The sequence below is a fragment of the Pelophylax lessonae genome, assembly GCF_965119305.1.
Source record: "Pelophylax lessonae genome assembly, chromosome: 1".
Taxonomy (NCBI): domain Eukaryota; kingdom Metazoa; phylum Chordata; class Amphibia; order Anura; family Ranidae; genus Pelophylax; species Pelophylax lessonae.
This window is the reverse complement of record NC_138768.1, coordinates 555,165,301-555,309,479: the sequence shown is the minus strand read 5'-3', so window position 1 is coordinate 555,309,479 and position 144,179 is coordinate 555,165,301. Positions and strand designations below refer to the sequence as shown.

The 144,179-nt window shown below is 46.2% G+C and overlaps 1 protein-coding gene across 2 annotated transcripts; it reads left to right on the top strand.

Annotated features, from left to right (window-relative positions):
• The first annotated feature begins 49,011 nt into the window (after nucleotides 1-49,011).
• MLLT1 (MLLT1 super elongation complex subunit) lies at nucleotides 49,012-129,679 on the top strand. 2 transcript variants are annotated; one of them, XM_082248217.1, is made up of 13 exons: nucleotides 49,012-49,281; nucleotides 59,518-59,698; nucleotides 63,665-63,747; nucleotides 63,831-63,974; nucleotides 69,405-69,533; nucleotides 69,626-70,168; nucleotides 77,625-77,712; nucleotides 80,405-80,513; nucleotides 86,615-86,714; nucleotides 87,638-87,670; nucleotides 119,719-119,790; nucleotides 119,880-119,951; nucleotides 127,252-129,679. In XM_082248217.1, exons 1-13 carry the CDS (start codon nucleotides 49,270-49,272, stop codon nucleotides 127,378-127,380), a joined length of 1,695 nt encoding a protein of 564 aa, XP_082104343.1. In that variant the 5' UTR covers nucleotides 49,012-49,269; the 3' UTR covers nucleotides 127,381-129,679. The 2 variants fall into 2 exon arrangements, with proteins under 2 accessions (XP_082104343.1, XP_082104344.1); XM_082248218.1 differs by lacking the exon at nucleotides 87,638-87,670 and having other exon boundaries at nucleotides 49,013-49,281.
• The last annotated feature ends 14,500 nt before the right edge of the window (nucleotides 129,680-144,179 follow it).

Sequence of the window (144,179 nt, the reverse complement as noted above, 5' to 3'; positions counted from 1 at the left end):
TTCTGTCCGTGTTACTACATGGTCCTTTTTAACGGATCAGGTAGATCTCGTTGTCTATGTTGTCCTAGAAGGTCACCTTTTTTGGTGGCGATCACTTCGGCTCGCAGGGTGTCGGAGCTGGCAGCTTGTCCTGCAAATGTCCGTATCTGGTCACTCACTTGGTTAAGGTGGTCTTGCGACCTAACCCTTCTTTTTTTCCGAAGAGGGTTTCGGAATTTCTCCTCAATGAGGACATTGTCTTGCCTTCGCCTTGCGCGAAGTCTAAACGTCCGCAGGAGGTGGAGTTGCACTCCTTGGATGTTGTTCGGGCGATTAGGATTTACCTAAAATCGTCTGAATCTTTTCGCAAGTCGGATTCTTGTTTTGTCCTTCCGGGGGTCCTCGGAAGGGCGTGGCGGCGTCGGCTTCTGCCGTCGCCAATTGGTTCGGACAGGTCATTGACCAGGCCTATGTTTTGCTGGGAAAAGTTTCCCCTATGCCTGTGAAGGCGCACTCTACCAGATCTCTGAGTACGTCTTGGGCTTGTCGTCATGGGGCTTCTGTGGCCCAGGTGTGTAGGGCGGCGACTTGGTCGACCGTGCACACCTTCACTCTATTCTACAGAGTGGATTTTCAAGCATCGGCTGATGCTTCCTTTGGCCGCAAGGTTCTTAGTGCGGCGGTTCCTTAGGGTCCCTTGTTTTGGACCTTTGGGCTGTTTGGGATTTCTTTTTATCCCTGGGTTATTTGTTTTTTTCCTGGGTTATTGCTCCCGTTGAGCAAGTTTTTTCTCATGTTGCCCAGCGGGTTTCCTTCCTTTGGTAAGGTTACTTTCTTTGATGTGGAGACTGCATTGCCTTTAGGCGCGGCTGCGTTTCCCACCCCTCATGTTTGCACTGCTTTGGGACGTCCCCATTGTGACGAATATGAAGATGGCGGCGACTGTCGGAGGACGTAAGAGAAAACTGAATTTTTGTAAAATCTTACCTGTAAAATTCCTTTCTCTGAGTCCTCCGACAGTCGCCGCCCCCGCCCATCTTTTGGGGTTCAGGTACTCTACTGCTATTCCACTGAAACTGAGGTATGAAACAGGAAGCAGGAGGGTATAGACTGAGGGGACCACCCCCTGGGGTGGGGATATGTTAAAAGCTTTAATATTGACATATTCTGTTGCCTAGCTACTCCTACGGAGCAAAGTCTAATACCCATTGTGACGAATATGAAGATGGCGGCGACTGTCGGAGGACTCAGAGAAAGGAATTTTACAGGTAAGATTTTACAAAAATTCCGTTATTCTCTAGCTGGGGCAGCATGTAGGCCCTCAATTACTTTAACTTCAGTAATAAAAGCTCTTAAGGTATGCTCTGAAAGGATAGATGAGTCATTAAAGTCTGAGTTGAGAGACCCAAGATTATTTACTCCTCAGAATAATTAAAGTTGCAAGTTTTTATGGCAGAAACCTCTATAGACATAGTGCAGCTAGCATCAAGATCCTTATGTCTTAAGTCCTGGAAAGCAGATACAGTGTTAAAACAAGGCTGTGATCCGTATGATGGTAAAAAGCTCTTTGGAGTCGGAAGAGGCCATCGAGAAGGTTACTGGGTAAAAATCAGCACTAATACCTCAAGAACAAAGATAGAGGCAGCAATGTTTTCTGGATTGAAAGACTAGGTTTTGTATCAGGGAGGCCAGAGCCTATCATCTGGTAGGAGAATGCCAAAAACTAGCCTGGAAGGGTACTCAGAGCTCCTTTCTAAGAGGCATTTCAACAAAGTCTCAAACAGCCCAAATCTTTTCCCAAACCTTTCCCTAAATCAGGAAAAACCTTTTTGAAATGTGGCCTCCTAAAAATCTTCAGCAGAATCTGGACAGACCATGTGTCCAATCGGTGAGTTCAAACTGTAGTGACAAGAGGCTGTCAATTGTAATTTGAACAGCTTCCTCTAAGGCAGGGGTCTCCAAACTTTCTAAACAAAGGGCCAGTTTACTGTCCTTCAAACATTGGGAGTAGAAATTGGCCTGACGCCAGTGGGAGTAACCAAGTTTGGGTTAAAACTATTTTGCTGAATAAAACACAAATTACTTAGATCTACCATTGCTTTTTCTCAATCAGGAATCAATCTAAGTCTCCAAACCAATATTTATAAAGGTACAAATGTTAGCTTTACCTTCTTTGACAGGAACATGGTGGGCAGTAAACAAGTTAGTCATTCAGTTTCTTAACCACTTGCCGACCGCCGCAAGTACATATACTGCGGCCAGGGCAGCCATCAGAAATGTTGGGGCCCCTTACACAGCTTTAGGACTGGGCCCCCCCGGTGCTTGACCACCAACCTTCCCCATGGACAACTATATTCATCACCGAAAGTGTACATTGTACATTCGGCAGAAAAAAATAAAATACATTAGCTACTATATTTATTTGTAAGGAACATAACATATATATATATATATATATATATATATAGTATATATGTGTATATATATATATATATATATATATATATATACACACACACATATATATATATATACAGGGCTCCAAATTTCAAGTCGTGAGCTACTAGCCAGGCCTTGAGAGTTACTCGCCACTTGTTGCCCCACCCGAACCCTACCCTGCTCCGCCCCTAAACATGCCCTCGTAAAATATCTCATAAAATTACACTGTTAAATGTTTACCACAGCGTGCCCCCCGTCAATGCAGATGGACCACAGAGTGCCACCCATCAATGCAGATGGACCACAGCGTGCCCCCCCATCAATGCAGATGGACCACAGCGTGCCCCCCCATCAATGCAGATGGACCACAGCGTGCCCCCCCATCAATGCAGATGGACCACAGCGTGCCCCCCCATCAATGCAGATGGACCACAGCGTGCCCCCCCATCAATGCAGATGGACCACAGCGTGCCCCCCCACCTAAATGCAGATGGACCACAGTGTGCCCCCTTTCAATGCAGAGAGGCGAGTGGAATTTTTGAGGGCTGTATGTGTATATATATATATATATATATATATATATATATATATATATATAAATTTTTTTTTCTCTCTCCACACAAATTAAGGGTATTAGTAATCCCTTCTGCCAAGACATTCTCTCTAAGTACAATCCTTCCAGGTCAGTATGCCATGCATACTAGCACATTATGTATTTACTTTGCAGGGGGAAAAAAAGAGTTTACTTCCTCTTTAACAAGTGGGTACTTATCCGCTTGTTAATTTTAAAAGGCTCCCGCACTCTCTGCAGATAGTTCTGCAGCACCTCCCACTCCCTGTGAGCATGGCAGTGGTGGCTGGCAGGAAGCCTAGCAAAGAGGACACAACTGCTAAGTGGTGGACCGTGGCTATGACAGGACTTTTCTTTTGGCATGGACCGTTCGTGGCCCCATTTAGTGATCCCTGCGAGGTACCATGAGCCTCTCATGGGGCCCCCACTGACATCGAGCCCTTGGGGCACGGCCCATGGGCACAAATGTCGGTCCACCCCAATCCCTATCCACAATGTATTTCCATCCCCACCCAGAATTATCCATCCCTCTCCAGGATTCTGGTTGGGGATGGGGATACATTGTGGACAGGGATAATGGAGTTGCAATGCATTGTGAAAATGGATGAGGATGATTCTGGGTGGGGATGAGAGTTACTTAGTGAAGAGGCTCTCTACAGTGTAATTCCTTTCCCCACACAGAATCATCTCCAGCCATTTTTACAACGCATTGCAACTCCATCATGTCTGGAGTCTGTGTCCCATCAGGAGTTCAAACAAAAGCACAGGTGGACCAGCAGCAGGCTGCAGTGCCAGCACATAAAAAACAAAACTCAGTGACTTGCCCTCCACTCTGATCTTCATTCTGCTCCATACACCTGCGAGGACTGGGGACACTTCCTCCATTAGGCAGATAACCACACCCCTATGCTAAGTGCTGGCCAATCAGCTACTGCCCAAACTTTTTCTTTCACAACCAGGCTCCTCCTCAGGCAAAGAGAGGTAATTGAAGCTTGCCAGGATCTACCCGCAGCCACTGGGAGGAGAAAAAAGCCTGCTGTATGTAGGTACTCTTACTCCTCTCGAGTCCTCACTCAGACTAGTGCAGTGGGGGACGATCTTGCTGATTATTAATCATTACTGTAGACCAATACACCAAACCCCAAGCAATAGCACATATCAGATCCCCCCCCCCCGGGCGGGGGGCGGGGCAGCGTCTTGCGGCGGTGAAGATCGGGAGCCATTGTGTTTACAGTGTGTATCTGTAAGGGGGAAGCGGGCCCCCCCTAGAGGCTCGGGCCCCTTACACCAGTACTGCCTGTACCCCCCTGATGGCGGCGGTCAGCCCCGGCCAGGCAAAGTGACGAACCGGTACGTCACTAGCCTGTCACTCGCTTGTGAGCCAATAGCGGGTGAGTGCGCGCCCGCTGAGGCGCGCGCCCGCCCGCCCCGGCTCGTTCCCTAACAAGTCAGTGCGTGTGACCGGCGGACCCGATGTCCACCGGTCACTCGCGATTGTTCGCCGTGAAGGGAGAAAGGCAGGCGGGTAATGTAAACAAGACGCTTGTCATTCTCCCCTGTGTAAAAATGGAGATCACACGGTTCTACTATGTAGGACCGTTGATCTCTGTTCTTACACCAGTAGCCATGTCCCATCACAGTTAGAAACACGCCCCTAGGACACACTTAAACCCTTCCTCTCCAATACAGTTAACTCCTTTACTGCCAGTGTCATTTTTACAGTAACAGTGCATATGTATAACACTGATTACTGCAGTAATGTCACTGGTAACCCCAAAAGTGTAAAAAATGTCAGTCAAGGGTCCGATCTGTCCGCCGCAATGTCGCAGTCCCGCAAAAAAATCGCAAAAATGACAAAAATCTTTCCCTTTGTTAGTAAACACGATAACTTTTGCGCAAACCAATCAAAATATGCTTTTTGTGATTTTTTTTACCAAACATATGTAGCATAAAACAAATTGGCCAAAAATGTAAAAAAATTTTGATTTTTACATTTTTTTTTTGGGTGAATTTCATATGAAAAAATGTGAAAAATATTGTAATTTTTGCAAAATTGACGCAGTTTTTTGTTTATAGAGCATGATCAAAAAATCAAAAGAAAGCTCTGTTTGTGGGGAAAAAAAGGACGTCAAATTCGTTTAGGTACAGCGTCGCATGACCGCGCAATTGTCCGTTAAAGTCACGCAGTGCCGAATCGCAAAAAAGGCCCTGGTCAGGAAGGGGGTAAAATCTTCCGGGGCTTAAGTGGTTAAGGCCCTTCTTAAAATTATTCCTCCATAGAAAAAATACTCTTCAAAATAGAATTTTGCTTTACCTCAGATCCTTCTGGACCAGAGGATATCTGGGGTGCAGGATTTTAATTCTAATGTACCATTCAGTGTCATTTTTCCACACAAAGCAGGACTTTTGCCTTCAGAATTTCTTTCAAAAGTAGTTTCCAAATATCACCTAAACATGAACTGGACCTTGCCAGTGCTTTTTTGAGAGATCATGGCATAATCCGGGTATAGTCTGTCTCAATTCCATCAACATACAAAGGACTGCTCCATTGTAGACTGAGAACTGTCTGAAAGATTCTTTTTGTGCCTTAAGGATAAAAAAGGTATCAAGCAGCTTCTTCCAGAAAAATGCCTCTCAGATAATACGAGCAATTCACCTTTCACATAAGGCTAAAGGAGTTCTCCCTACTCCACAGATTACAATGTATTCAACCAGCATGATGGCTACTCTGTGTGTGTCATGGGCAAGAATCTTACCGGACATTAATTGAGAGGCAGAAACAAAGACTAGGTTCATTAACCACTATAGACTAAACACTGCAGCTAGCTCAGATGTAGCTCTTGGCTCAGCTGTTCTGTCCCCTGTGTGTGATGTGTAAATCAGTTTGTCACTAATATATTCTATCTAGACACCAAACCCCAATCGTAGGAAATATTTTGCTGGATATAAGCGCAAGATATTTTAAAGTGTCACACCATGCTTATGTACTTATCAGCAATATTTAGAAAAATAACACATTTTATTTACAATTCCATAAAAATATAATGATATAAAATTCATAAAAACAGATTTTGTTATTACAGTTCACAGAGCAACTGCATATTATCCCCATATATAGTAGTTGCCCTTTACCTTCTACAATTCCATGTGAACAGTCATCAGATCATTTGGGAATACTGTATAAGCACTTTGTTGCAAAGGTATTTATTTTTTTCTTAAAACAATAAACATGATATACTTACCTGCTCTGTGCAATGGTATTACACAGAGCAGCCCCAAATCTCCTTTTCTGGGTCCCGCATCATCGCTCCAGTCTCCTTCTCTTCTGAGTGTGGCCCTATAGCAAGGCACACCGGCGGGCTTAATCCCAAGCCAGAGTCAACTGCCAAGCCTCTTGTGAGAAGAGCAGCGCTGCTGCAGACAAACAAAGTGCTGAATCGAGAGAGGGCTCAGGTAAGTATTTAGGAGGAGCTGGTGAGAGCTGACATTGAAAGTTTTTTTTTTTGTACCTTAATGCAGAGAATGTATTAAGGCAAAAAATGTTTGCCTTTAGGGCCACTTTAATTGCAAAATATTCAAATGCTGTACCAGGTGTGGATAATATAAATGGGAGAATTGAAGGGGGGACAAAAGCTAGCAGACAGTATCCCCCCAAAGAATTTTCCAGACTATCTCCAAATTATCAGATAAGTCATACAGGTGTGTGTAATGTACAAAGTGACCCAACAATATGTAAGATGAATGTTCCCCTTTTTTCATGCTTTTCACTAATATAATGTATGCTTAATCAGGCTCAAAAGTTGCAATCAGAGCAACGCTCTCACCTACCTGACCCCCGCTGCACCTCGGATCCAGTATATAGCAAGGGGTAAGCCGAGACTGACCCGACAACAGCCCACAGAGACACGGCCCACATGTCCAAGATGGCGGCAGCAGCTCCGACTTATGTTCAGAAGCTGCAGCAGCAGGGCTCCCTGCCACTGCACTCAGCCACACAGCAGCAGAGGTCAGCCGTGGATACAGATAAGGGGGGCTCCCAGACTTCATCACTCTCCCTGGAGAGAGACATCATCTCCTCCAAATCTGACCTGGACAGAGCATTATGTGACATTGCACTGAGCCAGGGGAGTATAGGGGATAGCACTCCTCCCCTGCCTGGTTTACAGGTGGCAGCACATCAACCACCGGTGGAATACACAGGGGACCCCATTTTACTGGCTAAATTCTCTTCTTTACTTGAACAAGGGATTGAAAAGCAAGCACGCACATTACTTCTGACCTGAAACAAGAATTTCAGGCGCTGGGCTCCCGCATCGGGTCTATAGAAAATACCCGATGGCCAGAACCAATCAAAATACAGAATGCATTGGGAATCTACACAAAAGATTGGACGAGGCACTAAATAAAATCGACGATCTGGAAAACCGGTCTCGTCGGTACAATTTTAGGGTTCGGGGTGTCCCTGAATCCTTTACTGATACCGAAACCATTGCAAAAGAACTCATTGTGCACCTCATTCCTGATATTGCTTCCCACAAACTGGAATTGGACAGAGCACATAGGGCCCTGACAGCACCACGTGACGATGGACTACCACGGGATATCATCGTGAAACCCCATTATTACACTGTCAAGGAACAAATTATGTCCAGGGCTAGAGAAATAGAAGACCTACAACTCCGAGACCATAAAATCCAGATTTTTGCAGACATTTCATTGGCTACCATCCAGAAATGCAGGACCGTGAAACCACTGCTGCAACCACTTATAGCTAAAAACATCAAGTATTATTGGGCTTTTCCCTTTAGACTGAACTTTACCAAATGTAATACAAATCATTCCTTTGCTACGTTCCCTGAGGGGGAAGCTCTCCTGAAGAGACTTGGTATCGTCTCTATGGATCCATATGGACCCCCTTGTACCCCTCAACCCAAATCTCCTGTTGTCAGACCCTCACAAAGCCCTTTGCCTCCAGTGTGGCGTTCCACCAGAAGCCAGGCCAAGCTGAAAGGCAGACCCCCCTGATGGACTGCTGTGACCTCTAGGTCTAAGGAGACCGTGCGCAATTTTTTTCTTTCTCCTCTTCGGCCGTTGTTTTTGACTTTCCTTTTTTTTTTTTGCTTCATTGATCCTAGGGCAGGATCTCAAGGGGTTTATCTCATATGACCCCTGATAATACATTGGGAGCGGGGAAGCCGGGACCAGGGGTTGGACAGTATCGGGGCTTTTCGTGTTGCTCTGTGCTGGGGTCTCTGGGGCCTCGACAGTTATAAGTTGATGTTCTTACGATAAGTGTTTTTTTATAGGCGGGTAAGGGCCAGTGGTGGTGGTCATGTACCTAGTTTGTCTTTGCTTCCCCCTCTTTGAGGAAGAGACAGAGTCAAACCGACTCCTGGGCCAGGCCCAGTGTAAAGTTGGTAGTTAACCATGGTGTTTTCCCTAGGTGGTTGAAACTTAGTTGAATTACTGTTCATTTATTAAATAACTCATATAAATCTCTTAATTACAGGTCAGTTGCATTCCTGGGAGTTTTCCCATTCTATATTTATTCTTGTCTTCTTTTGTGCTTTCTCTACCCTCTCCTTCTGATTTCCACTCCTTCTTGCGTCCTCCTGGCACTGGACTTTGGCCTACTGAATTTCGCTACGAGCTGAGTTGTCTATCCGTACTGCCCTGGGGGTTTGGTAAGTGCGTTTGTATAGCTCTCGGTGCACCATGGCTGACATCATCACTAGGCATCCGGTGAAGTTTGTTACCCATAATGTGAAGGGACTGAACTCTCCGATAAAATGGAGGCAGGCCTTTCAACATTATAAATCATTACACGCGGATGTGATTCTCCTGCAGGAGACACATTTCCCCCCCAACTATAACCCGAGCTTCCTACATCACCAATACCCTACTTTCTATTTAGCTAATGACCCAGGCAAAACTGGAGGAGTAGCGATTTGCTTCTCAAAGCGGGTTTCCTTCTCATTAGAAAAGACGATTAGCGATCCAGAGGGACGATTCCTGCTGGTGGTGGGTTATTTGGAAGGCTCCCCGATTTCCCTCATTTCCTATTATGCTCCTAATTAAAGTTAAAATTATTTATAAGACTCTATGTGTTATCTTTTCTAATACAAATTGTACACTGTTTTGTGCGATTGAAAACACTGGTGTTTGCTTATTTTTCTGTATGTTAAACTTTTTTCTTACTTTTCTGAAAAAAAACAATAACAAATATTGAATACAAAAGTTGCAATCAGGGTTAGCCACTAGAGGTCAGTATTATCATGAGTTATCCAGGAAGGAAAATTATGCTGACAATTTGAGTCTGGAAATGAAAATGACGGTATTTGTTCTTATATATTTGTTAATCTAGGAATGTCTATATTCAATGCTATAATAAACATATAAAAAAAAAAACAAGCATTTAAATATGTGAGTCAAATAAAAGAATTGCGGGAAAGGGCTTGTTTACACTTGTTTCGACTTAACACACATTAAAGCGCTTACTGCTGCTACATGATATATTTTTATATGTTTTTGATGCTTCTGTGATGCTTTTTTGATGCTTTAATTGAAGATTGACAAATTCCCTGTGTGTGTTGATTTTCTATTTGTTTTAAAGGGGCCCAGTAAAACCCCAGCTCATTAGTACTCCTGATCAGCAGATCCCCAGCTAATTAGTATCTTTTTCAGAAGATCCCCAGCTCATTAGTATCCCTATTCAGCAGATCCCAAGCTTATTAGTACACTCATTTAGCAGATAGACTTCTCTGTAGTGCACACCAGTTATGCTGATGCCCCACTCAGTAGTACCCACAGTTTTGCTGATCCCCTGCTCACTAACAACCCCCAGCTCTGTTGATCCCCTGCTCACTAGTAACCCTTAGCCCTGCTGATCCCCCACTCAGTAGTAACCCCCAGCTCTGCTGATCTCCCCGCTCAGTAGTAACACCCAGCTCTGCTAATCCCCTGCTCAGTAGTAACCCCCACCTCTGCTGATTTCCTGCTCAGTAGTAGCTCTCAGGTCCCCTGCTCAGTAGTAACCCCCAGCTCTGCTGATCTCCCGCTCAGTAGTAATCCCCAGCTCTGTTAATTCCCTGCTTAGTAGTAGCTTTGCTGATCCCCCACTCAGCAGTAACCCCAGCTCTGCTGATCCCCCACCCAGTAGTAACCCCCAGCTCTGCTGATCCCCCCACTCAGTAGTAACCCCTGGCTCTGCTGATCTCCCGCTCAGTAGTAACCCCCAGCTCTGTTGATCCCCTGCTTAGTAGTAACCCACAGCTTTGCTGATCCCCCGCTCAGTAGTAACCCTCAGCTCTGCTGATCCCTAGCTCTGCTGATCCCCTGCTCAGTAGTAACCCCCAGCTCTGCTGATCCCCTGCTCAGTAGTAACTCTCAGCTCCCTTTATCCCTCGCTCAGTAGTAACCCCCAGCTCTGCTGATCCCCCACTTAGCAGTAACCCCCAGCTCTGCTGATCTTCTTGTTTTCTGATCCTCCTCTCCCTCCCCGCTCACTTCCATATATATTTTACCAATGCTGCGCACCACATGTGACATTTGATAGTTTCTCCTGCTCCGGTCGCCCAGCTCTCCTGACCCTTTTGTTGCTCAGTCCTCACTCCCCAGTCCCATTCATCTTCTGATATAGCGTTCCCATGTTGTACACCACGTGTGCAGTCTGCTAGTTGCTCTGCTTCAGTTCTGACCCTTCTCATCTTCCGGCTGCTCCACATTGCACACCAGATGTGATGCCTGCACCAGACACTCCCAGAATCTATACACATGAAATGGAAGTGACTGCTGATGACGTCTTTCCACTTCACTTGTTGGTTTCTCAGTGCATCCTGGGAAATCTCATTCCTTCACTACCTCCAAAACAAAGTGAATGCTGAATAAAAGTCCCTCAAAATCTGCAGGTGCTTTTAGCGAGCGTTCTCATAGACTTGGTAATGCTTTGAAGCACCAAGAAAGGAACATGGGGTATAATTTTTGAAGCAAAGTGTGAACAACACTGTAAGGTAACCAGTTTATTTAGTGACACTTGCTTTGGAAGAGTGCTTTAAAAAAGTGTGTCAAATGCCACAAGCCTAAGGACTCGTTTACACTTGCTTCAAATTTAATACACGTTAAAGCACCTAGCGCTTTAACATGCTTTTTTGGGGTTCATTTACACTTGCGTCGACTTTAACACACATTACAATTCCTATAGCTTCAATGTGCTTTTTTTAAGGTGTTTTTTTATGCCTCTGTGAGGCTTTAATGAAGCTTGGAGTGCTGAAGCAAGATGAAAGCAACAGAGGGTATAATCTTTGAAGTCAAGTGAAGCAAAGCAAAGCAAACGCAACCAAATGAACGGGACTGTAGGGTAACCATTTTTTTTAGGTACAGATGCTTTGATTGGCATTCAGAGTGCTTTAAAAAGTGTGTCAAATGCCATGTTTGAAGCAGGTCTAAAAATGCCCTAAGGGTACATTCACATGTGCGGTTAGCATACTCTGCAGTTTCCAGAGGCAAGAATATGTGGATTCCTACACCTGGAATGACAGGTATGTGGGAATAGCTGTGACCGCTCAGCATACAATGCAATGACAGCCTGACAGTGGCTGCAGCTATTTTTGTTTGCATAGCCAGCGATTACCTGCAGTGATTGTGGCTGGGTGCATTTTGTGCCCACAGTTATGCAGAAGGGGAAGAATTATTAAGCAAAAAATGATTGGTTAAATTTACAAATGCTTTTTTCACCACTCCTTTTCCTTTGGTTTTTTTAAAATAACAAATGCAATAACTTGGAATTTGTATGAAAAGTTAAACAATATATATACTATTATATATAGTCAGTGGTGTATTATCCATGTGTGCAGGGTGTGGTCCACACTGCACCCATGGATGATCGTCCCTGGTTGACAGCGGGGGGATGATCAGTGTGGCGGGGGGGGGGGGCGACAGTTGCAAGCACTGATCTCGCTGTATGGGAGCTGAGACACACTTCTCCTCGTCTCCCTCCCACGGCTGTCAGCTGAAATGCTATACAGGGAGATTGGTGCTTGCAACTGTCCCTCCCACCGCACCGATCATCCCGACTGTCCTTGTGTCCTCCTTCTCCGTACCCCCTCATCTGACTCCCATGTGCTCCTCCTCTGCTCCCTCCCATGTCCTTCTCCTACAACCAACCCCCCCCCCCCCTCCCCTGTGTGCTCCTTCTCAGCTCATCCCCTCATCCCCTTGCAGCTGGCTTCCCTCCTCTCCTCTCCCGCCGGCTGCTGACGGGGATCTGTCAGGATGGAGAGCAGAGGAAGGGGCCGCTAAACATGTAATTTCCTGGCCCTCTACTTTTCTGAATTAGACACAGTGAGCGATCGCTACAGATCCTGTGTCCTTTGATAACTGAGCATAGTAAACTGTATTACTTCTGCATCAGTTTATGAATGAACAGGAGTCTTTGCCCCTTGTTCATTCATTTTCAGTGCTGAGGCTCCTGAGAAAGGGACAGGAGGATCATACCACCCACCTCTATACACTCCGCACTCCTCTCCTGCACATACTACCTACCTCTAAACACTCAGCACTAGAGCAAACACCTTGGTGTCCGGGTTCAGCGGGTTCGGCCGAACTTGAAAAAAAGTCCGGGTTTGTGACCCGAACTTAACCTGAACTTTACCCCGATCCCGAACCCCATTGAAGTCAATGGTGACTCGAACTTTTGAGCACTAAAATGGCTCTAAAAAAACATGGAAAGGGCTAGAGGGCTGCAAATGGCAACAAAATCTTCCTAATAGCATTGCAAGTGCTCTGCAAACAAATGTGGATAGGGAAATAACTTAAAATAACATAAAAAAACATAAAAATAAAAAATAATCATCTTGATCTAGGAGGACGAGGCCCATAAGGAGTAGGAGGTTGAGGTGGCAGTGGATGTGGCGGTGTAGGTGGAAGCGGCGGTGGAGGAGGACGAGGTAGCCAACACTGGTTTTTGTTTTTAATTTTAAATTTCTTTTTAAATTAGGATACACCCCAAAAGAGTGAGAAAGATCAAAAATACAACAATGGCTGGGTAAGGCCAGTATACATGTCTATTCTGCACAAGGTACGGACAAGTCCTGTGGAAATCCATGCCTGGTTCATTTTAATGAACGTGAGCTTGTCCACATTGGCTCTGGACAGGTGGCTGCGGTTGTCTGTGATAACGCCCCCAGCCATGCTAAATACCCGTTCAGATAATACACTGGCTGCAGGGCAGGCCAGCACCTCCAAGGTGTAAAGGGCAAGCTCAGGCCATTTGCCCAATTTGGAGACCCAGACGTTGAAGGGGCAGACCCGTCATTCAGTACGTGTATAGTACATAAGGAAGGGTAAGGAACTGTATATGGGATATGGCAAGGAACGGTGATGGCGGCAGGGGTTTTTTTCCCCCTTCTGGGTTGAATCTGGCCTTGGAAAAGGTATGTGTCCCTGGTTGTGGGCCGGGCTCTCCCAAAGCTGTCTAAGTTCTGAGGCCTTCTGGTAGGGACGGGGCTGCACTGGTCTTGCCAGGAACCGGGATTCTGAAAAGCCTGTGGTGTATGTGCCCCTGGAGTGGCAGTCCAGGGGTGCCATAATTCATGGTGGATGGCAACACTATGAGTATGGCACCAAGGACACTGCACTTCCTACACACGTTATTCACCCCTGCCTCTAGGGCCGGGCCTTTTGGTCAGGAGTCAGGACCAGAGGAATTTTTTATTCTTGGCCGAAGGGCCTGCCATTGTATTGCAACGTGGCACTAACCTTGCACTTCTCCACTATCCCTTTCCCCACTTTTATGTGTTGTGTGTCTCACGTTTTGTATTTTTTATTGTGGCGGTATACTTTATTTTGCACAGCGTGATTAGTAGGGTGTAGGTCCTTGGGCCTGTCCCTGAAAGTCTTGGGAGGGGGTGGATATGGCCTTCTGGATTGGTTCGCCCTCTCTCATGGGGTCTCTCTTCGGGAGAGCCCCACCTAGTACTTGGGGTGGTCTGTTTCAGCAGACCTCCTAAAGAACAGGGCTGCCTGGTTTTGGCCAGGTTAGCCAGTGTAAGTACCCCAGTCCCTGTCAGGAGCCTTGTGCCCCGGGGTATCAGGGTCAGGGACCCTGTGTTACACCCTGTGCACTTTTTGTGTTTCACTTTTTTGGTGTGCACTTTTTTATGCACCCACCGGGTGATAGTCTGAGTGTGTTCAAATACCCCATGGGCTTTAAAGGGTGTATCTCACAGAAACATAATCAGCAAACGCTGCAAAATTATTAATTTTCCCCTAAATGGGTGTTTATTGAATAGCAGAATAGAACAACAGTATCTAAAAGGGTGTATCTCACACGTACAGATACAGACTAAGCCGCAATTAAATATCTTTCTTTCCCCTAAATGGGTGTTTATTGAATAGCAGAATAGAACAACAGTATCTAAAAGGGTGTATCTCACACGTACAGATACAGACTAAGCCGCAATTTAATGTCTTTCTTTCCCCTAAATGGGTGTTTATTGAATAGTAGAATAGAACAACAGTATCTAAAAGGGTGTATCTCACACGTACAGATAACAGACTAGGCCGCAATTTAATTTTTTTCCCTAAATGGGTGTTTATTGAATAGCGGAATAGAACAACAGTATACTGTACAACGGGTGTATCTCACAGTAACATATGCAGACTAGGCCGCAATTTAATTTTTTTCCCCTAAATGGGTTTTTATTGAAAAGCGGAATAGAACAACAGTATCCAACGGGTGTATCTCACACTAAAATATGCAGACTAGGCCGCAATTTTTTTTTTCCCTAAATGGGTTTTTAATGAAAAGCGGAATAGAACAACAGTATCCAACGGGTGTATCTCGCAGTAATGTATGAATGAAATTTTTTTATTTTTCCCTTTAATTGGTGATTTTTGAAGAGCAGATTAGAACAGCAGTGTCTAAACGCTGTATGTCAGTGTCACAGTAAAGTATGAATGAAAAACTGAAAAATACTTTTCCCCTTTAATTGGTGCTTTTTGAATAGCAGGTTAGAACAGCAGTTTCTAAACGCTGTATGTCAGTGTCACAGTAAAGTATGAATGAAAAACTAAAAAATAATTGTCCCCTTAAATTGGTCATTTTTATTTTTCCCTTTAATTGGTGATTTTTGAAGAGCAGATTAGAACAGCAGTGTCTAAACTCTGTATGTCAGTGTCACAGTAAAGTATGAATGAAAAACTGAAAAATACTTTTCCCCTTAAATTGGTGCTTTTTGAATAGCAGATTAGAACAGCAGTGCCTAAACGCTGTATGTCAGTGTCACAGTAAAGTATGAATGAAAAACTGAAAAATAATTGTCCCCTTAAATTGGTGATTTTTGAAGAGCAGATTAGAACAGCGGTGTCTAAACGCTGTATTTCAGTGTCACAGTAAAGTATGAATGAAAAACTGAAAAATAATTGTCCCCTTTAAAGCGGAGTTCCGGCCACAAAATCGACATAATCGATTTTGTGGCCATCCGCTTGCTTTTCCTCACCTGAAAAGGAAATGGATAGTTACGATTTTTTTTTTTTACTTACCTTGTTATTGTAGAAAAATATAATCACCTTTCTTCCACTTCCTCCATCGGCGGCCGCGGCCCGCGCCGTCACTTCCGGTTTGCAATGATTCCTGGGAGCTGAACGTCATCGCTCCCAGGAATCAATGTGACGGCACCGGCCCCGCTCGTCACTTCCGGTGCAACGCCGCATTCCCCGCTAAACAGCTTCTGGGCATGCGGCGCCGCACCGGAAGTGACAAGAGGGGCCGGTGCAGGCGCATTCTGGGAGAAGAGGACACGGAAGAGGACGCAGAAGAGGATCGCGCTGGCTTCAGCTGCCCACATCAGAGATGGCAATGCTGGAGAAGAAATTTTAAAAGTGAGTATTTCTTCTTGCAGGTAAGTGCGAACCGGGACAGATCAGAGGCTAGCCATTGTGGAATGTACTAGCCCTGACTGTCCCGGGGGTATTTTCATTGAAAATATTTTTTTGTGGCCGGAACTCCACTTTAATTGGTGCTTTTTGAATAGCAGATTAGAACAGCAGTGTCTAAACGCTGTATGTCAGTGTCACAGTAAAGTATCAATGAAAAACTGAAAAATAATTGTCCCCTTAAATTGGTGCTTTTTGAATAGCAGATTAGAACAGCAGTATCTAAACGCAGTATGTCAGTGTCACAGTAAAGTATGAATGAAAAACTGAAAAATAATTTTCCCCTTAAATTGGTGATTTTTGAATAGCAGATTAGAACAGCAGTGTCTAAACGCTGTATGACACAGTAAAATATGAAGGAAAAACTTTTTTTTTTTTTTAAATCCAAATTAAGCAGACACATATGCACTGAGCTTGCATTACATGGCTGCTACACGCCGCACGCCGCCCAACTAACATGACTGATAAAAAATTTTTTTCCTCCCTTCTCCTCACTGGGCTCAGGTCAGGGCAAAAAGATCGTGCACTGCACCCCCACACAATAAAATCAATGTAAATCGCTGTCTGAATAAAGAAGATTCTTCCTATTCTTTCCCTGAAAGCAATCTCCAGCCTGCCCCTACAATAATCTCCTATCTCTCCCTCAGCAGCATCAGGAACCTCTCCCTACAGTAGTTAGAGCAGAGTGACATGCGGCGCTATGTGACTCCAGCTTATATAGAGGCTGGGTCACATGCTGCACTGGCCAATCACAGCCATGCCATTAGTAGGCATGGCTGTGATGGCTTCTAAGGGCACACTAGTTAAACGCTTGTTGATTGGCTGCCCTGCAGCTTTTGAAACCGCTCCATTAAAACCGCGCCAAAACATGAAATAAATTACCGAACAACGGACTGTATCCCGAACATACAGTAAAATGTTTGGGTCCGTGTCCAGGTACCAAACACCCAAAAGTCTGGTACGATCCCGAACAATACAGTCCGTGTTCGCTCAACCCTACTCAACACTCCTCTCCTGCACATACTACCCACCTCCATACTCTCCGCACTCCTCTCCTGCACATACTACCCACCACCATACACTCCGCACTCCTCTCCTGCACATACTACCCACCTCCATACATGCTGCACTCCTCTTCTGCACATAATACCCACCACAATACACTCCATGTTCCTCTCCTGCACATACTCCCCACCTAAATACACTCAGCACTCTTCTCCTGCACATACTATCCACCTCCATACACTCAGCACTCTTCTCCTGCACATACTACCCACCTCCATACAGTCCGCACTCCTCCCTGCACATACTACCCCTCACTATACACTCCATACTCCTCTTCTGTACATACTACCCACCACCATACACTCTGCACTCCTCTGCTGCACATACTACCCACCACCATACACTCCACACCCCTCTCCTGCACATATTACCCACTATACTGTATATATATATATATATATATATATATATATACACAGTATATCACAAAAGTGAGTACACCCCTCACATTTTTGTAAATATTGTATTATATCTTTTCATGTGACAATACTGTGGAAATTACACTTTGCTACAATGTAAAGTAGTGAGTGTACAGCTTGTATAACAGTGTAAATTTGCTGTCTCCTCAAAATAACTTAACACACAGCCAATAATGTCTAAACCGCTGGCAACAAAAGTGAGTACACCCCTGAGTGACAGTGTCCAAATTGGGCCCAATTTGCCATTTTTCCTCCCCGGTGTCATATGACTCGTTGGTGTTACAAGGTCTCAGGGGTGAATGGGGAGCAGGTGTGTTAACCACTTAAGCCCCGGAAGATTTTACCCCCTTCCTGACCAGGGGGTATTTTGCGATTCGGCACTGCGTGAATTTAACGGACAATTGCGCGGTCGTGCGACGCTGTACCTAAACGAATTTGGCGTCCTTTTTTTCCCACAAACAGAGCTTTCTTTTGGCGGTATTTGATCACCTGTGCGATTTTTTGATCACGCGCTATAAACAAAAAAAGAGCGTAAATTTTGCAAAAATAGCAATATTTTTCCCTTTTTTTTATATGAAATTCCCCCCAAAAAAATGTAAAAATCTAATTTTTTTAACATTTTCGGCCAATTTGTTTTATGCTACCTATGTTTGGTAAAAAAAATCGCAAAAAGCGTATTTTGATTGGTTTGCGCAAAAGTTATTGCGTTTACTAACTAAGGGAAAGATTTTTGTCATTTTTGTTGTTTTTTTTTTTAACGCGTAATGGCGGCGATCTGCGATTTTTTTTGCAGTACTGTGACATTGCGGCGGACAGATCGGACCCTTGACTGACATTTTTGACACTTTTGGGGTTACCAGTGACATTTCTACAGTAATCAGTGCTATATATATGCACTGTTACTGTAAAAATACACTGGTAGTGAAGGGGTTAACTTTATTTGAGAGGGAGGGGCTGTGTGTGTCCCTAGGGGCGTGATTCTAACTGTGATTGGCTGTGGCTTCAGCTGTATGCAGAGTGATCAACAGATCTATATAGTAGATCCATATGATCATCTCTCATACAGAGGGGAGAATGACAGGCAGCTTGTTTACACAAGCTGCCTGACTTTCTCCCTCTCCCCCGCCGATCGCAGAGTGGCCGGCGGACACCGGGTCCGCCGGTCACACACGCGGGGGGGTCCGTGACCACGCGGGAGCGGAAGCGCGCCTCCGGCGGCGCGCGCTCGCTCCCTAGACCCTCACAAGCTAGTGACGTAGCCCTACGTCACTTTGCCTGTGAGGGGCTGACCGCCGCCGTAGATAGTCGTGCGGCGGTCGGCAAGTGGTTAAGTTTAGTGTTATCGCTCTCACTCTCTCATACTGGTGACTGGAAGCTCAACATAGAACCTCATGGCAAAGAACTCTCTGAGGATCTAAAAGAAAGAATTGTTGCTCTACATAAAGATGGTCTAAGCTATAAGAAGATTGTCGAAGACCCTGAAACTGACCTGCAGCATGGTGGCCAAGACCATACAGCCGTTTAACAGGACAGGCTCCACTCAGAACAGGCCTCGCCATGGTCAACCAAAGAAGTTGAGTGCACGTGCTCATCGTCAAGTCCAGAGGTTGTCTTTAGGAAATAGACGTATGAGTGCTGCCAGCATTGCTGCAGAGGTTGAAGTGGTGGTGGGTCAGCCTGTCAGTGCTCAGACCATACGCATCACACTGCATCAAACTGGTCTACATGGCTGTCGTCCCAGAAGGAAGCCCCTTCTAAGATGATGCAAAAGAAAGCCCGCAAATAGAAGACGAGTAGATTACTGGAACCATGTCCTGTGGTCTGATGAGACCAAGATAAACCTGTTTGGTTCAGATGGTGTCAAGCGTGCGTGGCAGCAACTAGGTGAGTAGTACAAAGACAAGTGTGTCTTGCCTATAGTCAAGCATGGTGGTGGGAGTGTCATGGTCTGGGGCTGCATGAGTGCTGCCGGCACTGGGGAGCTCCAATTTATTGAGGGAACCATGAATGCCAACATGTACTGTGACATACTGAAGCAGGACATGATCCCCTCCCTTCGGATACTTAGCCCCAGGGCAGTATTCCAACATGATAACGACCCCAAACACACCTCCAAGCCAACCACTGCCTTGCTAAAGAAGCTTAGGGTAAAGGTGATGGACTGGCCAAGCATGTCTCCATACCTAAACCCTATTGAGCATCTGTGGGGCATCCTCAAATGGAAGGTGGAGGATAGGCAAGGTCTCTAACATCCACCAGCTCTGTGATGCCATCATGGAGGAGTTGAAGAGCACTCCAGTGGCAACCTGTGAAGCTTTGGTGAACTCCAAGCCCAATAGGGTTAAGGCAGTGCTGGAAAATAATGGTGGCCACACAAAATTTTTACACTTTGGGCCCAATTTGGACATTTTGACTTAGGGGTGTACTCACTTTTGTTGCCAGCGGCTTAGACAATAATGGCTGTGTGTTGAGTTATTTTGAGGGGACAGCAAGTTTACACTGCTATACAAGCTGTACACTCACTAGTTTACATTGTAGCAAAGTGTCAACTCTTCAGTTTTGTCAAATGAAAAGTTAAAGTAAAATATTTACAAAAATGTGAGGGGTGTACTCACTTTTGTGAGATACTGTATTTAATGCCTATCATTAGAAATTGGTGGATGCAGGGCTGTATTTTCAACAACTTTGTGTGAAAAAAATTCCTCTCCGCAAATAGTTTGGGGTGTCTACTTCCTGAAAAGGGGCAATTAGGGGAGTTTTGTGCTATCTTGGCATTTCAGGGCCCCTAAGTTAGTGATAGGTAGTGAGGAAGTGAAATAAGGAAATCACACACCTTCAGACCTGCAAAGGGGTCATTGGATTTCAGGCTCCTGTATGCAGCTAGGCTCCCAAAAAGACTCATATAGGTGGTATTATAGGGTGTTATTGCATACACATGGCATGTGTGTGAGAAACATCTAATTAAAGTGACAACTTTGTGTTAAAAAAAGGAAAACAATTTTTTTTGTCTTTTTTAAAAAACTTGAGACAAAAAAAAAATATCTTCTATGCCCTTAAAAGAGAAGTACAGACAAAACTTGTTTGGCTGTACTTCTCCCGTGGATGACCTGTTTTCAGCTGAAGTCCACTCTCTCCTGACGTCACAGAGTCCGTCCAGGCTCGGGCGTCATCACGACCTTAGAGCTGGGATCCGCCCACATGCCTGGACCTGCTTGGCCTTTCAGTGAGCCTCTGAGAGCCTGAACCGGCCGCTCCCGTCCCCCCCACAGCCCAGCACTCCAGTGAGCGCGGAGGGGGCAGAGAAGAGAGCTGCTGACTGAGAGTCAGCAGCTCTCTGCTCAGGGAGCTGTGAGAACCGAGCGATCGGTGGTGTTTGATCGCTCGGTTCTCAGTGTAGAGGCGCCAGGGGACAGATGCAGCATCAGACCGATGCTGCATCCACCTAGGTAAGTATGAATAAAACATAAAAAAAATACCTATACATCTCCTTTAACATGCGTCTCAGCAAATTCCTTGGGGTGGCTACTTTCCAAAAAGGGGTAATTTGGGGGGGAGGGGGGGGGTTGTACTGACCTGCCATGTTAGCACCTCAAGAAATGTGACAGGCAGTCAGAAAGTAAAAGCTGTGTAAATTCCAGTATATTTACCATAGTTTGTAGACACTATACCTTTCACACAAACCAATTAACCACTTTAATACAGGGCACTTCCCTCCCTTCCTGCCCAGGCCAATTTTCCCCTTTTAGCGCTGTTGCATTTTGAATGACAATTGCGCGGTCATGCAACACTGTACCTACACCAAATTTATGTCATTTTCCCCCCACAAATAGAGCTTTCTTTTGGTGGTATTTGATCACCTGTGCGATTTTTTACTTTTTGCTAAACAAATAAAAAAAGACCGAAAAGTTTGAAAACAAAAAAAGTTATTTTGTTTATGTTATACAATTTTGTAAATAAATACCTTTTTTCCTGCACTGGTGAGCACTGATGAGACTGCACTGACAGGCACTGATGAGGAGGCACTGATGGGGTGGCACTGATAGGCGGCACTGATAGGCACTGATAGGTAGCACAGATATGCAGCATTGGTGGGCACTGATAGGCGGCACTGCTGGGCACTGATAGGCGGCATTGATGGACACTGATAGGTGGCACTGATGGGCACTGATAGGTGGCACTGACGGGCACTAATGGGCACTGATAGGCGGCACTGGTGGGCACTGATGGGCACTGATGGCCGGCACTGATCAGGCACTGACGGGCGGCACTGATGGGCACTAATGGGCACTGATAGGCGGCACTGGTGGGCAATAATGGGCACTGGTGGGCGACACTAAAGGATGGCAATGATGGGCACTTGTGGGCAGCACTGATAGGGAGGACACTGGTGGGCATCACTGATGGGGAGGGCAATGGGGGGCTCCCTGAGCCCTGATTGCCATCCCTGGTGGCCATAGTGGGCATCCCTGGGGTCATAGTGGGCATCCCTGGGGTCATAGTGGGCATCCCTGGTGGATCTAGTGGCATCCCCCCCCCCCAAGGGTCTGCACTGGTAATCAATGAACTGATTACCAGTGCTGACCCCCCCCCCCTGTCAGGGGAGCCGCCGATCGGCGCTCCTTTACTCGTGCCTGTCAGGCACGAACTAAGGAAAGCCGATCAACGGCTGTTCCTGTTTACGATGTGACCAGCCGTGATTGGACACGGCTGATCACATGGTAAAGAGCTACGTCAGTAGTCTCTTTACCGAGATCGGAGGTGCAGGGTGTCAGACTAACACCTCGCATCACCGATCGCCGCTCTGCGCGCCCCCGGGGGGCGCCCAGAGCTGTGTTATCCTGCCGCCGTCATATGACACAACCACATTCCCGCCGTCATTCTGTTATAGGGCGGGCGGGAAGTGGTTAATATACACTTATTGGGATTATTTTTATCGCCCTCTAAACAGCAAATGTAAACGAGCCCTTACTGTCTTGAGCCCCCCCTAAGCTACCTAAAGCTGCTTTCCCACTGATGCACTGCACTTTACCCACACCGTGGGTGCAGCGCAGTGCACCTGCAGCTTTCCGGTGGGTTTGCTGCAATGAGCCATAGACTTCTATTACATCCTGTGGTTGTGGTGCACTTTCTGAAAGCACACTAAAACTCTCCTGCATTCAGGATTTTTGGTGTGCTTTCAGAAAGTGCACCAAACCCATAGGATATAATATGTTTATGGTTCAGTGCAGCTAACCCACAGGAAAGCTGAGGCGCATTGCACTGCACCTGCAAATCAGTGTGAAAGCAGCCTAGTAACCTTTTTTTTTTATAAGTGCCAATATGTCTACTGCAAAAGTGCAGCGTATGTGATGTTTAATACACTGAGCTTTTGCTCTTCCAGCTTCTGCTGGCATCGCACTCTAGGCTGCTAGAAAGGTCCTAGGCAAAGAGCACTTGGTACTATTCTGCCTGGGACAGGAGCCAAAGCTACAGAGGAAGCATCTGCTTATGTGGCTCCTGCTCCCTCTACGGCTGCCTGCTCCCTCTACGGCTGCCTGCAGCAGCTCAATGCACTCTGATAGTCTAGGGTAGTGGCTCAAGAACCCGTTGACTATAATCTGGGCTTGCCAACCCTCCATCCCAGAGCATTGGCATGGGTTTCCCTGGTGTGAGGTTGCAGGCCGCATCAGAAGGCTCTGCAGGCCGTGGATTAAGTACCCCTGGTCTAAAGTATTGTAATGAAGAGGAATATTCCCCCCCCCAGTCCAGCCCCAGAATGTGGGAAGGACCTCAACATCATCAAATACAATGCAGGACTAGTGGTGACTACAGGTCCTGCACAATACATGATAAGGTCACAGAGGGGATGGCCACGCAACCCGAAAAAAGAGAAGTGGCTTTACTGGTTGTCCATCTTGGAACTGACAAGGAAGAACCCCTGCTATCATAGGCGGCTCTCTAATTAGGCAAATTAGGCGGTCGCCTAAGGCCTCGCACCTACAGGGGCCTCACGGCCAGTGGAGGAGCGACAACACTTAGCAGGGCACAGTCAGGGAAATCTCCCAAGTAAAAGATAGTTTTAAATCCTCGGATATAAAAGTTGCTGCAGTCCCTTCACTGCAGCTGCCAGGTGTCTGTTGTCCGCTGACACTTACCCTGTCTTCTCTGCCTGGAGATTGGCCGTCTGATCATGTAATCCCAAGATGTGGAGGAATCGATGGGCGTGTACCTGCATCAGTAGGAAGTGACTGCCCGGTCAGCTCACTCTGCTATCATCGGTTGTTGCTCTGGGAGGAGAGCTCTGCACTGGCCCAGGAACATACAGGTAACCAGGCCCCGACTTGTCACTCTGCAGGCTGGTCATAGATTTGTGGTGTCTACTATGCAAAGGGGGTGAGTAGCCCCTGGCTGGCTGAAGGAGAAGGTTAGGACCCCTGGGTGGCTGAGGGAGAAAGAGAGGGCCCCTGGGTGGCTGAGGGAGGATGAGAGGCCCCCTGGGTGGCTGAGGGAGGATGAGAGGCCCCCTGGGTGGCTGAGGGAGGAGGAGAGGGCCCCTGGGTGGTTGTGGGAGAAGGTGAGGGCCCCTGGGTGGCTGGGGGGAGAAGGAGAGGGCCCCTGGGTGGCTGGGGGAGAAAGAGAGGGCCCCTGGGTGGCTGGGGGGAGAAGGAGAGGGCCCCTGGATGGCTGGGGGAGAAGGAGAGGGCCCTTGGGTGGATGGGGGGGAGAAGGAGAGGGCTCCTGGGTGGCTGGGGGGAGATGGAGAGGGCCCCTGGGTGGCTGGAGGGAGAAGGAGAGGGCCCCTGGGTGGCTGGGGGAGAAGGAGAGGGCCCCTGGGTGGCTGGGGGTAGAAGGAGAGGGCCCCTGGGTGGCTGAGGGTAGAAGGAGAGGACCCCTGGGTGGCTGGAGGAGAAAAAGAGAGCCCCTGGGTGGCTGGGGGAGAGGGCCCTTGGGTGGCTGGGGGAGAGGACCCCTGGGTGGCTGGGGGAGAAGGAGAGGGCCCCTGGGTGGCTGGGGGAGAAGAAGAGGGCCCCTGGGTGGCTGGGGGAGAAGGAGAGGGCCCCATGGGTGACTGGGGGAGGAGAGGGCCCCTGGGTGGCTGGGGGAGAAGGAGAAGGACCCTGGATGGCTGTGGGAGAAGGACAGGGCCCCTGGGTGGCTGGAAGAGAAGGACAGGGCCCCTGTGTGGCTGGAGGAGAAGGAGAGGGCCCCTGGGTGGCTGGAGGAGAAGGAGAGGGCCCCTGGGTGGCTGGAGGAGAAGGAGAGGGCCCTTGGGTGGCTGGAGGAGAAGGAGAGGGACCCTGAGAGGCTGGAGGAGGAGAAGGAGAGGGACCCTGGGTGGCTGGAGGAGGAGGAGGAGAAGGAGAGGGACCCTGGGTGGCTGGAGGAGGAGGAGAGGTACCCCTGGGTGGCTGGAGGAGAAGGAGAAGGCCCCTGGGTGGCTGGAGGAGAAGGAGAGGGCCCTTGGGTGGCTTGAGGAGAAGGAGAGGGCCCCTGGGTGGCTGGGGGAGGAGAGGCCCCCCGTGAGGCCAGAGTCAAGTTGCCAGGGAAGAGAGTGGAGCTGAGCCAGTCCTGCATATCTGACATCAAAGCCAAACATGGTGGAGCTGGAGCCCTTTGCCCTGCAAAATGACAGCACCCGAGGTGGAAGGTGAGGGGTAGCGGGGCTGTGACATTATATAGCATATGGACTCTGTACATTATTGGTCGTTTTGGTTGGAGTTGTCCTTTAGATGTTTAACTCTGTTGTTTTCCCCCCAGCTGTGAGGGACTGAGGAATGACAGCCCACTATGCTGGGACTTATAGTGCCCTAGAATGTGGAGGACTGAGGAATCCTCAGTCCCTCACAGAGGGCACTACAAGTTCCAGAATAGCAGGCTGCCATGCCTTAGTCCCCACAGAGGGCACTACAAGTCTTAGCATAGCAGGCTTCCATTCCTCAGGGAGGAATGGCAGTGCACTATACTGGAATTTACAGTGCACTCTGTGGGGACTCAGGTATGGCAACCTTCTGCAGTGGGACTTGTCGTGCCCTAGACTGTGGTGGACTGAGGAAGGGAAGTGTAAGGGGGTCTCTGGAAACTCTGATGCAAGGGGGAGCTTTGGTGACCACAGAGTTCCCTTTTACACCAGAGTCCCCAGCTTTCCCCCTCAAATTGGGGTTCCCAGAACTCCCCTTCAGAGTCTCCAGCATTCCCCCTAAATCAGGGTTCCCAGAACTCCTCTTACATCAGAGTCTTCAGTGTACAGTGTAAGGGGGAAACTCTTGGGACTCTGATGTAAAGGGGGCTCTGTGAAATTTGATTTAAGAGGGGGACTCTAATGTAAAGAGGAATTCTGTGGACTCTGATGTAAGGAGGAGGGTGCTGGGGGGAATGTGATTTAAAGGAGAACTCTTATGTAAGGGGGGGACACTGAACTAGGATGTAAGGAGGGACTCAGGGAATCATGACCTATAGGGAAATGCTGGGGACTGTGATGTAAGAGCAGACATATATATATATATATATATATATATATATATACATACCCGATGTTTAATGATCTTTGATTAAAGAAGAATTGGTTAGAGAAAATTCTAGAAACTGTGAATTCATAGTACAAAGGTTAAGGCTCTAATATATGCAATTTATACAGTTAATTTTTATTGCTTGAATTATTTCTCCCATTATGGGCGTGAGTGGGGGCCTCATGTCCAAGTTTTGCCTTAGGCCTCACAAAGCCTAGAGCCGCCTCTGCCTGCTATGCAATCCTCAGAGCAAGTTTCCTAACAACAGTGGACTATGAAATATGTGAGGAAGCAGCCACTGATAGTATCTGTTGTGAAAGCATGTGACAGTGACAGTGACAACTAAGAGACAAGGACAGAGTTGTCACTTTATAACAGGACATGTGTGAACAAGGGTCCTTATAGCAGGATTACTAAGTTTTAGTTCAACAAAAGCTGTGAGTTTAAAAACATTAACCACTTGCCAACCGCAATACGAATATTTATGTTGTGGTTTGCAAATGGTTTACCGGGATTATGGTTGAAGATATCAGCCATAACCTGGGTACGTTATTTTCAGCAGGCGGTTTCTCATGAAACTGGTCCCAGCAGTCCCAGTCCCCTCCCCCGCTCGCCGGTGTTTCTTAAGCGTACCATTTCTGCTGGTTCCCCCGAGAAACGATGTGACACTTTGGCCGGCTGCTCCCATAGGCAATCAAAGAGCTAATACTCTTTGATTGACTCTATGGCCTTGGGGGATCGAATCGATGTCATGACATCACTTCTGGTCCAGGCTGGAAGAAAATATTTTTTTTATTTGTTTTTTATTTTTTTTATGAGAGGACCTGTCATCCTTATTTCTATTACAAGGGATGTTTATATTCATAGGAATAAAAGTGATAAAAAAAAAAGAAAAATAATAATATTAATTAAAGGGACAGTGTAAAAATAAAAAGTAAAATAAATAAATCTAAAAACAAACATTGAAAGCGCCCTTATCCCTCCGTGCTCACGCGCAAAAGCAAACACATGCATTTGTAAACAGTATTCGAACCACAAATGTATGGTATCGCTGCGAACGTTAGAGCGAGAGCAAAAATTGTAGTGTCAGACCTCCTCTTTAACTCTAAATCGGTGACCTGTAAAGGTGCTTAAAGCGTTGCCTATGGAAATTTTTAAGTAGCCTAATTTGTCGCCAGTCCACGTGCGTCCACAATTTTAAAGCGTAACATGTTAGGTATCTATTTACTTGACATGACATCACCTTTCACAATATACAAAGCAATTGGGGTAACTATTATGTGTTTTTTTTATAAATCATTAAAGTGTATTTTTTACCAAAAAATTGCAAAACTGCTGCGCAAATACCGTGCGACATAAAAAATTACAACGATTGCCATTTTATTCCCTAGGGTCTCTGCTAAGAAAAAAAAAAAAGAAAAGAGTATAATGCTTGGGGGGTTATCAGTAATTTTCCAATAAAAAATATTGATTTAAACTTGTAAACAAAAAGTGCCAGAAAAAGCCTATTTGGCAAGTGGTTATAACTGACTTTTTCAAATATATTACCATTTTGAAGGTTATAGTGAGTACAACAAATGTGTATATACAGTATATATATATATATATATATATATATATATATATGTATATATATATATTGTGAGGGATTAGCTCGGTGGCGGGTGTGGATGACCCCTTGGGGGGGTTCGTTACACAGGGAGATAGCCGAGGAGTGGTTGAAAACAACAGTCTATGGTTTATTCTTCCAATTTCTTCAAACAAGTGCATGCATCAAAAACAGCATAAATCAAAAATAAACAAATTAAATCCTGCCCACTGTGGGCGTCTACCTTCACACACAGGAACCTACCTAGGGAGTCTGTCCCAACCTACTGCTGGGCAGACACTGCTGATCATACAGCAGACAATCAATAGTCCATTTATTTTCTCTTCACATAGAAAATGTCCATTTGTTTTTCTTCACACAGAAAAAGGCCATGATCTCACCTTGAGAAGTCTTCAGCTGACTGCTCTCCTCAGCGCACATCGCTTCAGGAGCCAGCTCACTGCTCTCCTATACTCACACAGCTTCAGGAGGCAGCCATCAGTAATCATCCTCTGGATAACTTATAGAGGCCTTAATTGCCTCATTCTGAACAGCTGAAGTCTTTTCAACGTCCTTACACCTTTCTGGCTACCTCTGCAGCCGACAGCCTATAGTAATTGGTGAATTTTCTAAACCAGGTGGAAATGTATCTCCTGTCTGTGACAACATCCACAGATTTACCTGACTTCCTGTCACATACCCCCCCCCCCTCTTGTTTCAACCCTAGGGTTGGGACACAGGTTGCCAGGCACGCATGTGTCGGACACTGCTCTTGACTCTCACTGATAAGCCTCCTAGTATCTTCCCAAGTAATGTTCAGTCCATTTGATTCTTTGTCTGCTTCAGCTGCCAGAGAGAAATCCTTCTGAGCAATCTGCTTTGCTTTTTCCATCAGCCACTGTCTTTCATGCTGATATGAATTAATTTCCCTCTCCAGTTTATTAATGAATGCTAACCTTTGTTCAAATGCTTGTAGGGTTGGCTCTTTCTTCAAGTCCGTTAGCTTGTCTATATACACTTGTTTTGGCTGATCCTCTCCATCTTCATATAGCCAATTCTCTGTATCTTCAAGCTTCAGGATGAAACTTTCCGTCATCTTCATTGACAGATTTCTCATAAATGCCACACAGCTTGTCCCTCATCTCATATACACATTCTTCAACTGCATTTTTGGCATCATTTTGCTCCTTCTCAAGTTTGTCCTGCATAACCGTCTGTCCTATCCGCCATGGAGGACCGTGATCCATAGGCAACTCAATTGTGCTAGTCTTAACTTTAATGTCTTCAACAGTTTTGAGCCACCCCTCTCTGCAATCAATAAATGATTTCCACAAAACTTTGAGAACCTCTGCTTCACTTAGCTTTGTTCCAAGTAATGTCTGTACTTTTTCTAGTGGATCTGTTTTGTCTTTATCCACACTGACTGCTCCCACTACTGTTTCTTTTAAGGTTTGACGGACTCCTAGAGAATCCGCATGTATTCTTAAGAAGTCTCCTAATTTGGACAGGGATTCTTGATGTCTTTCTGTGACTTGAGTTACTTCTTCATACAGCTGTACACAATCATTGACTCTTTGTTGTAAAAGGGAATGATTTTCTTTCCTGAGCTTGGCTTGCTCTAAGATGCTGCGCAGAGGGCCTTCAATTTGCGACAACAGGCTGTCACACATTTCTTCAAAATGAGCCCTGTTCATTTTTCCAGAGACATCCATATCATTCATAAAACATTCAATATTTAGAGGCAGATCTTGTTTAAGGATTCCATATGCAAGTGCCACTGCAGTAGTTTCATTAATTAGCTGTAGACAGTTTAGCCCAGCGATCTGTGTGGTATCCATTACAGACCTCCTCTCTGCATCAGTGAAGAAGCATGGAACTGCAACAACACAGTCTATTACAGGTTTCTTCAATGCACTTTCTGCTATTGCATTACTTTTCCCTTGTAGCTCCTTTAGTATATCCTTGATTTGGTTGAATTGCATATCTGCTGAACTATTTGACCGTTCAAGGTTACCTAGTTCCTTTTCTTTCTCTGAACTCCACATGGAATGTATCTCAAGATCACGATCAAACTTCTGCCACCTGTCTTTCACCAGTTCCATTTTGATAATATTCTCGGAAAGGCACTTATTAATTTGCTTCACGTTTTCATCAACTGCCTTCGTTTTCTCCACTAGGTGGTGTTTGCTTTTTTCTCCAAGCTTTATATCACTTGCCTTCTTCACCAGACTTTCAGCCTGAACTGAGAAATCATCACTTTTCTTACACAGCTCCTTTGCTTGCTGAAGTTCTAATGATACTTTTTCCAATGCTTGAAGTTTTTGAAGGAACTGTTTAATCCAGAGGGATGATTCAAGCAACATGTAATCAAATGTCTGATGCTCACTCAGGACAGACCCCAAAACACTGATCCTTTTATATACTGCATCAGGCACACTATCCCCTCTTTGGGACAGATCCTCTTCAAGTTCTTCCAACTGAGTCTTCATTTCTTCTACTTGCTGTTCTAAGGCTCGCTTAGACTTTTCTAGCTCCTGAACGCTTTTCCCAACATCCTCCTTGGAGCTGACTAAATATTCCATCTCTGTACGCAGCTGTTTGTTAACTCTTTCTAGTTCAGCCTTATGCTCTAGAGCTTCCTCCAAGGAGCGAGCCAAGAACAGGGCTTTGCTCTCTTTCTCACGAGCCTCTGCTTCTGCACGGTCACGTTCTTCTGCATATTTTGCAGACACAGTCTTCTCCTCACCAAGCATCTGATCAAACTTCTTTTGCTTTTTCTCCAGGTTGGACACAATCTGACTCTGGTGATCAAGATCCACACTCAGTTCATCCAATTCCTGCTGAAGTCTTGTCTTGGTCTTCTCAAGCTTGTCATAAGCAGCTGTTTTTTTTCTCATAGCGTTGATTAGCAGCTTCAAGGTCTTTCTGCAGTTTCTTTTTCACTTCTTCAACATTTTCTAATTATTTCAGGAAGCCATTTTTCTCATCTTCCATTTGTTTGAGTTTTGTGCTAAAGCTCAGCCTTTGACATCTCTCTTCCTGTAAGAGTTCCTGATTGTCTTGCAGCTGCGAATCCAAGATAGATAAATCTTTGGGAAATTTTCTAGATGTGCTGTCTGCTTGAGAAAGCTGATTTGTGACATTGTCCAACTCAACCTGCAGTCGGTTTGCCTTCTCTGACAGCTTAGCACACAATCGGTCACCTTCTGATACTTTGACTTGCAATTCTTGAAGCTGTGCCTCTACTTTTTTTCTCTTGTGTTCAGAATCTCCTTTTCCCTGCATAAGAGCCTTCACCTCATTGGCTAGTTTCTGGGAATGAGAATGTAATTCTGCCACACAGGCTTCTTTCTTCTTTAGCTGCTGCGGGACACGTTGGGCTTCAGCTTTCCAACTTTCACAGTCTGTACGTAATTCATCTACCACATTGCTCAAAGTGGTGAGCTCATACGCAGTACTCAGTCATTTAGCCTCTCTCTCACTTGCTAGACTCTCTGCAGCTTTCACCTGCTCATTCAAAGTAGCCAGGTTTGATCCAGCTTCCAGTGAGGTCATATTCTGAATATCATTCTGTGTCTGCACCTCTTCTACAAGTTTTTGAGACTTGTCCTTCCACTCTTTAAGATGCTGCTTGAGCTTTTTTAATTCTGCTTTGTGTTTTTTCTCCCTCTCATTTTTCTCCTTGGAGCTGAGAGACAAGGTCGTTTTCAGAGAGACATTCTGTTCTTGTACATTTTGCAGGTCTATTTTGGTAGCTTCTAAAGACTGAAGACTTTGTGCCAGCTGATTACGCAACTCAAACATATCACCCATATTTTTCTCCTGCAAAGTCTGAACTTCAATTTCCTTTTCCATCTTTCTTTCTCCCTTATAGTCTCTTGACGTTTTTGCAACTCGACAAAAAGAAGAGCAGTGGATTCTTCCCACTGTAACACCTGAGACCTGAGTCGTTCATTCTTTTCCTGCTCCATCCTAAGCAACTCCAGGGCTTGTTCCTTTTCTTCCAGTTGTCTTTTCAAGACATCCAGCTCAGCCATGCACAAAGACTCGGTTTCCTCCAAAACGATGGCCTCCATTTGCTGCTGGTGTCTCTGTTCCAAGCCTACCATGTCCTCTCGGTAAGCTGCTATGCTCTTTTGGTGAGCCTGTTGTTGAGCTGCAAAGCTCCTCTGAAAATCCGCATTTGCCTGCTGTTGAGCTGCATTTGCCTGCTGTTGAGCTGCATTCGATATAATCAGTTGTTTCAGGATATCCTCCATTTTGGGTTTACTTTCCATCTGAGAACACTGCATCTCCATAACTGGTCCATTTGCACCAGTGTTGCTAGGGACAACAGCCTTTCTCCTCAGCAGACTCTGTTCAGGCATGTATGGGCCTCGTTCAGGCGGTAACATCCCCTCCATCCATAGAATTCGGTCTCTCATCTCAGCCATCTTTGCTTTTTTCCGGAGCTTTGACTGCCCCATCTTCAGTTACTCCCCAATACATTTTTCAAAGTCCAGCAAAAAATTTAGAGCACTGTCTCTTTAAAGCAAGTAGCTTTTCTCTCTCTTGCAGGATTTTCTGCTTCTGCCCAATGCAATCTTCCACCATATGTGAGGGATTAGCTCAGTGGCGGGTGTGGATGACCCCTTGGGGGGGTTCGTTACACAGGGAGATAGCCGAGGAGTGGTTGAAAACAACAGTCTATGGTTTATTCTTCCAATTTCTTCAAACAAGTGCATGCATCAAAAACAGCATAAATCAAAAATAAACAAATTAAATCCTGGCCACTGTGGGCGTCTACCTTCCCACACAGGAACCTACCTAGGGAGTCTGTCCCAACCTACTGCTGGGCAGACACTGCTGATCATACAGCAGACAATCAATAGTCCATTTATTTTCTCTTCATACAGAAAATGTCCATTTGTTTTTCTTCACACAGAAAAAGTCCATGACCTCTCCTTGAGAAGTCTTCAGCTGACTGCTCTCCTCAGCGCACATCGCTTCAGGAGCCAGCTCACTGCTCTCCTATACTAACACAGCTTCAGGAGGCAGCCATCAGTAATCATCCTCTGGATAACTTATAGAGGCCTTAATTGCCTCATTCTGAACAGCTGAAGTCTTTTCAACGTCCTTACACCTTTCTGGCTACCTCTGCAGCCGACACCCTATAGTAATTGGTGAATTTTCTAAACCAGGTGGAAATGTATCTCTGTCTGTGACAACATCCACAGATTTACCTGACTTCCTGTCACAATATATATATTGTGACAGTGCAGTCAGCTGTGAGGGTGTATGTCGCCCAGGATTGTCAACCAGACAGGTTGAAAGGCTCCAGGAGGATTGTTTTATTTGCAGGAAACTGGCTTTTAAGTTTCCTTGCTGTTTTGTAATGTCCAGTTGGGGACCTGGAGCTTGGAGATTTCGCAGCGATCTGGGTGGGAGGAAATCTCCAATCCTGGGACCAGGTCTTAGGAATAGCCAGCACACTGATTGTGCAGGTGGATCTGGGCCTTTTAACACATACAGGACCAGGAATCTGGGCTCCACCCTCCCAAGGAGTCCTGGCAAGCAAGGGAGAAGTGTGCATGTCTGCACGGTGCAGTCTGACAGAGCAGACGGAGGGCCAAAACCTGTGGGCCTGAGCAGCAAGGAAGCTGTAAAAGGAGAGTGTCAGGAAGGGTACAGAGTGTGTACCATACAGGGACACTGTTACAGGGTCAAGAGGACCGAGGTCAAAGCCTGAGGAGCAGTGCTGACCAGAGAGCCAGGTGGCTTGGTATTATTCGCTTATTATTTCTTTACTGCTGTGTAAAGTTGAAATCCCTGCGTGGGAAATCCTGGATGGACTGTTTTCCTTTTCTTTAATAAAAGTGGGCCAACAAGCCCTTGAAAGGCACAACTGGAGTGGACTCAGCTCACTGGTAAGCTCTACATTTAAGCTTAAATAACCCCCAAATGTTACTATATATATATATATATATATATATATATATATATATATATATATATATATATATATATTTATATATAGTGCCTTGTAAAAGTATTTATACATTTTGTCATATAACAACCAAAAACGCAAGTGTATTTTATTGGAATTTTATGTGATAGACCAACACAAAGTGGCACACAATTGTGAAGTGGAAGGAAAATAATAAATCAGAACTGCTGTGAGAACAGACTGAAGGGCCTGAGGGGTGTACTGACAGACCTGTGGGGCTCTGAGGGTGGCAAATACTGTTTCCAGATATGGACAGTTTAGAATACAGCAGATTCTCTTGACCTCTAGGGATACCTAGGAGAGGGTTACCTGATGAGGGTCCCTTATGGGCCATTAATCAAAGGAATTAAAGGAATTAATTATATGTGCCATTCGGACCTACGCTCCTGCTCTTCCTCATGCTATCTTGACTACAGTGGAATGTCTATGTAGAGACCCCCCTCCTCTCCCTTTCAATCTTCTCTGTACTGGCGTGGAACATTATAATATAATTTTTGCAACAATTTCTGGGACAACTATGAATATGTCTCATATACTGGCGATCCAGCTTTAAGAACCTATTATGAGTGGCTTCTGCCCTTTTTTATATGGGACCATATCTGATTTTATATTGACATTGTGAATCCTCTACACCCATCATTCCCTGAAGAAGCCATATAGGCAAAATGCATTGGTTATCCTAACCTTGTGCCATCACCTGGGGCATTTCCCTTGTACACCTGTGTGGGGCTTGGTAGGGTGGAACTAAGAGGTCTACACATGTTTTTGTCATGTCTCTACTGTACTACTGCTGTATGGTATTTTACTAGTAGTGTTATGAATAAAATATATTTTTTATACACATATTAGTCAGTTTTGTCTCTCAGAGTGGGTTGTCCAGCACCGATATAGCCCTTTGGTTTCTTCACAGTATTTTTTTGAAAATAATAAATGGTTTTAATTTATTTTTACAAATAAATATGTGAAAAGTGTAGTGTGCATTTGTATTCAGCCCCCCCTACTTTGTAGAACCACCTTTTGCTGCAATTACAGCTGCAAGTCTTTTTTGTGATGTCTCTACCAGTTTTGCACATCTAGAGAGTGACATTTTTGCCCATTTCCTTTGCAAAATAGCTCAAGCTCTGTCAGATTGAATAGAGAGCGTCCATGAACAGCAATTTTTAAGTTTTGCCACAGATTCTCAATTGGATTTAGGCCTGGACTTTGACTGGGCCATTCAAACACATGAATATGCTTTGATCTAAGGCATTCAATTGTAGCTCTGGCTGTATGTTTATGGTCATTGCCCTGTTGGAAGGTGAACCTTCGCCCCAGTTGCAAGTCTTTTGCAGACTTTACCAGGTTTTCTTCTATGATTGCCCTGTATTTGGCTCCATCCATCTTCCCAGCAACTCTGACCCGCTTCCCTGTCCCTGCTGAAGAAAAGCAACCCCACAACATGATGCTGCCATCGTCATGTTTCACGGTGGGAATGGTGTTTTCAGGGTGATGTGCAGTGTTAGTTTTCCACCACACATAGCATTTTGCTTTTAGGCCAAAAAGTTAAATTTTGGTCTCATCTGACGGGAGCACCTTCTTCCACATGTTTGCTGTATCCCCCACATTGCTTCTCGCAAACTGCAAATGGGACTTCTTATGGCTTTCTTTCAACAAGGGCTTTCTTCTTGCCACTCTTCCATAAAGGCCAGATTTGTGGAGTGAATGACTTAATGTCCTGTGGACAGATTCTCCCACCTGAGTTGTAGATCCTCCAGAGTTACCATGGGCCTCTTGGCTGCTTCTCTGACTAATGCTCTCCTAGCCCTGCCTATCAGTTTAGGTGGACGGCTATGTCTTGGTAGGTTTGCAGTTTTGCCATACGCTTTCCATTTTCGGATGATGAACTGAACAGTGCTCCGTAAGATGTTCAAAGCTTGCGATATTTTTTTATAACCTAACCCTGCTTTAAACTAGAGATTGACCGATTATCGGCAACACCGCTATATCGGGGGCAATATGCACTTTCCCTGATATATCGGAATCAGCCTTTGGATTTACCAATATTGTCTATATTTTTGTGACGTCATCGCGTATGTTGTGTGCACACGTTCTGCCTTCTAACACCGCCTCCCACGTCTGCCTGGCCCATACAAGACGCCATTTCACCGCGCGCTACACACGTTATCTGCCTTAAGACCGCCTGAGACAGCCTCATGTACAGCCAGCTGCAGTCTGGTCCAGTCACGGTGCCAGCCATCCATCTATCCACCCACAGGTCCTGGCCTCAGCCACCCACCACAGGGTGCCACCCGCCAGCCATCCGATCTACAACAACAGAATAGGCCAGGGTGAGTGAGTGACACCAAGCCAGTCACCCACACAACAGGGTGACCCCAAGCCAGCCACCCCACCACATTGTTTCAGCAAGCCAGCCACCCATAACGAGTGACACTAAGCCAGCCAGCCACCCATAACAGGGTGACCCCAAGCCAGCCAGCCAGCATAGTGTTCCTGCAAGCCAGCCACTCATAATAGGGTGACACCAACCCAGCCACCCACCACAGTGTACCTGCAAGCCAGCCACCCAGAACAGGGTGGCACCAAGCCAGTCAGCCACCACAAAGCTCCTGCAAGCCAGCCACCCATAACAGGGTGACACTAAGCCAGCCACCCACCACAGTGTTCCTGCAAGCCAGCCAGCCACCACAGTATTCCTGCAGGCCAGCCACCCATAACAGGGTGACACAAAGCCAGCCAGCCAGCCACCACAGTGTTCCTGTAAGCCAGCCAGCCACCCATAACAGGGTGACACCTACCCAGCCACCCACCACAGTGTTCCTGCAAGCCAGCCACCTAGAACAGGGTGACACCAAGCCAGCCACCACAGTGTTCCTGCAAGCCAGCCACCCGTAACAGGGTGACACCAAGCCAGCCAGCCACCGCAGTGTTCCTGCAAGCCAGCCACCCATAACAAGGTGACACCAACCCAGCCACCCACCACAGTGTTCCTGCCAGCCAGCCACCACAGTGTTTCTGCAAGCCAGCCACCCATAACAGGGTGACACCAACCCAGCCAGCCACTACAGTGTTCCTGCAAGCCAGCCACTCATAACAGGGTGACACCAACCCAGCCACCCACAACAGTGTTCCTGCAAGCCAGCCAGCCACAACAGTGTTCCTGCATGCCAGCCACCCATAACAGGGTGACACCAACCCAGCCACCCACCACAGTGTTTCTGCAAGCCAGCCAGCCACCACAGTGTTCCTGCAAGCCAGCCACCCATAACAGGGTGACACCAACCCAGCCACCCACCACAGTGTTCCTGCAAGCCAGTCACCACAGTAATCCTGCAAGCCAGCCACCCATAACAGGGTGACACCAAGCCAGCCAGCCACCACAGTGTTCCTGCAAGTCAGCCACCCATAACAGGGTGTCACTAACCCAGCCAGCCACCACAGTATTTCTGCAAGCCAGCCACCCATAACAGGGTGACACCAACCCAGCCAGCCACCACAGTATTCCTGCAAGCCAGCCACCCATAACAGGGTGACACCAACCCAGCCACCCACCACAGTGTTCCTGCAAGCCAGCCACCACAGTGTTCCTGCAAGCCAGCCACCCATAACAGGGTGACACCAAGCCAGCCAGCCACCACAGTGTTCCTGCAAGCCAGCCACCCATAGCAGGGTAACACCAACCCAGCCACCCACCACAGTGTTCCTGCAAGCCAGCCACCCATAACAGGGTGACACCAACCCAGCCACCCACCACAGTGTTCCTGCAAGCCAGCCAGCCACCATAGTGTTCCTGCAAGCCAGCCACCCATAACAAGGTGACACCAAGGCAGCCAGCCACCACAGTGTTCCTGCAAGCCAGCCACCCATAACAGGGTGATACCAAGCCAGCCAGCCACCACAGTGTTTCGGCATGCCAGCCACCCACAACAGGGTGACATCAAGCCACCCACACTGCCAAGCGTCAGCCACCAACCCATAACAAGGTGCCAGCAAGCAACCACCCACACTGCCAGGCGTCAACCACCAACCCACAACAGGGTGCCAGCAAGCAACCATCCACACTGCCAGGCGTCAGCCACCAACCCACAACAGGGTGCCAGCAAGCAACCCACACTGCAAGGCATCAGCCACAAACCCACAACAGGGTGCCAGCAAACAACCCACACTGCCAGGCGTCAGCCAACAACCCACAACAGGGTGCCAGCAAGCAACCCACACTGCTAGGCGTCAGCCACCAACCCACAACAGGGTTCCAGCAAGCAACCCACACTGCCAGGTGTCAGCCACCAACCCACAACAGGGTGCTAGCAAGCAACCACCCACACTGCCAGGTGTCAGCCACCAACCCACAACAGGGTGCCAGCAACTTCAGCAAGCCATTTTTTAAATCTTGTTTGTGTCTTTCAAATTGAAATGGAGATGGATGAGGAGAGAAAAAGTAAAAGTGTGGTCTGGGACTATTTCTCGTCTCAACCTTCTCCAGGAAAAGCAGCAGTGTGCAACAGATGTACAAACAACATAAGCATGGGATCAGTAACTGCAAAAAACATAAATACGTCAAATCTTTGGGCCCGTCTAAGAGTTAATCATATTGAATTGTATAATGCAGCACAGAAAAAAACAAAATTAATATCAATGTGATTTTCTTTCAATACCTACTATCCCAGGCAACAATAACAGATATGTTTGTGAAAAAAAAAAACACATGTCACTGTCTAGATTCAGATGGAAGATCCCAACTGCTGGACAGAGTAATCACAGAGATGATTGTCACTGATAACCAGCCATTTACAATGGTGTCTGTCTCAGGATTTCAGCGGTTGATGAGCTCTAAACATGAGCCAAGGTATACACTGAAGAGTGAGCAGTATTATCGAACTGAAATGCCGGCAAAACTTCACCAAAAGGTCGTTGACAAAGTAAAGCCTATGCTGCAACCAGAGAATGCCGGCAACTTTCACTATGGACTGCTGGTCACAAACAGAGTCACAGTCACTAATGGTTCTTACATGCCACTTCATTGACAGCAGATGGACAAAAAGGCAATTGGTGTTGAATACAAAAGTGATGCAAGGATCCCACACTGAGTACAGTAGAGAAATGTTTCTAGGCATGCTTGAAGAATGGGGAATCAACAAAGACCGAGTGATGCTTGTGCAACTTCGAGTCAGCGGAGCAAACATGGGGAAAGGAATGAGGCTTGCTAATATGTCATACCTCAGTGTCATGGCACACAACATCCTCCAACTTTCAAATGATGGTTTGTCAAGCCAAAGAGCTTTGATCAATATATGTTTTGAGAAGCACGAAGAGAATAAAAACGTTGTGCTTGCAAGTCTTTTGAATCCTCGATACAAGAACCATGCTTTCTCTTCTGATGATGTATTGGCTAAGGCGAAACAATGGCTGACAGAAGATATTCAACAGGAGGTGCAGGAGGTTCCTGCCGGAAAGACAGGTCCAGAACACTATTTTTATGAAGAGCAGCATGCTTCAAAAACCGGAAAATGTCCAAAAGTACGTCAACGAACAGAAGAGATGCTTCTTCATCGTCGTTGAATATATCAGGACATTTTCAGTGTTTTATTGGGGCCTCATGCGGAGGATTCAAATTCTTCTGAATCTGCAACTATGGGCCTGGATGATGAACTCCATCTCTATTTGAAAGAAGCAGTAATTGACAGAAGAAGTCATCCTCTTCAGTGGTGGAAAGAAAATGAGGCACGCTACAAAAGACTTGCTTTCCGTGCTAGAAGATACCTCTCTCTCTGCTCCTCTGTTCTCCACTCCTCCTGAGCATGTTTATGAAGTGGCAGCATTGTATGAACAAAACAGAAGACCTTTAACAGGTGACCATGATGGACATGCTGAAATGTTCTGCTTTCTGCAGTATAAAATTGTTCTACTTAACTGGGAGTATTGAAAAGAATAGTGTCCACTCCAAACCACTGTCTAGCTTTTGTCTATCTTTTTTTCTTGCAGTTTTGCACTGACTGCTGCAGTTGCAGTGAGTGCCCTACTACAGAGGTAGTCCACTGAGTGACTCCAATTCACTGTCTACTGTTGCCTAGCTTTTTTTCTAGCAGTTTTGTACTGACTGCTGCAGTTGCAGTGAATTCCCTACTGCAGAGGTAGTCCACTGAGTGACTCCAATCCAATCCACTGTCTAGCTGTTGCCTAGCTTTTTTTCAAGCAGTTTTGCACGGACTGCTGTAGTTGCAGTGAGTGCCCTACTGCAGAGGTAGTCCACTGACTCCAGTCCAATCCACTGTGTAGCTGTTGCCTTGATTATTTTCTAGCAGTTTTGCACTGACTGCAGTAGTTGCAGTGAGTGCCCTACTGCAAAGAGTCCACTCCAATCCACTGTCTAGCTTTTTTTCTAGCAGTTTTGCACTGACTGCTGTAGTTGCAGTGAGTGCCCTACTGCAAAGAGTCCAATCCAATGTCTAGCTGTTGCCTAGCTTTTTTCTAGCAGTTTTGCACTGACTGCTGCAGATGCAATGAGTGCCCTTCTGCATAGGTAGTCCACTGAGTGACTCCAATCCAATCCACTGTCTACTGTTGCCTAGCTTTTTTTCTAGCAGTTTTGCACTGACTGTTAAAGTTGCAGTGAGTGACTCCAATCCAATCCACTGTCTAGCTGTTGCCTAGCTTTTTTTCAAGCAGTTTTGCACGGACTGCTGTAGTTGCAGTGAGTGCCCTACTGCAGAGGTAGTCCACTGACTCCAGTCCAATCCACTGTGTAGCTGTTGCCTAGATTATTTTCTAGCAGTTTTGCACTGACTGCAGTAGTTGCAGTGAGTGCCCTACTGCAAAGAGTCCACTCCAATCCACTGTCTAGCTTTTTTTCTAGCAGTTTTGCACTGACTGCTGTAGTTGCAGTGAGTGCCCTACTGCAAAGAGTCCAATCCAATCCAATGTCTAGCTGTTACCTAGCTTTTTTTCTAGCAGTTTTGCACTGACTGCTGCAGATGCAGTGAGTGCCCTTCTGCATAGGTAGTCCACTGAGTGACTCCAATCCAATCCACTGTCTACTGTTGCCTAGCTTTTTTTCTAGCAGTTTTGCACTGACTGTTATAGTTGCAGTGACTGACTCCAGTCCAATCCACTGTGTAGCTGTTGCCTAGATTATTTTCTAGCAGTTTTGCACTGACTGCAGTAGTTGCAGTGAGTGCCCTACTGCAAAGAGTCCACTCCAATCCACTGTCTAGCTTTTTTTCTAGCAGTTTTGCACTGACTGCTGTAGTTGCAGTGAGTGCCCTACTGCAAAGAGTCCAATCCAATCCAATGTCTAGCTGTTACCTAGCTTTTTTTCTAGCAGTTTTGCACTGACTGCTGCAGATGCAGTGAGTGCCCTTCTGCATAGGTAGTCCACTGAGTGACTCCAATCCAATCCACTGTCTACTGTTGCCTAGCTTTTTTTCTAGCAGTTTTGCACTGACTGTTATAGTTGCAGTGAGTGACTCCAATCCAATCCACTGTCTAGCTGTTGCCTAGCTTTTTTTCTAGCAGTTTTGCACTGACTGCTGTATTTGCAGTAGGTGCTCTACTGCTTAGTACAATCCAAGTCTAGCTGCTGCCTTGCTTTCTTTCTAGCAGTTTTGCACTTTATTTATTAACAAAATTGTCCATAAAATAACTATATTGATTGAAGAGGAGTCTATTCCATCTGGAAAAAGGTGTTCCAAAACAAATACGTGCTGAACGAACTCTTGTAAAGTGATAGGTGAATTCACCTCTTACCAAACAAAAATCCAATAAAGCATGATATAGTGCAACAACTGTGAATGGAAGTGACACCCAGTGATATGAATGGACCCTTACCACATAGGAGAGAAAACAAAGCATATACTGTGGAACCAGGAAATCCAAACAAACGGCCACACTAGATGAAAAATCCAGAGGGACGGATGCAGCTTCCCAAAATCTCTATGGGCTTCCACGGGTAGAGGTGCCAGCAGGAGGACCACAATAGAAAAGAGGAAGGGACTGATGGTGCATTACCCACGATTTTTATTGTTAAAATTACAAAAAAACACTTACAAGCATCCTGAATGATTTCAGCGATATGCCCAAAAAGTTGCGGTCGCCTGCAGTGCGATCCGGGACCAATAGCAGCGCGCCTTGCTCCCTCCGATGCGTTTCCACTGAATAGTCGGCTTCAGGGACTGGAGCTTATAGTTATTTTATGGACAATTTTGTTTGTTTGATTCATTTAGTAATTAGCGCACTATTGTAATTTTCAGTTACATATCTTCACATCATTAATATAACCCAGCCACCAAAGAGTTCCTCCTTACATCAGAGTCTGTAGGATTCCCCTTAACAGGGCAGGGGAACTCTGACATAAAGGGGATTTTGCAGATCATGATCTAAAGGGGAACTCTGATATAAGGGGGGGCTCTGGTGACCAGAGACCACCTTATATCAGAGTCCATTGCGTTTCCCTTTACATCAGGTTCTGCAGCATTGCCCTTTACACATCAGAGCTCCCCTTCACATCAGCATCCACAGAGTTCCCCCTTGAACTTTAAGGAGAAATCCTGCATACTGATGTTAAGGGTAATTCCGGGAACTCTGATGTAGGGGGGACTCTGGTGACCAGAGACCACCTTCCGCAGAGTGTATGCACTAAGGAAGGGAGGGGGGGTCCTGATATAAGGGGGAACCTTTATATCAGTCCCCCCTTACATTATTGTATTCACTCCCCTTACATCAGTGACCCCCCTCAGACTGGCCTGGCAGCACTGTCACTGACCTCCTCTTAGGTGCACCATGCTCTGGTTTTATCCTGTAGTCTCCTCTCCACAGTCCACATATGTCTGACTTCTCCTATGATCCCTATCCCGATGGCGCTCCCACTTTTGACTCCTCTCCAGACCCCCCCTCTGAGACTGCAGACATGATAAAAGACAAGAGATGGTCAGAGGTTACGTGCATGATAGAAGAGATGGTTAAAGGCTGCGGACATTGTACAGGAGGAGGTTATAGGCTGTGGACATGGTACAGGAGATTTTCTAAGGCTGCTGACATGGTACAGGAGGTGGTCAGAGGCTGCGGACATGGTACAGGAGGTGGTCAGAGGCTGCGGACATGGTACAGGAGGTGGTCAGAGGCTGCGGACATGGTACAGGAGGTGGTCAGAGGCTGCGAACGTGATACAGGAGGTGGTCAGAGGCTGCGGACATGGTACAGGAGGTGGTCACAGGCTGCGGACATGATACAGGAGGTGGTCAGAGGCTGCGGACATGGTACAGGAGGTGGTCAGAGGCTGCAGACATGGTACAGGAGGTGGTCAGAGGCTGCGGCCATGGTACAGGAGGTGGTCAGAGGCTGCGGCCATGGTACAGGAGGTGGTCAGAGGCTACGGACATGGTAGAGGAGGTGGTAAGAGGCTGAGGACATGATACAGGAGGTGGTCAGAGGCTCCGGACATGGTACAAGAGGTGGTCAGAGCAGTGCTGTATCTAGGCCGACAAGGCCCAGGCCTAGGGCGGCACTTTGCGGGGGGGCGGCAAAAAAGCCGCCCCCCCGCACAAAAACCCCCCCAACCCGTCCTCCCGAGTCCCGGCCGGGTACCGGCTACGTTCTGTATCCTTCCGCCCTCCGCCGCCCGTCGCACACAAGCAGTCCCAGGCGGCCGGCGGCTTGAAGAAAAAAACAGACTTTTTCACTTGCGGCTCGCCTTTCACTTCAGCTGCTGAAGGGTGGCGACGGCGGCAACGGCGGCGTACTTTGCCAGGGGGGAGGGAGGGGAGGGACAGTGCCACCCCCATAGATGCTGCCGGTAAATTCTCCGCCCACCCTCCTCCGCGCGGCCACAATCCCTGCACATCCCTGCCCTGAGCTGCCCTGCACACAGTTTTGGACAAGAGGAGAGAGACAGCAGGGGATGGAGTCCACAGAGCAGAGGAGAACCCCGGAACCCCCAGGCCAGGACAGCAGGAGCCAGGAGCGGAGCAGCAGGTACTGTAAAAATAATTTAACTGTGCTGCAGCTGTGCATTGATTGCAGTACATTTTAACAGAATGTGAACTGTTTAATGATGTTGCATTGTGATTTCATCAAGTGTTTCATGCATGCTGAAATCAATAAAAAATCATTAAACAGTTTACATTCTGTGAAAGTACTGTAAAAAAAATGTAAAAAAAAAATAAAACTAAAAAAAAAAAAAAAAAAATGTACTTCAAAGTATGCTCTAACTATTACTACGCTGCCTGTATCTTGGCCTAGGCCGATGGCTGTTCTAGGGATTTTTTGCAGCCCCCCCACACAAAAAAGCCCCTCCCTGACCTGTCCCATGCTGCCTCCCGCCGCCACAAGCTCCACATTACTCAAAATAACTGGATCTGATAAGATGCATAAATATGAGATAAATAAAATCACATCCATAAGAGTCCATAAAGTCCATTAATAAAGTGCATAGAGCATTTCAAGGTGCATTCATGAGGAGTCCAAAGTGCAATCATGCAGGATTAATGGTGTGAATTATAGGACCACCCTTGCTTGCCACCACCTGTCCTGGCACTGAAGGTGGTGGCAAGCAAGGGTGGTCCTATAATTCACACCAATGATCCTGCATGATTGCACTTTGGACTCCTCATGAATGCACCTTGAAATGCTCTATGCACTTTATTAATGGACTTTATGGACTCTTATGGATGGGATTTTATTTATCTCATATTTATGCATCTTATCAGATCCAGTTATTTTGAGTAATCACATTGTATTGGCACTTGGCAGTGTGTTATAGTGGGAGGTCATCACCATCCCTGCGCTACTGAAATTCCAGTTAAAGAGCCAGTTCTTTTTTGGTGAATTTTATTTTACATACAGGAATGGGCGTGGTTTACAGACGACAGGGCGGGTCTTAAACATGAAGGGGTGTGGTCTTGACAGGAAGGGGTGGGTCATAGTTAAATTAGGGGGTGCACGAGATTAGTCAGGCCTAGGGCAGCACAAAACCTAAATACACCACTGGGTCAGAGGCTGCGGACATGACACAGGAGATGGTCAGAGACGGCAGACATGATACAAGAGATGATCAGAGACTGCAGACATGATACAAGAGATGGTCAGAGACTGAGGACATGATACATAAAATGGTCAGAGAATGCAGACATGATACTAGAGATGGTCAGAGAATGCTGGTGAGGCGCCGACGTAACGTGTATAGGGGGCGGAGCCTGCATGCTGGATGCCGTCTCTCCTCCTGCTCATACACGCTGACTGCTATGCGCTGTGGATCGCCATCATTATGAGTACGGTCCTCTATGTTTAATTAGGCCGCTTGCTTGATGATAACAGAGAGCACTAGATCTTTTATTTGTTCCCTATTTATATGGTAATCGCTATGGAGGTGAAAGGCTATCTATAGCCTATGTGGTTCGGGGATCCCTGTGTTTACAACAATGCTGTTACTGACCCGTGACTGGGTCTTCAGTGGAGGTGAGAGACCAATTCACCTGGTGGTGGGCTTGCACAGTTCACAGAAGTGTATATTTAAGTTTACACAGGATCACTCTTTTGGACACGTGGGAGTTGATTTACTTATTGATTCATTCATTATGTATGGACACTTGGGATGATTGCACTGTTCATGGACACTGATTTTTTAAGTTTGTGAATCATTTTTTGTGCACTTTGTGTTATTAATTTTTTGACTGGCGCATCACTATTATTTTGTTACTATGATACAAGAGATGGTCAGAGACTGCGGACATGATACAAGAGAAGGTTAGAGACTGAGGACATGATACAAGAGATGGTAAGAGACTGAGGACATGATACAAGAGATGGTCAGAGACTGAGGACATGATACAAGAGAAGGTCAGGTCAGAGACTGAAGACATGATAGAAGAGCACTAGGGGGGCCGAAGAGCACAGGGGAAGCAGAGAGCACTGGAGGAGCTGAAGGGCACGGGGGGGGGGGGGACTGGAGAGAATTAAGGGGGGGTTTGGAAAGCATTGCAGGTGGGTTGGAAGGCGCAGGGGGTGGAGAGCACTGGGGGGGGTGGGCAGGGATTACCAGGGGGATGGAGAGCACAGGGGGAGGGGGGAACTGGAGAGCACTGGTGGGAACTGGAATTTACTGGGGGGGGAGCCAGGAGGGGGGGAGATGAAAAGCACTGGGGGGGCTAAAAACACTGGGGGGCTTAAGGGCACTGGGGGGGCTAAGAGCACTGAGGGGGTTAGGAGCACTGGGGGGGTTAAGAGCACGGGGGTTTAAGAGCACTGGGGGGTGGTTAAGAGCATGGGGGGGTTAAAGAGCACTGGGGTTAAAGGGCACTGGGGGGTTAAAGAGCACTGAGGGGTTAAGTGCACTGAGGGGGGTTAAGAGCACTGAGGGGGGGGCGCTAAAGAAGTTGTATAGGAGGGGGGTGGGGCAGCTGCATATCTTTCCATATTCCCCCTGCAGCCGCTGAGAGGAGGAGAATCAGGCATTCAGCAACAGCATGAGGGATATGGAAAGTTCAATTCATCTCTATGCAGCTGCCCCATCCCCTTCCTATCTAGCACACAAACGAGGCTCCTCAGGCATTCTCACTCACCTTCTTCCTGCCGCCGACTGAAGGAGCTGCCACTGCAGCTGCCTTCACACGGAGATGCGGACGGCCCCGCGGACACCGGTCTGACACCCCCCCAGTGTGCGCCAGCTTCCCCCCCCCCCCCCGGTACGCCACTGGGAGCGGGGACTGTAAGTGGTCTATTTCTCAGTTTCAGGTTTAGGCGGATCAATCTGCCGCAGAGTTCCCAGCCTGTCACGGTCTATTCATATTGAAGAGGCCAGTGACCAGGCTTCAGCTGTGCAGCGCGCTGCGGCAGTATATTCCGCCTTAACCCGAAACAGAGAAAATAGTGCACTTAATGTCCTCTCTCCCACGGAACACAGGGGGCCCAGAGACATTTATTTTCTAAATAGCCGCACAGCGGGGGTTGTTCAATGGCTGGTGGTCCCCCCTTGACAGCGGCCATGCCTGCAGGATGCAGATGCTAATGGGAACGGTGTTCCTGCTGTGAAAAAAGTATGGGAACTCTGTTCCCATGCGTTCCTGCTGGACTCGAGCCCTGTCTTTATATCATCTTTATGTGGAGCAACAATTCTTTTTTTCAGATCTTCAGAGTTCTTTGCCATGAGGTGCCATGTTGAACTTCCAGTGACCAGTATGAGAGAGTTAGAGCGATAACACCAAATTTAGCACATCTGCTCCCCATTCACACCTGAGACCTTCTAACACTAACGAGTCACATGACACCAGGGAGGGAAAATAGCTAAATGAGCCCAATTTGGACATTTTCACTTAGGGGTGCACTCACTATTGTTGCCAGCAGTTTATACATTAATGGCTGGGTGTTGAGTTATTTTGAGGGGACAGCAAATTTACACTGTTACACAGTGTACTCACTTTTGAGGGAAACTGTATATATATATATATATACAGTGCCTTGTGAAAGTATTCGGCCCCCTTGAACTTTGCAACCTTTTACCACATTTCAGGCTTCAAACATAAAGATATAAAACTGTAATTTTTTGTGAAGAATCAACAATAAGTGGGACACAATCATGAAGTGGAACGAAATTTATTGGATATTTCAAACTTTGTTAACAAATAAATAACTGAAAAATTGGGCGTGCAAAATTATTCAGCCCCTTTACGGTCCAGAAGTTCAGTGAGGATCTCTGAATGATCCAATGTTGACCTAAATGACTAATGATGATAAATAGAATCCATCTGTGTGTAATCAAGTCTCCGTATAAATGCACCTGCACTATGATAGTCTCAGAGGTCCGTTTAAAGTGCAGAGAGCATCATGAAGAACAAGGAACACAACAGGCAGGTCCGAGATACTGTTGTGGAGAAGTTTAAAGTCAGATTTGGATACAAAAAGATTTACCAAGCTTTAAACATCCCAAGGAGCACTGTGTAAGCGATAATATTGAAATGGAAGGAGTATCAGACCACTGCAAATCTACGAAGACCTGGCCGTCCCTCTAAACTTTCAGCTCATACAAGGAGAAGACTGATCAGAGATGCAGCCAAGAGGTCCATGATCACTCTGGATGAACTACAGAGATCTACAGCTGAGGTGGGAGACTCTGTCCATAGGACAACAATCAGTCCTATACTGCACAAATCTGGCCTTTATGGAAGAGTGGCAAGAAGAAAGCCATTTCTTAAAGATATCCGTAAAAAGTGTCGTTTAAAGTTTGCCACAAGCCACCTGGGAGACACACCAAACATGTGGAAGAAGGTGCTCTGGTCAGATGAAACCAAAATCAAACTTTTTGGCAACAATGCAAAACGTTATGATTGGTGTAAAAGCAACACAGCTCATCACCCTGAACACACCATCCCCACTGTCAAACATGGTGGTGGCAGCATCATGGTTTGGGCCTGCTTTTCTTCAGCAGGGACAGGGAAGATGGTTAAAATTGATGGGAAGATGGATGGAGCCAAATACAGGACCATTCTGGAAGAAAACCTGATGGAGTCTGCAAAAGACCTGAGACTGGGACGGAGATTTGTCTTCCAACAAGACAATGATCCAAAACACAAAGCAAAATCTACAATGGAATGGTTCGCAAATAAACATATCCAGGTGTTAGAATGGCCAATTCAAAGTCCAGACCTGAATCCCATAGAGAATCTGTGGCAAGAACTGAAAACTGCTGTTCACAAAGTTCTCTATCCAACCTCACTGAGCTCGAGCTGTTTTGCAGGGAGGAATTGGCAAAAATTTCAGTCTCTCGATGTGCAAAACTGATAGAGACATACCCCAAGCGACTTATACCTGTAATCGCAGCAAAAGGTGGCGCTACAAAGTATTAACTTAAGGGGGGCTGAATAATTTTGCACACCCAATTTTTCAGTTTTTTATTTGTTAAAAAAGTTTGAAATATCCAATAAATATCGTTCCACTTTATGATTGTGTCCCATTTATTGTTGATTCTTCACAAAAAATTACAGTTTTATATCTTTATGTTTGAAGCCTGAAATGTGGCAAAAGGTCGCAAAGTTCAAGGGGGCCAAATACTTTTGCAAGGCACTGTATATATAGTGTGCATATATAGAGATATAAACTGTATTTAAAAAAATACATTTTTTATATATATATATATATATATATATACACACACACAATGTGTGTGCGCACATATAAATAGCTATACTGTATATAGATACAGAAAATATATATATTTTCTTAATAATGTAACTCCTAGGGAAGTATCTTGAGGAAAAGCCCAAATATCATTACTAATCATTTAACAAGAAGGAGACCGCCTCCGCCAGTCAGTACAAGAAGCCTGTCCCTGCAACACAATAACCCCACTTAAGAAGAAATCACTTCTTCCAGAAAAAAGGAGGCGGAGCGATAAATCTCGGAATGTGGAGCCGGAACCTGCGATCACTATGGAAACCCTCGAGCGCTAGCTATTGGCGAACTAAGATGTCAGTCACAACCTCTCCGCCTATCGAATAGGTTTGCTATCTGCTTCTTTCTCTGTAATCTCTTCCTGACAGGAAGCGCCGCCTACACCAACCTACGGATTGGTCAGATTCAAGGTGGTACATTCCGGTATCCTGGCTGTGGCATCGGCAGGCGGAGTGATCCATTAAGCACAGAAGGGGGTTTCGGGCCTATTCGGGGGGCTGTGTGGAGTTCGCGGATTCGGTGCATTTTTATATTTTTTTTGGTCTGGTTGTGCCGAACAAGCCGCAAGCATAAGGGCCGTAATAGGGGAGGATGAGGCCGTAGGCGCCGTGAGGAGCACGAGAGGAAGGAAACCATCTGAGCGCAGAGACATGGACAGTCAGGTACTGAACAAGAGAATCAGTCACCGAGAGGGGAGAGCAGAGCAGCTTGTCTGATAGGTGCCAGTGACTACATTATATAGAAGAAGAATGAGGGCCAGGTACACACAGCCGGGATCATTGTCATGACAGAGCAGAGCAGGGAAGATTAACAATGGGAATGTGTGGGCCACTTATATAGAGGTAGAATGGGCCCCATACTGGAGCAGAGGGGCCCCAGCAGAAGGACACCATTCATTGGGGGCTCCAGGCTTTTGTCATTTGCCACTTTCACACCTGCCAGCCATCTACTTTGAATGAGAAGATCATTGTGTGCACAGTTCAGGTGTCCTCTATGGAGGAGGGGGACCTTCATCATAGTGACTCCTGGTATGCAGGGCTGCTGTGAGAAATCATGGGGACCTGTACCGTCTACCTGACAGAAAATACCCAAACAATATTTTCCTAAAAATACACTAAAATCAATATTAGTGGACACAAACGCAACATAACGTACACAATTCCTGCCAAATCTAAAAACTAACAGCGTATTGAGTTCATAAATAAAGCTCTGTGTGCAAACGAGGTGTTGGGGCTCATTCATATGGGTGCTGTAGCATGAATCAGTGGTTTATGTGGCTGAAGCTGTGTGCAGGCAGCCTATGGGGGACGTGTCATCTGAATGAACACAGCCTCAGGTCCTACTTTGACAGGCTTGTGGGTGCAAGGTGTACGGCCCCAAACACACACAATATACATTATGGATGTGCTCAGGTGTGTTTGGCTCATAGTCCCAACCCACCTGAGCAATCCCACCAGTAAGCTATCACTGCACACCACCAATCATAGGCAGTGAGGCATTTCCCGGATGGCAGCTGCACATACGCTGCCTATGTTTGGCGGTGTGCAGTGATGGCTTCCTGGTGGGATTGCTCAGGTGGGTTGGGACTATAATCCAAACATGCCTGAGCCTATCCCTTGTGTACATACGTGGCCACTCACCTTCTCCTCCACACCCTGTCAGATTAGAACCTGTGTTCATTCAGCCGCTGCATCCCCATAGAGTGGCAGACAGCTTCAGCCGTATAAGCGACTCATTCACATGGCCAGGGGGCCTGTGTGAATGAGCCCTTAGGTCTGATTCACATGTGAGAATGGAAGGGGGGGGCAGTAAAACCCCAGGCTTAAGCTTTGAGCTGCAGTTTTACTTCCCCCACAACCACTGTCCTCTTTAACGGCAGAGTCAGCAGCTGGGAGTTTGTACATGCTGTGGACACAGTGATTTGCATCGAAGCCAGAAATATGCCCCATGTCGAACGCGACCCATTGAAGCGAATTGGGTTCATATGCGCCAGTACACCACAGAACACCAATGTCGTCCGAAAAGCTATTTTTTATTAAAGAGAGAACAGATCACAAAAAGAAAGCTGTAACGTTTTCCACCACATGCCTGATGAAGGGGTCATGCGTGGCTCTGAAACGTTGCACCTTTCTTTGCAGCCTCAACTGCACTGAACAGGAAGCACTTTGTACAGAAGTTTTCTGTGCATTCACTGACTGAAGCATAGTAAACTCAGATACTGTAAACCAATCTCGCCGTGGCTCCCGCTTCTCCTCCTTTCCCTCCCACTGCAACTCAGCCGGGTTCACCTCCTTTCCCACCGACTGCAGCTCAGCCGGGTTCACCTCCTTTCCCTCCCACTGCAGCTCAGCCGGGTTCACCTTCTTTCCCTCCCACTGCAGCTCAGCCGGGTTCACCTCCTTTCCCTCCCACTGCAACTCAGCCGGGTTCACCTCCTTTCCCTCCCACTGCAGCTCAGCCGGGTTCACCTCCTTTCCCTCCCACTGCAGCTCAGCCGGGTTCACCTCCTTTCCCTCCCACTGCAGCTCAGCCGGGTTCACCTCCTTTCCCTCCCACTGCAGCTCAGCCGGGTTCACCTTCTTTCCCTCCCACTGCAGCTCAGCCGGGTTCACCTTCTTTCCCTCCCACTGCAGCTCAGCCGGGTTCACCTCCTTTCCCTCCCACTGCAACTCAGCCGGGTTCACCTCCTTTCCCTCCCACTGCAGCTCAGCCGGGTTCACCTCCTTTCCCTCCCACTGCAGCTCAGCCGGGTTCACCTCCTTTCCCTCCCACTGCAGCTCAGCCGGGTTCACCTCCTTTCCCTCCCACTGCAGCTCAGCCGGGTTCACCTCCTTTCCCTCCCACTGCAGCTCAGCCGGGTTCACCTCCTTTCCCTCCCACTGCAGCTCAGCCGGGTTCACCTCCTTTCCCTCCCACTGCAGCTCAGCCGGGTTCTCCTCCTTTCCCTCCCACTGCAGCTCAGCCGGGTTCACCTCCTTTCCCACCCACTGCAACTCAGCCGGGTTCACCTCCTTTCTCTCCCACTGCAGCTCAGCCGGGTTCACCTCCTTTCCCACCCACTGCAACTCAGCCGGGTTCACCTCCTTTCTCTCCCACTGCAGCTCAGCCGGGTTCACCTCCTTTCCCTCCCACCAGCATTCAACTGCTGCAGGGGGGAGCCACAGAGGGATTTGTTTCAGCAATAAAGCAGTACAGCTGCTTGTCAGGTGCCTAGGGTGTGCGGTTGAACTGATAGGGCCTGGGCTCCATACAGGAGGGTTGGCTGAATTGCCTTATTGGCAGCCCCAGTTGCATGTATAATAGATTGCCTTGTTTAGGAGACGTTTATGCTAGGTTTATTATTCCAGCATAATCCACTATGTTAGTACATATAGGTCAACCGCCATTCATTTTTCTGTTAAACAGAGTGGTCATGTGACACTGGTGATCAGGGCATTTACATTTCTTGGTATAGATCCTTGAAGGTAGGTGGTAGGGCTTAATTTACCAGCGATAACAAGGTGGTTGTGTGTTGGCATGGCGCCACTGAAAATGCGTATGGCAGACTGAGAACACAGCTTCCAATTGCCTGGTAGGGGTTTAGTGTTGTCAGTAGTGGTGAGCTGTGGTGTGTTCAGACACGAGTCCAAACCAGCCTGAGCTATCCTGCTGAGAAGCTGTCCGAGCTGACAGCCAGTCATAGGTGGCAGAGGTATTCTCTGCTTCACAGCTGCCCATATACACGCCCTCTGCATACATGCAGCTGCGGGGCAGGGAATGCCTCCACCATCTATGATTGGCTGTTGGCTTTGACAGCTTCCTGGCAGCATAGCTCAGGACTCATGTTCCAACTTGTCAGAGCTCATCTCTAGTTGTCAGGAAGGATGAATACAGGTTTGATTGAACCTGGACACTAGCTGTTACTCCCTGGCAACTGTGCCCATGGAATTTCTCGCTCTACTTCTGCACATACCCAAAGGGAGGGAATTCTTGTGACATAATTGACCTAATATGGCCACATGGTATATAGGATTTATGCATAGTGTTCTTTCTGACTTTTCCCTAGTTACCTAACTCGCTGATCCAGTATCTTCAGCATCTTGAGTGCCTAACTTGGGACATGTTTAGAGATTAGCAGTTTTGAGTTTACTTGCTTCGCACCTATTCTTGATTAGAGACTCAAAAAAAAAAAAGTATTGAAGCAAAAGACAGCGAGGTAACGTACATTTTAGGTTCAGAAAGGGAATGGGAGAGAAGACAAGAAAAGTCAAGCAGAAAGAGTAGGCTCAACAAGCAGCAAGGTGGGGACAGGATGGGCTAAGGAAATAATCAGCAAGAGGCAGGCAGGGTGGGTCAGGCAAGCAAACAGCGAGGGGAGAACTGAGTGGGCAAGCCAAGCAAGTGGCATTAAGGTCTGGGTGGGCCAGGCAAGCAGGCGGCAATTAGGGGGCTAGGAGGGGCAAGTAGTTAAGAGGGGGAGGACTATGTGGGCCAGGCAAGCAGGCAGCAGAGAAAGGACTTGGTGTGCCAGGCAAACAAGCAGCAAGGTACGACTGGGTTGGCCAAGCCACAGGAGGAGGACTGTGTAAGACAAACAAGCAGCAATGGGAGGACTAATTGGCCAAACAAGACGAAATGGCAGTAGTGGATGGGCCAAGCACACATCAATTAAAGTTGGTAGTGGAGTAGGCATGCTAAAAGGCAAGGATAGGGTAGGTCAGGTAGGAGAAAAAATACATTTGGAGAGGCCCGGGCACAGTGACAGGCAAGGAAAAAAGTGGGCCAAGAAAGAAGGAAAAAAAAATGGTGGGTCAGGAAGGCAAACATTTAAATTGGGGAATGGGTGGGACAGAAAAGGATAGAGTGGGGCAAGTAAGTAAAAAGATAAAGAAAAGTTGGTTCAAGTAGGCTAAAATTTGACTTGGGACCAGGCCCGGCATACTGACATACAGGGATGTAGTGGGCCAATCAAGCAGAATCTAGAAGAAAGGTGGGCTAAAATTTAAATTGGGAGAGGGTTATTCTTCAACCCCCAGCCACCCCTTCCTCCCACCTGCCTCTATCTGATTGCTTGATTTTAAAAAATTCCTATCTAAATGCCTATTGTTACTTGCTTTAAGTAGTGGTCATATGATGGTGCCATTTTCAAGTCTTCTCCTCCTTTGTTGACTTCTTGCTTGGATTCTTCATTGCATGTGCTCATCAGTGCCTGAATGACACGGGCACCTATTAGATTTGCTGTGGTGGGATTCTCTCAGGGTCCAGGAATAGATGATGCCCTCTTGGAAGGGGGCGCATCTCGCCGCTGGATCAGTAGTCCTCCTCCTCCCACTAAGAAATGGCGGAGGGGAGGGACCTGGAGGGAGAACTTAGACGAGTATATTTGACTTTTCAAGGGAAGGTAGAAAAAAAAGCATAGTAACAAGGGTGAGAGGGGATAGTAAAAAAATATTTTAGTTAAGTTTGGGGCTTTAATTGAAAAGTACAGCCAATGCTTGTTTTGCTGCGCTTCTCCTATGGATCACAGAAGGGCAGTCCTTTCTGCACTCCCATGACCCCTTTTCAGCTGAAAGCGGGCTGAAGCCCACTGTCAGCTGATGTTACAGAGCTGATCCAGGCTCAGGTAAGTTTGTGACCATATGGTCGGGATCCGCTCACATGCCTGGATCGGCACCTAGCTTAGCCTCTCAGAGAGGCACTGAGAGCCTGAGCTGGCTGCTCCTGTCCCCTCCACAGCCCAGCGCTCCATTGAGAGTGGAGGGGGGGGGGCAGTGCAGAGAGCCGGTGACTGAGAGTCACCGGCTCTCTGCTCAGGGAGCTGTGAGAACCGAGCGATTGGCAGTGTTTGATCGCTCGGTTCTCAGTGCTGGAGCCAGTGGGGGACACATGTAGCATCGGGCCATTGCTGCATCCACCTAGGTAAGTATGATTAAGAAAAAAAAAAAGTATTCCCATACTTCTCATTTGTAGCATGAGTAGGTAAAATCACATATTGTATTTCATTTAATTTTTTGTGTCAAGACTTTTATTCTTGTAATACTAGCATAGGGGTTCTGATTCATTGAATAGATTGGAAATAAAGTGATTGTAAAGTCTCCTTTTTTTTAATACCAAACATGTTATACTTACCTCCTCTGTGTAGTTGTTTTTGCACAGAGCAACCCAGAGCCTCCTCTTCTCGGGTTCCCTCTTCGCTGCTCCTAGCCCTTCCCTCCCGTTAAGTGACCACACAGCAAGCAGCTTGCTATGGGGGCACCCAAGCTGAGCCATTCAGACCCTCTCTCTCCTGATTGGCTCATTGACTATGACAGCCGCGGGAGCCAATGCCGCCACAGCTCTGTCTTAGCCAATCAGGAGGGAGAGTCTCAGATGGCCGAGGGACTCGTGGACATCACTGAATAGAGATGGGGCTCAGGAAAGTATTAGGGGGTGCTAGGGAGGCTGCTACACACAGGAGTGTTTTTTATCTGAATGCAAAGAATGCATTAGAATAAAAAACCTTCTGCCTTTACAACTCCTTTAAAAGACCTTGGGCTACAAACAGAATCTGAAATATTTAAGGATTTGGAATATATAACGTACAGTTCGGCAATCAAAGTGGATCGGGGTGGAATAAGTAGCATAATGTACAGCTTTAAAAATCAGATGGTCTCTGAATTATGTCACATTCAGTGCAGTGTAGACCTGAGTGTGTTCCATGCAGCGCACTTTACAGAGTAGACTGTCTTAAAAGTATGTCACATACAACACTAGAATATGTCATGTACAGCACAGTTTGAGGAGTGGGCTGTTCTAGAACAGGGTTTCTCAACTCCGGTCCTCAGGGCACACTAACAGGCCAGATTTTAAGTATTACCTCAGGCAGATGCAGACTAGAGTACTGCAGTCACTGAGCAGCAAATTATATCACCTGCAATGTATTTCAGTTATCTTGCAACTCTGGCCTGTTAGTGTGTCCTGAGGACCGGAGTTGAGAAACACTCTTCTAGAATGTGTCACATATAACACTAGAATATGTCATATATAGCAGTGGTTCTCAATTCCGGTCCTCGGGACCCACTAACAGGCCAGATTTTAAGTATTACCTTGGGGGATGCAGACTAGAATACTGCAATCACTGAGCAGCAAATTAGATCACCTGTGATGTAATTTAGTTATCTTGCAAACCTGGCCTGTTGGTGGGTCCCGAGGACCGGAGTTGGGAACCACTGATATATAGCACAGTGTAAAGAGTGGGCTGTCCTAGAGTATGTCACATACAACACTAGAATATGTCATGTACAGCACAGTGTGAGGAGTGGGCTGTTCTAGAATGTCATATATAGCACAGTGTAAAGAGTGGGCTGTCCTAGAGTATGTCACATACAACACTAGAATATGTCATGTACAGCACAGTGTGAGGAGTGGGCTGTTCTAGAATGTCACATACAACACTAGAATATGTCATGTACAGCACATTCTACAGAGTTGAACGGCTCAAAGAATGTAAAGTAGTCTGTATGGAAACTTCTGCTAATACTTACTAGTGTAATAAAATTGGAGTTCTGTTCTGTAGCACGTCACTAAACTGTAATCTGCAAGGGTCTGGGTGAGGTTGTCACTCGCTCTCACTTCTCTTCTTTTTTTTTTTTCTATATAAAATATAGGATGGGTTGTATAGTTCTGCTGCTTGCTGGGTCAGGTTTAATTCTGCCTGGTTGAGCTCATTGGACAGAAGTGATGCTGATTCTTTATCCAATAAGGAGGCTGGAGGTGGAGAATGACCAGGAAAGCTGGGTTGCTGAATCAGGAATATCTCCTGCCTCGCTGTGCAATGTGATTAATGTATATACTGTAAATGGCTAGCTGTCATTGCGTGCCGTTTTGCATGCCATTTCTTTTTATTGCTAAATTCAGTTTCCTATAGATGACACAATGACTTCCATCATTTCTTTCTGGTGCTGTGGTTCTGGAAGAAGCCCATACTGATTGAAATCTCTCTGTATTACAATATAGACAGAATCTTCATCTTGTATTACAGTGATTCAACCTTTCTTTTTGTACAGATGGGTAGAGTAGCTGAGGAGATCTCTAGTTTTGAAAGATAGCTGTCATGTTCTAGATGTTTCTATAAAGAGCATGAATAGTTAGCCCTTTCACTAATAGCTTTGTACTGAATCCCTAGTGATGTGATGGCTGCATTTTCCTTTCATAAACTTGAATTTAAACAAGCAATTAGGAAATGACAATTACAACCAAAAGAAAAAAAATATTTTCTTTTTATACTTGCCATTTTTTTTTTTTAATAATGTAATGATGTGCAGTAGTATATGATTGTGTATACTGGTGTTTTTATGGATCCATCACATACATGGCATTTTAGGAATATACACCGTTATCGTAGGATGGCGCTGCTTGCAGATCAGAAATGTACACAATTTAACTAAAGTAAGGAATCTCTTCAATGGTAAATGAATTTAGGAGCCTTGAATTGCTCTGAAGAACACAGCCAGAAGTGAAGAGTCTCATTTCAACCTAAACAAAGCCTCTGAATGTACCAGAATGCTTACCCATTTGCTCTTTAATCCGGGAACATGTAAATGTGAAAGATTTACATTTGGTTTCTGCAAACAGATAAAGAACGTTGGGCTTCAAATATGAAAGTACACGAGGAAAGAATTTGCTGTCTGTGATGCTTCATAGCAACCAATCAGCAGTATAAAACCTCGAAAATCTACCTGCTCAGGGACAGCATAGCCTCTCGGATGCTTTCTTTAAAGAGGAAGTAAACCCTCCTCTGACACTTGTACCTATAGGTAAGCCTATGATAAGGCTTACCTATAGGTACTGTAAATATCTCCTAAACATGTACCGTTTAGGAGATATTTACCTTACATGCAGCCAGTGACGTCACTGGCGCATGCGCTCTGAAGGAACGGCCGCTGGTGCTGTTCCTTCAGAGCCCTGTGCCGTGACCGTCGGCTCCCGTGCGCGGGAGCGACGTCACCGCGGCTCCGGCCAATCAGATGGCCGGATGCCGCGATTCCGGAAGACGGGCGACTGGACATGTCGCCCGTCATCCAGCTAAGCGGGCGGCACGGCAGGGGCTCGTTCTTAGGTAAGTATTTCATAATGAGCTAGTATGCGATGCATACTAGCTCATTATGGGTTTCTCTTTCAGGTTTCAGAAAAAAAAAAAAAACTTTTGAGGGTTTACATACGTGTAACGTAAACGTAACGTTTTCAGGCGTTTTTTGCAGGTGTTTAGAGGGAGGCATTGACTTCTAACAAAAAAGCCTGTAATCTGCCAAAAAAGAAGCTCATGTACTTTTTTGAGCTTCAGGCATTTTGCTTCAGGCGACAAAACGCTCAGATGTGAATATCGGCCATTGAAATTAATAGAGTTTTGCAGCATTTTGAGACTTCAGAGATGAGTGTTTTATGAGCTGAAAAACGCTCAGGTGTAAACAGGGCCTTAGAAGTGGAGCTTTATAACTATAGCTGCTAGAGGATATAACATTGTATACATTCAGTTATTGTGGTATTGTACAATACTTTGCTTACTGTGCAACCTGACACCTACAAAATGTGTATACATAAAGTGTACCCGCACAACAGTTAGACAAACCAAGGTCTCACAGTAAAGAATGTTGTACCCTATTTATACCAACAAAATAGTTGAGATATTAAATGGTAAAAACCAGAAAAACCCAGGTAGCTGCTGCCTTCATGGTATATTATATAATACTGTGTGTGTGTGTGTGTGTGTGTGTGTGTGTGTGTGTGTGTGTATAATACATGTAAAAATAGAATAAAGCTGCATTCACTCTACCAATGTGTAGAAATGAAACTGAAATGAACTAGCACAAGACACCATACAACCATAAAAAAATCATGTAAATCGATTTGGGTCAAATTTACTGGAATTTGACCTAAATTGATACATGATTTGTAATGGTTGTATGATGTTTTGCACTAGTTCATATTTGAGATTTTATACATTGGTGGGGTGAATGCACTGTAACTGGATTGTGTTGTCCGTCGTATATATGTGTCTGTCTCCACTTTGTCCCCCTCAACTTTTTGATGTGCAGTTTACCTCTTTAGCATGGGCTAGTACTGTTTAGTGATGCACCCAACCTTCAGTCCCAGCTCACACTGGTGCAATGCGTGAAACCCTGCGATTCAGTGCCGGTTCCCGCATCGCACCTGAATCACACACTGGTTTACTCTGACATCTGTGAACTGCTGGGGTTGTCAATGTAAAGTTAAAGACACCCCCAGATGGTTTTGCCTATCGCAGTGCAAACTGTCAAATGGTTTAGTGATCAGATCGCATAAGTGTGTACACCCATGCAATCCGATTCCAGTGCGAAGGAAACAAAGGGTCTGGGGCTGTTGATATAGGAAACCTACATATAGGTAAAATACTTCAGTCTTCTTCAGTTTTCTACTTCTGAATGTAGCTAAAGTTATTCCTTTCTACTATATAATGATAAATATTCCATGGTGATTGGGTTGTACACTACTGCATCTTGGCAGCGGGCAGCTTTATTTTTGTACATTGGGTATTTATTGTAGTAAAAAATAAAATACTTAGGCTGATTTTTTGTTATAAGAAAGCAGAATTCTAGGATGAATTATAACTAGGGAGAGTCAGTAGGTGACAGTATTCAGCGCACACAGGGATGGCTTGCAGAATTGCCTTCTATATGAGTTTGCACGCATTTACTTACTACAATTTTTAACAAGCCTAAAAACACATTTTTGGCTTCCTAAAATTAGGATGCAACTTGTGGAAAATGGCAAGCAAAGACATCTGTCACAAGCTTTCTAGCTTAGGTTTTATAGGCTTTGGGACCCAGTTTATTTGCTATTTGGCATAACCTTACATGCAACATGTTGAACTCTTTGGTGAGTTTGTTTTATTTTTTTTATAGTGCACTGTTCAGGTGAAGCTGGAGCTGGGACATCGTGCTCAGTTAAGGAAGAAGCCAACTACTGAGGGATTTACCCATGACTGGATGGTGTTTGTACGTGGGCCTGAGCAGTTTGACATTCAACATTTTGTGGAGAAGGTGGTTTTCAGGCTTCATGACAGCTTTCCAAGACCTAAACGTGGTAAATATCTGCTTGCTACCAAACTGAGTTGGGATGGCTATTGCAGGGGGGTATTGGACCAGTTGGACAGCCCCCATGGGTGTGTCTATGTAAATGCTTTTGTTTTAACAAGTCTTATGCCTAGCTACTCCTAAGGAGAAGAAGTCAATACCCCATTGGTGAAGACTGTTCCTTCTCAAATACTATGGTCACCCTCTGGCTCTATCCTACACTCTTTTTAACTCATATCTTCAACCTCTCCCTCTCCACTGGCATCTTCCCCCAACCCTCTAAAACATGCACTAGTCACTCCCATACCAAAGAAAGCCTCACTAGACCTCACCAATCTTCAACAACTTAAGACCCATCTCCTTACTCCCTTTTGCCTCCAAACCCCTTGAACTTCTAGTCTACAACCAACCGAACAAGCACCTCTTTGAGAATCACCTTCTTGATCCCCTTCAGTCTGGATTTCTCCTAAAACTCACAAATGACTTACTAACAGCTAAAACCAATGGTCACTACTCATACTCTTACTGGACCTCTCTACTGCCTTTGATACAGTTGACCACCCCCTCCTCCTCAGAAAACTCAATTTGCTTGGTCTCCGTAATTGCGCTCTCCATTGGTTCGAATCTTACCTATCTCACTGCACCTTCAGTGTCATTTACAATTCCACTCACTCCTCTGCAACTCCTCTTACCGTTAGGGTCCCCCAAGTTTCTATCCTTGGACCTCTACTATTCTCGATCTTCACCTCCTCCCTAGGTCAGCTTTTAGCCTCCAATGGCTTCCACTACTATTTCTATGCTGATGTCGCCCAAATCTATCGCTCTACCCCTCAGCTCACCCCATCAGTCATCACTGATTTACTAACAGACATATCAGCATGGATGTCGCACCGCTTCCTCCATCTGAATCTATCTAAAACCGAGCTCATAATAGTTCCTCCCCCACGTGCCCTTTTCCCTGAATTTGCTGTCAAGATCAATGGAACAACTGTCAGTCCTTCCACACATGCCGGGGTGCTAGGGGTAACCCTGGACTCTGCACTGTCCTTTCAGGCCCACCTCAAATCCCTGTCCAACCCATGCCACCCTAACTTCCGTTACATCTCTAGAATACACCACTTTTTCAACCAACGACAACTCCAAGCTTCTAATTCACTCCCTGGTTACCTCTCGCCTCGACTACTGCAACTCCCTCCTCATTGGATTACCTTTTACATAGACTATGCCACCTTCAGTCCATAATTAATGCTGCTGCAAGACCCATCCACCTTACCAACCGTTCAGTGTCCTCCACCCCTCTCTGCCAATCCCTTCACTGACTTCCACTCGCCCAACTAATAAAATTTAAAGTACTAAAAATAGTTTACAATGCCATCCACAACTCTGCCCCCCAGCTACGTCACTAACCTGATCTCAGAATATTAAACAAGCCGCTCTCTTCGGTCTTGCCAAGACCTCCTGCTCTCTAGCTCCCTTGTCACCTCCTCCCATGCTCGCCTCCAGGATTTCTCCAGAGCTTCCCCCATCCTTTGGAACTCTCTACCCCAAACTGTCCAACTTTTGTCTAATCTATCCATCTTTAGTCGATCCCTGAAAACCCTTCTCTTTAAAGAAGCCTATCCAGGTTCTAACTAATACACCATTTCACTTTCTCCATCAGCTCATCCCCCACAGCTATTAACCTTTGTATTAAATGACCCTTCCTTTTAGATTGTAAGCTCTAACAAGCAGGGCCCTCTGATTCTTTTTGTACCAAATTGTATTGTAACTGTAATGTCTTCCTTCATTTTGTTAAGTTCTTCGCAAACTGTTGGCGCTATATAAATCCTGTATAATAATAATATTGTATACATACAGTCCGGTTCATAAATATTGGGACATCGACACAATTCTAATCCTTTTGGCTCTATACACCATCACAATTGATTTGAAATGAAACAAACAAGATGTGCTTTAACTGCAGACTTTCAGCTTTAATTCAGGGGTATTTACATCCAAATTAGGTGAACAGTGTAGGAATTACAACAGTTGTATATGTGCCTCCCACTTTTTAAGGGACCAAAAGTAATGGGACAGATTAACAATCATAAATCAAACTTTCGCTTTTTAATACTTGGTTGCAAATCCTTTGTAGTCAATTACAGCCTGAAGTCTGGAACACATAGACATCACCAGACGCTGGGTTTCATCCCTGGTGATGCTCTGCCAGGCCTCTACTGCAACTGTCTTCAGTTCCTGCTTGTTCTTGAGGCATTTTCCCTTCAGTTTTGTCTTCAGCAAGTGAAATGCATGCTTAATCGGATTCAGGTCAGGTGATTGACTTGGCCATTGCATAACATTCCACTTCTTTTCCTTAAAAAACTCTTCGGTTGCTTTCGCAGTATGCTTCAGTTCATTGTCTATCTGCACTGTGAAGTGCCGTCCAATGAGTTCTGAAGCATTTGGCTGAATATGAGCAGATAATATTGCCCGAAACACTTCAGAATTCATCCTGCTGCTTTTGTCAGCAGTCACATCATCAATAAATACAAGAGAACCAGTTCCATTGGTAGCCATACATGCCCACGCTATGACACTACCACCACCATGCTTCACTGATGAGGTGGTATGCTTTGGCTCATGAGCAGTTCCTTTCCTTCTCCATACTCTTCTCTTCCCATCACTCTGGTACAAGTTGATCTTGGTCTCATCTGTCCATAGGATGTTGTTCCAGAACTGTGAAGGCTTTTTTACATGTTTGGCAAACTCTAATCTGGCCTTCCTGTTTTTGAGGCTCACCAATGGTTTACATCTTGTGGTGAACCCTCTGTATTCACTCAGTAAATTATTACATTCATGTGCAAGAGGCCTATATCATTAATAATGTTAATTTCTTATGAAACATTTAGATGGTATTCAATTTGTCTGTGTTAGTACACATGTGTTTCTGTTAAAATAAACAGAAATCACAAAAAAATGTCTGTATGTCAAAACTGTGATCAGTTAGCATTGGCGTGAAGTTATATTCATCGCAACACACATTATTATGCATGTTGGTGCATGTTTTCTATGAGGGATGCAATGATACCTGTTTTTTTAAGAGCGAGTATGAGTACCGTTACTTGTGCCTAAGTCCTCGCTGATAGCAGTTACCGATAACGTGGTGCGATTTGAGCCCATACAAAATGAATGGGCTCAAGTCGCACTGCAAAGAATCCTATGTGGTTTGAACAGGAATGCAGTGGGATTTCTCCCAGAATTGCATGCGATTTTTTTTTCCCCACCGCTCCTATGTCCACCCAGACTGAAGTCACTATGACAAGCCTGGGTTCACACAGGAGTGGTGTGGGAAACCACATGCGATTTTGGAAAGAAATAAGACCCCGTTCCTGTTCAAATCATATACAATTCTTTGCAGTGTGATTTGAGTCCATTAATTTTTAAGATCTCAAATCGCACCGCAGAGGTATCCGTTTTAAATATTGGAGCATTTGCATGAGTTCAAGTACTCCTCCAAATGCTTAGTATCAGCACCGATATTGGTACCTGTGCAGCCCTCATTTTGATTGATTTCAATGGGAAACACATGCTAATACAGATAAACGTGAATGCAAACTAAGTGAGAGTCTACAGCTGAAGAGAAGGTAGGTAATTCTGAGATGTGCATCTCCTTTGTGCCTGTGTTTTTTTTTTTTTTTAAGCAATCTCTCTTCTAAAGATGCTGAGCCATACACTTACTCCACCAGGTTCGGCTGTGTCTTCATTCATAGCATACATATTGGTAACAACATTTCCTATAGGAGACTATAGGGAGTCATTTGATACCCAGTCTACAGTATAGAGTTAACCAAGGCTTCTACAGAATCTGGAGGAGTAAGGGAAGAACAGGTAAGTTGGATGTTCACAGCCTATCCAGATGCATTAGTATCCTAGAGTTCTGGTTAATTGTGTATTTGAGTTGGTTCATGCAGCCACATTTGAATCTTATTTTTTGTAGTGTGCAAGGAACCCCCTTACAAAGTAGAAGAAAGTGGATATGCTGGCTTCATTTTGCCGATTGAAGTATACTTTAAAAATAAGGTAGTTATAGATTTTCTTCATTATTTTTTTACTTGGTTTTAAGGAAACATTGCAACATTCAATTATTATTATTTCTTGTGCAGGAAGAACCCAAGAAGGTGTGTTTTACATATGATTTGTTTTTAAACCTGGAGGGAAATCCACCAGTAAACCATCTGCGCTGTGAGAAGCTGACCTTCAATAATCCAACTAAGGAATTCCGTAGGAAGCTGCTAAAAGCAGGAGGGGTAAGTCATCAAAGAGGGGGACTACAGAGGTTTGCAGTAATGGGTAAGTTGTCACAGAAGGAACCATTATGATATTGCTAATGGATACTGACTAGAAAACATGATCTATGTATGCCTAGGTTCAGTACCTTCAGGACAACTTCCTATAAACTCATGTTGATTGGTGAAAAAGTCAGTTTTTAGACCCCTTTCGCAAGGGCGTCAGTTTTCTTCATCTGTTCACTTTTTTTTTTTTTTTGTTAGAAAATCAGATGTAAATCTAATGCGGACTTCAGTTTTTATATTTGTTGTGTACATCCGTTTTTATATTTGTTTTCTAACAGATTTTGAATTTTTATGATTAGAATTCGAATTGGTCGAAAATTGATCGACCAATTCAAATTCTATTTGAAGAATAGCTGGTTGCTAAGGAGCGGGCCGGCAAGCTGGCCGCCATGTTCTTAACAACCGATAACCCTTTAGCTGTCAGCTGAATGTAAACAAAACAATTGCCAGCAATTAAAAATTCTGGAAATCCTCTGTGGGGGTGTCCCCCCCCCATCCATGCCAGGCCCTTCGGGTCTGGTATGGATTTTAAGGGAAACCTCACTGCAATTTATTTATTTTTTTTAAATAAAGATGCACCCTCACCCGTATCTGGCGTCTGGAGATCTGGCGTGGGGGACATATTTCCCGGTTCCCGGACCTGTGGCTATCCCGGATACAAGACAAATGGATTCACGAGGTCATACGGTCCAGGTACAAGATCGAGTTTCGATCTGTTCCACCGGTAAGCTTCTTCCCTTCCAATGTGAGACTATCCCCGGATCGCCTACAGGCTCTCTTTGGGGAGGTACAGGACCTGGTACAACACGGAGTAATAGTTCAGGTTCCGTTTGCGGAACGTTTTCAGGGCTTTTATTCAAACCTGTTTACGGTCCCCAGGAAGGAAGGCAAGGTGCGTCCAATCCTGGACCAGAAGGCACTGAATTGCTTCATGCGAGTTCAAAAATACAGATGGAATCCATTCGTACGGTGGTGGCTTCCATACACCAGGGGGATTTCCTGGCCTCCATAGACATCAAAGATGCCTACCTTCACATCCCAATATGTGCAGGACATCAATGGTTTCTGCGCTTTGCAGTGGCAGAGGATCATTATCAGTTTGTGGCGTTACCCTTTGAACTCGCCTCTGCTCCTCCGGTCTTCACAAAGGTGTTGGCTCCGGTCCTGGTGCTGTTACGACAGCGGGGGATGTCTGTCCTGGGTTACCTGGACGAACTGCTTCTCTGTGGTTAGTTTCCCACGGTGCTGGTGACAAATTTGGAGATCACCATGAGAACTCTGGAGGGGTTCAGGTGGATTCTGAACCTTCAGAAATTGTCCCTGGTCCCTTCCATGAGACTGGACTATCTTGGCCTGACTTTTGGACTCATCCTCAGCCAGGGTGTTTTTTCCTCTGGAAAAACTCCAGACTGCGATCCAGCTATTGCTGTCCAGAAAATGGTCGTCCCTTCAGGCCTGTATGAGTGTTATGGGACTGATGGTGTCGTTCTTCAAGGCGGTCCCTTTTGCTCAATTCCACAGGAGAATCCTCCAGAAGAAAATCCTTCTCAAATGGAACAAGAATCCCACCTCTCTGGACAATCAGATCCAGGTGACCAGGGAGTCCCTGATCTGGTGGTTTCGGTCCCCGATGCTCAAACAATGGAAATTTTTCCTTCCTATATATTGGACAATTGTCACCACGGATGCCAGTCTGTTCGGGTGGGGAGGGGTTCTCGGCAGGTTTTCTGCTTAAAGCGGAGTTCCGGGCACAAAAACTATATTTTTTTTTTGTGCCCCTCCGCTAGGAATGCCTCACCTGAAAAGGAATTGGATAGTTATTTTTTTTTTTTTTTTTTTACTTACCTTGCAATTGAAGATCGAAGATACTCACCTCAGAGTACTTCCTCCCTCGGAGCCGCGGCTCACCCCGTCACTTCCTGCCTCGCTATGATTCCTGGGAGCTGAACGTCACAGCACCCAGGAATCAATGCGCCGCACCGGCCCCGCTCGTCATTTCCGGGCGACGCCGCATTCCCCTGCTAAACAGCTTCTGGGCATGCCCAGAAGCTGTTTAGGAATGCGGCGCCGCGCCGGAAGTGACGAGAGGGGCCGGTGCGGCGCATTCTGGGACAAGAAGACGCGGAAGAAGACACAGAAGAGGACCGCGCCGGCTTCAGCTGCCCACAAGAGAGATGGAAACGCTGTGGAAGAAATTTTCTAAGTAAGTATTTCTTCTAAAAGGTAAGTGCGAACCGGAACAGATCAGAGGCTAGCCATTGTGGAATGTGCTAGCCCTGACTGTCCCGGGGGTATGTTTATTAAAAAATGACATCTGTGCCCGGAACTCCGCTTTAAGGAGTCTGGTCCCTGGAAGAATCCAGGTTACCGATAAATGTACTGGAGCTGAGAGCGATCAGGCTTTGCCTGGTCCACTGGACCGAGTACCTTTTAGGGTTGTCCAGTGCGCATTCAATCAGACAATGCCATGGCCGTGGCTTATGTCAATCACCAAGGGGGCACCAAGAGTGTCCTTGTGGCCTTGGAAGTGGTCGGCATCCTCCGATGGGCGTAACGCTTTGTTCCAATTCTCTCCGCTGTTCACATTCCAGGACTGGAAAATTGGCAGGCGGATTTCCTCAGTCGACAGACCTTGGATCAAGGGGAATGGTCTCTCCATCCGGAGGTGTTCCAGCAGTTGTGCCTTCGTTGGGGCACTCCAGATGTAGATCTGTTGGCGTCTCGGATCAACAGAAAAGTGCAAAGGTTTGTGGCCCGCTCTCGGGACCCTCTGGCAGATGCCACAAATGCACTGGTGGCCCCGTGGGGTCAGTATCAGCTGATGTATGCCTCTCCTCCTCTCAAGTTGCCGCCAAGACTTCTTCACAGGATCGAGGTGGAAGGGATTCCGGTCATTCTTGTGGCTCCGGACTGGCCTCGCCGAGCTTGGTACGCCAACCTGGTCAGGCTAGTCGCAGATGCTCCTTGGAGACTTCCTCTCAGGGAGGATCTACTGTCTCAAGGCCCAATCTTCCATCCTGCTTTACAGTCGCTGGCTTTGCCGGCTTGGCTGTTGAAAGCCAGGTGCTGAAGGACAGGGGATTGTCTGCTTTAGTGATTCCTAATCTACTTAAAGCGAGGAAAGCGACTTCTAGGAAGGTCTATCGTATATGAAAGTCGTATATTGTGTGGCGTCGCTTGGGGTTCCCCCTCGTTCTTACTCGGTGGCTCGAATCTTGGCTTTCCTTCAGCGGGGAGTTGATCAAAATTTAGCCTTGAGTACTATCAAGGATCAGGTTTCTGCTTTGGCAATTTTCTTCCAAAGACCACTAGGCGGTCACATTCCCGGGGTGGAAAATTGGCAGGCGGATTACCTCAGTCGGCAGGCGTTGGACCACGGGGAGTTGTCCCTTCATCTGGAGGTTTTTCATCAGCTGTGTCTCTGGTGGGGCACCCTCGAGGTGGATCTTCGGCGTCGGTGTCTTATGCTCCATGCGGAGAGGACATTCTATGAGGCGATCCACACGGACTCTCTCCCCCAAGGCATTGGGGGTTCCTGATATGAAACCTGCCACCCTCCAGTTGGACGGCTCTGCTTAACCCATGTCTTAGAGCATTAACAGCCACCAGGGAAGATATATTATTTTGAGACTTGTAATATAACGTTACAGTCTTAAGTCTCCCTTAAGTAGCCATATCATATATCCCCTAAGTGGTTCTCCTTGTGCACAGGCTGTGTGATGTCCTCGAACCCTCTCCGCATGGTTTAAATACTGTTACACTAAAATAAGGTCTCCCATACTCGCCGGTGAGACATTTGATGATCCTGTTTTCTCCATCTGGCATATTCTGCTCTATGGTGACTCCAGAATCGATTTAAAATTGTTGTTTCTCCTGAAGAAGCGGCTCAGTCCGCGAAACATGTAGAGAAAAACATCGTGGAGTTATTCCGACTACCCTCCACAGCGTTGTCATTTTTAAACCATTATCAGTTTCTTTGACTGTATGTAACTGCTGGCAATTATTGCTACTCTGTGTACTTGTTGGCCTTGTTTTTATACTAAATAAAGATATCTCCTTTTAAACAATGATATCATAACTTCATAACCTGTAGATATTGGTACCTCAGAAATCCAGAATGTTCCCCATTCACCTTTCCCCCTATCCCATTGAGCACCTGTATAACTGGGGAGTTTGAGGTCTCTCTTATTCCATTATCCCCATTTTTTGATATTGTCTAGTATCTGGAAGTAGGTACCACCTATATGTGGACTATTATAGGCATTCATTATTCTCATTTTTACTATGAGGTGGAAAAGAAAAAAGCAATTTACTGACCAGACTATGGGTAAAAATGATACTGTGATGGTGAGACACATTTAGAGGTTAAATAAGATAAACCTGTGATGGTGAGACACATTTAGAGGTTAAATAAGATAAACCTTTTTGTCAGACAAATTTACCCTCTTACCTATCAATTAAGGCCTGAGAGGACAGAAACTATCATCTACTAAATCCCAACAATCGCCTAACTGTAGGGGGTACAAATTGGAATCACAAGCAAACTAAACTGGTGCCTTTCCCTTGCAGAGCCCCTTAGTGGCAGAAATGCTCTTTTTTTTAAAAAACTGCATTGAGAAGTACAGTGTTACTTAAATTGTATTCCAGGGTTTGCTTGTCTTCAGCTGGGAGAACTTGCAATATTTACGATTTTTGCCTCAAGTTTCAGAAATCTTTCATTAAGGTCTCCATGTTAAATAGTTTGAATAACATTTCATAGATGGTATTCAACAACCTCTCCTCGTGCTCCACCTAATCCTAGCAACCCAGAAAGATCATCAAAATCAGGGGTAATCCTGGAATGTTCCAGTTTCTCTAAATGGTTTTTCCAACGTGTTTTTCTCTTATAAGTTGGTTTTAAATACTAAGTAAAATCTATACAATCATTATCCAGTTTTTTAAAAAAAAGATCTTCGATCAGAGTAAAAGAACATATTCCACACTTGTTTTTTTTTTTTTTTTTTTCAATTATTTCCAGAACAAAAAAAGAGCTTTGAAAAAAAAAAAACTTCCCAATTTTTTTGTTTTTCTTCCAGGCCTTCCCATCTTTAGCTGTGTCCTATGAGTACTGTTATGATACTAAGTTATCTTATATTTAAAGCTAATCACTACTAATATTACAAGTATACATTCCAGCACTGTACATATAATTTCCGGTTTGACTTTCTTACGGAAACAGTTTACCCACATTTTGATAGTTGTACTTTTTACCTTGGAATGATCACCTAAATATTCATACGAAGGTTTCACAGTCTTTATAATGAGCATTCTTTGCCTTATGATAGGTTTGAATCTGTTCACAGTTCTGTACCAAGTTTGTCTGCTGATACAGTATATATATTTAAGGTGATGGTTATGCCAGAGGGAGCAGAAACTGTATCAAGACCTAGTCCGGACTACCCAATGTTACCTACAATTCCTCTCTCTGCATTCTCCGATCCAAAGAAAGCAAAGCCATCATCGCATCCCTCAAAGGTTTGTGTATTTGCCATTTTTTATTTTAATCTATCGTGACAGATTTGTTACCCCTTTAAAGAGTTTCTTATAATGCAAATTTCTCTTTACAGGAAAGCAGCAAAGAAAGCAGCAAAGCATCAAAAACCCACAAAGTAACAAAAGAACATAGAGAACGAATAAGGAAAGATTCAGAAAGTAAAAGCAAGGAGAGTGACATAAGTAAACCAGTTAAGGAATCTTCTTCCTCTCGGAAACCAGCTGAGAACAAACCAACTAAGGAAGAAAAAGCACCTATTAAAGTAGCCTTCAAGGAACAAAAACTGACCCTAAAAGAACCCAAACTGGAGAACATGTCCCCGAAAGGGGGTCCTTCTGATGCCAAACCTTCCAGCAAGAGACCACCAAACATAGACTCTCCCAAATCTAGCAGTAAGAAGCCAAAAAAAGGCAACTCCAAAGGACTTGCAGTTTCAACAACCTCTCCTCGTGCTCCACCTAATCCTAGCAACCCAGTCACTTGTTATACAGATAAAAAAACGGTCAAAGAAAAACCAGTAAGCAAAGCAGACAGGCCCAAACCGGACCCTGATGTTAAGAAAGCAGTTGAGGTCGATGACTCACACTCTGATGAGGAAAGATCATCAAAATCAGGGGTAATCCTGGAATACTCCAGTTTCTCCAAATGTTCTTTCTAACATGTTTTTCTCTTATCAGTTGGTTGTAAATACTAAGTAAAATCCATAAGATCATTCTCCAATGTTTAAAAAAAGATCTTAGATCAGAGCCCTTCAAAGTTATTTGCCTTGTGGCACTTGCATTGGTTTAGCTTGCATTGGTTTTGTATCCCTAAAAGGTATCTATAGCCCTGTTAATGCTTATCAGATACTAATGTGAAAGATTCACTTCAACTAAATACTTTATACGTTTTTATTCATGCTTTAAAAACTGCGGTTTAATGCATAGTTTGCAATCGTGTATGCCAGGCCTAACTGAAGGGTGGGCCACAGTCTGGATCAGGACCGAGTCATGGTCCCATCTGGAGTGTGGCTGTCCCACAGTTCTTCCTCCCTGCCTCTTCTGCTGTCACTATCAAAGCACAGCAGAGAGCAGGAGAAAGAACAGTTCTGCACGCAGAGCTGGAGGCACAGCAAGTTACCTTTTCAGATTAAGCAGAAGGTGATTGGTTGCTGGAACGCTGGGTGGCCCTAGCAACTAATTACCCGCTTGTTAATATGAGACCTTAACTCCAGCAGTTCCCTCTCCTGCCCCCTTCATCTAGTGTTGCTGTGTCTCCTGCTCTGTGTGCCCAAGTAAGGTAGGAAGGGGCAGAGCTATGATGTGAAGGAGGGGAAATGGATACAGAGGGCTTTGATGTAAAGGAGAGGGGGCAGAGCTGCAGGGGGCTGTGATGTGAAGAGGGGGCCAGACCTACGGGGGTCCAAGTAAGGTAGGAAGGGGCAGAGCTGTGATGTCAAGGAGGGGGCTAAAGCTGCAGGAGGGCTGTGGTGTAAAGGGGGGGGGGGGTGCAAGAGCTTCAGGGGCCTGTGATGTAGGGGGGGGGCAGAGCTGTAGGGGGCTGTGATGTAAAGGGGGCCAGAGTTGCAGGGAGCTGTGATGTGAAGAGGGGGCCAGAGCTGCAGGGGTCTGTAATGTAGAGGGGGCCAAACTTTCAGGGGCCTGTGATGTAAAGAGGAATCAGAACTGCAGGGGGCTGTGATGTGAAGATGGCAGATCTGCTGGGGGCTGTGATTTTGAAGGGAAACTAGAGCTACAGTGGGGGCTGTGATGTGAAGAGGAGGCACTGATGGCCACCTATTGGCAGCACTGGTGGGCACTGTTGAAACTGCACTGATAATCAGGACACTGATAATCAGTGCCCTGATTATCATTGTATGTGTCCCTTAGAGAATCCGGTTATCGGCTCTCTTCTCCTCTCCTCATGCTTTCAGCATGAGAAAAGGAGTGCTGATAACTGGCTTTTGTTTACATTCGTGATCAGTAGTGATTGGACACAGTTGATCAGGTAGTAAAGAGCCGCTAATTTGCTTTTTACCTCAATCTGTGATCAACAGTATCCTCCGGACACTGTGATCACAAAGCGCGCCGCCCGCGTTTACGTGGTGCTGTCGTATGACGGCGCTCCAGAACTAGCCGGCCGCCATTAGCCGTCAAGCTATAGTGCGGTTGGCAAATGGTTAAATAATGTGGAGGCATGTTCCAGTAGCCTTTTCTTTTGATAACTAGTACATGTTCCCTGCCTGATGGAAAAACTTCAGCACCACAGTCTTTTCCTCCCTAAGGAACAAGAATATTTTTTTCATTTCAGAGCTATCTGTTTTTTTGTTTTTTTTTTTTATCCAGTAGCTTTTTGCTCATGTTTTCATGCTAAATTATGCAAATATTTTGATGGGTGGGAGGTTGATTGATTACACAAGATTAAAATTAGGTTAGTAGATTGGATTATATCGTTTTTTTTTGTATAATATTTACTTAGAGGGTCAAAGAGGGAATACATTTTACAGTAAAAGCTAGGTTTAAGAAATTCCTGCATCTCAGGATATTTGCCATGCTCTCCTGAGTGTCACATAAATGCAGTTGTTATAAAAGGTAGCAGAATAGTGAAGATCAAGTCACATTTTGTGGTGTTTGTTTTCATTGTACTATGTTTAGTATAGGGGAGACTACCGGTGGTTATGAAGCAAAGTGACCTATCAAGGTCTTTGGCACCTCTAATATTTATTATCTTTATACTACTGTGTTCTTATATTGCCTCTGTGAGCCCGCATTCACAATGGTATGACTTGGACCGTGACTTGTCAGCCTGACAAGTCGCGGTCCTCACGCTCCCATAGTGTAGTATAGGAGCGACACAAGTCACTCCGACTTAGAAAAAGGGTTCTGTACTACTTCGGGGCGACTTGGATTGACTTCCATTATGTGAAGTCCGTGCAAGTCGCGCTGCACGCGACTTCACATGTTGCCCCCTAAGTCAGAGCGACCTAATGTGAACGGAGTCTGAGTCTTCATCTTATACTAAAGGCTTATCAATACTATTTTAATATCGTTTTCATCCTCAGTCGTTTTTTGTTTGGCTTTGATTTCTTAACTTGTTGTTTTGGCTACACTCTACTGCTAATTTGTAGGTGGATGCACCTTCTGCTGGTCACTCTTCATTTTATTTTTTCATATTTTGTCTATAGAGTATTCGGATTCCAGCGGCCTAGGTCCCTCACACCCTCCCTTTTTTTCTCATTTGTGTTCTCTGTACAGCTGCCTGGAGATGTAGTTAAGCACCCTATCTTTTCATTTTATTGTTCCAAGCCATGTTTTACCTTTTATTTTAAAAGAGCCTTTTCTTGGTTTTATGCAATATTGCATTGTGAAGCACAAAGATACAAATAATCTATTTGGAAACCTGCAAAAAATAACATTGCTGGGTGATTTGGACAGTGTCCAAAATGGTGATTAACATTGTGTTAACTCGCATGAGTGTTTGATAACCATGCAATAGGGCTTCATGCACCCTAGCTTTAAAACAAAAAAAAAAAAACTCTTCTAGCAGCAGCTTTTGAGCATATTTTTTTTTTCTGCCCCTAGAATCAAGTATTGTTATCCTATGTGTTCATGCACACTATTTTAGTCTAGAGGCGTTTTAACAAGGGGGGCCCCCAGATGCCACCTCATTCGCCAAAAAAAAGGGGGGGTGACCTCACCCCTTGTGATGTCATCAACCAGGGCATGCTGGGTCAATTAAGTAATTTTCCCTTTTGGGGACTTATACCCATATAGGCCAATTTTCAGCTTCCAGCACTGTCATGCTTTGAATGACAATTGCGCTGTCATGCAACTCTGTACCCATATGAAATTTTTAGCATTTTTTTGAGACAGATGGAGCTTTTTTTGTGGGATTTATTCACCGCTTGGTTTTTTATTTTTTGCTAAACAAAGTTAGTTTCTAGTATAAAATTTTGCAAAGAAGTAATTTTTCTCCTTCACTGAAGCTCCACTAATGAAGCTGCACTGATATGCGGCACTGAAAGACAGCAATGATGGGGCTGCACTAATAAGCAGGTCACTGATTATCTGTGTACATGTCCCCTGTCAGGATTGCCGGTTACAGGCTCCCATAACGCATAAGGAAAGTACTGCCGATAACCGGCAAATCTGTTTACACTGTGTGTTTACACTGTGATCAGACACAGCTGATCACATGGTAAAGGGCCACTGCGATTCGCCCTTTACCTCGATCAGTGATTGGTTGTGTCCGAAGGACACCGCAATCAGAGCTCTCTGGATGTTCGTCCCGGGGGGCGTGCAAGAGGCTTGGTTCCAGGAGGACATCCATGGACGCCCCACTGGAACAACAGAGCCGTGCTGTAGCTATCTTTCAGCTATAACATGGTAATGAAGTGGTTAATTAAGGACTTGTCAAAGACTGGCTCCTGTCTTCTATTTACACTATTTTTTTTTTTTTAATTAGTTTACATGGGCGATGGCTTCCTGATTGCGATAAGCCTCCCGCCCGAAGGCCCTTGTCCCCATCAACATCATGTGGCTTGGTGTGGTTAAGGAGGGGGGGTGCTTGCTCATTTTCCATCCACCCCCCCACCTCTCCCTTTCCTGGCCTGTCGGGCTGCTTGATTGGATAAGGGTCTGGTATGAATTTTAGGGGGGCCCTATGCAGTTTTTTTTTTTTTCTTTGAGGTAGGGTTTCCCTTAAAATCCATACCTGGACCTAAGGACGCAGTTTTTTTATGAGAGTTTTTGTTTGGCGTTTTTTTTACAGCTGCTAGTGTGCATGGAGCATACGTGTGACTGTCAAATGTGTTACTTAGAGCTTGGTGATTAATGGTAAAGGGGTACTTCTCCCCCCCCCTTTTTTTGTAATATTTATATTTTGTATACCCTCTACAATTTCAGTATTGAAAAATATTTGTACTTTTAGTTATCCATTATGTAACCCCATACTTTGCTGTGGGCCTACTGGGAACAACACAGCTTCTTCACTGAAGGTCTTCCAAATGTAGAATTTGGAGAGGCTGCTAGAGAAAATTTTTGTCAGGCTCAGCTATTTTGTCAGGCTCAGCACTATACTTTTAAACTCAGAGGACCAGACCATTTTTGTAATCCCCCCCCCCCCCCCTCAACTTTCAGAGTTTAAAATCCCTCTCCGTCCATGCGCCATATATTTTTTTTGAAAGCAAAGGGTTGGTAGATTAAAACGGTGGGGCCACTGATTTCTTTAGATCCCATAATAGCTCCGCAAACACAGCATAGCTTACCAAATTCCAACAAAATCCTAAAACTGAAACCGTATTGAGTTAATAAATACCAGATCTTAGTAAATTTTAAATTGCGCCTTTTTGAAAAATGGTTAAAATTGAAGGTACGCAAATCTGTAAATAAGCAATCTGGAGGTTAGCTTTCAACTATTCGTTGCGTTAACACCAAATCAAAGTGCCATGTGCGTGTTGCTTTGGTGTGCATTGTGATCTAATGATGCAGGAATATGTTTTTATTACAACACTGTGCATTACGATGGGCAGCAACACGTTGCAACTTGCTGTCACACGTTGAGTTGTATGAAAATAATTTAAATAAATAAAATGTTTTACATCGGACGTATTGTTACCCCCCCCCCCGAAAACTTTTTAAGGGGCATGAGAGGCAAACTCCTCTGTCCATGATGTGACGGGGATGTTGCAGGAAAGAAAATCATACCATCTATGGCCTTCCCAAGTCCTTCTTGAGCGTAGGTAATAAGACCAGTCAGAAAACTTTGATCACTATCTTTTTTCGCCTCCTGGCATTGGAGGTATATGCAGCACATTTTCTCTTACCTTTTGCATATCACATGCCAGAACAGTCACCTGGGTCAACCATACGTGTTTAGAACTTCTGGAGATTCTGGTGTTTAAAACAGAACTCCTGCCAAAAGAGGAAGTTCCACTTTAAGTCCTCCTCCCCTGCCACATTTGGCATGTCCTTTTTTTTTGGGGGGGGGGGCGAGTGGATACCTAGTTTTGACAGGTACCCTCTCCCAATCCCGCAGTCTTCTGGCACACATCACAGGTCCCAGAAGACTGTGAGGCCATTCAGAAAGTGTAGTGGGCAGCCAGCTGTGAAGCCGCAAGCAGCACAGCTGGCTGCCAGCAGTTATGATACTAGTGCCAGGAACCCAAAGGCTAGCCCGGGTGGGGATAACACTGGATCCCTGGTTGGGTAAGTGTCCTTTTAATAAAAGTCAGCAGCTACAGTAGTTTTTTCCAGAGTGAACCTTCTCTTTAAAGTGGAGTTCCACCCAAAAGCGGAAGTTCCGCTTTAAGTGCTCCTGACCCCCTGACATGCCAGATTTGGCATGTCATTTTTCTTGCGAGGGGGAGCAGGTACCTAGATTTGACAGGTACTCCCGCTCCCACTTCCGCTCAAGCCGCCTAGGCGGCTCAAGCGGAAGTTCTCCTCTCACCCTCCCCCCTTGCAATTTTATGGGACACGTCACAGGTCCCAGAAGATTGCCCGTCCACTCAGGATTCGCAGCATGACTCGCGCATGTGCAGTGTGCACCCGGCTGTGAAGCCACAAGCTGTCACAGCCGGTTGTCCACACTAGAGATGCAGGCGCCACGGGGAGAAAAGGGAGAGAACCGAGGCTCCCGCTGGCTGCTAAACTGTGGAACAGGTGAGTGTGTGTTTATTAAAAGTCAGCAGCTACACTTTTTGTAGCTGCTGTCTTTTAATAAACACTTAAACAGGTGGAACTCTGTTTTAACCTCCCTGGCGGTCTGATTATGTCCAGATTTCTGTGCTAAAAGCTATGTTTTGCATCGAAATCTGTTGTTTTTACATTTTAAAACTCGCCTTCCCCTGCGATCCCCCACCGTCCTCCCGCTGTGTGCTTGGCTGATTGCCGGCACCTGTCTTCCGGTTCCCTTCCCTGCGAGCATTTCGATGCAGGGAGGTGGAACCAGTGGCAATTTAAAAAATGTAAATACACTAAATGACATGATACAAAGTTGTGATCCCAACGGATTACACGGTATCATGCCATTTCACCACAGGATTTCACCTGGTGACTTTTCCAGTGCCCTGCCTGTGCTTTTCCAGTTCTTTGTGCCCGGAAAATCGAGAACGATCATGGCGTCCAAAAAGCGTTCTTTTTGCGCAAAAGCGCTTTTAGACAAACTGTAAAACAGCGACTGAAAACTGAGTTACTTGAACTAAGCAATAGCGATTGGTGGGATAATTCGTCATCAGGTACGGTAAGTGATGACAGCGACGATTCTGATGTCTCTTTCTGGCACATAGCTCCGTTGGAAATTCTGAAGAATAATTTGATATACTTCCCAAATTCCACAAGCTATGTGCCAGGAAGAGACATTAGATTAGTCGCTCTCATCACTTTCCGTACCTGATGAGGAATTTTCCCACAAATCGATATCGCTCAATTCTTCAAGTAACTCCGTTTCCCTGTGGCTGTTTTCCAGTTCGTCCAAAAGTGCTTTTTGGATGCCATGGTCATTCAAAATTTTCCAGGCACAAAGCACTGGAAAAGCACAGGCAGGGCACTGGAAAAGTCACCAGGTGCAATCCTGTGCTGAAATGCATGATACAGTATAATCCGTTAGGATCACAACTTGGTATCCTCTCATTTAGTGTATTTACACTTTTGAATTTGCAGCCGGGTCAACCCCCCTTCGTCGCAACGCTCGCAGGAAGGGAACGGGAAGGCAAGTGCTGACAATTGCCCGTTCACAGAGTGGGGAGAGTGTGAGGACGCCGGGGGATCACAGGGAAGGTGAGTAACATTCTGGGGTAATCCCGAGTGAGGCTTGGGGTTACCGCTTTTGGTACTGAAAGTTAACCCCGAGCCACACTCGGGAATACCGACAGGGAGGGTAAGGGAAGTTGGATCATACCTGCAATTAGATAGGAAATTCTCTTAAAGTGCCATTTCAAACAAACCTTTTAACTAAAACACCTGTATTTGGTATTTTGGTATATGCAAAAATGTGTTTATATTAATCTGGATGGCCTTATTTTACCATATTAATTTGTTCCTTTTTTGTTGTCATTTCTACCTTTTGTCTCCCTAATTCGTGTTTGTATGTAGTCCATCCCATCTAGCCCCTCAAACAGCAGCTCTACTTCAGATTCCAGCTCTGAGTCTGACTTTGAACCTTCCCAAAACCACAGCCAAGGTAAGCATGTATTTATAAAATCTCTTATGACCTATCCAGATCATTTGTAAAAAATGGGCTTACTATTCCTTTTTTATGTAACTAGCTGTCAGTAAAAAGGCATATAGGTACTAGGGATAGACCGATATGTTTTTTTTCAGGGCCGATACCGATATTTTTGTCACAACGTATCGGTATCGGCAGATATGGGCAGATATTTTGTACATTTAAAGTTTTGAAAAATAAAGCCAATTTTTGACACAAATCTGGTACTGAACATGTTAATTTTTGTTTAATGCTGAATAGCTGGCTTGCTGGCACCCTGTGGTGGGTGGCTGGCTTGCTGGCACCCTGTGGTGGGTGGTTGGCTGTCTGGCACCCTGTGGTGGCTGGCTGGTTGGCACCCTGTGGTTGGTGGGTGGCTGGCTGTCTGTCACCATGTGATGGGTGGCTGGCTTGCTGGCACTCTGTGGTGGGTGGCTGGCACCCTGTGGCGGCTGGGTGGCTGGCTGGCTGGCACCCTGTGGTGGGTGGCTGGCTGGCTGGCACCCTGTGGTGGGTGGGTGGCTGGCTTTCTGGCACCCTGTGGTGGGTGGCTGGCTGACTGATACCCTGTGGAGGGTGGCTGGCTGGCACCTTGTGGTGGGTGGCTGGCTGGCTGACACCCTGTGGTGAGTGACTGGCTGGCTGGCATCCTGTGGTAGGTGGGTGGCTGGCACAGGGCCTGTGGGCGGCTGGCTGTTACAGTGGCTGGCTGGTACAGGGCCTGTGGGTGGCTGGCTGTCTGGCACCCTGTCTGTGGGTGGCTGGCTGTCTGGCACCCTGTCTGTGGGTGGCTGGCTGTCTGGCACCCTGTCTGTGGGTGGCTGGCTGTCTGGCACCCTGTCTGTGGGTGGCTGGCTGTCTGGCACCCTGTCTGTGGGTGGCTGGCTGTCTGGCACCCTGTCTGTGGGTGGCTGGCTGTCTGGCACCCTGTCTGTGGGGGCTGGCTGTCTGGCACCCTGTCTGTGGGTGGCTGGCTGTCTGGCACCCTGTCTGTGGGTGGCTAGCTATCTGGCACCCTGTGGTGGGTGGATGGCTGGCTGGCACCCTGTGGTGGGTGGGTGGCTGGCACAGGGGCTGTGGGTGGCTGGCAGGTACAGGGCCTGTGAGTAGCTGGCTGGCTGGTACAAGGCCTGTGGATGGCTGGCTGGCTCGCTGGTACAGTGCCTGTGGGTGGCTGGTACAGGGCCTGTGGATGTGGGTGGCTGGCACCGGGCTGCTGTGGGTGGGTGGGTGGGTGTATGGCTGTGATACACTCCCACTCCCGCGAGACTAGTCCCGACTCCATGTGCTATCACATGGGATGAACAACATAATGGCATGGGACATGACAGGTCCTGTTTATGGAGAGATCTGGGGTCTATCAGACCTCAGATCGCTCCTCTGGCCTCCAAAGCATCAGATCAAAACTGCTAATGATTTGTTCCGAAAACGGATGTGATGAAATGGTCGTTGCTTCTGGTTTCTGGCGTCACACAGTGGAAGGAACAACATTAGTTCCTCTCACTGTGTGCCCAGAACCAGATTCTGCCAGTCACATCCTTATTGGGCTTCCTGATCAGACGGGAGAGCCCGGTAAAGGCAGCTGCGTGGGGGGCCCTTCCATAGCCGCTCTGAATAATTTTTTTAGAAAATTTTAGAAAACGAATTGCTGGGGATAAGCAAATGATACTGGGATCATGACTGTAGCTGCAGTCATGATCCTGGTATAACCACTTCAAATTTATGCCAAAGTTGCATAAATATCTGTGGGGGGGGGTTGTTACATTTATTTACAATATATTTCCCTGATATTACATGAGGGAGCATCATTCTCCTACTCCTACTCTCCTAGAAATGCTTAGCAGCCCAAATCTCAGGAGGTGCTACAGCACAGTGTAGGGTAGTCTTCTCCCAAGATGTATGCTACTCAGCATATTCCTGAGATCTGACTGGAAGCAAGGTGATGTCATCCTCGCCTAAGTGCTCAGGGAGAAAGTTGAGGAAAGGTGAGACGTACAGTATACTATCAAACTATTTTTCCCCCCACAGGTGCATTTATGAGGCATGTTAGTGAGAGAGGGGCAACTTGAATGAATAGACCTTGCCATTGAGGTGGAAGGTCAACTTTAAAAACCAGGCAGTTTAATGAATCCAGGCCATTGTGCCCAAAGTATTTTCACTTTACTTCCCTTATCTTCCTTCACATGTTCACACTTCCTTTCCCTCTTCTTGGCACAAACTTTCATTTATGTGAAGGGGGCTGTGTAAATAAGCCATTGTGGTTGTTCTTTCAATTCCACTATTAAATGTAATTTTTTTTGCCTAAGCAAATTCTGAGGTCGGGGTACATACCCCTCCTGCTGACAATTTTTCTTGATGCTTGCCTTCCTATTTATCAGCTGCTAAGCACCTTTGAGGTTAACGCTGCATTTGCAGCTGCTAAGATATTCTTAAGGTAATATGGCGTGGATGAATGCAAGTTGGGTCTAACCGCTCACTTGAGACAGCTGATTGGAGGGGGGTGTACAAGGGCTTTTTCCACTTTCTATGTAATGTAAAAAATCTATTTAAATGATCTGTCTTGATGTTCACCATTGCCACCGCCAACAGGAAAGTAAAATCACAGGGGCGTTTGCTTTCACATTCACACTAGGGTTTATGTGTTGGTTTTCTTTCCTTTACGATCTAGGCCCTTTGCGATCCATGGTGGAAGATCTTCAGTCTGAAGAGTCCGATGATGACAGCTCATGCGGGGAGGAGGCAACACCGAAAAATAAAACAGCAGGTCGAGAATCTCGGTGAGTACAATGCTAGCAAGGAGTAAAAAGAAGGCAACCTTTTTTTCATAGTCTGCCTTTAGTAGTAGAAGTAAAGACATTATTTCATTTTGGATACAGTAAAGGAGGGTTATAACCCATTGTCAGTTTTTTGCCATTTGTGTCCCATTCGGGAGATATCCCTTAAAAGAGAAGTACGGCTTTGTTTTTTTTGAGAATTGTACTTGCCTATGTAGATGCAGCATCGATCTGATGCTGCATCTGTTTCCCGGCGCCTCTACACTGAAAACCGAGCAATCGAAGAACACTGCAGATTGCTCGGTTCTGACAGCTCCCCGAGTAGAGAGTTGCTGACCGTCAGTCAGCAGCTCTCTGCTCTGCCTCGCCCTCACTCATTGAATCGCTCATTGAATCGCATCCAATAAAAAAAAGAAAGAAAAAAAAATCAACTTAGGCCAATATGTATTCTGCTACATGTGTTTGGTTAAAAAAAAAAAATCCCAATAAGCGTATATATTGATTGGTTTACATGAACGTTTTAGCATCTACAAACTATGGTATATACTTATGTAATTTTATATATATATATATATATATATATATATATATATATATATATTTTTTTTTTTTTTATACTAGTAATGAGGGTGATCGGCGTCTTATAGTGGGACTGCAATATTGCGGCAGACTATCGGACACTAACTGACTCTTTGGGGGAACCAGTGACACTAAAACAGTGATCAGTGCTAAAAATATGCACTCTCGCTGTACTAATGACACTGGCTGGGAAGGGGGTAAACATCTAGGGCAATCAAAGGGTTAACTGGGTGCCTAGCTACTGTTTTTGTGTACACGGTGTGCTGCTTTCACTAGGGGAAGAGATCTATTCTAGTCCCTGCTTTGCAGAGATAGGATCATCCCTTTCCCCTGTCAGAACTGAGATTAGCCTTGTTTACATAGGCATATCTCAGTTATCTGTGTTTTACTAAAGACCTCTGGATGCCAGAGGACATTGAGTCCATGGGACCCGCAGATCGGCTTCTGCTGTGAATTATCACAGAAGAAGCAGCCCGTCGTGATCCAGCGCACAGTTGCCGCTCTGTAGCAGTAAAAGTGCTATAGGGCAGTCAGCAAGTGGGTAATTTCCTGTCCCATAGCTAAATCAGGAAGTGAGAAGAAATCCTTGCAAATTAATGGAATCCATTAAGGGTCCACCAGAACACCAGAACTAGTGTCCCCATTGGAAAATTTTTCCCTTGACTACTTTTTCTGGGGAAAGCCTAAAATTTGTACTTTCAATAAAAATGGTAACCAGGACAAAAAGAGGGAGTGAATCTCCCTAATGGGGGCGCACAGACCGCAAGAAGAAATGACAGGTGTTCTATTTCTTCTGCACTCTGTCCTAAACTAAAAAAAGTTTTCCCTTTTAGTCATGCTATAATGTTGAGTGTGTCATTTAGGCTCAGTTCACATATCCGGGCATGGTTTCCTTGAGATTTTTCAAGGGAGTCCAGTGCGGTTTCGTTCACTGGTTCAGGTGAGAGTCAGGTGCGAATTTTTAAAGTGTATGACGCTTGAATTCCCACCTGAACTGCACCTAAAATCATACAGGACTATTTTTAACCACTTCCATACAGAGCAGTTACACCCCCTTCCTGCCCAGACCAATTTTCAGCTTTCAGCGCTCTCACACTTTGAATGATAATTACTCAGTCATACAATGCTGTACCCAGTGACATTTTTTTCACACAAATAGAGCTTTATTTTGGCAGTATTTAATCACCACTGGGTTTTTTATTTTTTGCGATATAAGTGAAAAAAGAGCTAAAATTTTGAAAAAAAACATTTTGTTTAGTGTCTATTATAAAATTTTGCAAATAAGTAATTTTTTCTCATAAATTTGGGCCAAAATTTTTACTTCTACATATCTTTGGTAAAAATAACCCAAATTAGTGGTTATTATTTAGTTTGTTGGAAAGTTATAGAGTCTACAAGCTATGGTGCCAATCATTGAAAATTCATCACACCTGATGTACCGACGGCCTATCTCATTTCTTGAGGCCCTGAAATGTCAGGACAGTACAAATACCCCCCAAATGACCCCTTTTTGGAAAGTAGACATTCCAGGGTATTTAGTAAGAGGCAAGGTGAGTTTTTTTAAGTTTTTCCCACAATTCTTGGGGAAAATAAAGAAATAATTTGTGTTTTTTTGAACACGAAATTGTCATAATAACAAGTTATTTCTCACACACAGTATATGCATACTTGCAATTACACCCCAAAATACATTCTGCTACTCCTCCTGAGTATGGCAATACCACATGTGTGTTACACAGCCTGGCCACATACAGAGGGCCAACATTCAAGGAGCACCGTCAGGAGCACCGTCAGGTGTTCTAGGAGCATAAATTACACGTATAATTTCCTAACGACCTATCACACTGTTGAAGGCCCTGGAGCACCAGGACAATGGAATTACCAACAAAATGACCCCATTTTGGAAAGCAAACACCCCAATGAGGCATAATGAGTCTTTTGAACATTTAATTTTTTTCCACAAGTTTTTGGAAAATGTGGAAAGAAAATGAAAATGCATTTTTTTTTTTTTTTTTTTACACAAAGTTGTAAATTTATAAGATATTTCTAACACATAGCATGGACATGGCAAAAATGACACCCCAAAATACATTCTGCTACTCCTCCTGGGTATGGCGATACCACATATGTGGGACTTTGTCACAGCATAGCCACATACAGAGGCCCAACACGCAAGGAGTACCGTCAGGTGTTCTAGGAGCATAAATTACACATATAATTTCATTACAACCTATCACACTTTTGAAGGCCCTGGAACACCAAGACAATGGAAACCCCCACAAAATGACCCCATTTTGGAAAGCAAACACCCCAACACATAATCTAGGAAGCACGGGCTGCAGATGGGTACTCAGGTACTCTGATGGGCTGCAGACAGGTACTCAGGTACACTGATGGGATTCAGAGAGATACTTGGGTATTCTGATGGGCTAGAGACAGGTACTCTGGTAATTTGAAGGGGTGCAGATAGGTACTTGGGTACTATGATTGGCTGCAGAGAGGTATTCAGGTACTCTAAAGGGCTGGAGACAGGTACTCGGATACTCTGGGCTGGAGACATGTACTCGGATACTCTGGGCTGGAGACAGGTACTCGGATACTCTGGGCTGGAGACATGTACTCGGATACTCTGGGCTGGAGACAGGTACTCGGATACTCTGGGCTGGAGACAGGTACTCTGTTGGGCTGCAGATACATACTCCAATACCCTGATGGGCTGGAGACAGGTACTCGGGTACTCTGATGGGATACAGAGAGGTACTCGGGTACTCTGATGACAGGTACTCTGATGGGATACACTCTGGGCTGGAGACAGGTACTGGGGTACTCTGGGCTGGAGACAGGTACTGGGGTACTCTGATGAGCTACAGAGAGGTACTTGGGTACTATGATGGACTGCAGAGAGGTATTCGGGTACTCTAAAGGGCTGGAGACAGGTACTCGGTTACTTTGATGGGCAGAAGATAGGTACTCTGTTGGGCTGCAGATACATACTCCGATACCCTGATGGGCTGGAGACGGGTACTCTGATGGAATACAGAGAGTTACTTGGGTACTCTGATGACAGGTACTCTGGTACTCTGATGGCATACAGACAGGTACTCGGGTACTCTGATGACAGGTACTCGGGTACTCTGATGACAGGTACTCGGAGTGACCGAGTACCTGTCATCGGAGTACCTGAGTACCTGTCTTTGGAGTACCTGTCATCGGAGTACCCGGAGTACCTGTCATCGGAGTACCTGATGGGCTGGTGACAGGTACTCGGGTACTCTGATGGGTTGGTGACAGGTACTTTGATGGGCTAGTGACAGGTCCTCTTTATTGGGGGGGGGCAATCAGTGTGTTTTCGCGTGCACTATGATCGGTAACTAGCTGTTACCGCAATCTCCTCCTCACACAGGATCAGTGTGTGAGAAGGAGAACACGGTGACAGCTAGTTACCGTGTTCTCTGTTGACATTCTGTGACCGGCTGTGATTGGCAGCCGGTCACGTGGTAAAAAGCCAATTTCATTTGCTTTTTACCTAGATCGGGGATGGGCTCTGTCCGAGGGACAAGCCTCGTCCCTAATCGCCGCGCTGCGCGCCTCCGGGGGCGCATTGCGGAGAGAACAAGCGGCTCGCGCTGGAGCCGCTCATGTGATCAGCTGTGATTGGACACAGCCGATCACATGGTAAACAGCCAATTTCATTGGCTTTTTACCTTGATCGGGGAGGGGCTCTGTCCGAGGGACGTGCCTCATCCCTGATTGCCGGGCTGCGCGCCCCCGGGGGGCGGACTCATTGGAGCGCTGAGCTGTGGAGGGGCGTGGGGACACTCAAAATTTAGTTCGGAAGCATCCTGTTTCCACTGATCATCCTTGAGATTTTTCTGCAACGTGATTGGAGTCCACCTGTGGTAATTTCAGTTGATTGGACATGATTTGGAAAGCCACACACCTGTTCCTCCGAGAAAGGATTGTATCAAGGCACAAGTCTGGGGAAGAGTACAGAAAAGTTTCTGCAGCATTGAAGGTCCCAATAAGCACAGTGGCCTCCATTGTCTGTAAATGGAAGAAGTTTGGAACCATCAGGACTCGTCCTAGAGCGGGCCGCCCAGCCAAACTGAGCGATCAGGGAAGAAGGGCTTAGTCAGAGAGTTGACCAAGAACCCAGGGGTCACTCTGACAGAATTCCAGTGTTTCTCTGTGGAGAGACGAGAACCTTCCAGAACAACAACCATCTCTGCAGCAGTGGCCAGACAGAAGCCACTCCTCAGTAAAAGGCACATGACCGCCCGCCTGCAGTTTGCTCGAAGGACTCCCAGACCATGAGAAACAAAATTCTCTGGTCTGATGAAACAGATTGAACTCTTTGACCTGAATGTCAAGCGTCATGTCTGGAGGAAACCAGACATTGCTCATCCACCTGGCAAATACCATCCCTACAGTGAAGCATGGTGGTGGCATCATCATACTGTGGGGATGTTTTTCAGCGGCAGGAACTGGTAGACTAGTCAGGATTGAGAGAAAGATGAATGCAGCAATGTACAGAGACATCCTTGATGAAAACCTGCTACAGAGTGCTTTGGACCTCAGAGTGGGGCGAAGGGTCACCTTCCAACAGGACAACGATGCTAACAGCACAGCCAAGATAACAAAGAAGTGGCTAAGGGACAACTCTGTGAATGTCCTTGAGTGGCTCAGCCAGAGCCCTGAATAAACCAAAAATGAACAGCTAGCACACAACGTGGAATAAAGTATCACCAGGGACTATACCAGTAATACTAAACACACAATGACCAGAGTGAATGATTGACAGTAAAAAGCACAATATTAAAGTCCATGTGTGGCAAAGTCCATGGAAAAGTCCATAAAAATCCCAAGGTGCACTCCTGAGGCAGCTCTAGTGACAAGTAGAAGATTTGCTTGGAGCCAAACTAAAAGGAAACACAGGCGCCACTAAGTGCAGTAACTTGAAATTTTATTGGGATGAGACCACTAGATAAGAGGGTACTCACAAAGGTGATGGATAAAACAGCTCATAAAAACACTCCGGTAAGGATCAGAATGGCTCGAGCAGTGAGAGTAGACAGGCTGTAGTGGTGACTGCCGCACTTCCTCGTCCCGGGGACACTCAGATGCCCATCCGTCGTCACTTCCGCAAGCGTGATTAGGTCATGGAATCAAAAATTTTCCGGTCCCTGCTTAACCGGGTGAGTTTTGGTCCATGTATGGCCAGCTTAAAAGTATAGGAGCTAGGCTTTTCCATTGTTTAGTAAAGAGAACTGGACTCAGCCAGTCCCCAGCCCAGCTACTGAGACAGATCATGCTGAGCTAATTGAGAAATTCTTGCTGTCGGCCATGACATCTTCTCCTAAGAAAAGTCGAAGGTAAGTAAAATGAAAATTGTATTTTTCGGTATGCTATGTGAGTGGGAACATATAACAAACATATACTTGGGTTTTCTCAAATTTTACTGTAGAAGTGGAAATAAACTTTAAGGTGTTACTAACTATTTTGCTTTTCTTTATGTGCCCTGACAGAATGAGCCTGAGTGACAGCGACAGTGCCAGCAGTGATGACTCCTGCATTCCTAGTCGTGGCACCACCCCCATACAGAAGATGCCTCCAACAAATAACAAGGTACAAAAATTATTTTTTTATCTAGGTATTCACTTACAGTTTGCTTGAAAGTTAAAGTTTAGTCACAGAATTATATCTGTAGATATTGTGTATATCTTTAGATAATTACAAAATATTGGCACCCCTGCATTTCTTTCAGATAATGCACCAATCCCTGCATTTCTGTCAGATAATGCACCAATTCGCCCAGAAAAGTGTTGCAATTACAAATGTTTAGGCATTCTCATGTTTACTTTTTTGTTTGTATTAGTCTGACACAAAAAAGTTGAGAAACTAAAAGCCAAATCTTGACACATTCCATGAAAAACAAATGGATTGGACTAAAATATTGGCACCCTCAATTTAATATTTGGTAGCACACCCCTTAGAAAAAATAACTAAAATCATTCGCTTCCTGTAACCATCAGTAAGTTTTTTTTATACCTCTCTACTGAAATTGTGGACCACTCTTCTTTCGCCAACTTCTCCAGGTCTCTCTGATTGGAAGGGTTCCTTTTCCCAACTGCTGTTTTGAGATTTCTCCACATGTGCTCTATGTGATTTAGATCTGGACTCATTGCTGGTCAGTTCAGTACTCTCCAGTGCTTTGTCTTAAACTATTTCTGGGTGCTTTGTGACGTGTGCTTTGTGTTATTGTCCTGCTATAAGACCCACGACCTGTAATGGAGACCCAACTTTCTGACACTGGGCCCTACATTGCACCCCATAATTCTTTCGTAGTCTTCAGATTTCATAATGCAATGCACACAGTCAAGACATCCAGTGCCTGAAGCAGAAAAGCAACCCCAAAACATCAGTGAACCTCCACCATGTTTGACTGTAGGAACTGTATTCTTTTCTTTAAAGGCCTCATTTCTTTTTCTGAAAACAGTAGAATGATGGGCTTTACCAAAAAGCTGTAATTTTGTTTTGTCTGTCCACAGCACATACTCTCAAAAGGATTTTGGCTTCCTCAGGTAAGTTTTGGCAAACTGTTTGATTAATTTTGCTCTTTTGTCCACAATCAGTGAGATTAGCTACAGTGCCATGCGCTGTAAAATTCCTGACAATGTCGTGCACAGGGGACACAAGAATATTAAGATCTCTGGAGATGGACTTGTTACCTTATGATTGTCCATGCTTTTTCACAATCCCTCAGACAATTCTTTGCTGCTCTTTCTTTTCTCCATGCTCTGTGTGGCACACAGACACACAACAGAAAGGTTGAGTCAATTTGTCACCATTTTAACTGGTTGCCGGTGTGATTTCTATATTGTCAGCGCCTGCTAATTGATACAGATGAGTTAATTACAAATTACAGGAGGATCACAAACTAGGAATGCAATTAATTCTTACAATTTTGCGAAGGTACCAATAATTTGTCCACTCCATTTTTTGGAGTTTTACATTGAATGTGTCAGATTTGGCTTTTTGTTTCTCCGTTTTTTTGTGTCATACCAATGCAAACAAAAGAAATAAACATCAGAATACATTTGAAATTGCAACAGTTTTCTGGGCGAAGTTGTACATTATCTGACAGAAATGCAGGGGTGCCAATATTTTTGGCCATGACTGTATATCTATCTACAGTACGGGACACAATGCAGAGTGTTCATACACCATGAGTTATATAGGTGTCTATCTGCAGGGATCTACTGGCAAAAATTTAAAGGAAATGCCCCATGGGCTCTTCCCTATAACTAGAGATGCACGATCCTGGATAAAATGAGAATCAAAATTTTTTTGCTTAGACTAAAGATCACAATTCTCACGACTCTCGGCATAACATCATCTTTCACATTATACAAAAAAATTGGGCTACATTTACTGTTTAGTTTTTTTTTTTTAAATTCATTAAAGTATTTTTTTTTAAAAAAAATTGCATTTGAAAGACCGCTGTGCAAACACAGTGTGACAGAAAATATTGCAATGACCGTCAATTTATTCTCGAGGGTCTCTGCAAAAATATATATATCGTATTTATCAGCGTATAACACGCACCGGCGTGTAACACGCACCTAAATTTTAGGAGAGAAATTTCAGGAAAAAAGCTGAAATTTTAAAATAAACAGCTTTGAACTCAGAACATTTTTTTTAAATCAAATGCAGTCTCACCAGTGCCCACGAATGCAGCCTCGCCAGCGCAGTGCCCACGAATGCAGCCTCGCCAGCGCAGTGTCCATACACGCAGCCTCGCCAGCGCAGTGTCCATACACGCAGCCTTGCCAGCGCAGTGTCCATACACGCAGCCTCGCCAGCGCAGTGTCCATACACGCAGCCTCGCCAGCGCAGTGTCCATACATGCAGCCTCGACACGCGCAGTGCCCATACATGCAGCCTCGCCAGCGCAGTGCCCATACATGCAGCCTCGCCAGCTCAGTTCCCATCCATGCTGGCGCATACTTGCAGCCTCGCCAGCGCAGTGCCCATACTTGCAGCCTCGCCAGCGCAGTGCCCATACTTGCAGCCTCGCCAGCGTAGTGGCCATAATTGCAGCCTCGCCAGCACCATTGACACTATCCGATTCGATTCACTTTTAAAAAAGTCCAGGAAGCAGCGCCGAGAGGTAGAAGGGGGCGGGCAGGTTCCAAGGAGAAGGAAGGACGCGCTGTCATCAGAAGTCCCGACGCCTATGATAGACATCGGCATTGGAGGCGGGACTTCCGATGGCAGCGCGTCCTTCCTTCGCCTCGGCGCCGCCCGCCCCCTTCTACTTCTCGGCGCAAGCTTCCTGGACTTTTTTTTTTTTTTTTATATCGGCGTATAACACCCACCGTTACTTTTTCCTCCATTTTTAGGAGGAAAAAGTACGTGTTATACGCCCATAAATACGGTATATAATGTTTGGGGGTTCTAAGTAGTTTTCTAGCAAAAAATACTGATTTTAACTTGTAAGCAACAAGTATCAGAAAAAGGCTTAGTCTTTTTTTTTATATTCCCTGCAAAGTAAATGCATAATGTGCTAGTATGCATCACATACTAGCACATTATCTGACACTTACCTGCAAACAAAGCCCTCGTTGTCCCCACTGGCGGCTGCATCCATCTTCGCCCGTCTTCTTTCCAGGTCTGCGGACTCTGGCTGTATTACTGGCAGGAGCCGCGTGAAGTTACTCCCACGCTCCGCGCTGCCGGTCATGGCACAGGGCTCTGAAGAAATGGCATGGGCGGCCGTTACTTCAGAGAGCATGCGACGACGACGTCATCGGCTGCATGCAATGTAAATATCTCCTAAACGGTGCAAGATTAGGAGATATTTACCGTACCTATAGGTAAGCCTACTTGTAGGCTTACCTATAGGTAGAAGTTATAAAGGTGGGTTTACAACCACTTTAAGTGGTTAAACTGCCTTTATTTACAAACCAAAGTTTGTTCCTTTGATCTAAAAGAACCCTACTCCATGCATATTCAGATCTATGCTAGTGTCCAAAGGTGATGGACCTTTTCTTCTTCATTGAGAAAATTAACTTTAGCTTTAAGCAGAACTTGGCAGCCCTTAACAGCCTTAGCAGAACTTAAATGTTACTCCAATGTTTCATGTTCCTTATAGTGTCTGTGTTACGGTGTACTTGGATGATAAAGTGTCTTGTTCTTTGCATTGCTTCCTTTGTAAGCATGGAAATATGCTGCCAGCTCCTGAAAGCCCTAAGGAGACTGGTGGCGCATCTGCACACATGCCTTCTATTTTTTTTTTTTTTATGGCCGCATGGAACAGGGATAACGTTTAGGAGCAATTATGTTCTACTTTATTTTAATTTTTTTTAATATGTTTAATTATTTTTCAAAATACAAATGACAAAAACAATTATTCAACATCTTACATTTTCAATATACAAAAACCCCATCCCGTTAAACCCATCCCCCTTTCTCTTTTTTCCTCTTCTCATTTCCAATCCTCTATCCACACGTCCTCTCTGTCTTTCATTTTCTAAGCTCCCATCAACTCTGTATATTTTGTTGTTTTTTTGTATTTACTCCAACTTTCCCATAATAGACAATTTTTTGTTCTCCACCCTTTCGCTACATCGCAGGTATTCCATATTATATTTAGTTTCAACTTTTCTCACCCAGTTTCTTACTGTGAAACATTTCTTGTTTTTGCCAAAGTTGTGGGATTAGACTTTTCGTTGTGTTCATTAACTGTGGGATCATGGAGTTCTTGTACTCTTTTTATTGGGTCCCAGAAGACATGGGTCTTTCCGGATTTCAATTTTTGTGAGCTCTTTTATCTGTATCGATGCTTCTCTCCAGTATCTCTTTATTTTGTAGAATTCCCATCATATGTGGGACATGTTTCCTGTTTCACAGCCTCTCCAACAATTTTTAGATTTTCCTATGTGATATTTGTGTACTATTTCTGGTGTAATATACCATCTGGCAAGGCACTTCTAGTTTAATTCCTATAGTGTTTTTATCCACCGATGCACTATGTATCATTTTTAAGATTTTCTTTAATTGTTGATCATCCACCCGTGTGCCCAATTACTTCTCCCATTTTTAGATATATGGCAGTATCCTCGGCCCTGCCAGCGTCGTCAAGATCTTATAGATCCGGGCGATGCCATGTCTGGTATTTAAAGAGCCTCACAGCTGTTCTAAAAGTAATAGATTATTTTCCACTTATCAGCTGCGATGGCCTTGTGACAATATGCCTCAGCTGAAGATACCGCCATTCATCAATTACCAGCATTTCTTTTTTTTTGCTTCAACTTCTGCATTGTGCATATTACCCCTTCTTTAATTATATCTTTCAACCGTGTGTTATCATTTTTTATCTATTCCCAATATATACTCCCCATCCCTGGAGTAAAAAAAATTGTTTCTTTTACTAGGATTAATGGTGAATTGAACTTCAAATTAGCTTTTTTGGTGAATTATACCCCAGTTTTTCAAAACTTCCAGTGTTATTACATGTGTATTCAAATCTAACTCTCTAAATTATTGTGGGATCCAAACTATTTTTCCCAACTGTGCACTACTCATTGTTTCCTCTATTACTAACCATCTTTTTTTCATTTGTCCATTCAGTTACCCGTGATGAAAAAATTGCCTTATAATAATTTTTAACTTCTGGTACTGCTAGGCCCCCTTGCAATTTATTTTTACATAGTACTGAAAACATCTTTGTTTTTTAGTTTTCCAAATACATTTTGATATCATTGCTTTCATAGTCTTAAAATATGACTTAAGGCAGGGGAATAGGTAACATTTGAAATCTGTACAATATTTTGGGTAGTAACACCATTTTTACCGTATTCACCCGCCAGATCCATGAGAGAGGTCTCATTGTTTTTTTATTTCTGTTTTCATTTCATTAAGGAATGGAATATAATTTGCCTGGTATAATTTCCCCAATGATGGTGTCAGTTTTATTCCTAAATATTTTAATCCTGAATTCTCCATATAAATGAGTATTCCTGTTTTTAACTCTTGTTCGTCTTGTTTACTTATATTTAAAATCTCAGATTTTACTTTCGTTCATTGACTGACACAGCTCCTGATATTCCTAACCATGGGGTTATACTGTCCCCTACAGTAGTAGGACACTAGGCAGAAAAGAAAAATGGGCAGTCCCAGGGGGTATACCCCCTCTCTCTGCTATAGCCACAGTTTTTTTTCTGCCTAGTCAGGAGTATGGACCTATTTCCTTGCTGGGATCCTTGGTCCTGGCAAACATGTTTTAGATAGAATTTTTTTTTTTCTGTGAGATATACAATCAACTGCCGGACTGGGCGACGGGCTGGATAATCTATATCCAGTAGTAACCCCAGTCCGGCCAGCGAGCGCACGCAGACCTCAGCTCCACGCTAGGTTGGCCACGACATAGCCCAACTGGATGGGGGCTGGCCTGCGAGGTAAAAGCCTTGGGAGGTCGCATATGACCGGGTCTCGGCGCAAGTCACAGCGTCCCTCCTTGCCAACAGCCCCCCATTTCGATGGAGAGGGGTTCTGTCTAGAGCGGTGCCCGTCTGGTTCCTGGTGTGATCAGTAGCTGTCTTCTCCCTCCCCCTGGAGAATTTTATTTTGGGGTGGACATGGGCCCCTCCTTGGGACGCTCAGACCCCCGGGTTCCCCTCCTTCCCGCAGGCACCCCCCTTTGCCAAGTCCCTCATCCTGCCCCCACGCTGGGGCCATTTGGGTGGTCTAGCCACTTTCCTGGAATGGGGGCAGGGAGCTAGCTGGCGGGGGGGGGGGTGCCTCCGGCGACCAGTCGATCGATTGTGCGGAGGTGGGGGTTGTAACTGTTGGGAGCCCCTGCCAGGGCCTCCTGTCCTGCTTGGATCTGTCCTTGAGACATGGTCTCCCTCCTGGGTCCCTGTAAGCCTTGTGGGGCCGCTATTTTGTTGTAGCCTGTGTGTTTCTATACACGGCCGCCATGTTTTTGTTTTATGCCATTGGAAATAGTGGTGGCCATGACAGTGGAGCCCTGTGGGCGGTGATTTCGGTGGTGGGAGCCTCTTCTCATCCCCTGGTGCTGACTCCTGGATCATTTTACTTCCATATCCTGTACGTGTAGTGCAGATTCTCCTGGTTGCTGCAGGTGCCTGTTTCTGTGGGTGACTCTGGTGGGGTCCTCTCCCTCTCTGCTGAGGATCACTTGGTGCTTTGTGCCTAGTGACTGGGTGGTACTGCCAGTGCGGTGGGGTCCCCCTGGTGACTCATGGAGTCTTTGGAGCACATTTCCCCTCTCTGAGGCTGCGGGGCCCCCTGGGTCCCAACCATCCATCCATGCACTGACAGCAGTCCTGGAGTCCCTTGTGTCCTGGGTGAAGGTGGCTTGTGGGTGACTGGCTAGCGAAAAGTGCCTCCCGCCTTCCCTTGCCTCATCTGTCTCATCAGATGCTGAATCTGATTCAGCCGCTGCGGACGTGGGCCACCCTACTGGCTCTGCAACCACGCGCCTGGAATCCTCTGATAGGATGATTCCTCCGCGTCTGTGACCGCACACGAAAAGGCGATGGTGGATGCACTGATGGTATCTGTTTGTGAGACCCTGAAGATGAAGACGCAGCTGAAGCTGCGACGGAGGCACAGGTGCTCTTTGGCACTCACAAGCCATCCAAAGTGGCAAAAGGGTTTCCTTTCCCTGCTTATTTTGATAGAATTGTTGCTAGAGAGTGCAGACGACCAAAGCGTCCCCGTGGGGACCCTAAGCGCTTTACTAAGCGTTACCTCTATGGGGTGTTCCTTCCTAAGAATTGCACTGTGCCACTGGTGGTGGACCCTCCGGTTTCCAGGTTAAACAAGGCAACCATGATTCTGGTTGAAGAGTCCCTGGCCTTTAAGGATCTGGCTGACCGGAAGGCAGAGGCTGTAGCCTGGACTATGTACACTCTGGTTCGGCAATGAGGCGGGTGTTCATCATTGCCCTAGTGTCGCAAATTCTGACCCAGAGGGAACAGCTCCCCCCTGCCTTTGCCAAACTGGCAGACTAGATGGTCAGGGGCTGCAGTTTATCTGTGATGCCTCTTTAGATGCGACTCCCCTGATGGCTCGCCTCTGTTTTGGCAGTGGTCCTTCGGCGTGTTTTTTGGCTCAAGTGCTGGTCTGCGGATCAGATTTCAAAAAGGCCTTGACTGATCTTCCTTTTCAAGGAGATTGCATGTTTGGAGCTACCTTGGAGGACATCATTAAAGGTCTCACAGGGGGGGAGAGGCTACTAAGGGCAAGGAACCTTGTCGTAGACGTGGGCCTTCCTTCTCAGCTCATAAGAAGTTTTTTCGTTCCTCAGAGTCGACTGGCAAGGTCTTGAAGCCTTTCGGGACCTCTTCTGGAGGATCCGAACAAAAGTGGTCTGGCAAGACAAGATCGGCTTCTCCAGACCCGGGGACAAGGCTCCTTCTGCATAAAGGTGCGCCCTCACCCGTATCGGTGGTGGGGGGACGTCTTTGCTGGTTTCCGGACCCATAGACTTCCCGGGTGCAAGACAAGTGGGTCCACAAAGTCATTTAGTCTGGCTATAAGGTCGAATTTCGCTCTTGTCCCCCAGCAAGTTTTTTTCCTTCCAACTTGTGCCTGTCCCCAGACCGCTTACAGGGCCTGTTTGGGGCAGTACAAGACCTGTTCCTTCAAGGGGCGATTGTCCCTGTTCAGACCTCGAAACTTTTTCAGGGTTTTTACTCACACCTGTTCACAGTTCCCAGGAAGAAAGGCAAAGTGCGTCCAATCCTGGACCTCAAGGCGCTAAACTTCTTTGTGCGTGTTCAGAATGGGGTCTATTCGAACGGTGGTGGCATCCCTGCATCAGGGTGATTTCCTCGCCTCTATCGATATCAAGGATGCCTACCTTCACATTCCAATATGTGCCAGTCATCAGCACCTTCTCCGCTTTGCTGTGGGAGAGGAGCATTATTAGTTTGTGGCATTGCCCTTTGGTCTCGCATCTGCTCCTTGAGTCTTCACAAAAGTGTTAGCCCCGATGCTTGCTTTGCTACGCCAATGGGGGATAGCAGTACTGGGCTACTTAAATGATCTCCTTCTGCGAGTGGAGTCTCCCTCTGCTCTGGTGGAGAACCTGGAGATCACAATACGAACTCTGCGGGAGTTTGGCTGGATTCTGAATTTTCAGAAGTCTGCTCTGGTTCCATCCACAAAGCTGGACTTTCTGGGACTGACTCTGGACTCGGCCTTAGCCAGAGTGCTCCTTCCTCTGGACAAACTCCAGAAATTGCAGGCTGCAATTCACCTCCTGCTGTCCAACAAATGGTCCTCCCCCAGGACTTGCAATGGTGTCTACCTTCTAAGTGGTTCCATTTGCACAGTTCTATACGAGGTCCCTGCAAAGGGAAATTCTGACTAAATAGGACAAGACTCCACAGTCTGGACAATCAGATCTGGCTGAGTTGGGGCACGAAGGAGTCCCTGAAATGGTGGCTTCATTCTCCGGTGCTTTGGCTGGGAAATTCCTTCCTCCCCTTGTATTGGACAGTGGTCACCACGAACGCCAGCCTGTCCGGCTGGGGAGGGGTCATCTGCAAGCATTCTGCTCAGGGTATCTGGACACTGGAAGATCAATGTCTTATTGACCATACACACTATACAATTGACTTTAGATTTTTTCTTTTAGATTTACCAAAACCATATAATATGAGGTCAAATCTAAACACTTTCAATTTGTATGCAATCAGGCAGGCCCTTGAACTACATAGTTGAAGGTAAATCTAGAGGAAATCTAACACAAAAGTTGTATAGTGTGTATCCAGCTTTAGAACTCCAAACAATTAGACTGTGTCTGTATCATTGGACGGATCGTGTTCAGGGTTGTCCAGTGTACTTTCAATCGGACAATACCATGGCCGTGGCTTAGGTCAATCACCAAGGGAGCACAAGAAATGTCCTGGTGGCTCTTAAGGTAGCGTGCATTCTACAGTGGGCAGAACGGGTCGTTCAGCCCTCTCCGCCGTACACATTACGGGGGTAGAAAATTGGCATGCGGATTACCTCTTTCGGCAGGAGTTGGACCACGGGGAGTGGTCCTATCATTAGGTGTTTTGTCAGCTGTGTCTCCAGGGGGGCACCCCTTAGGTGGATCTGTTGGCGTCCCTGCTCAACAGAAAGGTGCAGAGGTTTGTGGCTCGGTGAAGAGATCTTCTGGCGGATGCCACAGACGCGCTGGTGCCCCTGTGGGGTCAGTATCGTCAGATTTACGCCTTCCCTCCTCTCAAGCTTCTGCCAAGACTTCTACACAGGATCGAGGCAGCAGGGATTCCTGCCATCTTAGTGACTCTGGACTGGCCTCGCTGGGCTTGGTACGCCGATCTGGTGCGGCTGGTCGCCGACGTTCCTTGGCAGCTTCATCTCAGGGAAGATCTGCTTTTCCAAGGACCGATCGTCCATCCTGCTTTACAGTCGCTGGCTTTGACAGCTTGGCTTTTGAAAGCCAGGTGCTGAAGGATAGGGGTTTATCTGAGTCGGTGATTATGAGTATGATTCCTATACTGTTGAAAGCTAGGAAATCTACCTCTAGGAAGATCTACCATCGTACGTGGAAGACGTACATTGTGTGGTGTGAGTCTCTTGGGGTTCCTCCTCGCTCCTTCTCAGTGTCTCGGATCTTAACCTTCTTTCAGTGGGGGGGGGGTTGAGCAGAAATTGGCCTTGAAAGCTTTGAAAGTCTTCCAATGACCTTTGGCCACACACTCCCTGGCGTGTACCTTTCTTCAGGGTGTCCTACATTTGGTTCCTACAGTGTGGGCTCCGTTGCCTCCTTGGGATCTTAATTTGGTGCTTTCAGCTCTACAGAAGCCTCCCTTTGAAAATATTCAGGAGAATCCCCAGCTTACGCTGTCCCAGAAGGTGGCCTTTTTAGTGGCTATCACCTCTGCGCGCAGGGTATCGAAACTGGCGGCGTTATCCTGTCATTCACCTTACCTGGTGATTCACAGGGATAAGGTGGTTCTTCACCCCCGTCTTTCGTTCCTTCCAAAGGTTGTCTCTGATTTTCATTTGATCAATACAATGTGTTGCCTTCCCTGTGTCCCAGTCCTAAACATCCAAAGGAAATTGCCTTGCATGCCTTGGATGTGATTCGGGCAATTAGGGTGCATCTGGAAGCTACGGAGTCTTTCAGGAAGTCAGACTCTCTTTGTGCTCACGGATGGACCTCAAAAAGGGTTGTCCGCTTCCTCTACAACCATTTCCATCAGACAGACGGTGGTTCAGGCCTATTCCATCAAGGGTCAGGTTCCTCCTTTCTCTGTCAAGGCGCACTCTACTATGGCGCTTGGTGCCTCCTGGGCTTTCTGTCATCAGGCGTCAGTGCTGCAGGTTTGCAAGGCTGCCACCTGGTCATTGGTGCACACTTTTACAAAGTTTTTAAGGTGAATATGTTGGCATCTGCGGATGCTTCTTTTGGCTGCAAGGTTTTGCAGGCTGCTGTTTAAGAGGGTGTATTGTTTTTTTCAGGTGGGCTCCAGTTGTCTGGTTGAGCTCTTGTTGCCTGGTTGGCTAATGTTTAGCCTTGGGAATTTTTTTGTTGTTCCCACCCCTCATGTTTAACACTGCTTTGGCATATCCTAATGGTTATGAATATCAGAAGCTGTGTCCATCAATGAACGAAAGAGAAAATGGGATTTTTGACTTACCGTAAAAAAACATTTCTCTGATGTTCATTGAAGGACACAGCACCCACCCCTCTGTGGAGTTATGATTCTCCTGACACTGCTCTTAACAAAACTGTTAGGAGTGGATATAGCAGAGAGAGGGAGTATACCCCCTAGGACTATCCATGGGTGTAGCCAGAATTATTTTCTGCCTAGTGTCCTACTCCTTCCAGGGGCAGTATAACCCAATGGTTATGAATATCAGGAGCTGTGTCCGTCAATGGACATCAGAATGGATTTTACAGTAAGTCAAAAATTCAATTTTTACCAGGTTTAATTTTAAAATTTCATAATTCCCCATATTCTTTCAACACTTTTTCATTAAGTTTGGCAGGGATATCCTTGGGTTGGAGATATAGAATAGGACATCATCAGCATATGCCGCTATCTTATGCTCCTCCTCTCCAATCTTAATGCCTTTTACATTAACGCAGTTTTGAATTCTTATTCGCAATGACTCCAGGGACAGAACAAATAACGGGCGAAAGGGGGCTCCCCTGTCTCATTCCATTATTATGATTATTATTATTATTATTATACAGGATTTATATAGCATTTCAAATGGTGTAGATGATGATCAATTTAGCTTTAATGTCACCGTTGGATGGTTGTACAGTGATTGGCTCCATTTAATCATCCTGAGGCTGATTCCTAACGCTTCTAATGTATTCATCATAAATCCCCAATGCACCCTGTCAAATGCTTTTTCAGCATCTATTGACAGGAGTAGAGTTGGATCTATTTACGCTGTTAAGCAGGGTTCTTACTCCATTATCCATCCCCCTCTTCCCAGAATAAACCCCCACGTGATCCGTGTGCACTAGAGCTGCACGATTCTGGCCAAAATGAGAATCACGATTTTTTTGCTTGGAATAAAGATCACGATTCTCTCACGATTCTCTCACGATTCTCTGTGTATTATAAAAAAAATTGGGATAACTTTACGGTTTTGTTTTATTTTTTTATTCATTAAAGTGTATTGATTGCGTTTGAAAGACTGCTGCGCAAATACAGTGTGACATAAAAATTTACAACAATCACCATTTTATTCTGCAGGGTCTCTGCTAAAAAAAAAAATATATATACATGTTTGGGGGTTCCAGGTACTTTTCTAGGAAAAATAAACTGATTTAACTTGCAAACAACAAGTGTAGGAAAAAGGTTTAGGGTCCTTTCACACGGCCGCTCCGTGTGTCCGCAAATCATCCCATCCGTTTGCGGATAATTTGCGGACATAATGTAAGTGAATGGCACTGCGGATGTCAGCGGAATACCATCCGCTGACATCCGATTTTCCTCCTTTCAGTTCTGTTCCGTTTTTTCGAATGGAACAGAACCCTATTTTTTCTTCCGTGTAAAAAACGGAAAGGAAGGAAAATCGGATGTCAGCGGTGTCATCCGCTGACATCCGCAGTGCCATATACTTACATTATGTCCGCATATCATCCGCAAACGGATGGGATGATATGCGGGCACACGGAGCGGATGACAGAAATGTCATCCGCTCCGTGGAAAAAAAAAAAGGCCCGCAGCGGACCTTTCACACGGAGCGGCCGTGTGAAAGGACCCTTAGTCTTTAAGAGGTTAAACTTCCTTCCTCCTGCAGAGGGAAAGAAAAGATACAATGTAATCATTTGTGTTTACAGTTCAGTGGGAGACTAATGCTGATAGGCTTTTTTTTTTTTGACAGCTGCTTGTCGTGTCGAAAAATGCCCTCCGGATAATGCCCGGGTCGGACTGCGCATGCTCCGTAAGTGACATGACTCCAGCTGATTTTACCGATCAGCTGGGGTTGGCGCGTGCGCAATCCGTCGGGGGCACAATCCGACGAGAGACAGAGCGGGGAAGAATCTAATGTCAGATTCTGACTCGCTCTGTAGCGCGTGCGCAGTCCGTTGGGGGCATTTATCGACGAGAAACAGAGCGGGGAAGAATCTAATGTCAGATTCTATCTCGCTCTATACGATCAGAACACATATGGGACACAATAAAGGGGCACCCTGAAATACTAAAGGGGCACTCTGGAATACTAAAGGGGCACGCCGACTGCAATAATAAAAGGGCACTCTGGAATACTAAAGGGGCACGCCGACTGCAATAATAAAAGGGCACTCTGGAATACTAAAGGGGTACGCCGACTGCAATAATAAAAGGGCACTCTGGAATACTAAAGGGGCACGCCGACTGCAATAATAAAAGGGCACTCTGGAATGCTAAAGGGGCACGCCAACTGCAATAATAAAAGGGCACTCTGGAATACTAAAGGGGCACGCCGACTGCAATAATAAAAGGGCACTCTGGAATACTAAAGGGGCACGCCGACTGCAATAATAAAGGAACACTCTGACCGTGGGTCATAAAGGAGCTATGTGACTGGGACACATAACGGGGCACTCTGATAGGGACACTGATGTAAAGGAGGACTCTAACAGGGACACTGGATGTAAAGGGGGACTCTGACGGGGACACTGATGTAAAGAGGAACTCTGATGGGTCACTGATGTAAAGGGAGACTCTGGGACACTGATATAAAGGGGGACTCTGATATGGAAGCACTGGATGTAAAGGAGCACTCTAATGGGGACACGGATGTAAAGGAGGACTCTGACAGGGACACACTGGATGTAAAGGAGGACTCTGACGGAGGCACAGACACAGGCCAAACTACGGCGGGGGGACATGAACTGAATGACGGCGGGGACACAGGGTGGATGACGGCAGGGACAGGGGCTGAATGACGGCAGGGACAGAGGCTGAATGACAGGGGGAAACAGGCTGCATGATGAGGGACACACTGATGAGACACAAATGAGGAGGCACTCATTGGCATGATTTAGGCACAGATGGGCATGAGTCACAGGTGGGCATAAATAGGGCAGAGATGGGCATGGATGAGGCAGAGATGGGCATGGATGAGGTAGGGGCGGTGCCCATCGGTGTGTACAGCGTGCGAGGAGAGAGCTAAACCAGACATGCAGTGTTCTGTTGACAAATGATCGCTCTGTCATTGGATGGAGCGATCACATGGTAAATGGCCCCTGTCGTTGGCCCTTTAACACAATCCGTGGGAAGCGCGATTCGGATGTCTCTGTACGCCCTCCCAGAATAGGCCGACCACGCTGTAGCCCTCATTGGGCTATGCCCTGGTCGACAAGTAGTTAATCCCCATAGTCTTAGCTATCCGATATTACCCGTAAAGCGGGGCTTTGCATTACCTATGTTCTGCAATATTTGGCCAAACTCAATCACCATGCCAGTCTCTGTGAAAATTAGGCGTTGCCCCCAAAAAATGTGTGTGGCTACTGGAGGTCCTCTAGTATAAGTTTGCCAAGTATGGTGCCCTGAACCCCCGTGGTTTGGGCTCTACATTTATAGTAGCTTGGCCTGTTATGTTAATCTATTGCAGAGTCTTAGTCTGTAAATTTGAGGGGCTACAGCTAGGACCCCAAATTAGTCCGGGGGCCATATTTGGCACAGAGGTAGGGGGGTCCTTCCTTTACCACCCCAAACATTTTGGGGTTTGTTAGCTCGAAATTTCCTGATCAACTTTTTCTAGGGCCCCTTGAGAGTATGTGGCCCCCGGGCCATACGGCACAGCAGGGAGTGCTGGATACCATTGGACTATTCTGGGGTGGTCAGCTAAAGTCTACCCCAATGCAGGTCCCTGTGAAAATAAAGCATTGGCCCCAAACAAATGTATGTGCCAAATTTGGTGCCCCTGAGCACCGTGGTTCGGCTACCACAGGGCCCTACATTTAAGCTAGCCTGGCCCATTATGTTAATCTATGCTGCAGCCGCGATCGGGAATTTGAGGGGCCACAGATCGGGCCCCAAATTAGTCCAGAGGCCCAGAGGTAGGGAAGGGTCTTCCTTTACCACCTCTACATTTTTGAGGTCGCTAGCCTGAAGTTTTATGGTCAGCTTTTTAGGGGGCCCCTTGGGAGTTTGTGGCCTTCGGGCACTAATGCGGAGTGGGGATTGGTGAGTACTGCAGGAATCTCTGGACTCTTAGCTATTTAACAATATTTGCAGAGCCTGGCTCTGCAGTTCCTATGTCCTGCGGTGGTTGGGCAAATTCCACCCCCATGAAGGTCCTCATGAAAATTAAGCATTGGCCCCAAAAAAAATTTGTGGCCCCTGGGGGTCCTCTAGTAACCCTATACCAAGTTTGGTGCCCCTGGACAACATCGTTCCGCTACCGTGGGGCCCTAGATTTAGGCTAGTTTGGCCTAGCCTATGGTTATATATGGCGCAGTAGGGAATTTTTGGAGGGGCCACAGCGTGGGCCCCAAACATGTTCAGGGAACCTGGACTCTTTCAAGGCCTGGGCTGTGGCCCCTCAAATTCCCACCCCCATCAGAGTCATGGATTAACATAGCGGACCAATGTACCATAAATTTAGTGCCCTGTGGTACCCAAATCACGGGGGGGATATGGTCACCAAACTTGGTACAGGTATACTAGCTGACCCCCAGGGTCACACACGTTTTTTTGTGGACGATGCCTAATTTTCACGAGGACTGGCATGGGCGTCAAATTTGCACAAATACTGTAGAACATAGGTACCAGTGAGCCCTGCTCCGCAGGTAACATTGGATAGCTAAGAATATTGAGATTAATATGGTTTCCAGCAGTCCCTTCTCCACGGTACTGCCCCAGGGCCACACACTCCCAAGAGGCCCCTGAAAAAGTTGACCAGAAAATTTCAGGCTAGCTACTCCAACATTTTCAGAGTGGTAAAGGAAGATCTCCCCTACCACTGTGCCAAATATGGTCCCCTGGACTTGTTTGGTGCCCGAGCTGGGGCCCTGCAACTGTGCCCACTCGAAGATTGCCATACAGCACCAAGCTGACCTAAATTATGGGCCTAGTGGTACCTGAACCCTGGTGGCTAGGGGCCTCAAACGTAGCAGGGGCCACATGCTTTTTTCAGGACCAATGCTTAATTGTTACAGGGACCTGCATAGGGGTCGATTTGGCTAACCACTATGGAATACAGGAACTGCAGAGCAGCGCTATACAGATACTGCTGAATAGCTAAGAGTCCAGCTAAGAGTCCAGGGATTCCTGCGATATCCAGCACTCCCCGCTGCATGGTACGGGCCGAGGGCCGCAAACTCTCAAGTGGCCCTGGAAATAGCTCGGGGGCCATATTTTGCACGGAGGTAGGGGAGGGCTCCCTTTACCAAGCATTTTGGAATCGCTAGCCCAAAATGTACTGGTCAACTATTTCCAGGGTCACTTGAGAGTTTGCGGCCCTTGGCCCGTACCATTCAGCGGGGAGTGCTGGATATCGCAGGAATCCCTGGACTCTTAGCTGGACTCTTAGCTATTCAGCAGTATCTGTATAGCGCTGCTCTGCAGTTCCTGTATTCCATAGTGGTTAGCCAAATCAACCCCTATGCAGGTCCCTGTAACAATTAAGCATTGGTCCTGAAAAAAGCATGTGGCCCCTGACACGTTTGAGGCCCCTAGCCACCAGGGTTCAGGTACCACTAGGCCCATAATTTAGGTCAGCTTGGTGCTGTATGGCAATCTTCGAGTGGGCACAGTTGCAGGGCCCCAGCTCGGGCACCAAACAAGTCCAGGGGACCATATTTGGCACAGTGGTAGGGGAGATCTTCCTTTACCACTCTGAAAATGTTGGAGTAGCTAGCCTGAAATTTTCTGGTCAACTTTTTCAGGGGCCCCTTGGGAGTGTGTGGCCCTGGGGCAGTACCGTGGAGAAGGGACTGCTGGAAACCATATTAATCTCAATATTCTTAGCTATCCAATGTTACCTGTGGAGCAGGGCTCACTGGTACCTATGTTCTACAGTATTTGTGCAAATTTGACGCCCATGCCAGTCCTCGTGAAAATTAGGCATCGTCCACAAAAAAATGTGTGTGACCCTGGGGGTCAGCTAGTATCCCTGTACCAAGTTTGGTGACCATATCCCCCCGTGATTTGGGTACCACAGGGCACTAAATTTATGGTACATTGGCCCGCTATGTTAATCCATGACTCTGATGGGGGTGGGAATTTGAGGGGCCACAGCCCAGGCCCTGAAAGTGTCTAGGTTCCCTGAACATGTTTGGGGCCCACGCTGTGGCCCCTCCAAAATTCCCTACTGCGCCATATATTACCATAGGCTAGGCCAAACTAGCCTAAATCTAGGGCCTCACGGTAGCGGAACGATGTTGCCCACCCATATGGAAGAAAAATATATTTCCAATATATTTAGGGAAAAAATTTTAGAAATATATTGAATATGGCCAAAATTGTAGCATTTCAAATATATTTCTAATATATTTGGGGGGAAAAATTAAGAACGTTTTTTTTTAAATATATTTTAAATATATTTTTCTTCCATGTGGGCAGGGGCACCAAACTTGGTATAGGGTTACTAGAGGACCCCCAGGGGCCCCAAAATTTTTTTGGGGCCAATGCTTAATTTTCATGAGGACCTTCATGGGGGTGAAATTTGCCCAATCACCGCAGGACATAGGAACTGCAGAGCCAGGCTCTGCAAATATTGTTAAATAGCTAAGAGTCCAGAGATTCCTGCAGTACTCACCAATCCCCACTCCGCATTAGTGCCCGAGGGCCACACACTCCCAAGGGGCCCCCTAAAAAGCTGACCATAAAACTTCAGGCTAGCGACCTCAAAAATGTAGAGGTGGTAAAGGAAGACCCTTCCCTACCTCTGGGCCTCTGGACTAATTTGGGGCCCGATCTGTGGCCCCTCAAATTCCCGATCGCGGCTGCACCATAGATTAACATAATGGGCCAGGCTAGCTTAAATGTAGGGCCCTGTGGTAGCCGAACCACGGTGCTCAGGGGCACCAAATTTGGCACATACATTTGTTTGGGGCCAATGCTTTATTTTCACAGGGACCTGCATTGGGGTAGACTTTAGCTGACCACCGCAGAATAGTCCAATGGTATCCAGCACTCCCTGCTGTGCCGTATGGCCCGGGGGCCACATACTCTCAAGGGGCCCTAGAAAAAGTTGATCAGGAAATTTTGAGCTAACAAACCCCAAAATGTTTGGGGTGGTAAAGGAAGGACCCCCCTACCTCTGTGCCAAATATGGCCCCCGGACTCATTTGGGGTCCTAGCTGTAGCCCCTCAAATTTCCAGACTAAGACTCTGCAATAGATTAACATAGCAGGCCAAGCTACTATAAATGTAGAGCCCAAACCACGGGGGTTCAGGGCACCATACTTGGCAAACTTATACTAGAGGACCTCCAGTAGCCACACACATTTTTTGGGGGCAACGCCTAATTTTCACAGAGACTAGCATGGTGATTGAGTTTGGCCAAATATTGTAGAACATAGGTAATGCAAAGCCCCGCTTTACGGTAATATCGGATAGCTAAGACTATGGGGATTAACTACTTGTCGACCAGGGCATAGCCCAATGATGGCTACAGCGTGGTCGGCCTATTCTGGGAGGGCGTACAGAGACATCCGAATCGCGCTTCCCACGGATTGTGTTAAAGGGCCAACGACAGGGGCCATTTACCATGTGATCGCTCCATCCAATGACAGAGCGATCATTTGTCAACCGAACGCTGCATGTCTGGTTTAGCTCTCTCCACGCACGCTGTACACACCGAGTGGCACTGCCCCTACCTCATCCATGCCCATCTCTGCCTCATCCATGCCCATCTCTGCCCTATTTATGCCCACCTGTGTCTCATGCCCATCTGTGCCTAAATCATGCCAATGAGTGCCTCCTCATTTGTGCCTCATCCAGTGTGTCCCTGTCAGAGTCCTCCTTTACATCCGTGTCCCCATTAGAGTGCTCCTTTACATCCAGTGCTTCCCTATCAGAGTCTCCCTTTACATCAGTGACCCATCAGAGTTCCTCTTTACATCAGTGTCCCCGTCAGAGTCCCCCTTTACATCCAGTGTCCCCGTTAGAGTCCTCCTTTACATCCAGTGTGTCCCTGTCAGAGTCCTCCTTTACATCCGTGTCCCCATTAGAGTGCTCCTTTACATCTAGTGCTTCCCTATCAGAGTCCCCCTTTATATTAGTGTCCCAGTCAGAGTTCCCCTTTACATCAGTGTCCCCGTTAGAGTCCTCCTTTACATCAGTGTCCCTATCAGAGTGCCCTGTTATGTGTCCCAGTCACATAGCTCCTTTATGACCCACGGTCAGAGTGCCCCTTTATTATTGCATTCAGAGTGCCCTTTTATTATTGCATTCAGAGTGCCCCTTTATTATTGCAGTCGGCGTGCCCCTTTAGTATTCCAGAGTGCCCTTTTATTATTGCAGTCGGCGTGTCCCTTTAGTATTCCAGAGTACCCCTTTATTATTGCAGTCGGCGTGCCCCTTTAGTATTCCAGAGTGCCCTTTTATTATTGCAGTCGGCGTGCCCCTTTAGTATTCCAGAGTGCCCTTTTATTATTGCAGTCGGCGTGCCCCTTTAGTATTTCAGAGAGCCCCTTTAATGTGTCCCATATGTGCACTGATCGTACAGAGCGAGTTAGAATCTGACATTAGATTCTTCCCGCTCTGTCTCTCGTCGATAAATGCTCCCAACGGACTGCGCACGCGCTACAGAGCGAGTTAGAATCTGACATTAGATTCTTCCCACTCTGTCTCTTGTCGATAAATGCCCCCAACGGACTGCGCACGCGCTACAGAGCGAGTCAGAATCTGACATTAGATTCTTCCCCGCTCTGTCTCTCGACGGATTGTGCCCCCGACGGACTGCACACGCGCCAACCCCAGCGGTAAAATCAGCTGGAGTGACGTCACTTACGGAGCATGCGCAGTCCGACCCGGGCATTATCCGACGGAGGGCATTTTTCGACACGACACTGCTCCCTCATAGCTATGTAAAGAATCGAGCAAGTGTCATGTTAAGATCGTCAGGGGAGTGAATCGCGATCTCGATTCTGTTACGATTAATCGTGTAGCTCTAGTGTGCACCCATTCTACCATTAATGTTTTCATTCTTGTTGCCAGTATTTTGGCGAATATCTTAGTGTCAGCATTCAATAATGCTAATAGTCTGTAGCTTGAACAGAGGGTTGTGTCTTTCCCCTCTTTAGGTATAATTGTAATAGATGCTAATAATGCTCCTCATTTTAAAGCTTAATCCCAACACGTTCATATATGCGCACATTTTTGTTATTAACTGTTCTTTAAAATTTTTAATGTAGATTGATGTAAACCCGTCAGGGCCCGGGCTCTTTCTTGATGCTGATTCTTTTAGCGCAGTATTGATCTCCTTTTCTGTGATAGGCTTTTCCAGACCCTCCTGTTTTTGCTCTGTGATTTGGGGTAACCTAGTCTCTCTTTAAAAATAATTTTATCTTTCTGGATCTTTCTTCTTCTTCGTATGAGCCTTTCTGTTTTATAGAATATAAAGTGCTATAATAACTTTGGAACACCTCTGCAATTTCTGGGGTAGAGAGCACCACCTCTCTATTTTTAAATTTTTATTTTCTCTATTATATAATTAATAATTTTTTTTCTTCCTTCACATTCATGCCAGGAATTTTCCTGATTTATGTCCCCATTGATCCCTTTCTTTCGCAATTCTATTGAATGTTCGCCTAGTATCTTGCTCCATAAACTCCTTTAAATTGTCTCTTTTCATCTCCAGGGCATGTTGGACTTCCTTATCGAACATTAAGTTTTTTTTTTTTTTTCTAGTTCATAGATTTCTTTTATTAGTATATTGGAAATAGTTTTTGTGCTGTAGGGTATTGGGTTCGGATTAAAGCGGTACCTGCCTCCTAAATGTCATGGCAAATATATAAAAAGAGAGAGAATGGGGGGCTGGAAGATTTTCTTGGTACCAATAGACACACAGCAGATCAAAATAAAATAAAATATTTTTTATTACAAAAATAGCAGCAAAGCAAAATAATTATACAAAGTAAAAATGTGCATTAACAAATTTTGGTTCTAGTTACACCCTTTTGCTCTGACTCAAACGTGTTATAGTCTGTAATTACATGCAGGATAGGATACCACTATACAATGGTAGGAGCACAGCTTGGCAGTACTCAACAAGTTTTGCGTTTACCCGCTTCTTCAGGAGTTTGAAGGGTGAGACACCGAAGCATTATTTTAAAATAAGAAAAGATACAGTTAGCAATATAAGAACATATAGAAATGTACAAAATATAAGAATGTACAGTTAGAGGTAGGCTGCTAGAAATTATGTCTGGGCACTTACCACTGGGTGCATGAACAAGGTGGAAAATGGGCCAAACAGACAAAAGGTGCCAATACAAGTCTCCCAGGTGAATGTGAAAGTAGGCAAAAGCAATAGCTATCTGTATAAGTATGTATGGTACATATAGGAAAAAAAATCAAAAACATTGTGTTAAGTTGTATCATTAAAAAGACATCTTATAGACAGATATAGCGTGCATAGATGGAAAAGCACATACCCCTCTACAATCTACATTTTCACTTTGTATTAATATTTTGCTTTGCTGCTATTTTTGTAATAAAATATATTTGATTTTATTTTGATCTGCTGTGTGTCTATTGGTACCAAGAAAATCCTCCAGGACCCCCCTCCCCCTTTTCCTTTTTTTATTAGTAGGTCCCTGTTCTAGGTTCTCTGTTTTTTTGGCTCCCGTAGATATCAGAATGCCCCATGCCTTAGCCTCCGATACCTCACCCAATTCCTTTAATTAAAAAAAAAAATGTTCTAGTTCTTTTTTTTATCCTTTCTTCCACTTCCATATCCTGTGATAAATCTTAATTTTTTTTCTCCACACGTTCCTCTTTTTTTTTTTTTGGGCTCCCGGTAACCTCATTGTCACAACTACTAGGGCATGATCCAATTATCGTTGCAATCTTGATAGTTGTTTTTATTACTGACTCCAATAATCTATGTTCTACCTTTATATAATTGATTCTGGATTAAGACTCATGCACGGGGGAATAAAATGTGTAGTCTAATGTTTTTGTGTGTTGGACCCTCCATAGATCTATTATTTTTTTTTTTGAAACAATTTATTTTTAATTCTCAGAATTTGTTGATTTTTTTTATCCCCCGTGCATGTGACGTATTGTCTATGTTTGGGTTCATACTAAAATAAAATCACCTGCCATGATCACATAACCTTCTTTGAAGTCCATTCGTTTCCCCATTATTGCTTCTAAATACCCTGTTGGGTTTCTATTAGGACAATAAATGTTTGCCAGTGTGCATTCTGTGTTAAATAATTTCTCTTTCAAAAAAAAAACCTGCCCATCCGGGTCTACCATCCTATCATCCAGGGTGAACTGTATATTTCTAGCCATTCCATTGGCCACTGCCTTTGCTCTTTTTGTTGTTGAATCCCCATAGAACCAGGTATCTTTTGAAAATAACTTGTATTTGATTCATGAGATAAATGCGTCCCCTGAAGGAATATTATCCCCACTGCATATTGTTTAATTTCTTTTACTATTTTATGTCTTTTCCCAGGTGAGCTTAACCCACACATATTATAGGTTATAAAATATATTTCTCCCATCCTTGGTCTCTATCCAGCCTTCTCCCTCCCCACCCCACTCCTTCCTCCACATTAAAACTCTTTTCTCCTGACGAGACTCTAGTGAGGGAGAGGGGTGGTTGACACAGAGAGCAATCTACAAGGTTTAAGGATCTCTGATGATGTTTCTAAAATTCTTGTTAGAAGGTTCCCTCCCCCTGCTTCCCCCTAAACCCCCCCACCCCCTCTCTCCTCCTACTCAACCCCTATAACCCAGAATTTTGGGGATTGTGGCCCTCTACTGGCCTTCTGGTCGATTGCCGGCTTATCCATTTTGTTGATGCCTGCTTTTCAAACCTTTCCCCTTGAGGTGGAACTCTGTCCCTGAACGCCGATTTGACACAGCGCCCCTTCTGCTTAGAGGTGCTGTATCCTACCAACTCCTAATCTAGGCCTCCTATTCTATATCTATTGCTTACTTCTCATGCCCGTCGTCTTCTTGCTAATGTTTCTGATGCCAAATCTGCGAATATCTGGAGTACTGTCTCCTCAAATTTCACCGGATTTGCTTTTTGCTATTTCTCCTAAATTTGCTCTTTGTCTTTCGTAATACTAGAATCTTACGATTACGTCAAATTTAGGTGTTTTCTGACCTTGTGCACTCTTTTGATCTTTAAAGTCTCAGCAGCTGCCGTTCTTCCAAGTAAGGGACAAAACACTTTCCTTATTATACTTCTTAGATCCTCTTCCTGAGATGTTTCTGGATTTTTCCTTCTGTTTTGGTTCTCTTGGTCTTCCATTTTATACTTCATATTTCTTTGTTCTATCTGTAGTGTTTCCATTTGTGTCTTAAATTCTTTTATTTCTCTAGTGTGGTCATCCAGTTCACCTCGGTTTCTTCTACCCGTTTTAGTATCTGGCCCAGATCTCCATGTAACGTTGCCATATCTTTCTTTAAGGACTGTTCCAGTTTAGCAAACATATCTGCTAACTCTGTTTTTGTTGGAAGCGGGGCTTTAGCTCCCTGGTATTCTTCAATCTCACTTTCGTTCTGTCGACCCTCTTTTGATGAGTGTAAGCTGTTGGCTCCCATTGAAAGCCTATCCTGTCCATTTTTATTGGTCCCAGCCAGTTGTTTTCCACAGGTTCCTAACTGTTTTTCCGGTGATGGACTATCTTGTTTACCATCATGGATCATATATTTTTGTATTGTACCTGGGCTGGCACTTATCTTCGGGGGGGGGGGGGGGTGTTACCCTGCTCCTTTCAATGCTTTGCTTCTCATTATAGGCTTAGATCACTCCTTTTTTTATTCCAAATCCCCTTTTCCACTTTTGCTCTGTGCACTGTCCGTTTATTTTTATAGGGGCATTTGGGGGGTTTGAGGTAGAAAAATTAACACTTATAGTTTCCAGAGCGATCTTCTATTTGATAAATAGAGGCCCCTAAATCCAATGCATTAGCTTTACTGCATTTAAGCTTCAGTGCTCCCTTATTCCCAATCCTTTCCTCCCTTCCTTCCTCCACAATCTAAAAACCTATGTCCTTGAAGTCAAGGTTCCTATTTTTTGTTTCTTGCCACTTTATATTATCACTTTGTCCATACTTTAGCCCCACCATTAATAAATACGGGATCAATCCTACTCAACGATATATCTCACTTTTTTTTTTTTAAACTGCAGAACCACAAAAAAAAAAACAGAAAAAAAGAGAAATAAAGAAAAGAGAGAAACCCACTGGTGGGGGTAGGGAAGTGCCGCTCGTCCCAGTCCTGGACCGATATTATGTCCTCCCCGATGGGTTAGGACACTTTGTAGTACTGTTGTATTGTGTTCTGAGTTTATATTCTGTTGCTGGTTGGAGGCCTTTGCACTGTGGGGCCTCTGACCTTTAGAGCTGCCGGCTAGCTGTAGGTTGGGTTCAATCCCTCCTCGATTCCCAGCACCTGCGGGCTCTGGCGATGCGCTCTCTCTCTCTCTCCCCCTCCCTTTCCATGGTGGCTGCTCGCATCTAGCCACGCTACAAGCTCTCACGGTACTTGAGGAGGGAGTATTCAGGAAGCTGGCTTGTCTGCCAGACCAGGATCCTAGCTCCCTGCGTCCAGCCAGGTGACTCGTCCCTCCGCCGAGCTATCAGGCACTTGTCTCCCCCTCCTCTCCCTCTTTTCCCACTACGGCACCAATGCGTCTCTCACACACCTCCTGCGCCCCTCGTCACCGGCGACTCTGAGCAGCTCCAGGCCACTCCCGACTCTCTGCTCCCCGCTTACTGGCTACTGAGTGTCCGTTCTGCAGGCTGGCACAAGCTGTCACTGGATGTTTCATGTAATTGGCTAGAGAGGGCTAGGGAGGCAACATAGGAGTGAGGGCATGTAGGTCGGTTACTCGTCTATTGGGGTAGGGAGCTCCTGGAATTAGAGCTGGTTTCTTTCCGGCGCCATTTTCAGGCTCCTCCTGTCCTTGAGCAAGGGCTAAATTGTAATCACACCTCAAGCTGAGAATGAAGGTTACCAGTTATGTTCTGCTTTTACTCCTTTTTTTTTTTTTATACTTTTTTTACTTGCGATCCTTTATTCAAGCCCCCAATATCTTCTAATGCCAGCATGCAAGCAGTGTATCTGGTGTAAGCTTGGTAAAACCGTCTGAGCTTTACACAGACTGGGGATGACCTGTAATGTTGCTTCGGGGTACTGGATCCTAAATGGGCACTCACCCTGGCACTTGGTTCAGTCTACTGAGTTAAAAGTAGGGTTATGGTTCATCACTATGGAGCTCAGTCCCTGATGACCCCTCACTGTAACCATGGAAAAAGTATTTGCAAAGAAGTCATTTAGTCCTATAGTTGATACTGTCCTCTCTAACCCAAAGAAACATTTCACTGTTGCTGTTGATGGTGTTCCTTTCAAAGATTCCTCTGATAGAAAATCGGAGACTCTCCTAAAGGCTCTTTTTATTCTTGCCAGCCCAGTTCTGCAACCAGTTATCTGCAATTTCAGTATGTCAAACTGAAGCTAATCGACTTGAACAATGAACAACCAGCAAGACCCTGTAGTTCAGAATTGTGCTGTTATGGAGAAATTACAGCAATTTCCTTACCTTTCTGATTTTTTTGTGTGAATATCTTAGAACTTATCGTGAGACACATTTCCAGAATCTTTCTAATCTTTATTCATATGCACAAAATCATATGGCTAAAAGCTTGGACAGCTAAAGAAAGGCACCTCACTTGTATGCTTTTCCAAGCAAGACATCTGTTTGGTGAGGCACTTGATTAGGTCATCAAAGAGGTCACAGGTGGGAAGGTTTGACTTCTACAGCGGAAAGCCCCATAACCACCCTTCTCAGGGGCCCCCTTGCTCCTCCAGCTCTTCCTTTCAGCACAAGGCATGGCCCACCAAGACCACAGAGCCTCCACCAAAGCCTTCTTCACAGTGAAGGGGCACCCACACTGCTAAGAATATGGAAACGTCTGTTATAGTTTGCTTCTACCTGTGTCACAAATGTCCCAGTTCAAATATCACAATTTGAACCTATCGGGGATATCCCCTAGAGTTGGGGTCGGCAACCTGTGGACCACGATCTTCCAGTCAATCACAGGCAGGTGATCGCATGGTGCAGGACTAAGCAGAGAAACTACTTACATAGATGCAGTCCAGCCAGCGATGGCCTGGGAGGGAGAAGGTGGCCATGGAGGCATCAGCCAGCCGCATAAGCCGATGCTTAGTCTCTAGTTCCGGCTGCACTGAGAGGCAGAGTGAAACGGCACTCCTCCTCTTACTCTGGAAGCAGGACCCACTGCAACTAGCAGAAGCTTCAAGTCAGTTACACTGGGATCTGTTGTGCACAATACTATCTGTATGTGCAAAATAGCTGCAACCTGTCCATCGCGATCTACCAGTGGACCGTGGGCAGGTTGCCACCACGTTCCCTGCTTTGCTGTCCGGCGCTGGGTGCCGCTCCAGGGGGGGGTGATGAAAAGGGGGACAAGAGGTCATTACTGTGTGGGGGCACAGGACACTGCTTCGGGGGACAAAGGACACTACTGTGGGAGGGATTAGAGGGGCAGAGGACACTACTGTGAGGGGTGATGTAAAAGGGGGGACAGAGGTCACTATTGTGGGGTGGGGGGGACAAAGGACACTACTGTTGGGGGGTGAGGTGAAGGGAGACAGGGGACACTGCTGTGTGGGGGTTGATGTGAAAGGGGGGCAGAGGTCACTACTGTGGGGGGGGGGGGGGACAGGGAACACGTGGGGGGCGTGTGATGTCAAAGTGGGGTAGAGTAAACTACTGTGAGGGATGCTGTGAAGAGGGCAGAGGTCTCTTCTTTAGAGAGTGATTTGAAGGTGGGACTACTGTAGGGGGTGATGAGAAAAGGGGGCAGAGGAAATTACTGTGGGGGATGATTTGAATACGAATTCAAAGGAAATCCTTCTATGTTACCTGGATGTAGTCTGAGCCATTTGAGTATAGCTCAAGACTACTGCTTTAAAAAGACAGACGCATTCCCTGTTTGTCGTGTTCTCAGGACCTTGCAAAGGACACCCTGCTTTTTAAAATCCACTATCGCACAATGGATATAAAATCTGAGTGCAAGAGCTTACATTCTCAAATATAAATCTTCTCCTGTGCTTTTATGCTCCCATTCCATCAGATTGGTGAGAGTTTCCTGACCATTTTGGCACAGAGCTTTTGTAGCCCAGTTGTTAATTTTTGCAAAGTTTTACCAGGTACACAGCCTCTTCTGCTCATGCAGCTTTTGGCTGCAAGGTTCATCTGACCCTTGTTGGTGGGCCTTTTGGCATAGTTCTGTTTGCCTCATTGTTGCCCATCTTTATTATACTTTGCTTGATAATAATCAATTATGTCTGAATACTCTTCCTATGTCCTGTACTGTACGATTAGGATAAGAGGAGTTTTGACTTACCTGTAAATCCCATATCTTGGAGAACAGTACAGGACACAGGCCACTCTCCCTTCCATTCTTTGGTTTACACTCCATTGCTTGCTACAAAACTGAGGACTCACGGAGTGGGTTAGGGTTATAGTGGAGGCGCCCATGGTACTGTATAAATTTGCTGTTCTGTAGTCCAATATATTGAATTTACAGGTAAGTCTAAATGTCCTCTTTTTGTGCCTATAGCTGCAGTCACATCACTTACCTGTAAATAACTATGTCCCATGTCTGGCAGGCAGCTGGAAACTGTAGGAAGCTGGGTACATATGGATTGAAATTTGGCTGGTTCGGCAGGGACTGCTAGCATTTTGATCGGTGTGTAGCCCTGCCAATTATACATGAAGAAATTGGTCGCACACCACCAAACGATTGAATGAAGAAGTTCTTTATTCACATATAAGGTGCAAGGTACAGCAGGGTAGGATATGGTAGATGTGTTTCACACGATTTCCACATGTTGCCGATTAGACAGAAGCAAATTGTTGGATTAGGACTGTGGGAAAACCTTGTTTGATCAGTGGCTTGCAGCCAATCAGCTGCAGCACTGATCAGTGTATTCTGACAGCTCAGTGCTTGCCTGCTGGCTGAATTAAAGAAAACTGACAGTGTGTATCCAGCTTTAGGCTCCATTCCCACCAGATGTGGAGGGTGCAGCGCAGTCTGAACTCATGACAAAATACCTTGTCTCCTGTGTGCTTGATTCACACCACTGCGTTGCGGTATTATGTGGGCACGGTGCACTGAAAAAGTAGTGCATGCACTACTTTGTTTTAGTGCAGGTCAGAGCAAGGCACTGCCTCGTGACCAGTTGAACTTTATGAAATGTCTGTGTGACATTTCATTTAAAGTTCATTTAAAAAAAAAAAAAACAGTGCAGTACAGAGCAGTCATTACTGATGGAACACACCGCACACTAGCCGCTGCGTTATAAACCACAGGCTGGTGTAATAAACCCTTAAGCCTAGTATACACTACTAGTTTTTTTTCCTCCAACCCAGTGGGCTGAACGAAATAAAACTGACAGATAAGGAAAAGCCGCTGTGCTAACAATGCAATGGTAGCACAGTGATCTCCCCTTCTGTGCTATTGTGTTCTGACAGGGACAGACCACGCCCACCCCCCCCCCCCACCCCCCCAGAACTCTCCGAAAAAGGTCTTTCAATCGGCATCCGATCAGCGCTCTCAGCCAATCGGAGACCTTTTTTGGTCATACCCCTTTAACAGAACCCGCTTGGCTTCTGTTGGGCCGGCTACAGTACACACGGGCTGATTTCTATTGAACCAGTCAATGCCGCTCCCCATTCGGCTTGTGTATGGTTGTACTAGGCTTTAGGCTTCTGTGAACAGCAGCAAAAAAGATCTGACAGGGACCTGCCCCCTGCTCCCTCCATTAACAAAAGCCTATAAGTTGATTACACTGCATGTAGCATGATCTGTGAATAAGGAAATGTCTGATAAAATACAAAATTCTCTCCCCTATTCGCTGATCCTGAGTTTTTCAGTGGCCAAAAGCCTTCAAAAATATTTAGCTTTAAATATTCAATTCAATGTAACCCTTAAGTTTTTTATATGTATTTAACTTAAAAACATATTCATTCTATATATTATGTCACTTGCAACCTTTACAAGATTTGGTCAATACACAGAGGTTGGTTCGAAACAAACTTCTATCATACTACATCTATCACAATTAGCTCACACCCTCTGCTTCCCACACATTTCTATTGGTTAGCAAGGCAGCCCATAATAGTAATGGGCCAATAGAAATGTAGAAAGCCAGAGGGAGCAGACAAAGCTCCAACACTTCCAGGTAGTATTGAAGCTTTGTTTAGTGTCCTGGTGTTAGGGTGTAGAAGAGGATATTGAAAGTTGCTGAATGTATGTGCAGATACCTCAGTGTACTTGCACTTTATTTCTGCTTACAGCTTTTCCTAATGTTTTTATTGACTGACTGTCTTTTTAAAATGCATTTAAGTATATTTTGGAGGAATACAAATCTGAATATTTTACTTGTTTTGAGAGAAATAAATGGGCAACTAGTGCAGCCATTTCTTTTTAAAAAGGCTAGCAACCTCGCTATTTCAGGGGCTTAAATTAAATATAAATTAAATATATGCCTTCCCTCTATTGAATATTATTCCTCGGCTGCTTTGCAGGATCGAGTCCGAGTGTATGCGAACCTGTTTCAGTTTCTGGCAGATTCTCTGTGGGTCCTTTAGATCCATCTGGATCTTCTGTTGCAGTGACTGGTCCATCATCCAGCTTCTGTGTTTCTGTTTTTGACGGCCTATTTGCTTAAAGCGGAGTTCCGGCCACAAAAAAAAAAATCCAATGAACATACCCCCGGGACAGTCAGGACTAGTGCATTCCACAATGGATAGCCTCTGATCTCTCCCGGTTCGCACTTACCTGTAAGAAGAAATACTCACTTTTAAAATTTCTTCTCCAGCTTTGCCATCTCTGTTGTGGGCAGCTGAAGCCAGCGCGATCCTCTTCTGCGTCCTCTTCCGTGTCTTCTTCTCCCAGAATGCGCCTGCACCGGCACCTCTCGTCACTTCCGGTGCGGCGCCGTATTCCTCCACAGCTTCTGGGCATGCCCAGAAGCTGTTTAGCAGGGAATGCGGCGTTGCACCGGAAGTGACGAGCGGGGCCGGTGCCGTCACATTGATTCCTGGGAGCGATGACGTTCAGCTCCCAGGAATCATTGCAAACCGGAAGTGACGGCGCGGGCTGCGGCCGCCGAGGGAGGAAGTGGAAGAAAGGTGAGTATTTCTTTCTACAATAACAAGGTAAGTAAAAAAAAAAAAAAAAAATCCTAACTATCCATTTCCTTTTCAGGTGAAGAAAAGCAAGCGGATGGCCACAAAATTGATTATGTCGATTTTGTGGCCGGAACTCCGCTTTAAGCCTAGTCTTGAAGGACAAGGGCTTGATGGACTTGAGCCCCAAACGTCTCCATTGTCAGAAGTTAACTTCTCATATAGTCTATCATCGCACCTGGAAGGCCTGTTTTGTGTGATGTGAGCAGGGGAATTTCCACCGAGTCAGGTATGGATTAGTAATTGGCCTTGAGCACCCTCAAACGTCAGATTCTGGCCTTGGCTGTCTTTTTTTTCCAGTGTTTGCTGGTCGTTCACTCCATGGTAAAGGCCTTTGTATAGAGGGTTACTCACATAGTTTCTCCCAGATACCCTCTGTTTTTCCCATGAGATCATCCTGGTCTCGCAGCCCTTTAAAGTCCTCCACACCTCTCATGCACAAGGTTGTTTTGCTTGTTGCTGTTGCCTCTACCAGGCATGTTTTGGAGCTGTTAGCATTATTGTGCAAGGAACCCTTTGTGGTACTGCACAAGAATAAGGTCGTCTTGAGACCTAGGGCCTCCTTTCTGCCCAAGATGGTCTCTTCTTTCCCCCTTATTAGGATATCCTCCTACCCTCCTGTCTGAAGCTTGCCAAAAAAGGTGTATCTCCACTGTCTGGATGTGGTTCATGCTGTGCAGGTCAGCTACAACCTAGTTTGGGCAATGGGATTGCCTTGTCCTTTTAGGAGGCTCTCGCGAGGGGCTGCCCCTTGTTCCACCATTGCTCGGTGGATATGACTGTTCCTTGTTTAGGCCAATTGCTTGAAGGATAGGGGTCCTCCCTTTCCTTTAGGGATGAACTCCACTAGGTTTGTGGGTGCCTCCTAGGCTTTTCAGGGTCAGACATTTGCTGCCCAGATTTGTAAGGATGCCACCTGGTCTATTCGTGGATTCTACAGGTGGACATGCATGCCTCCACTGATGCTGACTTTGGTCATAAAATGCTTCAAGCTGCTGCTGTTTAGGTTGGGGTTCCCCTCTCTGTTTTATGGGCATGTTGTTGTTTTCTGTGTTGCCAACCTCAATGTTGTATTTTTTTGGACATCTGTCATCTATAGCTTCAGCTGTGTCCTGTACTGTTGACTTGCCTGTAAAATAATTTTCTTTGAGTACAGTATAAGACACAGGACATCACCATCTTTGTATCCTTTTATTCCCTGCCAAAAACTGAGGATTGTTGGGAGTAAGATGGGTTATATGGGGTCCTTACAGCTCTGCTTGCCAGTGTCCAATTGCCTGAAGTTAGCAGCATGTAACCCAGTCATCTATGGCTTGGTCAAAAATCTATTTTTTTCTTAAGTTTTCTGACAAAAGTGTAGTGGATATACACTATATTGTCAAAAGTATTGGGATGCCTGCCTTTACACGCACATGAATTTTAATGGCATCCCAGTCTTAGTCTGTAGGGTTCAATTTTGAGTTGTCCTACCCTTTGCAGCTATAACAGCTTCAACTCTTCTGGGAAGGCTGTTCACAAGGTTTAGGAGTGTGTCTATGGGAATGTTTGACCATTCTTCCGAAAAGCGCATTTGTGAGGTCAGGCACTGATGTTGGACAAAAAGGCCTGGCTCGCAGTTTGCACTCTTAATTCATCCCAAAGGTGTTCTGTTGGTTGAGGTCATGACTCTGTGCAGGCCAGTCAAGTTCCTCTCCTCCACCCCAAACTCGCTCATCTAGGTCTTTATGGATCTTGCTTTGTGCACTGGTGCGCAGTCATGCTGGAAGGGGGCCATCCTCAAACTGTCTTGGTATGCTAATGCCTTAAGAGTTTCCTTCGCTGGAACTAAGGACCAAGCCCAAACCCTGAAAAAAAAAAACCCACGCCATAATCTCCTCTCCACAAAATCATTTGGAGCAGTCAACAAAACAAGGTACTTAAATACATGGATGAGTGAGTTTGGGGTGGAGGAACTTGACTGGCCTGCAGAGTCCTGACCTCAACCCGATAGATCACCTTTGGGATGAATTAGATCGGAGACTGCGAGCCAGGCCATCTCATCCACATCAGTGCCTGACCTCACAAATAGAAGAAAGGTCAAACATTCCCATAGACACACTCCTAAACCTTGTGGACAGCCTTCCCAGAAGAGTTGAAGCCGTTAGAACTGCAAAGGATGGGCCAACTCAATATTGAACCCTATGGACTAAGACTGGGATGCCATTAAATGTCATGTGCCTGTAAAGGCAGGTGTCCCAATACTTTTGACAATATAGTGTATGTCTAAAGGAGTTTGGCCATATTTGTTTAAGGTTTACTGACACACAGGATGTAGAACATAATCTGGGTTCAGTTCAAAGTGTTGAGAAATTAGGTGACAGGATGGGGTGCTTACAGTTCAGATGAATAAAAATGGACGTTGTTCTTGGCAAGCAAAATTTTGGTGAGGTAATAGTTTATACCCCAGTGAAACTTTGGTTAGTCATAAAAATCTGAGTGCTGCAGATGTGTTTATACATTATATTAAAGCTGCCTATAGATACAAATTGGGCTTGGTGATTGTTGCATGCCTGTAGTGTAACACAAATTACAACTGGCTGACTGCTCTGTTTTTAAAATGTTTTGGTGTGTCAGCATTGTACCCAGTATGTTCTCTGTAGTCAAAAAAATATTTCCCAGCTATAAATATGCATAACTTATTCAAAATATCCATATTGTTCCTTTTATGTAGGGTTCCGGCCATAGAAGTCCAGAGACTTGCAGCAAGTCAGATAAAATGTTGAAGAAGGGAGTGTATGACAAGGTAAACTTGAGCTAACTTTTTTCTCAAGTATTTTATTTAGCAGAGCTTGCAATATTGTTTTTTGTCTTCTGTTTCCCTTTTTTCTTTAGGCATACACAGATGAGCTGGTGGATTTGCACAGAAGGCTGATGGCTCTGCGAGAGAGGAACATCCTGCAACAGGTGTGTGTGTTCATATTCTTACAGCATGAAGCAGGGGAGGAGAGCTCTGTGTGGAAATCGCTAGATTGGGTTATCATATATCTGTATTTATCAATTAAAATTATTAATTGTAAAATAATTCTGTTCTGTCTGTTAGCGAGAGGGGGAACTTTATCTTTTGGTCTTAGCAAAATGTAATTTTCTCTCGTTCATCCATATAATTCTTGACCATTGGGTTATGCTGCCCCCTACAGGAGTAGAACACTAGGCAGGAAAAAGCTTTACCACGCCTACACACTCTGCTATAGGCTCCTTCTGCCTAGTTTAGGAGTAGGACCTAGTTCCCGGCTGGGACTTCGGTCTTAGCTTGTCTTTTTTTATTTTAAAGGGAACCTTTGTTTAAAAATGAACTTTTTTAGCTAGTTATAATCCTGAGAGAACTGCAATCCACAGCTGGCCTGGGTTACAGACTGGATATGCTAGATCTCGAAGTTCTCCCAGCCCGGCCAGTGAGCGTGTGCAGTTTATAGCCCAGCGCTAGGCCTCGCCACGATAGAGCTCCAATGGACGGGGGCTATCCCGTGAGTGAAACACCTCGCTGGGACACACACGACCTGGTTTGCCCTGAGTCGCAGCATACCCCTTGGCCATCAGCACCCCCACCTCGAGTGGAGAGGTAGTCTGTCCGGAGTGGCGCCCATCCAATGTCGTCGGTATGGTGATAAGTGTCCCCCCGTAGCTCTTGCGGTCTTGGGATGGACATGGGTCCCTCCTTGGGATGGTCGGACCCGGGTTCCCTTCCATTCCCCCAGCTCCTCTAACAGTCACGGTGGTCTTTTGGCCCCAACCTACCCCCTCCCGGGGTTTGGTAGGAGCTGGCTTTGCCACTTGCTACAGTATGGGGGGGGTGGAATGCGGTTGCTGCTGACCGGGCTGTCCGGATCGCAAACGGGGGTCTTTGAGCAAGTTCCCGGCCCCCTGGGGATTAGTGACTGAGGCAGGGATGTCTTTTGAGCTCCCTGCAGCAGTTAAAGGCCTTGAGGGGGAGCGGATGTTTCTATATTCGTGGGTCTGCCCCTCACGTGGCTGGATCGGGCCGAAGATTGAGGCCGCGGCTGCTCGGGTACCATGTCAAGCCTTCTGAAGTGCTTGACTGAGCTGACCGGCGGATCACCTCACACGGCCGGATTGGGCCCAAAATTGAGGCCATGGCTTGCGGCCTACTTGCGGCTGTCCGAGTACCATGTCAAGCTGTCTAAAGTGCCTAACTGAGCTGACCGGCGAATCGCCTCACACGGCCGGATCGGGCTGAATATTGAGATTTCGGGTTGCCGCCTACTCGCGGCTGTCCGGGTACCATGCCAAGCTGTCCGAGTACCATGTCAAGCTGTCTGAAGTGCCTGACCAAGCTGTCCGGTGGATGCCGACGGATCACCTCACGCGGCCTGGATCGGGCCAAAAATTGAGGCTGCGGCTTACGGCCTACTGGCGGCTGATGGAGCTGGCTGTCTGAGTGACTGACCAAGCTGTCCGAGCTCCTAACCGAGCTGTCCGAACTGCTGGTAGAGCTGACGGCAGACCCGCGACTGGATTGGGCCCCAAATTTAGACAATGGCTTTGGGGCCTACTCGAGGCAGGCTGACCGAGCTGCTAACTGGGGTAATAGAGCAGAAGATGGGCATCTGCCCTTCTCCCCCTCCTCAGGGAGGTGGAAATATGGACTACCTGGTGCCCCCCCCCCCCCTGAACCGGGAGGGTGCCGTGGGGACATTGTTGTGTGGGATACTCTGCCTGCGCATCTGCAATAATGGTACCCACACATGTTGTGGCTAAAAAGCTGGTCTGCGGATCAGGCTTCTAAAAGGCTCTACAGATCTCCCCTTTACAGGGGACCGCCTATTTGGGTCTTTGTTGGAATCCGCTAAGGGCAAGTCACCACGTAATAGACGGGGCCTTTATTTTTCAGCACACAGGTGGCCCCTTCGTGTCCTTTGGCACGTGGGAGAAAGGACCTATGCCATTTAGGTCATCTGGGGGTTCCAAGAAGACGTGGTCAGGTAAGCCGAGCACAGGCCACTCGAGATCTGCGGACGAATCTCCGTCTGCATGAAGGGATGCCCTCACCCGTATCTGGAATAGGGGGATGTCTTTTTTTCCTGTCCGGAACCATGGACCTCCTTGATTCATGACAAATGGGTCCATGAGCTGCTCCGATCGGGTTACAAGATCGAATTCAGGTCCCGACCATCGGACAGATTCTTTCCGTCCAATCTACGCCTATCTTCAGATCAGTTAAGGGATCTACGAGAGGCGGTACAAGATCTGCTGTCGCAAAGGGTGGTTGTGCCGATTCCCTCTCGGGAACGCTTTCAAGGGTTTTATTCAAACCTGTTTACCATTCCTAGAAAAGAAGGGAAAGTGCATCCTATTCTGTACCTCAAGACTCTGAATCGCTTTGTGCAGATACAGAGGTTTCGAATGGATTCCATTCACCAAGTAGTGGCGCTCCTACACCAAGGGGACTTTTTGGCCTCTATCGATATGGAGGACGCAAATCTGCACATCCCTCATTACGCTAGACACCAGCGTTTTCTTCGCTTTGCTGTAGGAGAGGAACATTATCAATTTGTGGCGTTACTTTTTGGTCTCGCTTCCGTCCCCAGGGTCTTCACCAACGTGTTGGCTCTGATATTGGCATTACTGTGACAGCGGGAGTTTGCGGTACTGGGGTACCTGGACAATCTCCTCTTGGACACTATGATTCGGTTGACTCACAGCACAAGGAGTGCTCTTCTGTGGTGGCTTCACTCGTTACCCCTACGCCAGGGCAAATCCTTCCTTCTATTGTATTGGACCGTGAAGTGCTTGGGCAGCCTGTTTGTCCGGGGGTCCTGGACCGTGGAGGAGTCCAGGCTGCCGATCAATATTCTGGAATTCATAGCGATAAAGCTTTAAAAATTTGCCTGAGTCACTGGTGAATCATCTGCAGGGTTGTCCAGTTTGGCATCAATCGGACAATGCCATGGCTGTGGCTTACGTCAATCATCAAGGGGGCACCAAGAGTGTCCTGGTGGCTCGGGAGGTGGCTGAGATCCTGAAATGGGCAGAAAATTTTGTTCCAGCCCTTTCTGCCGTGCATATCCCAGGAGTGGAGAACTGGCAGGCAGATTACCTGAGGAGTCAGGTGTTGGATTAGGGGAAATGGTCACTGCACCCGGAGGTGTTTCACCTGCTATGTGTCCGGTGGGGGACACCCGACGTCGACCTGTTAGTCTCTCGACTCAACAAAACGGTACAGAGGTTTGTAGCCAGGTCTGGGGATCCTCTGGCTGACGCCACAGATGCTCGGATGGCTCCTTGGGGTCAGTATCGGCTGATTTATGCGTTGCCTCCACTTAAGCTCCTGCCGAGGATTCTGGTGGCCTCGTCAGTCTTGGTATGCAGATCTGGTAAGGTTGGTCGCCGATGCTCCTTGGAAACTTCCTCTCAGGGAAGATCTGCTGTCTCAAGGGCTGATCTTCCATCCTGCTTTACAGTCACTGGCTTTAATGGCTTGGCTGTTAAAAGCCAGGTGTTGAAGGACAGGGGTCTTTCTGACTCGGTGATTCCTACACTGTTGAAGGCTGGAAAATCTACCTCCCGGGAAGATCTATCTCATGGTGTGAATCGCTGAAATGTGAATCCTCGCTTTGTTTCGGTGGCTAGGATTTTGGCCTTTCTCCAAACAGGGATTGAACAGCAGTTGGCCTTTGGTACTGTCTGTTCTTCAAAAACCTCCCTTTGAGAACATAAGGGAGATTCCTCTGCTTAGACTCTTACAAAAGGTAGCCTTTTTGGTGGCTATTACCTCTGCTCGCAGAGTATCTGAATTGGTGGCACTATCCTGGCGTTCACCTTATCTGGTGGTCCACAGAGATAAAGTGGTACTTCGACCTAATCAGTCGTTTCTTCCTAAGGGATCGTCTACGTCTGCTGTGAACATATCCAGATGGATCAGGCAGACAGTGGTACAGGCTTATTCACTGAAGGGTCATTTTCCACCTTTCCCTGTGAAGGCGCATTCTACTAGGGCGCTTCTTGGGCTTTTCGCCACCAGGCGTCAGTGATACAAGTTTGCAAGGAGGTAACTTGGTCATCTGCGCACACGTTCACAACATTCTATAAAGTAGATGTGTTGGCATCCTCGGATGCTTCTTTTGGCCGCAAGGCTTTGCAGGCTGCTGTTTGAAAGAGACTTTTGTCTCTTTGATGGTGTTTGTTCCAGGTGAGCTCCAGTTGTTCCTGGATGAGCTCCATGTTCAATGCTTGGCTAAAATTTTAGCCTTTTTCGTAATTACGTTCTTTTTCTGCGTTGTTTTCCCACCCCTCATGCAAATACTGCTATGGTCAAGAATTATATGGAGCTGCGCCTGTCGCTGAACGATTGAGAAAACTGTATTTTTGACTTACCGTAAAATCCTTTTCTCTGAAATTCATTGACAGACACAGCCCCCCCCCCCCCCTCTATCTTGAGTGGGTTGAGGTTTTTCCTCTAAGCACTGCTTGCAACAAAACTGGAACCTATAGCAGTGTGTTTGATTGTATGCCTGCAGGGACGGCCCCATTGGCGTGGTAAAGCTTTTTCCTGCCTAGTGTTCTACCCCCGTAGGGGGCAGCATAACCCAATGGTTAAGAATTATATGGAGCTGCATCTGTCAATGAACTTGAGAGAAAAGGATTTTACTGTAAGTCAAAAATCCAGTTGTTTTGAGTAGGTTTCCTATTTTGATAAACACATGAGACATGGCTATAATTCCATATAACCAGGGCCCCCGATAGGGGGGTATCACTGGTCCTCCTGTATGGGACCGAACAGCAAAGGTATCAGTGCGGCAAGGCAATTAAAGGATACACTGTGTCTTTTTTTTTCTCCCTGCAGCAGCCGAAAGCCGGTTTCTCTCCCTTCCAACAGCTGCAGAGGCATCCTTCTATAATTGCCCCACCACATTGATCTCCTTCCCTGTTCTGCTGACATCTGATACTCCCTGTGTATGTACCCCCTCCCCCCCGGCTAAAGCCCCACTTGTATGCCATGGTCCATGGAGCTGTGGGGGGGACGTATTCTAGGTGCAGAGGTGTGAAAGCTGCTGGATTGGGGGGGGGGGGGTATTCTAGGTGCAGAGGGGTGAGAACTGTGGATGGGGGGTATTGTAGGTGCAGAGGGATGAGAGCTGTGGATAAGGGGTATTGTAGGGCCAGAGGGATGAGAGTTTTGGATGGGGGGTGTTCTAGGTGCAGAGGGGTGAGAGCTGGGGATTGGGGGTATGCTAGGTGCAGAGGGGCGAGAGATGTGAAGGGGGAAGGGGGTATTCTAGTTGCAGAGGGGTGAGCTGTGGATGGGGGGGGTCTGCTAGGTGCAGAGGTGTAAAAGCTGTGGTTGGGGGAGGGGGTATTCTAGGTGCAGAGGGGTGAGCTGTGGATGGGGGGGGGGGGGATCTTCTAGGTGCAGAGGTGTAAAAGCTGTGGTTGGGGGAGGGGGGTATTCTAGGTGCAGAGGGGTGAGAACTGTGGGTGGAGCTATTCTAGGTGCAGAGGGGTCAGAGCTGTGGTACGAGTGGGTATTTTTTAGGTGCAGAGGGGAGAGAGCTGTTAATTGGGGGGTATTATAGGTGCAGAGGGATGAGAGCTGTGGATGGGGGATATTCTCTGTTGGGAGGGGTGAGAGCTGTGGTACGAGTGGGTATTCTAGGCGCAGAGAGGTGAGAGCTGTGGATAGGGGTATTCTTGGTGCAGATGGGTGATGTTTGTGCCTGCTAATAATGATTTTAGTGTAAATATTGTTTTTTGAAATTTTTGGGGTGTGGGGCCATTTCAGGTAGGCTGTATGGAGGCCCTTGATTTCTAAAGACAGCTCTGCATATACCACCAGCATCCATGTTGTTAACTCTGTTCTTTGCAGCAGACCCCTTACCTCCATTACAGTCATTTTAACTTCTCACACTCTCTAAGCAACTATCTGCATCTTACCTCCACCTTTTCTTGTTTCTGAGCTGGACATTGGCAGATGACTTAACCACTTTACCACCGGAGGATTTTCCTGCTAAAAGACCAGGGGTTTTTTTGCGATTTTTTTACTGCGTGACTTTAACGGACAATCGCGCGGTCGTGCGACGCTGTACCTAAACGAATTTCACGTCCTTTTTTTCCCACAAACAGAGCTTTCTTTTGGTGGTATTTGATCACCTGTGCGATTTTTTGATCACGCGCTATAAACAAAAAAAGAGCGTAATTTTTGCAAAAACAACAATATTTTTCACTTTTTTTTATATGAAATTCCCCCAAAAAAAAATGTAAAAATCAAAATTTTTTAAAATTTTCGGCCAATTTGTTTTACGCTACCTATGTTTGGTAAAAAAAAATCGCAAAAAGCGTATTTTGATTGGTTTGCGCAAAAGTTATCGCGTTTACTAACAAAGGGAAAGATTTTTGTCATTTTTGGTGTTTTTTTTTTTTAACGAGTAATGGCGGCGATCTGTGATTTTTTTTTGCGGTACTGCGACATTGCGGCGGACAGATCGGACCCTTGACTGACATTTTTGACACTTTTGGGGGTACCAGTGACATTACTGCAGTAATCAGTGCTATATATATGCACTGTTACTGCAAAAATGACACTGGCAGGGAAGGGGTTAACAGTATTGGACAGGGAGGGGTTAAGTGTGTCCTAGGGGCGTGATTCTAACTGTGCAGGGACAGGTCTACTAGTGTAAAAACAAAGATCAACAGTTCTACATAGTAGAACTGTTTGATCTTCACTTTTACACAGGGAGAACTGACAGGCGGCTTGTTTACATAAGCCGCTCTGTCTTTCTCCCGCTGTACCGGCGATCGTAGTGTGACCGGCGGACATCGGGTCCGCCAGTCACACTCCAGCACTCCTCCGTGAACGAGCCGAGGCGGGCGCGCGCCTCAGCGGGCGCGCGCCCGCCCGCTATTGGCTCTGGAAGGAGTGACAGGCGAGCGACGTAGACCTACGTCACTCTGCCTGGCCGGGGCCGACTGCCGCAGTAAATATACTGTGCGCAGTCGGCAAGCGGTTAAGTAAAGCACTGGATTTGCCATGATTAAAGAAAAATGCAGTAACCACTGAGTGTGACACTGGTGCTTGCAATTTGAGAAACTCTAGGATTTCTAGAAAATATTCCACCCATTTGGCAGGTGGTAGACACTTAACTGACAGTTTTGGAGTTTCTTGACAAGTTGTAATATATTGTGTGAAACCAATTCAAAATGCAAATTTAAAGCCAATGTTTATGTCATTGTGTGTGCTTTTCCTCCTCAGATCGTTAATCTTATAGAAGAAACAGGCCACTTCAATGTCACAAACACAACTTTTGACTTTGATCTTTTCTCATTGGATGAAACAACTGTTCGCAAGCTACAGAGTTACCTAGAAGCTGGTGCCACATGACCCTGGGGTGGAAGGGAAAGTATGAGCGAGAAGAACATGCTGTGGGCTGTGTATTCTTGACATAAAACCCTTATTCCTTGACGTTACCATGGTCAGTGCACATTTGGAGTTGATTGGGCTGAACCCAGCAAATAAGGATCATCTATTCTGGATTATTCCTGCAGTGCAGTGTGCTGCATTTTACGAAGTGACATCTTTTACCAGAAATTTTAAACCATATTTTTTCCCATTCACACTACATCTTTAAATCTGCACTGAAGACACTACAGCTTCTACAAGTTATGTAAGAGAGTGGTGTAGAAATGGTTCGAGCTCCAGTGCTCAGGCACCTATGGCAGTGCATGCTTTTATGATGTCTTTAGAGAATCGGAGATGAAATAATTAGAATGCTTCATTTACAGGTTTATTAATGCAACTTTGTTTTTCTTTAGAAATCTAAGAGACATGGTCTGTAAAATTTAGCAATATTTGAAGTTTTCTATCAGCTTTCATCTGGAGCAATCTGCTACCAGTTCATGCTTTCCAGTTCAGAGCAACCAAATGATTATAATTTTAGGGAAGAACAATCGAAAACCATTTCAGTGCCAGAAAAGCATTTTAGCATTTCAATGTCAATGCCACTTTTAATCTTTTTTTTTTTTGTCACTGGAAAATGGGAAACCGATTGGTGGAAGGTGGATATGTGTAGTTGAAAGCTGCTGGAAGGCTCCAAATTTGTCAGAAAAATGCAAAGTGTGTGGCCAGCATTAATGATCTTTGGAGACCAGAGTTGAAAAACAATGGGGTGGATTTACCAAAGGCAAATAGACTGTACACTTTGCAAGTGCAATTTGCTTCAGAGTTTAGCAAATGAGGGGAAGCTCTGCTGACTTTCATCATCCAATCAATTTTTTATTTCCTTGCATGTGATTGGGTATTCTTTGCAAAGTGAAGACTCGTCTCATTTACTAACTGTGCAGGTGCTGCAGAGCTATTTGCCTTTAGTCAATCCGCCCCAATGTCTTAGAGGATATCTGCAGATGTGTATGAGCGTGAAAAACACATGTGCATATTATATATATATATTGGCAAACACACTAATGGGTTTGTTTAATAATTTGCAATGATCAGTGTAGGCAATAACCAATGGCAGCCAATCAGAAATTAACTTCTGGAAACTTAGGTTGGAAAGAATACTAGGAGCTAAAGTCGCAATAGATGGCATGTTTTATCAACACAGAACTGTTGGAATGTCTGTTTAAATCTGATTGGCAGCTGTGGACAACACCGACTGTTCTTATTTTAGCACATATTGAGAAGTGAAGCCATCTGTGTAATTTTACCTGTGTGGTAAAATTGTATCTTTGTATTATGATGCTGTTGCTCCGTATTTAATCTCCAGATTTCCTGCCGAAAGCATGAGTCGCCCCCCCCCCCCTCCCCTCCCCCAAGCAGTTTAATACAGGAGTAATCTGTATTCTTCACTGTGAATAATCTCTGGTAATGCCTCCTCTTTTACTCTCTCTTGTCCACGTTAAGTGTTTTGTATACTATTCGCGATGCAAGTTAGGTGGAGATTATACTATTTATGGTGAGCAAGGCACGATAGAGCACTGGCTACACTCAGCTTTGGAAGCATTACGGAACTTTGAATCTGTAAGCTGTATATTATATATATTATATATATGTATGTATGTATTTTATGTATAAGAGGGCCTGAAGAAGCAGTTACCCTTTCTTTTTTTTATTTTGATGGTTAAGGGTGGAACAAGGATTTTTTTTCCTTTTTAAATCATCGTATGTCTTTACCATACTATTTTATTTTAGCAAGTGATTCAAAATTTGCAAGTTGGAAGTGATTTTATGCCATTTAAAAGTGTAATTTATAAACATGACATTCTGTTTTTGGAAGGGCTTTTTACGTGTTTTACCATTATTTACTTTGTGGACAGCAGAAGGAAGTACAGGCAAAAAATGCTTTGTGTGGGAACCAGAGTAATTACATAGGACACTGCTGACTCTCTTGGTTCTAGCAGGTACCCCTAGAATTCCCAGCTTCTTAAAGGGAAACTATCATGTATTTTCATGATACATATTTTGATTTGTAACCTTTTGAGCGAAAGGAATATTTGACTTGACTTTCATAGTTTTACTTGCCGTGCTCTTTTTATATTACGTATACGGATTTGTAAATGCTCTTTGTTTTGGTCATTTCTTTAGCAGGGAATTTTGCCATCCCCATTTAGTGAGTCATAACTGGGCTTATGGAAGGATCATAGTAATTTTAAGATTGCATATTCTAGCAGCAAAGGCCTTCTTTTTTTTAAAAAAAAAATGTTGCTGTCCCCCTTATTTAGCTCTACTTACATTGACTGCATATCAGTATCAAATACTGCATTTAAAGCAGAACTCCAGTCTGCAGCAAACTATATTTTTATACTATTGACCCCTTCACTTTTTCCTTCCCTGTATGCTGTACAGTTTTCTTCCTCTCTTTTTTTAACGTTTCAAGGTTTTCTACCTTTTTTAAAAAGATGAGCAGACATCACACCTATCTAAACCAATACACACAGTTTTGCCTAAATGTAAATGATAGAAGACCATAAACCTAGTTACCATCCCATAAGCCTTACTATTTATGTATAATATTAAAACCGCACACCTGCATGTTGGTTCTACTCCCTGTGAAACACACCATTTACACATAAACGGCAACAAAGAAACCTATGGTAGTATATGTTAGCTTCAGTTCCTGGATTTAGTGTGCACAGTAGGTGAGCTTTCCATTAACTTTCTCATCTAGAAAAAAAATAATGGCTCTGTGGAAGTTGTGTGCACCGCATTGGACACAGTAACAAACACCCCTGAAACCCAAGGGGTGTGTCTTATGCCCAGTACATGCGATTAGAAATTTAGACAAAAATACTGCTTTCGAAGTGATAGTACGATAATCTGATCGTTGGTACACAGCTTTTGAGACAGTTCATGCAAAATTATCCGAAAGGACCAAACATGATACATTTTTCTCATAAGATACCAGATCGTATGATTTTCGTTTAATCGGTACAGTAAAACATTACATTACTTCTAAAGTTGTATTCTGTCATACGAGAATTTTCGTAACTCTAGTAACCTCTTAATTTATCGTTATGAGACTAGCATGCAAAAAAAAAAAAAAAAAAAAAAAACGGACGATAGTTTGTCCAATATTCTCATCGTCTGTATGAGGCTTAAGACAGTTTTTTAGGTTTGAAGGAGACTGGGTGTCTACAGACCTGAAGTGTGCCTGTGGCAATAACCTTCAGTGGAAAATGAAAGACTCGAAGAGGGAGAAAATGAAAGAGCAGGCGAAAATAAACGTTTTCCACCAAGTATATAGCAGAGGCATATGGGACAGAAGTGGATGAGACTGGAGTTCCACTTTAAGAACAGTGTAAACAATTGCAGGGCGCTCTATTTTCTGGTCATATACACGGAGATGTTTGAAGACAGTGTGTGAATTCGGTTGATGCCTAAATCTCAAGCCAAGTCAAGCTCCAATAATTACAGCTGAGGAGCTTGTGGTTACTTCATAAGTAATCCTTTCACTGTTATAACAAGACTGGATCTTTACATTTTTACTCAAGCCTGGCTGGGATTAGCTCTTTCACAGTTCAGTTAAATGTATAGCATCCTTGTTTACAGTACTCCAGATCTGACTACGGTAGTAGATGTGCACATAGAGAAAAGAGGAACAATAAAGCACAGTAATAGTGCAGCACTACTAAGCACAGCAGAGCAAGCATATTTAATATCTACCCAGAGACTTAATTTAATTGATAAGAATATTTACATGATGCAGTTTACATGTAAAAACTATAGTTTCCCTTTAAAGGATCAGTAGGAGTGACTAGTTTGGCTGTCTTTTTGAAATTGCACAGATACTTGTCAACAATACAGCCTACTCGAATATGGAACTATTAAATATTATGGTGACCAAGGATGGGAATCCTGCTGCTTGCTGCACTGACCCTTTCTGAATTTAGCAGAGGAAGTTTTTTTTTTTTTTTTTTTTGCCCAAGAATAAACCATAAGCTACCTACACTGCCTTCATTTAAACACTAGTTGTTTTAATATATGTTCATTGTTGCACTCCTTTCCAAACACTACCCTTTTTGGACCACCTTCAGACCCTCTTAGGACCAAAATGAGAATGACATGTTTTAAGTGGTAAAGGCCACTTGTTTATGTTATCGAATTCTACAAATCCCTTTTTAGGTCATTAAAAAATAAAAACAATGGGCATGTCTAGCCTTTCCCTTCCTAGGTCTTTGTGCTAACAGGACGTTGTGTACGGAAGCAACACTACAGCTATTTTAGTCTTGTCTTATCTGAAGTGTTCTCTCCAGTAGGAGAATAGTTATTGTACACATATACTGTATTTGTATGTTGTGTTTTGTAAGGGCAGACATTTAGAGTTTGGGTCTTCCACACAGTATTTGATTCCCTCCATTTTATGTCAGTATTTCTTGTCAACTGCATTTCCCTATAAGATATTGGACATCAATTAACGATGTGTCCCCTTATTGGGAAATAAAATAACCTTAAAGGTATTCTTTAAAGACCGTTAAATCATCAAGAGGTTGGAAGAAAACACGATTGCTTGAATGATGACTTTATAGACTAGACAGTACCATCTGCAGTTCCCAGCTGCATTATTTAAAGGTTGGGTTCATGTGAGACACATCACCTAAATTGACTTTTGGGTTGAAGAGTTAAATTATACTTTTAGAGCACCTGCATTTGTTCCAGTTCAGTGATGTTACATTTGCTCCCCCCCCCCCCCCCCCAAACTGCTTCTCCTCCCAACACAGATTTTGTATGTCTTGGCGATCAAGGATTGCCTTTTGGCCTTTGTGTGGATGACAGAAAGAAGCAGCAAGGGAAGGAAGAGTCTCACATGACTGTATACCAAGAGCTGTAAGTATAACTTTACCACAGCTTGCCCCTTACACCAAAACAAAGTTGTTTTGAGTGGAGCTTTTCATAGTTGCCAACAAAAAGAAAAAAAAAAGACACTTTCACATAAAACCTCTGCAATTCAACGGTTGTATTGTCTAAGACGTATTTATTAATGTATCGATCAAAATAACTTGGTTTTGAACCAAACTTGATGGTTGGAAACTGTATCGATGAAGATGCATAGGTATTTGGTCTTGTATTATTTTTATTATTGGAATTCTTGCAAGAGTTTTTATAGGAACAAAAAATAAAAATGAAGAAATTATATTTCTTTGCATGGACTTTTATTTCATTTAAATAGCTTTTACAGATAGCTAATAAATTGCATGTTCTAGTTTAGGATTGACTCAAAGCAGGAAAACTGGCTACTGTTGACATTGACCAGTGTGGGTCTGTAGAAGGGACGGAAGACTGTAAGCCCCACTGGGGCAGAGGCTGAAATAGACAAACTATATCTGTAAGGTACTATATACATTGGATTAATTAAAGGTATTTAAAGTCTTTTGATATTTTGACCTTTTCAGTTTCTAAGAAACCATAGCATTTTACAGCTATATATGGAACAAGATGCTACTGCAGCACAGCATGAAATAGAGAAAAGATTAGATGTGTTAGATTACTGTTTATTTTTAACTCAAAAACATCTAGAAGCGCAAATTGTTTCTGTAAATCAGTACCATGAAAAATTTGCACTTTACCCATAGTTCCTCCTGGAAAATAGCAGTAGCCCCCCTGATATGCAAGTGTGTCCAGGCACTAGGCAGGAAAAAGCTTTACCACGCCGATGGGAGCTGTCCCTGCAGGCATAACCCCACACACTCTGAATGGGGTTGTTTTGTCTTCTAAACACTGCTTGCAACTAAACTGGCAGCTGTATCAGAGTGTGTGGGGTTATGCCTGAAGGGACAGCCCCCATCGGCGTGGTAAAGCTTTTTCCCGCCTAGTGCCTATTCGTGATTGAAGGAGCATAACCCAAAGGTCTAAGAAGATATGGAGCTGTGTCTGTCGATGAACTTCGTAAAAAAAAAAAATTCTCTGGCAAGTACAAAAATCCAGTTTTCTCTTTAGTTCATCGACAGACGCAGCTCCATATCTTCTTAGACCATTGGGATGTCCCAAAGCAGTATTAATATGAGGGGTGGGAAGACAACGCAAAGAAGAATGTACCTCCCCAAAGGCTAAACATAGCCAACCAGGTAATATGGAGCTCATCCAGGAACAACTGGAGCTCACCTAGTAAAAACATACACCCACAAAGAGAACAAAAAAGATTCTCTTTAAACAGCAGCCTGCAAAACCTTGTGGCCAAAAGAAGCATCTGAAGATGCCAACACATCAACTTTGTAGAATTATGTGAATGTATGCACAGACGACCAAGTCGCCACTTTGCAAACTTGCATCACTGATGCCTGATGACGAAAAGCCCAAGAAGCACTCTGCGCTCTAGTAGAATGCGTAGTTGGGGAAGGAGGAACCTGACCCATCAGTGAATAAGCCTGAACAACCGTCTGCCTGATCCACCTGGAAATGGTCTCCGCAGATGCAGCCAATCCCTTACAAAGACCTTCAGTAAGGACAAAAAGAGCATCTGACTTTCTAAAAGACTCAGTAACAGCCAGGTAAACTCTGATCGCTCGAACCACATCCAAAGAATGCAAGGCAGTTTCCTTAGGATGCTTGGGCCTGGGACAGAGTGAAGGCAGCACAATGTCTTCATTCAAATGAAAATCCGAAACCACTTTAGGGAGAAAAGATTGATTTGGTCGGATTTCCACTTTATCTCTGTGGACCACCAGATAAGGGGAACGGCAGGACAACACCGCCAATTCAGACACTCTGTGGGCAGTAGTGATTAGCCACCAAAAAGGAAACCTGAGACAATGAAAGCAGAGAAATCTCCCTAATGTTCTCAAAAGGAGGCTTTTGAAGAAGAGATAATACCAAATTTAGATCCCATGGAGGTAGCGGGGACCACCTCGGAGGAGCCATATGGCGCACTCCCTGAATGAAGATACAAATCAAGGCATGCATAGATAATGGACGTTGAAAATATATCGCTAAGGCCAACAGTTGGCCTTTTGATAGTGCCCAAGGCCAACCTCTGTTCAACTCCTTTCTGCAGAAAGGCCAAAACCCTAGCAACTGCACCTTCAGCGATTTGCACCATGAAATGTATGATTTTCACGTACAATGATATTTCTTCTTAGAAGTCGACTTCCTAGCCTTCAAGAGCGTAGGAATCACAGAGTCCGGAAGACGTCTATCTATCAACACCTGGCTTTTTTTTTTTTTTTTGTATAATCAATTTTTATTGAAAATAAAAGTGCAATAACAATCGACAAAAATACAAGAACAAAAGTATACAGGATGGATGGGCAGAGCACTGGCACAAGCATATAGAAAAAAAAAGGACACAACATCGAGGCGACTCGCCTCAAACCCCAGCTCACATCAGAGGAGCTGCTGAGTGGGATCGAAGACCCTCGGCCGGGGTCCGGCCGCTAAGTAACCAAAAACTGACGGGGCCAGGGCTCTCCCAGGCCTGGGCATTCGGCCCCAGGTGGCCCAACCCCAAACCCCGGAGGGGGCAGAGGAAGAGAGAGCCCGGACCACCAAACCAATCTACACACTATGGCCCACCACTCCAGCATCGAGGATCCCCATCCAGAGCATCAGAGAAGGGGGGGGGGGAAGCTTCACCAGCCAGAAACAAAGAAAAAAGAAAGAGAGAGAAGAAAAAAGGAAGGAGAGAAAAGAAAGGAAAAAAAAAAAAGGGGGGAAGGGGGGGTGGGGGAAGAGGGAGGGGGAGAAAGGGAACAGGGAGGTCCGCGCCTGGCGCCCACAACTCACACCACCGACAGGGTGAGAAATGTAGCTAGGTAGTAGGAACCTCCGAGGCCCGTTGGACTCGTCGGCGGAACTCAGGATCGGCCAGTGCCAAGAGGGCCACGTCCAGACTGGAGGACACAGGAAAAGAATTTGGGGCGTAAAAACGCCACTTGGACCAGGCAGCATCAAATTGTTCCTTAGCACCCCTACAAGTCGCCAGCCACTCCTCAGCCTCCATAATCTCCTTCACCTTATGAAGCCAGTCTGCTTCACTAGGGACCCTGGAGGTCTTCCAATGGATCGGGATAAGGCGCTTAGCCGCATTGAGCAAATGTGGAAGAGCGCTTCGTTTGTATTTCGGAATGGGCACCAGAGGGGCATGCAGGAGAAAAAGACCCGGGGAGTCCGGCAGGTCCACACCGGTGCCAGCCCGAATGTGTTGCCGAACCATATCCCAGAACTGGCGGAGCAAGGGGCACGACCACCAGACGTGGAGGAGCGTCCCCCTCTGCCCACAGCCCCTCCAGCAGCCATCCGAGACCCCTGGGCAAAACCTGGCCAGAGTGGCTGGGACCCTATACCACCGAGTAAGCAGTTTGTAGTTATTCTCTTGCGTTTTTGAGTCTACCGAGCTAGAATGGGTCATGCGGTACATTCTATGGAGGAGTTCGGGGGAGAACTCCAGATCCAAGTCCCTCTCCCATGCCCGGATGAAGTAAGGCTTTGAGGGGGGCCTGGCCGACTCCAACAACTTATACAGAAAGGAAATTAGATGCGGCTGGGGGTCACGGGCCGCCCATAGACGCTCAAAGCCAGTAAGCTCGGTCCTGATCTGCGCCCGCTGACAAAGCGAGGCCACGAAATGGGACAGCTGTCGGTGCCTCCAGAAATCAAATGGAAAGCTCCCATAGCGATCACGTAGTGTCCCCAGGGGGACCAACTGCCCATCCGACCAGAAACGAGCCAAGCTGACCTCACCGTCGCTGGCCCAGGAGCCCAGAAACGATATCCGCTCACCCGGGGAGAACCAAGGAAATCCCCCCACCGGAGCCAGCGGAGAAGTGGAAGGGGCCAGAGCCAAGGCCCCATTCAACCTATCCCACACCCGAAGTGAGTGGGTCGTCAGGGGGGATGCCCAATGCGACAGTCCCCTGTCCTCCGCTGGCACCCACGGGGCGTATGCCAAGTTTCTGCCGGCCACCGTTTTCTCTAAGGAGACCCACAGTTTAGTGGAGGTCTGAAACCGCCAATCCAACAGGCGTTGGAGAGCCACAGCTCTATAATATTGCAAAATGTTAGGCAGGCCGAGGCCCCCCTCTCTTTTGGTCCTCTGCAACAAAGCAACAGCTATCCAAGGTCTCTTGCCCCCCCAAACAAAGTTAATAAACAAGCTCTTCAATTCGGCGAAGAAGCGCCGGGGAAGCGGCACAGGGAGCATCTGCAGGAGAAATAACACTCTAGGGAGAACCGCCATCTTAAGGATATTAGTGCGGCCGACCCACGTAAAGGAGGATTTATTCCAGGACTCGAGATCTCCACGAATCCGCCGTAACAAGGGGACGTAGTTAGAAGCGTATAGGGAGTCCAGGGAGGGGGTGAGATGGACACCCAAATATTTCATGGTGGATACCGTCCACGAAAACGGGAAGGAGGACCGTAACGCCGACGCCATAGACGGGGATATAGAGATGGGTAGGATCTCTGACTTAGAATAGTTTACCTGAAAGTTGGACACTTTACCATACTCCGAGAGTTCCGCCATCAGATTGGGCAGCGAGGTGACCGGGTCCATCACGTGGAACAGGACATCTTCCGCGTAAGCGGAAAGCTTATGCTCCGAAGAGCCCACCGTGACCCCCTTAATGTTCACATTCGCCCGCACCCTGCAAAGCAAAGGCTCCAGGGTCAGGGCAAATAGCAGGGGCGACAAGGGGCAGCCCTGTCGCGTGCCATTTCGGATGGGGAACGGCTCGGAGAGGTTGCCATTGACCCTAACCTGGGCCACTGGGGATTGATACAAGGCAGAGATCCAACTCAGCATACGGGGACCTATATCCAATCGCTGTAGGACGGCCGTGAGAAAGCTCCAATCCACTCGATCGAAAGCCTTCTCCGCATCCGTCGACAGCAGTAGATAGGGGGGCTGGGGAGACCGGGTGCGGACCCAGTGAATAAGATGGAGGGCGCGGACAGAGTTGTCCCTCGCCTCCCGCCCCAGCACAAACCCTGTTTGATCCGGGTGCACGATGTCGGGAATCAGAGACTTCATCCTATTCGCCAGGACCTTGGCAAAAAGCTTCAGGTCCGTGTTCAAAAGCGAGATGGGGCGGTAATTTTGGGGTACAGTGTGATCCCGGCCGTCCTTGGGTAAGACTGTAATGTGCGCCAAGGACATGTCCCGAGGAAGGCTACCCCCCTCAGCCAGTTTGTTGAAAAAGGCGCACATGTGCTTGTGGAGTAGGTGGAAATATCTGATATAATACGCTTTGGTGAAGCCGTCCGGACCGGGAGCCTTCCCGTCCGGAAGAGACCGCACCGTGGTTAGTAACTCGTCTACCGTGATGGGGGCCTCCAAGACCTCACGTTGGGCCGAGGAAACACCCGGCAAACCCACGGACGACAGGTATTCATCTATCTCCCGGTGCCTACGCGCCAAAGATGACGCATCCCCGCCAGGAGAGAGGTCATACAGGGCCGCATAGTAGTCCCGAAACATCGACGCCATTCTAGAGCTGTGAAAGACCGGGGTGCCCGTCGGTGTGTGCAGCTTGGCGACATGGACCGAGAGCCGGCGCTTCCAGAGCGCTCTGGCCAACATCCTGCCGCATTTGTTACCGAACTCGTAGTACCGATGTGCCATGTACCTAAGCCGACGGGTAATCTGGCGATCCAACAGTTTCGCAAAAGTGGCACGGAGCTCAGTCAGTTCCGCCAGAGCTGCAGGGTCAGAGGTGCGCTTGTGGGACAGTTCCGCACGCTGCAAAGCAGAGAGGACCCGCTGAAAGTCCAGCTGCCTTTCCTTCTTAAGCTTGGAACCCCAGGCAATGAGGGAACCCCGGACCACGGCCTTGTGCCCCTCCCACACCATGCCTTCGCTAACTTCCCCTGATACGTTTTCGGAAAAATAGTGGGCGAGCGTCTCCTCGACCCCCGAGGAGACCCGAGGGTCATCCAGTAGGTTCTCATTGAGTTTCCAGGACCAGGGCTTCGCGGATACCGGGGCCAGAGCTATGCGCAAGGTAATGGGGGCGTGGTCAGAGATCGTGATCTGCTCAACCGTGGAGTCCAGGAGCGAGTCTAAGGCACCCTGATCGACAAACAGCAAGTCGATCCGGGTGTAGACGTCGTGGACAGCGGAATAGTAGCTATAATCGCGAGCGGAGGCGTTGAGCACACGCCAGCTATCGACCAACGCGTGCTCCTGGAAGGATTTGCGAAAGTGCCGTAAGAAAGCGTAGGAATGCGCCGAGCGGCCCGCCGACACGTCCAACGACAGGGTCCGGGGACACGTTAAAGTCCCCCCCAAGGACCAGACGACCCTCGCGAAAACCAGACAATAGCTCCAGCACCCTATCAATAAAGGAAATCTGCTGGGTGTTAGGGGCATACAACGTAGCGAAGGTGTAAGTCTGGCCCCCGATGGTTCCCTTAAGAAACACAAAACGGCCCTGTGGGTCGGTCAGGTGAGCGGTCGGCTGAAAGGGGCAGGTCTTGTGGATTGCAATAGCCGTACCCCGGGATTTAGGTACCGGGGAGTGGCTCAAGAACCACTGGGGGTACAGGTGGGTCGGGAGTTTGGGGGCAGATGCGGCCGTGAAATGAGTCTCCTGCAGAAAAACCACCTGCGCCTTAAGTCGCTTCAGTTCCAGCCACAGACGGCTGCGTTTGTTGGGGGAGCAGAGACCACGAACATTGTAGGACACTACCTTAACCTCAGCCATGATGTCAGACGCATGATCACCAGGGGCGCTGCTGCAGACACAGGGAGCCAGGTGCGGAAAAACCGGAACCTAGGGGAGAGGAAGAAAAAGAAGGGGGAGGGGGATGGAGAGGAAAAAAGGGAGAGGAAAGGGAGGCTGAGAGAGACAGTTATAGAACCAAAAAAAGGAAAAAACCATAAACAAATAAACATGCATTCAATAAACAACAAGGCCATGAAAAACACGGCCACCTGGGCAGTACGCCAGGCGATGGGGTCGGAGGAGGACGCGGAGCCCACCCCCGGGCCCATGTCCAGTAACATGGCTGCCCCCTGCGGACCCCCCACTGGGGGGGGGGGGCGCCGGAGCCAGCCATGGTGCCCAAAATAGGGCAAACTCCCATGGCCCCGTAGGGACAGGGATATGGCCTACAGGAGAAGTGCAGTCAGACACGAGGAGCAGGAGCCTGTACAGCCCCCGCAAAAACAGTGCAAAAAATAAACCGGGAATCATGAAATGAAATGAATAACGAACCCCACAAAGGGAAATAAACACCCCCTCCCCCCCAAGCAAACCAATTCCAGCAGCAGTCACAGGAAAGCCTCAGGAGGAGGCCCACCCAAACGAGAGGCAGAGAGGGGAGCAGGGGCAGACAGTCACTAGGATAGGAGTTTAGGCCTGGTCACCCCGGGGAGCCGGGCCAGGGGAAGCCCCGCCCGATCGGCGCTTGCGACCCCGAGAGCCCTTCCGAGCCCGAGCAGGGAGCCAGGGACCATTCTGCTGTGGGACAGCCACATTGAGGTATTGACGCCAGTCCACAAAGTCCACAGGGCCCAAATCCAGGAGGGATAGAAAGCCAGGGAGATCATCTTTCGTGCGCAGTATTGCAGATTTACCATCGTGCTCCGCTTGGAGGCTAAAAGGAAAGCCCCAACGATACGTAGCTCCTGCGGCCCTCAGGGATTCCAATAGAGGCTGGAGAGAGCGTCTTTGCATAAGGGTGCGTCTAGAGAGATCCTGATAGAAAAACAAGCGGGCTCCATCAAATTCAAAGAAAGGGCGTCTGCGCATCTTCTGCATGATCTGCTCCTTAATAACATAACGGTGGAGTTTACAAATTATGTCCCTGGGATTGTCAGCGTCTTGCGATGGCGGACGGAGCACCCGGTGGGCCCTGTCGATCTCCATAGGGGCCGCCGCAGGCAAATCCAGGATCTCCCGGAAGATATCCTGTAAGGTGGGAACAATGTCTTTGGCAGCAGTCGCCTCCGGCATCCCTCTGATCCTGATATTAGATCTGCGGCTGCGGTTCTCCTGATCATCCATTTGGCAAAGGAGAGCCTCAATGCGCTGATCCTGTGCCCTAAACCGCTCCTGGAACTGTGTCAGCACAGGAAGGGAGTCTTCAACCTTCTGCTCCAGGGACTCCAGCCGGGAACCCAAATGGGCTGTGTCGGTCTTCAGCTGCTCAATGTCCTGCTTGAAGGCCGTCTCCACCCGGCTAGCAAAGCGGTCAAGATCAGCCTTAGTCGGGAGGGCCCAAATGTGCTGGCGCAGATCCCTATCCCCAAGGAGGTCTGGAACGTCAGAGCCCCGGTCAGGGGAAGCGGAGGATCCCGGGGAGGGTGGGGGTGCAGTGTCACTCACCAGCACGGGCGAAGGAATAGGAGACGCTTCGGGTTGGGAGCAGCCGTCAGCCGTAGGAGCAGTGGCTTCCCGCGAGTCGCGGTCCGGCGCCATCTTGGAGGGGCCTGCACGCTGGCCCCGATCCTCCGTAAAAAAGGAGCTGATGGAGGTCTTGGACGATCTCGCCGAGCCCCGAGGCTGGGACCGGGCCCTCCTGCGTTGTGACATGGGGGTTCAGGAGAAGTTGGAGCAGGCTGTTCGTCCGGTTTAAGGCTATAAAAGCGGCGGGCTGCGGGAGCCGAAGAGCAGTGCGTCCTCACTCGGTCATGTCCAAGCCACGCCCAACACCTGGCTTTTAACTGCCATGCCGTTAAAGACAGCGACTGTAAAGCAGGATGGAAGATCGGACCCTGAGACAGCAGATCTTAACTGAGAGGAAGTCTCCAAGGAGCATCGGCGACCAACCTTACTAGGTCTGCCTACCAAGACCGGCGAGGCCAGTCTGGAGCCACCAGAATAACCGGAATCCCTTCCACCTCTATTCTGCGTAGAAGCCTCGGCAGAATTTTCAGCGTAGGGAACGCATAGATCAGCCGATACTGACCCCAAGGAGCATCTGTGGCGTCGGCCACAGGATCTCGAGATCTGGCTATGAACCTCTGCACCTTCTTGTTGAGGCGAGAAGCAAACGGATCGACCTTGGGTGTCCCCCACCTTACACACAGGAGATGAAACACCTTCGGGTGTAGGGACCACTCCCCTTGATCCAACATGTGACGACTCAGGTAATCCGCTTGCCAGTTTTCCACACCTGGGATGTGCACAGCAGAGAGGGCTGGGACAAACTGTTCCGCTCAGGTCAAAATTTTGGCCACCTCCCTGGCCGCCAATACACTCTTTGTGCCCCCCTGGTGATTGATGCAAGTCACAGCCATGGCATTGGCCGATTAAATCCGAACCGGACAATCTTGCAGACGAGTCGTCCAGTGGCCCAGACAAAGCTTTATTCCTCTGAGCTCCAAAACATTTATCAGTAGTTTGACTTTTCTACTGTCCAGGTTCCCTGAGCACAGAACGTCCCCAGCACCCCGCCCCAGCCCGACAGGCTTGCGTCCGTGGTTACCCCGCATGCAAGTTTGCAGAGCAGGCAGATTGCTTGCCAGCAATGACCGGATCGCCCTCTGCAACTTTTGTAGCTTGTCCGGGGGTTTAGAAACCGCTGGTGACTAGCGTAGATAGGGATGTGTAGATATGCGCTCTTGATCTATGGAGGCCAAACAGTCTCCCTGGTGTAGAGACGCCACTACCGTTCAAATGGATTCCATGTGAAACCTCTGTACCCGCACAAAGCGGTTCAGAGCCTTGAGATTCAGAATTGGACGCACTTTGCCCTCTTTTCTAGCCACAGTAAACAGGTTTGAATAAAATCCTTGAAAGCGTTCCTGAGAGGTAACTGGTACAATCACCCCTTGGGACAGCAGATCTTGTACCGCCTCCCGTAGATCCCTTAACCGGTCTGGAGTGAGGCGCAGGTTGGACGGGAAGAATCTGTCCGACGGACGAGACCGGAATTTGATCTTGTACCCTGATCGGATTAGTTCGTGAATCCATCTGTCCTGATTTAAGGAAGTCCAAGGTTCCGGAAAGAAGCAAAGACATCCCCCCCCCCCCACCCCAGAAGCGGGTGAGGGTGCCCCTTCATGCAGATAAGGATTTGTCCACAGATCCTGACTGGGCCGGTCTTTGATTTACCTGACCATGGCTTCTTGGAATCCCCAGAAGAACTGAATGGCTTCCCTTTTTCTTGCGACCCAGAGGTACGAAAAAGCCGCTTATGAGCAGTGAAGTAAGGCCACTGTCTAGGACGTGGCGCCTTGTCCTTAGAGCTGTCAAAGCCTTTTTGGAAGCCTGGTTTGCGGACCAGCTTTTCTGTTCAAACGGTTTTTATTAAGGCAGAAGGAATGTAGTACAAAACAATACCAGTAGGTAACAGTGGTGCATAACAGATGAATACACGTCAAAATTACATCATGAACAGCAAGAAGTAGCATAACAGGTTTAGGAATAGGAAAGGGGCAAGCTGGGCGCCCCGGTATACAAGTACAAAGGATAAACACATTGCATTAGGGCTGCTGGGGGTAGGGCAAAAAGGAGGCCGTAGTGCAGCAAAAGTTGGTGGTCCAGCCACAACAGGGAAACAAATTAGGTAGCGGCCAACTCGAGGCAATAAGGGGGGGGGAGAAAAGGAAGGGAGTAAGAGGGGCAAGAAGGATAGGGGGGGGAAGGAAGAGCAAAACTGGGGGGGGGGGTTATGCGGGGGACGGACCAGCTTTTCAACCACACCATGCGTCTAATCGCAATGCCCACTGCTGACACTCTGGCCACTAGGGGAGCCGCATCCAGGGACGCATCACACATGAACACCAGGGCTTGAGCCATCTGATCCATTCGTTCCAGCACCCCTGGGGGGGAGCTGCTCAACTCCAAATTACCTCTTAGTAACTTCACCCATTTAGTAACCGTCTGTGACACCATGACATTCACAAATATTGGTTTCAAAATGGAACCCGTAAGCACGTGAAGATGGCGGGAGAGAGACTCCACTCGCCTATCCACAGGGTCCGCAAAGGCCGGTGATTCTTCCACCAGAACCACAGTAGACTTATTCAGCCTGGAAACCGAGTGGTCCATGTAGTGGAAACTGCATCTACACAAGGATAACGGCGTTTAAAGTGCTTAGGCACCACTAACATGTGCTTGATGCCCTACCATAGTTCATTGACAATCGTCAAAAAGTTCCGGAGAAGAAAACACCCTGCCCGATTTTTGGGATCTGCGGGAGCCAAAAGTCAACTGTTAACCCGACGCTGTAGATTCATCAACCAATTTTAAAGTTTCCCGCACTGAAACTATAAGCGCTTCTACTAAAGCGCGTTCCTGCGCAGCAGCAGACGAGGACAGGTCATCTTCACCATCTGAATGGGACGACACTGACCCCTCAGGGTGGGGTGTGTCTGTGGCGGCCAAATCTGCCTCCGAGTCGGAGGAAACTACCGAGGGAGGCGAAGTTTCCTCATACGAGTTTGCGGCTAGCAATGCTTTTTACATACAAAATCTATCTTAGACACAAGGCTTTCCAAGACTGCCATAATCGCAGACATTGGTTGTGGAAAACCTTCTGGGTCGCAGCCCCTCCTAAGGGGTCTGTAGGTGAAATAGTACCCTGGGACTTCATATATTGCATATGAAAAAAAAAATGCAGTGTCACTTTAAAAGTTGCTAAATCGCGATCCCACCGCTAAATGTGCTGGTCCTCCGGCGTATACTTTGGCTAAAATGCTGGTCTGTGGATCAGACTTTTAAGAAGGCTTTGACTGATCTACCCTTTCAGGGTGATCTCCTGTTTGGGGCTACCCTTGATGACATTATTAAAGGTCTTACAGG

What these genes read in the sequence shown, in the direction of transcription:
- MLLT1 (XM_082248217.1), top strand. An exon ending in AAGTATACTTTAAAAATAAG is followed by an intron (nt 63,748 to 63,830) that starts GTAGTTATAGAT and finishes TTTCTTGTGCAG; the next exon opens with GAAGAACCCAAGAAGGTGTG. An exon ending in CATCATCGCATCCCTCAAAG is followed by an intron (nt 69,534 to 69,625) that starts GTTTGTGTATTT and finishes TTCTCTTTACAG; the next exon opens with GAAAGCAGCAAAGAAAGCAG.